The sequence below is a fragment of the Malania oleifera genome, chromosome 9 (assembly GCF_029873635.1).
Source record: "Malania oleifera isolate guangnan ecotype guangnan chromosome 9, ASM2987363v1, whole genome shotgun sequence".
Classification (NCBI taxonomy): domain Eukaryota; kingdom Viridiplantae; phylum Streptophyta; class Magnoliopsida; order Santalales; family Ximeniaceae; genus Malania; species Malania oleifera.
The window spans coordinates 13939062-14079484 of NC_080425.1; the positions used below are offsets into that span (position 1 = coordinate 13939062).

Genomic DNA, 140423 nt, shown 5'->3' on the forward strand with positions numbered 1-140423 from the left:
TTGTGTTTTTAGGGTTTTGGGAGTGTTTATAGAATGAGTTTCCTTGTTGCCTTAGATACTTGGAATATCCCCCACGTTTTTATAACATTTAAATTTGAAAAATTTAAAATCACCGTAGGGTCAATGGACTGAGGTATCAGGTTCAGTCTTCTGATGTTCCTTAAAGCACTGGAAATTATAGTTTGGACAAAGGGTCAGACGACTGAACTGTAGGTTCAGTCTTCTGAAGTCCCAGCTCAGACGACTGAACTGATGGATCAGTCTTATGAGGGTGTTCTGCCTGTTCCGTGTTTCAGCAAATAAATCTTCAATATACTGAACTAATTCTTTGGTCTTCTGAAGAAATACTTCAGATATCTAAAGTAAAACTTTAGTTGTCTGAGCGTGCATCTTCAGACTTCTGAGGGTACACCCCAGTCGTCTGGGCATACCAACTTCAGAAATTTCATTTTAGTTTTCAAAATCAATTTTGCTCTTTTGCTTTGATCTTTTATAAAATATTTTTCGGGATTCAAAATAAAATCTCTAAGTCCATGTTTAACCCTAAGATTTTCATGAAATGCATATGTCTTAAGGTCAGTCTAGGGTATATTTTGAGCTTCTAGCTATATCATATAAAATATGCAAATACAATCAATTCTAAATATCCATTCTCATGACGATCTTGAACTTGATGTTTGCATCTTCATTCTTCTACTCTTTTAGTTCCATGGATTGTGTCAGGTTGTATATGCTTTAATCCTCGTGGCTTCCATGACTTTCTCACCTTTTGTGCATGTTAAATAATGTTCTTGTTAAAAAGCTCAATGCACATATGAGATAATTGTGTTTTGTTATTATCAAAACGAGATCGGACTCAAAAAGTCAACATTAAGCATCTGACTTTGAGCTTTGTGTACTCCAAATACTCTTGTAGCTTCTCGTATGCCTAACTCATTGGTTTTAACCTGTATTTCCTGAAAAGATCAACATACCTTCCATAACTCCAAACAATAATAACAATGGGTAACCCCCAAGGTGTAGTTCAGGTGGTAGTGCGGGCTGCGGGAGTACCTCTCACGAGGTCAGGTATTCAAACCCTCCCGGGTTCGTTTTTGCCCCTGGATTTGTGAAATTTACCTCCCTTTGGAGTTGTGGGGTCGACTTCAAGGGGCTCGGGATTAGTCACGTGGACCGTAAAACGGACACGTGGAAACTCGGTGCATAATCAAAAAAAAAAAAGGATAAATAAGTAATAAAGTAAGGATAAACAAAGGTAGAGGAGGATCTAAAATCATGCATTTCAGGGACTCGTCAACACACACACACACACACACACATACACACACGTAATTATTGTAACCATTCCATGAATAGGTGTTGATAGGGGTACTAGTTGACTAGCCCTAACTGAGCAGGTTAGTTATCACATTTCCTATGCACAAATAAACTTTTGAATCTAATCTTTGATTTCCGTATACTCATGATTTTATTTGTATTCTGTTTCTTTAAAAAAACAAGATGGTGACTATGTGTATTATGTGTTTTGTGTTTGTATATATATTACTATATTTTTTTAGGTTTTCTTATTTAAGCATCACCATGCCAAAATTTCCATCCGTTGACATCTTGGAAAGAATCCAACATTGGCAGAAGCCCAATCAAATTTTGGCTCAAAAACTTTTTTAGTCAAGTATCTTATTGCATTGAATTTAGTTTGAACCTTCTTAAAGAGGAGCCCTCTTAAAGTTGGGTATCTTCGGCTTTCCTTGAACCATGTAAAATTTGATATTCCTTTGATAAAGTCCTAATATAGCTAGGTGTGTTCATATTCATAAAAATAAAAAAAACTTGGATAATTTTTGTTAGATGGGTAACTAAGCTCCATAAAGCACGATAACTTATATTTTTCTCTCTTTTATGTGACCAAGTTTATAAAGTGGACTATGTTAGTTATCAATGCTGAATAATTACAAGTGTATCATAGCTTGTTGGATAGTTTTCAATCACCTAGATGCATGGGAAAATCTTATTGATGGAACTCATATCTTGATCTGCATTTCAATTCTTACTAAGCTTTTTTTAGTCATATCAATGTGTTACTCAACTCGTATTGATGGACTTGATCACCTTGGTGTGCAAGTATGTACCCACTAGTACACCTCCCATCCTAGTGTTGCATTTCTCAGACGTCATTTTGGTCATCCGGAAATTCAATTCAAAACTCCATATCTTTAGACCTAGACACCTTGGTATATAGGTAAGTTTTCGCCTACAAAACCAATCACATTTGGTTCCATCTCTTTTAGTGGTTCTCATTCTTTAATCCTAAGGCAATATGTTTTGTTCCTTCTTGTCACCCCCCTCAATCCCAACATAGTTGTTATTGTCCCTATACATGATCCTACTCAACCTCAGCGTAGTTGGATTTATACCTATGAATGATCCACGCTAACCTTATTATAGTTGGTTTTATTACTATTGATGGTTTTACTTTTTGATCCCAGAGCAATTGATTTTGTCCTCACTAGTGATCACCTCAATTTTTATGTAATCCTTGCCAATGTTTTCTTCTAACCTTGACACAGTTGCTTTTGTCCCTACTAGCGATTGTTTTTTATCTCAGTGTAGCTGGTTTTAACTCTCCTTGCAATCTCCCCCAACCCTAACATAGTTGATTCCTCCCCACCAATGATTTGTGTTCTTTGATATTGGCATAGTTGGTATTGTTCTTATCATCTCCCTCAACCCAAGTGTATTTGGTTTTTGTCTCCACTAGTGATTCTTATTATTTGGATGCAATTAGTTTCACCACAATCTACAATCCCCATAAATTTTGTTGTAGTTAGTTTTGTTACTTTCATCCCTATTGTTGACTGTAGATCTCCTTAAACATTATCTTAGTTAGTTCCATCCTTGTTAGTAGGGTGCTCATGGGTTGATTACTTTGAGTCGAATCGGAGGTTTTGATTCGATGTATTGTGAATCGAAATCAATCTAAACTCATTGACTAGTCAATAGCACAATAACCAACAATTCAATTCGAATGCCCAATCCAAACTAACTTACACATCATAAGTGTTTTTAAAAAAAATATTAGATCCTTTACTTATGTTTTGATTTAGCATGTGTAATCACACTTTATTTATATAAATCAATCACTCAAAAATATTTATGCATACTATTTTATAACTTTAGGATATATTATAATATTGTTATACAATCATATGAAATATATAGTACAAATGAATACATAGATTGTTTTAATTTAGCTAATCATTGGTTCATGAACATTAAAAATTGAAACCAAATTAAAATAAAAATTATAAAAAATTTAATCATAACAGGCACAAACGAATCAATTAACCAATTTTTTGATTCAGTTGGGGTTAGATTTCAGATCGGTTTGATTTTCAGAAGTATTTTTGAAAGACTCTGCTTGTTAATAGTTCTTATTTTTTGATCTAGTGCAATTGGTTCTAATTTCCCTATCCTGACATAACAATTTTATTTTGCAACGTTCCTAAGAAAAAGAATCAAACGAGAGCAAAATTTCATTTTAACATATTAAATTTTTAAAACAATTATTTGAAGTTCAAATCACAAAAATTTTGACATTGAAAATGATTATTTTGAAAGTTTTTTTAAAAAATTAGTGGCATGTTTTTTGAAGGGAAATCGAGCAAAATTATGTAATTGCAATATTGTTTTTTTGCGGATATTTTTAGCACTTTAAAAATATTTCATTAAATGGTTTATAACGGCAAGCAGATTGATTACACCCAGAAAAATGAATTTTAAAAATTCTCGGACTCAAGAGAGTCTTTAAGGGATTTGGTCGGAGCTTAGCTACCTGATTAGAAGATCCGGATAATTCTGCCAGTCCCACTTGGGCCAGACACGTGTTACGATAATTCTCTCCCTCCACACTCCCGGCCCCAAACGCAACATCAGATCGCACGTGCGCCCGCCAAACGCGAGGCCTGGATCGGCTCCACCAGTAACCCCTCTCGTTCTCTCGTCATCCCGAGAACGAGTCCTCCCTCCCTCTCTCTCTCCCTCTCTCTCTTCCCTCCCTTATTTCTCTCTCCTCGCAGACTATGTCGCTGCTCCTCTCCTCTACGCTTCCCGTGACTCGACACATATTCTCCAGAGCTAGGGTTCTCGACCGTCCTTCATCTTCTCCCTCTTCCTCTTCTTCTTCTACTTCTACCACTACTGCTTCATCTTCTTCCTCGTCGCCTATTTCGATTTCGTGTTCTTTTTCTGCTCGATTCAGTCCTAGGAGGTGCTCTTGCGCTCTGTATTATTCTTCCAAGGCGAGAGTGATGGCCGAGAGTGCGGAAGTTGTAAACTCGAGCTCCGGGGAGGAGGTGGAGAAGGACGTCACACATTCCCGCACATTCCTCGATGTTCGCTCCGAAGAAGGTTATCTTTCTCTGCATTTCTGATTCTTTGTTTGGGTGCTGATAAAATGTAGGAATAGAAAAACTAAAGAAAGTACGTCTTATGTTCTGTTTGTTCGGGTAAAAACCGTTGTTCTAGTTTTGTCGAGCGGCCAGAAAGTGAAGTGAAGTGTGAGCTGAGTAGTCGTATTAGGGTAATTTGGATTGGGTGAAGTGTTCTTTCTCCCCACCATATTTCATAACACTGAAAATTAAGAATTAATATTTTGTCTTCTTTTTCGAGACTTCGTCCAAAACAAAGCTGGGCTTTTATAGTTTTGTATTTAAAGTTGCTGCGTGAAATGGAGTTATTTGATGTCAGTTTGGTTTGCAAACAACCCCCCGGGGGCGCAGCCAAGAAATGGAAGGTTTTTTCTTCCACAAACTTTTTATTGCTCCTGATTTAACTGGTTTTTTAATTCCAGTTTTAAATGGTTTCTTACCCAAAATTGTGTTTGTTGATGCTTGAGCTTTGCTGGTTTTTTTTTTTTTTGGGGATGGAAGGGCTGATTTTCTTGGTTGAAAATAGAAACTTCAAGAAAAGAAGAATTTCTAACTCAAGAAGTATTTGTGCCTTTTTCTAATTTTCTTGTGCTTAATAAGTAATTTTAATTCTTCCTTCTCTGAATCTCTCGAGTTATGCGCAATCTGCACGTGTCCACAACAAATGCATTTATTTATTTTGTCCACTTTATTTTTGGGGAGCAGCCTGTGAAGAAAACAACTAGAGAGAAATTCTGAATTCTCATTATCATAATTCATTACATCAGCATATATTTATAGCTGAAAAATAACTACACAAGAAATACAATAACAGAATTACAAACTAAAAATTACAAACTGAAAGACAGTTAAGTAATAACAATATTCTCTAACAATATAACTGGTTTAACACTCCCCCTCAAGATGGATGTGATTGAGTATGAACATCAATTACTCCCATCTTGGAAAGCAATGAAGTAAAAGAAGAATATCCAAGGGGTTTTGTAAAAATGTCTGCCAACTGATTTTGCGAAGTAACTTTCAATATCTTGATAATTCCAGCTTATATCTTCTCTCTAACAATGTGACAATCTATCTCAATATGCTTTGTTCTCTCATGAAATACTGGATTAGCAGCTATATGTAGTGCTGCTTGATTGTCACAAAAAATCAAAACTGGCCTTGTATGCTCAATCTTTAAATCTTTAAGTAGTGAAAGCAGCCAAGTTACTTCACATACAGTAGTTGCCATGGATCTATATTCTGATTCTGCAGATGATCGAGACACTATCTTTTGTTTCTTAGATTTCCATGAGATTAAAGAATTTCCTAGGAAAACACAATAACTTGTGACTAACCTCCTAGTCTCTATGCAACCTGCCCAATCTGAATCACAAAAAGCTTTAAGTGTATGTCTGATGAAGCTGAAAAGAACAATCCTTGACCAGGAGTTGCTTTGATGTATTTTAACACTCGATATGCTGTAGTCAAGTGTGGTGCCCTTGGCTTATCCATGAACTGACTTAAAACCTGGACTGCATAAGATATATCAGGCCTTGTAATAGTTAAATACAACATTCTCCCTATTAACCTTCTATAGGCAGTGGGATCTTCAAGTAAATCTCCTTCTTCTGTAGTTAATTTCATGTTCTGCTCCATAGGATATTTTACTGCCTTAGAGCCTATATAACCTGAGTCTTTGAGAATATCCAATGCATATTTTCGTTGGCATATAGAAATACCTTGTCTAGACCTTGCTACCTCTATTCCCAAAAAATACTTCAGTTCTCCTAGATCTTTAATTTTAAACTTCTCATGTAGAAAATGTGTCAGACTCTTAAATTCCTGGAAACTGTTCCTTGCAAGAATAACATCATCTACATATACTAGAAGAGCTGTATATGATTCACCAGTATCCTTAGTGAAGAGAGAATAATCTGCAAGTGATTGTGTGTAACCAAATTCTGTTAAAGAAGTAGATAATTTTGAGTACTATTGTCATGATGCTTGCTTAAGCCCATAAAGTGACTTGTTGAGTTTGCATACAATGTTCTCCCCCTTGCTAGCAAATCCAGGAGGCACACGCATATAGACTTCCTCATCAAGATCTCCATGAAGGAAGGCATTATTGACATCTAACTGATGAAGGTGCCAACCTTTGATAGCAGCAATGGATAAAAGGCATCTAACACTGACCAGTTTAGCAACAGGGCTGAAAGTTTCTGTATAATCCAAACCTGCTTGTTGTGTAAAACCTTTGGCCAAAAGTCGTGCTTTGGCCCTTTCAACAGTACCATCAGATTTGAACTTAATCTTGTAAACCCATTTATTATCAATGGCAACCTTCCCAGGAGGTAATTCAGTCAAGATCCAGGTTTGATTGTCTTCTAAAACCTTGATTTTAGCAGCCATAGCTTTTCTCCATTCAGGATGTAAAGATGCCTCCTTATAAGATTTTGGTTCAACAAGGTTAGTGACTGAAGACCCAAAAATTTGATGGGCAAGAGAAAGATTAGTAATGGAGGTGTAAGGAGAAATATCATGAGGGCAGCCTGGACCTGCAACAGTGGCAGAACTGGACTGAGTTGTTAAAGAAGGCAGAGAACATTGATAATTCTAGAGGTAAGGAGGAGTACGAATCTGTCTTGAAGTTCTTTGCAAAGGAACAGAAGGAATGGAGGTATTAAAAACATTCGAGGGATCAATAGAAACATTACTCATGTCTGTTGTGATATTTGGACTATGAGAAGGTAATTCAGAAGTGAATGGTTCTAAAGGAATAAAATCAGAAGAATTTTCCCAGTTTGTCAAAATTGGATGAGGAATATCAGAAGAATGATTTTGTGAAAATTTCTAACAAGGAAAAACATGTTCATAGAACACAACATCGCGGGATATGAATATCTTTTGAGTGTGTGGATCATATAATTTGTAGCCTTTTACAGAAAAAGGATATCCTACAAATATGCAAGACTTTGCTCTATGATCAAATTTGGTTCTACCATGTGAAATAGTAGAGGCAAAACAAAGACAACCAAAAACTCTAAGATGAAAATAACTAGGAAGTTTATGAAACAACATTTCAAAAGGAGATTTACCATGGAGAATTGGAGTGGGCAGCCTGTTAATGAGATAAACTGCAGTTAGAACACACTCACCCCAGAAATGAAGAGGTAAGTTGGATTGAAATCGAAGAGATCTAGCCACAGCAAGAATATGTTGATGCTTTCGTTCAACGACACCATTTTGTTGTGGTGTATAAACACATGACTTTTGGTGGATAATGCCTTTGGAAATAAAAAAATCAGGCATGTGAAATTCTGTTCCATTATCAGTACGAATGATTTGTATAGTAATATGAAACTGAGTTTCAACAAAAGAAACAAAAGATTGCACATAATATCTTGCTTGTGCTTTAGATTGCATTAGGTATAGCCAAGTACATCGGGTATAATCATCTACAATGGTCAGAAAATACTTTGCACCATCAATTGATTTAATAGAAAAAGGACCCCAAATATCACAATGTACAAGTTGAAAGGCTTTTGAAGATTTATTATTTCTGTTTGGAAAAGGTAACCTCTGCTGTTTAGCAAGAGGACAGATATTACAATGACTAAAATGAGACTCTTTTATTGCAGGAACAGATTTATGCAACAGATCTAGTCTAGATTTAGAGGGGTGTCCTAATCTATAATGCCAAATATCAAAGTCAGAATTATTGACAGACAATGAAGCAGATACAGGAGTTAGGCCATGCTTATTGGAAATTGTATTAGAGACTGACATAGCTGAATGCTTATTGAGGAGATGATATAAACCTGCCCTCTCTTCACCCAATCCAATCATCCTCCATGTCTGCAGGTCCTGTATAAAGCAAAATTTGCCATGAAAAATAAGGCAACATGAAATTGATTTGAGAAGTTTGCTGGTGGAAATTAAGTTGTAGGCAAAAGAAGGAACAACAAGAACATCAGTGAGCAACAAAGTAGATGTTATACGAATTGTTCCAATGTGTGTGACTGGAACAAGAGTACCGGTAGGTAATTTCACAGATGTATTAATGGAAGTTGTTATGGTAGTGAGAGAGTTGACAGAATTTACCATATGATCAGTGGCCCCAGTGTCAATTATCCAAGTGAGACCTTGAGTACAAACAGCAGATGAGCAGGAAGAAATACCTGTCATTGTGGAGAAAAGATGATCTGCAGAAAAAGGATTTATATTTTGAAGAAAAGGTCCAGTCATTTGAGCAACTGAAGGTTGTGGCTGCATTTCAGGTAAAGGATGCATGATTGCCATGATCTGTTTGAGTTGTTCCTGAGTGAATGGAAGCTGCTGCACTTCACCACATTGCTCAGTATTGGTTACCAAGTTTACCTGATTTGCTAAAGAGCTATTGTGCTTAGATCTTGACTTGTACCTTGGAGGATATCCATGTAGCTTGTAACATTTTTCTGCTGTGTGTCCTAGAAGTCCACAATGAGAACACAAAGGTCTTTCTTTCTTGCCAAAATTCTGTCTGTATCGTTGATTTCCTGTAGCTTTTCCCAGCATAGCTGTTGGTTCAGTAATTATTACTGAACTAATCTCCCTTGGTCTCTCTTCTTGCACAAGTAATGCCAATACTTTGTTTATGGGAGGTAAGGGATTACTAAGAAGAATTTGGCTTTTAATATGACTATATGATTCATTCAAACCCATTAAAAACTTCATGACATAATCTTCATTTTGATAGTCAGCCAAAACCTTCAAAGAAGTAGGGGATGTTTCGGGAATAGGCTTGTAGCTCATCAATTCATCCCATAAGGACTTTAATTGTGTGAAATAATCGACAATATTCATCTGACCTTGTGCCAGATTAGAAAAAGATTGCTGTAATTGAAAAATCCTAGGTCCATTGGTTAACGAGAATCGATCTTCAAGTTCAGTCCATATATCCCTTGCTGATTTGATGAACATCACACTGGAATAAACATCATCAGACAATGAATTGAGGATCCATGACTTCACGGTGTCATTGCCTCGTTTCCAGGTGGTATAATTCGTATCAGTAGATAAAGGAGCTACCAGAGTTCCATCAATGAACCCTAGCTTGTTCTTGGCACTCAGTGCCATCGTAACACACATGCTCCATGTCTGATAGTTGTCTTGAGTAAGAACCTTATTGACAAGATGCAGATTTGGACCATCGCTGCCTTGGAAGTAATAAGGATTTGAGCTCAGATCAACAACAGAATTAACAAGAGAACAAGAAGTGTCAGTGGAGGTTGCAGACGAAGCCATGAGAGAAGAATTTCTTTAATCTTGCTCTTGATTGAAGAAAGTTCTGCGAAGAGAACCACGGAGAGCAGCAGCGGAGAATTGCTCTGATACCATGTGAAGAAAACAACCAGAGAGAAATTCTGAATTCTCATTATCATAATTCATTACATCAGCATATATTTATAGCTGAAAAATAACTACACGAGAAATACAATAACAGAATTACAAACTAAAAATTACAAACTGAAAGACAGTTAAGTAATAACAATATTCTCTAACAATATAACTGGTTTAACACAGCCACATGCTCATACAATGTGCTTGATGATAAATTGCCAATGTAATCTTACCACATCTCAACACTATCTATCTAAATGCCAATACCAATTCAAAAAAATTTCATGGTAGAAGGTTGTTGTGATCAAATACGGTATGTCTGCTAGAGGTTGGTTCTCCAATGATATTAGATGTTCTTTTGCAGTCGGCATTTGGAAAGTTATTATGAAATGGAAAGAAGATTTCTTGAAGGTTATCAGCTTTAGGGTGTGCTTAGTTATGGGGAAGTGGAGAGAAGAGAAGAGAACATAAATAGTCTCTCTACTTCGTGGTAAGTTAGGCATAACTCCTGTAGAAGATAAGATAAGGGTGGGACTTTAGGGTTGGTTTGTTATTGTAGAGAAAAGACGTGGAAGAAAAAAAGGTGGAGAAAAAGGCTCATGTTTTCCCATCTCAAATTGGAGAGATTTGGAGAGAAAAGAAAAGAAACCAACTCATAATTTTGCAAAAAAAGGACAATGATGCCCTTTTAATAAAAAATTTATAAAATCGCAAATCTTATGCATGTTATTTTATTATTTATATGGTTTGATTATTTATAAAACAAAAACTATGGCTAATGAAAATGTTGTGATAATGGAGTTCAATGTGCATGCAGGTTTGTTTTGCATTTAGTGGGGGTCTTGTGCTATTAGATTAATCTAAAAAAATTTGTATGTTTTTTAACTTAAAAAATTTCATACACACTATTATTGTTTTATTATCTGACACATTTCTTACAAGGGTATTATAAAATGACTTAAAAAATTTCATACATACTATCATTGTCTTATTATTGGACACTTTTCTTACAAGGGTATTATAAAATGACTATATACGAATTCATTTTTTCTTTTTTTCCCTCTTTTTTTCTCTCACATTAGTTGAACCTAACAAGAAAAGTATAGATTTCTTAGGGCTGTTTGGTAAAAATTATTTAAATGAAACCACGAACATCAACATGAATTCTTTGTCTCCAATTCACCTAATCAAAAGAATTTTTCTCTATTAGATTAAGGGCTACTAAATCCTTCCTCACTGCCTCATTCAAGCTATTTTAGGCCTACCCTTACCCCTATGTCGAAAAGAATAACTAACTCACTCCTCCTTACAGGTGCTCTACTAGGTCTATATTTTAAATGGTCAAACCATCTAAGTTTCCTCTCCCCTATCTCGTCTTCAACTGGTACTATGCCTAAATTATTGCGTTTATGCTTGTTCCTTAGTTTATCTTTAATGTTATACCACTTATCCACCTTAACATTTGCATTTCAACAACTTTTACTTTTTGTACATGTTGTTTCTTGGTTGCCCAACATTCTACACCATAAAGCATAGCTAGCTTGAAACCATGAACAAAAACTAAAAATCAGAAACAAATACTAAAACCCATAAACTAATAGTAGTTAATAATCCTAAAACTAATGCAAATTAAAAACTTGATTCAGCAAATGCCAATTTTTGTCCTTGAATCAGATAGTAAGTACAAAATATAATTCAAATAATGAAAATACAAATTTAAAAAAATACTATAATAAAAATAGAAATTATTATATTTCAAAAATCACTTTTTAGTGTTTGAAAAGCATTCGTACTGCACATGAAAATTGAGAAATAGTTAAATTATTTTTTAAATAATTTATTAAATTTTATTCAATTTTTTATAAATTTTATGGATGTTTTTATTTTAGTTATATTTTAAATTTACATAATGATCTATTTTTGATTTTAATTAAATTATATATAAAATGAATGATTTAAATACCAAAGTTAATTCTACATATGAAAGTATTTTGGCAATAGGCTACTCAAACAAGCGAAAGCCATAAAATCTGATTTTTAGTTTTTTTTTGAAAACAACCAAAAATCAACAATAGAAATAGAAAACTGGGAACGGAAACAATTGTCATAATCTATTTCATCATTGTACAAAAGCAAAAACGAAAAGTAAAAGCAAAAATGATACCAAACAGGCCCTTAAGTTCTCTCCAACTGAACATACAAGAGGGAAACTAGTTTTTCTCCTCTCCTTTCCTCTCCTCTTCTCTTATCTTCTAGTCTATTAGTTTCTTTTCTCCTCTCCTCCCCAACCTAACGCACTCTTAAAGCTTGGAATGGTAATATGATGGGGTGCTTCCCCAACTCCGCCCCTCCCCTTTTGTGTGACCAGCGAGTAACTCACCCCAGCTTCGAATTGAATGTGGAGGGTCTAATTCCTGCCTACCCCCATTTCTCATCTACTTTGCTATTGGGTCAACTTGGCTAACCCATCGGGTTTGGCATGTTAAGTCAGGTCACACTAAGTTGACTAAGTCAACCTAAATCAATTCAAATCCAGTTTCATCCTGTGTGTGGAATGGCCAAGCTCATCAGGCCTGGTCCATGTTTTAAAACCACGGTTTAAATCTGTCTAAGGTGAGGAAGACTTGGTGACGCATCATTTGGCCTTAATTCTACTGCTTGCCATCTCCAATTTGAAGGAAATGCAATGATCGGTAGCTGCCTAGTGTGGAAAAACTTCTTTGGGTCCTTTATAGTGCAAATCTTGATAATCTTAGGATGGATGTAATCTATTGGAGTCTGGAGAAGTGGAAGGAATGGTATATCACAGTTAATATTTCTACAACCTCATCATCAATAGGTGGAAGTACTTTTACCTTGGAAATCTGATTGGAGACCAAAGGCTCCAATGAAGGTAGCTTGGTTTTTTGGCCATAAGTTGTGTTAGATGCTATTCTTTTTCGGGGATAGTTGTAGAAAAAAGGGGCGATCTTAGTCATCTGGTTTTTTATGTGCAAGGAAGATGGAAATACATCTAATTATCTCTTCTTCTTTATGTAGTTGCTGCGAGTTTCATTTGGCAGTGGTTTTGTGTCCATTGGGGTTTGCTGGCTAGTGTGAAGTCTCATGCAGTGTTGGTTTTTTTTCCTTTTTCTTTTTAGGGGGGGTTGGGAGTAGCCTTAGTAGGAAAAAGAAGCTTCCCCTTGCCTATTTTGGTGCAGTTTGGAGGGGGAGGAGTAGTATGGCTTTCAATGGGAGGAGATGCCAGTTCAAAAGTTGAAGAATTTACTCATTTTAGACATTTTTTGGATGCTAGAATATCTAAGAAAAATCCTTTTGTACAATTGAAAAATGATATAAATGATTTTTTGAATGAATTATATATATATTTCAAATGTTTATAAATTTGAATGGATATTATTATTTTAATTAAAATTTGAAGTCATGGTCATTTTATTTTAATAAAAAATTAATATAGAATGATGGTATAATCCACAGAAGTCAATTCTGGATATTAAAGTACTAGAAAACCATAAAATTCTGTTTTTGTGAAAACTGACATTAGAAACAGAAAGAGCAGCATTTTTTTTTATAATATTGATAGCAAAAGAAGATTCTTATTAAAAGATTAAGAGACATCTTCTTAGCAAAGTCTGGAAAAATCCAGACAAAAACAAAGGAGAAAACGGAAAAGCAAAAACAGTAAATCAAAACTAGCGCACTAACAATCCAAAAAATATCACCAATCACGTTGAATATCTGAAAAGCTCACCCTTTCAAAGTTCCCTTGACCCGCACACCAAAGAGCAGCCAAAAAATGAATCTTCTCCCAAAACAGCAAATACAATTAATTCTTTCCTGAAAAAATACCCGCATTGTGTTTCATCCACAGCCCTCAAAATACTGCTAAAAAAGAACTGTTCCAGAGCACTATTTCCTTTTTCCTGCTGAAACCAACAAAAGAAACTGCCTAAAAATCCTGCAATGTCCCTGGACACACCCAACATTTGCTGAATTAACTCATTTCATACCCTCCAAGCAAAATCACATTGTCTAAAAAGATTCAATGCATTCTGAACAGTTTAAACAAAGTACACAAACATCTGGAGAGCCTTCAAATGTCTCCTAATCTGTAAGAAGTTATTGGTATTGATTCTATCAATTGAACCAACCAGAGAAAAGCCTTGATTTTAGAGGGGACTTTGGCCTTTCAGATGGTTATGTTGAGAGGAAAAGAAGAATTAGAGCTAGTCAAAAATTCACAAATGGATTTGCAAGAATAACCCCCAATAACACCACCCCACCCCCCCGCGTGGCCGCGAAGGATCCAAAGACAAGGACCAACTATCCTTTTCCAATGAAACTTAAACAGTTATTCAACAAAAATAGCATAGAAGATAACTGTACCATCTTCTTGTCATTCAACGACTTTTGAAGATGAAAATCCCAAGAAATGGAACCATCTTGACCTGAGCTCAAGCGAAAGAGGCGTGGAAAAAAGAGGTGGACAAAGTTACATTCCCCAACAAAAGCCAGCACCATAACAATCACATTATCTACTTATTTATTCTCTTCTAACAATATCAGAAAATAGAAAAAAGAAGTGATAACAAACAGCACCTTAATTTTTTTAATGGTTTTTTGAGAAGTTTTTTTTTTAATAAAAAAATTAGAATAGTCTTGCTATTCTGATTACACAGAACACACATGGTGATAAAGTCATATCAGGTCCCTACACCCCCAAACAATCACTGGTATGTAGCTTGTGGAGAATCATGCACCAAACAAACAAGTTAAGTTTAAAAGAAACTTGGCCTTCCAAATGAACTTCTCCAAAGGGAAAGGAATGTTGGTTGGGGTCTAGACTAGACAGAAACAGAAAGGATTGCTGAAAAAATTACCAGAAGTATCATGGCATGGAGCCTATGTCAATGTAAGAGAGAAAAGAATGGAACTCAAAGAACTGAACTGAGCCACCTCCCTATAATTAAGATTCAAAGAATTGAATATTCCAAGAGATAAAAGAGTCATCCTGTATATGTAATTGGTGATAGGAGCATCATGGATGGTAGAAAGACAATATAAGTGTGGAAAGGAAACACAAAAAGGGATGCCCCCAGCCATAAATCCTCCCAGAACCCCTAATCGGCCCAAGTCCAAGAAATCAAAGCAATATAAATCTGAGAGGTAAATTTCTAGGGACAAGCATATCTCCCACCTGACCACAAAAAAGCTTCCCAGCTTTTCCTATGGAGCCTATATTCACTTTTGATGACCACTTCCTACCTGAAGAGATGTTTTTTGACACTAAACTCTCTTTCCCAGCTTTCGCACTTGCTCCCAACAAACTAAATGATTCTTTCTACCATCCCCTAACCCAGACCAAATAAAATATTTCATCAACTTCTCCCATCTCACAGCCACCTGAAGGATTTCTAGAAGTTCAAAGTAGATGTTAAGAAACTCATGACTAGATTGTCAATTGTTGGGGATGTGGCTGATATTCGAATCGGGGGTTGTAGATTGGGCTTATTTGGGGGATTTTCCTCCGGGGGATAACTATAGATGTAGTTTAGGTTTACTAGAACCCTTCTATAAGCATTAGATGGTTATATAAACATCATTATGAAACCTTAGATAAGATTAAGCTTCAAGTAAGCTTCAAAGATTGGAGCTTTGACATTGATCATAGTGAAAACCCAAGTGCTGCTCCCCGTGGACGTAGGCTATTGCCGAACCACATAAATCTTGTGTTTTAGTTGTGTTTTTGATTCTTCTTATCATTGTTTGATTGCTTCTTGAGTATATTTCATCGTCGAGTGCTTGCATTAGGTTGTTGATTGATTTGTGTGTGATTGTGTGCTTCCGCTGCGCGTGTTCAAGTTGAACGAACGTCAACATCAAATAATTATAAAAGTCGATTTGAAGCTGACATTGCTTGTTAATGGGCATGAATGCTAGTTGCTAGATATATATAAACTTATATTCTTGGAAAAATTGTTTAAAATAATATGAAAAATATGGATTTACATCTGGTTTTAGAATTTAGAATTTGAGAACTCAAACAATGTCCAACACACTGACAAGATTCATTACATGGCATTGCTATGGTGTGTTGGCTGCGGGAACTTTGAAGGAGTGAGCTTCTAGGATATTCAATGTGATTAGTGTTATTTGTTGGCTTGATTATGAGCTGGTGTTTCTGCATGTTTCTTTTTCTTTCTTCATCTGTTTTTCGTATTTCCTATCTGGTTTGTCTCAGATTTTTCAAGGAGATGTCTTATTCTCCTTTTTGTATACCCCTACTCTTTTACTGAAACTACTTCTTTTGCCATAAAAAAAATGATGCCCGATGTGTATGGCATTCTTATAAAAAGAAAATGCTAATTTGTTTTACATTCTAGTTGGTTTAACAGTTGGATGTTATTTGTTTTGGAGAGTGGAAATTGGATTCAAGTCAAATCATCATTTTGATGGGAAAGAAATGGAGTCCTTGCCTCAAATGTTTCCAGCCTTCTACATTAGTGCTAAGAAATAACCAACAAGAAAGGATAAAAATGGTTGGGCGCGTTTTGGGGTGGGGGATGGGCCATGTTCCTTGATTGTTGCCATAGTAGTTGGTTTTTATGAATATGTTTCTATAAATATGAGATGGAGATGAGGGGAAAAAGAAAACAAATCCAGGAGTGGTTCCTTTGTTCTTGATAGAGTACAGAGTGAATCTTGATGGTTTTCAAAGGAGTAGGAAATGAAAACCTTAAGGTAATTTGCATCTTTCACTATCTTGTTGGCAGCGGGAAAGCATAGTAGTCAAAGGTGCATCTGAGATGCGATGCACACTTAGGCGTTGAGGCTTGTGCCTCATGGGGGTCAGGGTGAGGCAACCTTCAAGATGTGCACCTCACGCTATGTTTACCTTATAGTTTGTTTTCTCCCTCCTTTTTAAAAATCAGCCATCTGATTTGTGCGTATGATTATAAATTAAGGTGAAAAGCTTAAGTTATATTTTGTTTTATCTTGCATCTAATGTCTTCGGACTCTCAGCAGATCAGCATTCTGCTGCTCTGCTGCTGCATCTAATGTCTTCGGACTCTCAGCAGGTCAGCATTCTGCTGCTCTGCTGCTCTCAGTTAGAGCTGCTGTGACCCTCCTTTTATTTTTACATTATTATTTTTTTTGTTGTTTTATGGAAATTTCTGCTACTTTTTCTTAACATTTCTGCTCTGTTGCTGTTATACTTCTTTCTTCGTTTTTAATCTTATTCTTCTGGTCTGCTCTGCTGCACTTAATCTGAGCTGTAACACCCCCCCAGTTTATTTATTTATTTATTTTGCTGTCTTTTAAAAAAAAAATAAAATATCTGCTCCTTTTTCCTCAAATTTCTGCGCTGTTGCTCTCAGTCCTCTTTTCTTCTTCTGAACTGCTCTGAGCCCCCCTTTTGATGCTCTTTTTTTTCTATTTCTTTTTCATTTTTGCTGTTTTATTTGGAAACTGAGCTTTTTTTTTTTTTTTTTTGGAAACATTTATTTTTCTTGGCATTTCTGCTTTTGTAATCTGGAATTTGAGTTTCTGGCATGAACATGACTGCTGTTTTCTGGAAGTTCTCAGTCAGCTGCTTTTGCTCTTTTTCATTTACTACTACTTATCTCTGCTTCCGTGCTTCTATTTTGTGGAATTTATGGCATGAAAATTTCATATTATTGAAAATTTGTGTTACAGTATTCATTTATGTTTAGTGTTGAATATTTTGATAGTTTAAAATTCAAATATTAGTGCTCATGTTCACAATCAAGAATCCATTATAATAGGGCATTTTACAAATAATTTTAATAATTTTGCACCTCGCCGGCTTGCCTTGCGCCTCATGCCTCATGCCTAGGCTCCAAATATCCTCTGCTTCTCAGTGCACCTTGCGCTTTTGACGACTACAAGTGAAAGAAACAAGAAAATTGTCAGAGATCCACTTATGTGTAACTTTATACTCTAAGATTGAGGTGAGTTTTTTGCGTCACTTTGGGCCTTTTTGTCTTGGTGTGTTCGATGGAAAGCCTTTGAATTGAGGGACTGGGGGACCGTTCCTGATGTTTTCCTTTCCTCTTCCTATTGCACTTCCTCTCTTAATGATGTTTTATTTGGCGTTAGATGGAAAAAGAGTTGATCTTTGTAGAAATAGTGTATTTAAAATTTAACCAGACCAGCTTATAATACCATTAAACTCTGAAACTGGACTAGACAGTCAAAACATGGTTAAATGTATAAAAATCATTTGAATAATTTTTCTAAAAAATAAAATTTACATTAAAAATTATTATGTGCATTCAAAATAAACATAAAAAAAAAAATCTGTATGGATAGTTTGTAGTAAAATAGTATATATTTTATTTACTATTTTCCATGCATATAAAGCATATAATATATGAAATATGAATATGATGTCATGATGACGTCATGGGCTGGAGTAGATGCAATAGACTGGTTGGATGACCTGTAAAACTGTTGACAGACTTGTACACCTACTGGTTAAAAGCAGAGTGTAGAAACATTTCTCTAAACATCTGATGGTGAAAAACAGAAAAAGTGTTGGTTGAAGAAGAAAAAATGGATTTGTTTTTTTTTTTTGATTAGTAGAAAGGTCTGTTGAAGAGTGACATCGTATTAATTCTCAATTTATATTTTAAGATGATTACATCCGACTAGGATACAAAGGGGAAAAGGAGGAGGGGGATGAGAGGATGGGATTTGACTGATAATGGTTGGAGGTTTATAGTGTTTTGAGGCATATTTTGAGCCCTATCCTCGGTGAAGGTTGAGTAGTCTAAATAGTGTCCGCTGATGGAGGAAACTCTCACTTTTTATTTGCATTTGCAGGTGTTGCAAGGCCTCACTGTTCAGTAAGAGCAGGTTATATGAGTGCATGAAGTATTGGCAAGCAGCAACACTTGCATATTTCTAATGTTTCTGTTGGTTTATGCTACCTTTTTAATTGGAATGAGCTTGTTTAGATATAGGTTTTATGATCTTGGGTTGAATTTTGTTGTTTAAGAATTCAGTTCATGAGTTGGATGTGTTTTTATATTTGAATAGTCTGCCACAAAGTTGGACAATAGGGCTGGGAGCTCAGCCTTTCATATGTGTTCAATTTTCTTCATCACAGTTTAGTACTTTTAAATAAAAGATTAGTCATTAAAGTTATCTTTTGGGGAAAAAATCTTGACTCATCCTGCACTCCATTGCTTTTTTTTTTTAATACTTATTTTTATTAGGGCTCTAAATATTTTATTTGAAGCATTTTTACTTTTGAAAATGGACTGCTTTGTATACCATTCTGTGTTGATCCCAAGTGATTCTTTACCATCATTCCAATGCATCCCTCACTTTTATTTTTTTGGATATATAAACAATTATCCAGTGTTTTAAAAGGCGAAGGCGTAATATAAAAATGAGAAAAATGTTAGAATAATGGATAAAAAAAATAAAAACATAACTCTTAAGTATTAAAAATAAGGCATAAGTTTTCAAATAGAAGAGAAAAAGCCAAATTACAAATTTCTATCTGAGAACCTCAGACCCATCGGACAGAGACTTCGAAAGAGAGAGAGCAGAGGCTTTGAGAGAGAGCAGAGGCTTCGAAAGAGAGAGCAGAGGCTTCGAGAGAGAGTAGAGGCTTCGTCGAGCTTCGTGGAGGCTTCGAAAGAAGAGCAGAGGCTTCGAGAGAGAGCAGAGGCTTCGTCGAGGCTTTAAAAGAGAGAGCAGAGGCTTTGAGAGAGAGCAGTGGCTTCGTCGAAGCTTCGAAGAGAGAGCAGAGGCTTCGTCGACAGAGCAGAGAAGAAGAAGTTTCGCGGGAGAGAGAGGGAGGATAGGGTTTCATTGCAATACCGAAAGGAGTACGCCTTGACGTTGAGGCATAAAAAAACAAGGGTTTTTGTTTGATGCGTGCACTTTTATGGAGTTACGCCTTTTCACTTACACCTTGGTGTGTTTTTGGCCTAAAATGGCTCAAAAACACCTTTAAAATCACTGCAATTATCTGAAAGGATACATTGGGGAACTATGGAAATACCTGATACCTAATTTTCAGGGATACCGCTGCAGTAATTCTGATTTTATTATTAGTTGACTACGATAATTTAGGAATAAAGAGATTCTGGAAAATCCTGATATCTTTATAAGTTTGTTTCCTATTTTGCAGTTTCCTATATTTGGCTAGTTTCTTGATTTTGTGGTAATTAGTATCTTGTTACCGAATATAGTGAAAGGAACTTTTCTTCCTTCCATTATATACAGGCTGTACATTTATCATTAAAAAATAAGAGAATTTTTTCTTCTCTAAAATAAACATGGTATCAGAGCCACCTTTGAACCGTAGATAGATGACAAAATACGGGATGACAATGGCTCGGCAAAGTCAATCCTTCTCTGAAGTCACCTCCCATCCTGAAACCTCAGCCACATGCAGCAATGGAGGGTTAGATGGCAATCTTCTGCCCATTACAGGGCGCAAAAATGGATAGATTTATCTTCAGTGGTCAAAATCAGTAATGATGTTCATTTGCAGAAAGGGAAGAAACGACTACCTCATCGGAGTAGCAGCCCCACCAAGCAAAGAAGATCCAAAGTACAGAACATGGAAGTCAGAGAACAACATGGTGATGTTCTGGCTTACAACTCAATGACAAACGAAATAGGAGAAATTTCCTATTGTATGTGACCGCAAAGGACATCTGGGACGCAGCCAAAGAAATGTATTCTAACTTTGATAACTCATTTGAACTGTTCGCTGTTGAAAGTATTCTTCACAATCTACGCCAAGGAGATCTCACGGTCACTCAATACTTCAACACTCTCACACGGAATTGGCAGCAATTGGACATGTTTGACGAATACAATTGGAACTGCCCAGAAGATGGAATCAAATATCGGAAAATCATTGAAAAGAAAAGACTATAAGTTTCTGTTGGGCTTCAAAAAGGACCTTGATGATGTTGAGGAAGAATCTTGGGGTTGAAACCGCTACCTAGTATTCGAGAGGCGTTTTCAGATGTTCACATGGAAGAGAGTCGAAAGAAAGTGATGATGGACCACCAACTACGACTCACAGCCCCGAAGAATCTGCACTCTCGGTTCAAGGGCCTCAACATCAAGCTGGATACAACAGACTCAAAAAAGGATGACCTTGGTGCGATCATTATTGGAAGACTGGTCACACCAAGGAGACATGCTGGAAGATTTTATGAAAAACCCACCGATTGGAAGCCCTCATGTCCATTCAACAACAAAGAAAGCTGTGGACAGCTGGTCTCCTGTGACGAGAACCACACACAGCCCGAACAAAGTCTATTAAGCAAAGAACAAACGGAACTTTTGCAAAAATTGATCAACCAGCACCAATCCTCCAATCCCTCAGTCATTAAAACCAGATCCTTGGCTCACAAAGGTAATTTTTTTAAACGCTCTCAGTGCAACAAGAGAGAAAATCTGCCCGTGGATTGTGGATTCAGGAGTCTCCAGGTCACATGACTGGAGATGCAAGGATTTTTGATACTTATAGTCCATGTCATGAAAATTTTTTTGTCAGAATTGCAGATGGGTCTCTTTCAAGAGTAACAGGAACAGGTTCTGTGGTTATATCAAAGAACCTCATCCTAAACTCCATCCTCCTAGTCCCAAACTTAGATTGCAATTTACTTTCTATTAGCAAACTCACTCAAGAGCTTAACTAAATTCTTCCCTAGCTCGTGTGAATTTTTAGGACTTGAATTCGGGGAAGACAATTGGCAATGGTAAGATGTGCGCAGGGCTCTATATCCTCAAGGTTGGTGATCTTCCGGAACAACAAGCTCACTAGGCAGATTCGGACAAGACGAACAATCTGTCTACAAAAATTTCTTTTTTTGTTTCTCGTTTCAATAATGATAGTGCAGTTATGTTAGGGCACTATAGACTAGGTCATCCAAATTTCGTGTACATTCAAAAACTTGTTCCCTCATTATTCAGCAATAAAAATCCAAAAGATTTTCAGTGTGAAGTTTGTCAATTCACTAAACATGCCCGTAACCCTTACTCAATTCAACAATATAAAAAATCCCATCCATTCTCAATGATCGATAGTGATGTCTAGGACCTTCACGTATCGGGACTCGCTGGTTTATGTTATTTGTAAATGATCACACTAGGATCACTTGGGTGTTTCTCATGAAAGAAAAATAAGAGGTTGGGCAAATCTTCAAAAACTTCAACACTGATTCAAACCCAATTCCATACCAAAATACAAATCTTTAGGATTGATAATGCGAAGGAATACTTCAAACACATTCTCGGAGATTACCTACAAAGTCAAGGCATTATACACCAAAGTTCATGTGTCAATACTCCTCAACAAAACGGAGTAGCGGAAAGGAAAAATGGACGCATTCTAGAGGTTACTAGATCACTTATGTTTTCCACTCATGTCCCAAGACACTTCTGGGGGGAAGCCATACTCGCAACAACTTATCTTATAAACCGAATGCCTTCCCATGTCTTAAACTTCCAAACACCTTGTCAACTCCTTCTTCACTCTTATCCCAACACCCGAATTGTCTCAACAATACCATTCAAAGTATTTGGGTGCTCTGTGTTTGTCCATGTCCACCAACAACACAGAATGAAACTTGATCCCAAAGCACTCAAGTGTATATTCCTCTCCAAACCAAAAAGGGTACAAATGCTATTCCCCAGTTACAAAAAGACTATATGCTTCCATGGATGTTTCTTTCTTTGAACATCAACCTTACTACCCCAAATATGATATTCAGGGGGAGAATCTCATACAGGAATACTAGCTTTGGGATATTGATGCCACAACAACCAACAACCACCCAAGTCCACAAGTCACTATCCCTCCTATCTCAACTACTCCTACTCCTACTCCAAACCATAGTCACCAAACAAAAACAAAATATGAAAATCTTCCACCTCCTTCAACTCCTGTCCAACGTCTAAAGCCTGCAACCAATGGTGAGTTCATTGTATATGCTCGGAAGGAGAAGAATCAAGAAGATTTAGAGCAACAAGCACCTCCCAAGCAAGAACACATGAAACTTCACCAGGTAACACTAGCTCTGAATTCATCACTAATGAGTCTACTGTTAGTGACCTTGATTGTCCCATTGCTTTAAGGAAAGGTAGGAGGTCATGTACCAGTCATCCAATCTACAACTTTGTCTCTTATAAAGGGTTGTCGCCTAGATTCCAAACATTTGTGGAAATATGAACAAAGTGCAAGTTTCTAACTCCATTCAAGAAGCCATTTCAATTTTGGAATGGAAGACTGTAGTTTGGGAAGAAATGCAGGCACTAAAGAAAAGTGGAACTTGGGAGATTTCAAACCTATCGAGTGGGAAACATCTAGTAGGATGTAAATGGATATTCACCGTCAAATACAAGGCTGATGGAAGCGTGGACAAATTTAAAGTGCGACTGGTTGCAAAAGGGTTCACTCAATCCTATGGCATCTACTACCAAGAGACGTTTGCTCCAGTAGCCAAATTAAACACTATTCAGGTACTACTATCATTGGCTGCCAATCTTGACTGGCCTCTTCACCAACTTGATGTTAAGAATGCCTTTCTCAATGGAGACCTTACAGAAGAAGTCTACATGGACATTCCTCTTGGCTTTGAAACATAGGACACTATGAATAAGGTATGTAAGCTCAAGAAATCCCTTTATGGATTGAAGCAATCCCCGAGAGCTTGGTTTGACAGGTTCAACAAAACAGTGAAGAAGTATGGGTATTCCTAGTGTCAAGCATATCACACTTTGTTTATCAAACACTCAACCGAAGGAAAATTGGCGATTCTCATTGTGTATGTAGACAACATCATCTTAATAGGTGATTATGAAGACAAATTAATCAAGCTCAAAACCTTACTTCCCAAAGAATTCGAAACCAAGGATCCTGGGAGCCTAAAATACTTCCTTGGAATGGAAGTAGCCCGGTCAAGAAAGGGAGTTTCAGTGTCACAATGGAGTATGTACTCGATCTTCTTAAAGGGCCAGGAATGCTTGGGTGCAAACTGGCTGAAACACCCATGGGCTCAAGTACTAAGCTTAGAGCTAATAAGGACAATGTTCCAGTTGGACAAAGGCAGATATCAAAGACTTGTTGGGGAGCTAGTTTATCTCTTGCACACCAAACCTGATATTGGGTTCTCGATTAGTGTAGTCAGTCAATTCATGAATGATCCAACTGAAGAACGTATGGTAGCTGTTAACCGGATATTGAGGTACTTTAAATGACACTAGGTAAAGGTTTGTACTTTAGGAAAAACACAAGGAAAGATATTGAAGTGTTCGCTGATGCTGACTGGGCCGGATCAATAACTGACTGAAGGTCAACATCTGGTTATTGTACGTATGTGTGGGGAAACCTTGTAATATGGCGAGGTAAGAAACAACCAGTAGTTTCTCGGAGCAGTGCAGAAGCAGAGTTCAGAGCTATGGCACTCAGAATTTGTGAGGGAATATGGTTGGAAAGACTAATGAGGGAACTAGGAATCATCACATTTGAACCAATGAAGGTATTTTGTGACAATCAGTCAGCTATTAACTTTGTAAAGAATTTGGTGCATCACAACAGGACAAAACATGTGGAGATAGATCGCCACTTCATAAAGGAGAAGATAGAAAATGGGATAGTTAGTCTGCTATACCCGTCGACAAGTTAGAAAATAAAATAAAAATTGCTGCAGCGGTATCCCTGGAAATCAGGGATCGAGTATTTCCACACTCCCCCTCAAGCTAGGCGTAGATGTTAATCAAGCTAAGCTTGGTACTCAAATCTTCAAAATTCTTCCTTGGTAGAGCTTTAGTGAGAATATCTGCTATTGACTATGTTAATTTAGGAATAAAGAGATTCAGGATAATTCCTGATATCTCTATTAGTTTGTTTCCTATTTTGTAGTTTCCTATATTTGGCTAGTTTCCTGATTTTGTGGTAATTAGTATCTTGTTACCGAATATAGTGAAAGGAACTTTTCTTCCTTCCATTATATACAGGCTGTACATTTATCATTAAAAATTGAGAGAATCTTTTCTTCTCTAAAATCAATAGGAACAAGATGTCCTTTGAAGAACAAACAAAGAAAACAATCGTAGAATTACATTAACGCTGCCTTCCAGTCTCTAACTTGATCAGGCAGTGGCACACCCTAAAAAATCCCAAAGGAATGGGCCAAAAAAGAGGTCGAGTACACTGCTCTATCCCACAACAAACAAGGAGTGGTAGTATGATTTTTTAAAAATTCTTACATTCTTCTTAATTCATGATGCCCATAAAATAGAAAAAAACGTGTTGCGATATAGAACTCTTCCTTCCTACCCCTGCTTGAGCCACAATTTCTCACCAACAGGAAATCACCCACTGCCAAAGGAGGCACCCAAGCCTCACCCCAAAAAAAAAGGCACTCTTAAGATGAGATGCCACTTTGCAATGAGGGAAGAGGTGAGCATTCATTTCATTGAATTCGCATCACATCACACACACATCAAGATTGAGGGTCTCAAAGGGCCTTTTAATGTATGACAAAGTTGTGCAAGTTAATGTTGTTTAGAAAGTCCAAAGACTTCGAACCTTGAAATCAACTTCAAAATTCCGAGTGATGCGGCTCTAGGGAAGAAAACATGAGGAAGGAAATTAAGGAGATGAAGGAAGATAGATTTAGTGGAAAAGAGGCCTGATGAATCACCCTATCAAACCTCTCTCATCTCTCCTATTGATCCGAACAAATGGATCCAAAGAGATAAGATGGAAATCTCATCGATCCCATTTTCATTTAGATTCTTGAAAAAATGGAAGTCCCAATAAAGAGAATCCCCCCTTAGAATAAAAAAGTGCTGATAGGTGCATTGTGAAGGGTAAAAAGCCTGAACATATAAGGCACCATCAAGCTCCAAGGAACTCTTACCCACCCAAACATCCTCTCAAAACCAAACCTTGTTGCCATTTCCTAGCTTTGGATTGGGTGAAGGGGAAGAAAAGACGAGCAACTTGGCACAAATACTTCCATGGGCTTGCATGAGAAACAATGCTATGTTCTTTTGAATCCCACCCATTTCGGTGCGTTTCGTACTTACTTTTAATCACCTTGTGCCATAAATAGTTACCCTTTATGGGGAACCTCTACAACCAAGTTGTTATTGGAAACCACATTATTGAGCCCCAACCCTTCCTTGTATTTCAGTCTACGATCCACTTCCCCAAAGTAGCACTACCTGAACGCCTTTGAATCCCTACCATCCATATTAATACCTGCCAATCCACTTGGACAAGTTGGTCTTTCAGCCCTCACATTATTTCCATCATTTACCACTTTGCCTATTTCCAAAGGCAATATGACTTCTTGTTGTGGGTGCTGTTGCTGATGCTCATACCCTAACCCTTAATGTCATAATCTTTTCTCGAAGCTATCATTTCATGGTGGGAAAAGATTCGTGTACCTATTGGTTGACATTTAGGTTTCAATTTTTTGTGATGAATATTAGGGTCTTTTCTTTGAGTTTTGAATGAAAATTACTTGCTAAGCTTGCCATATCCTACTTCAGTTGGATGACATTAAAATCTTCCAATTACTTTGAAATAACATTCATTTCCAATAGCCGAAGAAAGGAGGAACTTTTTGTACCTGCTATTGCAAACTTTAGTCTTTTCCTCTTGATGGTTTCGTTTGCAAGGCTAAGATTCTATTTAAAGTTTAAACTTTCACATGATCAATGATAGTGTTACCAAGAACACGGAACCTTCTTGTTCATGGAACAAGAACGTGATCGTGGTGCGACACATGCTCTAAAATGTGGAAAGTTAGGGGTGGCTTGCATAATACGTTGGTGAAAAATATGTGATGACACTTGTATATTTTTGGGGAGGATGTTGAAGTGTTTCAAAATCTAGAAGAAATTTTCTTTTGTGAAATAGTAAATAAAGACTTGGAATGGTATTATAATGTCATAATTCTCCACTTTAATTGATAGAAAAACATGTTATGTGAAAAATATTGAATTAAAACTTAGAATTGTTATAGGATTGTTAGTTTTAGCATTTTGCAATGAATATGTACTACATTTCGAAATGTTTTTACCAATATGTGATCCGCTACAAAGTTAGTGTTTTCTGGTTAGTGGTAACTATAACAACAACAACAACAACAACAAACAAACAAACAAACAAGCCTTAAGTCCCACTAGGTGGGGTAGGCTTCATGAAAATCCGTTTCTGCCAATTCACCCGGTTGAGAGCATTTTCCTCCTCTAGCTGAAGATCTATTAAATCCTTTGTCGTTACCTCATTCTAGGTTATTTTAGGTCTATTCTTACCTCTTTTAATACCAGAAAGTCAGAACCAATAACTAACCACTCCTCCTCACAGGTATGCTATTAGGCCTACATTTTAAATGCCCAAACCATCTAAGCGACCTTTCCTTATCTTGCTTTCGGCTGTTGCTATGCCTAGTTTATTGTGTATATGTTCATTTCTTAATTCATCTTTTACTTTTTTTGGTAACTATGATAAATTATTTTTAACTTGATTAACACTAATGGTTATTTCTAGGTGAGGAGACCGATTATGGTTATCTCCTTATGTATGTGTTTTATGATGTAAAATGGTGATATAAATAATAATATTTTTTTTCTTTCATTGTTTTGTGACCTACAAGTCCTACTCATTGTTTGATGATGTTTAGCAGTGTTTGGTTTGCCTAGGTGCAGTGGAAGATTTGTTTTGCGACAAGCTTCAGTTTTTTTTTTTTTTAAATAATAATTTTGGAGTGAGAGGACACTGGGAATGGTAGTTTTCTTTTCCAAAGTGCTACTACTGTGATGCTTTTGGGCTTTTGGATGGAAACAAGTGTCCAAATCTCAGGGAATTCACACTTTTTAGGTTATTTTGTGAGCGAGTGTTGTTTTATGCTTCACTTTGGACTTCTGCTTTAGGAACTTCTAAAGGTTTGCCTTTAGTTTCAGGTTATTTTTAAATAATATTTTTGGAGAGAGAGGACACTGGGAATGGTAGTTTTCTTTTCCAAAGTGCTACTACAGTGATGTTTTTGGGCATTTGAATGGAGAAAAAGTCCAAATCTTAGGGAATTCATACTTTTTAGGTTATTGTATGAGAGAATGTTGTTTTATGCTTCGCTTTAGACTTCTTCTTTAGGAACTTCTAAAGGGTTGCCTTTGCCTTTAGCTGACATTCATTATGATTGGAACTTTGGAAGACTTTGATTTGTTAATTTTTTGCTTTTTAGGCTGCACTTTTAGATTTATTTCCTTTGTGGATGAATTCCTTGTCCCTGTTGTGTTTTTCCTTTCTTTCCTCTATAAATTTCTTATGTATAAAAGATTCAACTTCTTTGTTGTTATTTGCTTTGGCCTTTGATATAACATTGTGTATAACCATACTATATTAATTATTAAAAAATATATTTTAGTGAGGATAAACCTTTTTCTAGTTTTCTTCGTGTTCTATCTCTAATACTACTAGCAAGAAACTTATACCTTCACCAATGATGTTCCAGAAATCAAATTTTATCAAATTTTTAGAAATGTTTCTCGAGAAGACTTGAAGGGAGATTGGGGCGCTTTGATTTAGTAAAGTTGTATTGTGGATTATTTTTTCATTTGCTTTCTTTGTCTTGTTGGAGGATACCTTGTTCTCCATGTCATTTTTCCTTTCTTTTTTTGTTGTAATTATTTCTTTTCTCCCTTTAATAAATTTTTTTATTTATCTAAAAAAAATCATCAGGGGAATGTTTTTTGAATTAAGCTTAGTGCTATTTCTACATTTAAACAACTTGCATACATGATCTATTTTTCACTCCTACGAGTCATTGATTTAGCACATCCAGCAGCTTTGTAACACACTGCATTGCCTGCTCTTTGCTTGTATTTGTTTTAGTCTTAGAATGCATGCAATACCCTTTTTCAGCTAATTGCATCAGCATTTAAAGTTATAGCTATAGTTATTATTTTCATTAGAGGGTGTATGGTCTTCTACTCATCTGCATTGTTATTGGTCTTTCACCTGATCACCTTGTATTACTGTTGTTGAAAGTTTAAATTATGTATAATGGTCATTACTTTTTAATTTCTACAATGAAAATGCAATCTGTTAACCATGTTATATGATCGAAGTTGTCAGCTTTGCTTTTATTTCCTTTGCAATTCTGTTTCTCCTATTTGGTTGTATGTTTCATACTTTCATTATTAATTATTTATTGTTTAAACTCAAAACATAATTCTTACTTTGTCGAGTTTGTTCTAGACTTCTAGTTGAAGCCTAAGCCATGCATTTCTGATGCAGCTAAGAATACTTTTAGATGTTTTGACTCTTCTGTTTGCAGCATTTCTTTATTTGGAATCTAATTTGGAGGTATTGTTTTCTTGTCTTGCTGGGTTTCCTGCAGAGCTGCTTTCTGGAATAAAGAAGGAAACAGAAGCTGGCAGATTGCCTTCAAATTTTGCTTCAGTGATGGAGGAATTATATCGAAGTTATCAGGATGCAGTAAATAAATATCCTAAACTCATGCTTTTGTGTACATATAGAAAATAGTATATTGCTGAGATGTTGGATTAGTTTGCTTCATTGCATCGATATTATTAGTTTGCTTTATTGCATCGATATTAGGCCACAATATAACACACCTGGTGCCCAAACTTCCCACGCCATATTGGGGTTTGGTGAGGGCATGATGTATGCAGCCATACCTCTACATTTGTGGAGGCTGTTTCTGTGACTTGACTGGAACCTGTGACCTTCAGTTTTAGGTGTAACATCCTTATCACCAGGTCAAGGCTTGGCCTCATTAGGCCACAACATGCTTCCCTATAAAGTGTTATGGTGCATACTTGTGTTTCATTTTACATCTGAAAAATTTGAAGTTGACATATTCCCATTTTGTATTGGATGCAATCACCCATCTGTATTACTTTATTTAGGGAATTGCAATGCATGCTGCTTCATTGGAATCAGTGAGATAATGTTTGAATTTTTAGAATTGGTGAACAGGTCAATATATTTGACCATTATGCTTTGTTTACTTTTTAATGCCTACTTTAGTGATGAGTCTGATGACTATCCTACATTATTAAACTTTAAACTGAATAAGTGTAGGATCTACCTCCAAAAAATTTAGGAGTTTCTGATTAATTTAAGATTCTGTCAATAGCTCTAATAATGAAACTGTTGACTGAATCTGCACCGTACAAAAAATCTGTTAATTGATAATTTGAAATGCTAATGAAATTCATAGATCTTCAAATTGTATTCTACTCTAAAATTTTTTTCATAAAATTCTAAATTTTGAAAAAAATCAAATTTTGCATTTAATATTTACAGCTAACTGTTGATCTGTATTTGCATCAATGCTTAAATGTTGTGTCTTGGCGCAAATCCACAAAAACAATGAGTTGCAGATGATAATCTGTATCTTCTATAAAATTCTCTAATCTGATTAGGCACCAGACTGCCAATGTTTTTGAACTTAAGACTGGTCAATGAACTGGAATGCTGTCCAGTTTTTGGTTCAGGCTTGTCAAATTGGTTTTGGTCTGTTTAAACTGGTTATGTCAGCAGGATGTTATCATAGTTGTCTTTATATATTTTTAATCTAGGCTTCTAAATATGCACGGTTGAAGGTTTGATTGAGTGGTGATTGGCAATACTTTTAGAAGTAAAGAAAACAGTATTGAGTTTCGGGAACTTTTGTTGAAGAATTTAAGGCTTTGGCCTTTCAGAGTCCCAACAAGTAGCAATCCGGACTTCCAGACAATTATTTGTTATATTTTTGTTTTTAACCGGCAGAATATCTTGTTACTACTTTCCCATTTTGCCAATAACCACCCACCATCCACTCCCATAACCCAGCCCTCTTCCTATTTATGCTTCTTGACTTCTTAAATTAATTTTTCAAGTCTCCAAGGGAATCCCATTCAGAGCAATTAAGGCTCAGGAGATATTCTCTCTTTCCTGTTATCTGTGCATGAGATTCTCTCTCTCTCTCTCTCCAAATTTTTTTCTCATCAAGACTTCAACAATTTGGGGCATTGTTTCTTGTCAAAACAAATGAAAATAAAAAAGACCAAGAACCTGGTTTTGGCCGGCTCATTTGATTTGTCTCATTGATCTAGGGGGTTGTTTGGTACTATTTCTGTATTCTGTTTTCATTGCTGCATATTGAAGAAATGGGTTATGAGAATACATTTGTTTATGTTTCTAGATTTTTTTTTTGTTTGGGGGCTTTGTCAGTTTTCTAGAACTGAAAACCAGATTTTATGGTTTGCAGCTTGGGCAGTACTTTGATATCCACTGCTGGCTTTGTGAATTAGATCATTCATTTTATACAAAATTTTGAAATTAAAATAAAAGTAAAATAGCCATGTGAATTTGAAATATAATTAAAATGACATAAAATTTCAAAAATTTTGAAATAAAAATAAATGTCACGAAAAGGTCTTTATTTTTTTTAAAACCAATTTTCAACTGTCATTTACGGTAGGATTGTTCTTGGATGCCTAAAATGTGAGTTTATAAATATAAAAATTTAATTAGATATTACTGTATAATATTTCTAATAGTATTCTTTTGCATTTTTACTATTTGAATCATATTTGTCAATTGTTGTTTCAAGGAAAAAAATGAACATGATTTCAATTATGTTTTTAATTTAATTTATTTTTGTAAATAATAACCTAAAGTGTTGCTAGTTTTCAATATTTAGTTTTTATTTCTGATTTTCATTTTTCATTTTTGGCTTTCGTTTCCATAATTCTTGATATTGATACTAAATGGCCCCTAGTTTTTCCAAGTTTTTACTAGACTTTGGTTTGATAAAAAACAAGATGGAAGTTGGACCAGACATTGAGCTTGTTCTTTGTCTAATAGTTTTGGCTGGTCATTTTAAAAACACTGTAAATTTGTTTATGAATTTTCTACTTATGAGTTAATTTCTTGCATACTTGTTTCAGTGGGAATGTGGAATGGAAATGCGGTTTGAGGTGGTGAGAACAACATGCTTTCCTATGATATAATAAAGGATATGATCCTAGATTGAGCTATATGACCAGATCAAAAATGTGTAGCTAACCACAAGTTATTGAGATGTGGGAAACTAGACTTCATAATTGGGCTTTGTAGGATATTGGCTTGTGCTCAAGTTGACAGTGAAGCTTGGTGGTATAGCATAGCCCGAGGGGGTTTGGGTAGTGTTCCCCCCCCCCCCCCCCCCCTTTTTTTTTTTGGCCCTTACCACCCATCATAATGTGCCTATTTTCTCTTTCTTGATTCTTGATGGGGATTGTGTTTCTTGATGTCTTCACTTCATAGGAATATCCAAGATAGGGAGGCCAATGAGATTTCTTTGCTTCTTGTTTTGTGCTTCATAGTTTGTTGGATTCTTTTTGGCCTTCTTGAGGAGATGCTAGCGTTTGGAGTCCAAATGTCTCATGTCTTCTTGTGTATTTTTTTTTTTTTTGATAATGGAGGGGTCAACCATAAAACCGGCAACTTTCAGGACATCTAGTGCAGCAACTCCACCTTGGGTGACCATTTAAATATAGGTGTCATCTGATGGGGAAGCGAACTCAGCTCAGGTTGATTCCTCCCCCAAAAGCTTGGCCTTACTTCTGGGCATGCTGAGGTATTGTCTAAGGTTATGGATTTTGTGTAGATGGCCATCCTTAATAAGTTAATAGAGTTTACACCAACAATCTATTGCACATTTGAAGACTTTACAAGGCTTTATTTCTTCACGCATGCGCGATGTGCTATTCTAGTGAAAAGAAAAAAACTCTTGCTATGCAGATTCATGCTCTTTACCCATTAACATTCTTAAACTTTTAGTTGCATGTTTGCTTTGAACTTTGCTAGGTTTTTTAATGTTTTATTTTATAAACTATAAACTTCTTTTATTCTAATATATCTTCTTTTGTTATCATTTTTTTTATAAATTCTTTTAATAATTATTGGTCTATCTACTTCGTGAAGTTATGTGGTGAAATTGGATTGATGCATGGAAATTGGTGTCTGGTGGTTTCCTAGCCTTATGGATGGCCTACGTTTGGCTTCATTGTCTCAACTGGTAGTTGGTGTTATTTGTTTTAAATTAAAAGTAGCAAATTTCAAAATAGGCTTAAATTATTTTTGTATATTTATGGTTAGTTTAGTAAGTTTACAGGTGCAAACACACACTTTCTCTCTCTCTTGCACACACACACTCATGTCCATGTTCTTATTTTTAGATTTTGAGTGACACTGTCTCTGTTAAGGCTTTAATTGCGTTATTAAAGGATGCTAATCTGCTGCAAATTCTCTATTGGATTTTATAGATTTGGTTTAGGATGAAATCAAACAATAATTGTACAGTCAGAAAGACTACTGTACTAAAAATGTCATTTAGTTTGTGATAGAACTATCTCATTACATTTGCTGTTGAACATCCTATTCTACATGTTATGTTATACTTAAGATTGCAGTTCTGGTGAAACTTTTTGGTAGTCTTTTAAAATTATGCCTTTCTTCATTTTGGTATTTCAATAGCTTTCATAATTTTATATTTGGAATGCTTTTTCCATTCAGGTTTTCCAAAGTGGAATTCCAGATGCTGATGAAATTATATTGTCAAACACAACTGCTTTGTTTGATCGTGTTTTACTGGATGCAGAGGTGACATGCAAACAACGTCAAGCTGTTCTACCTTTGGATGTATATTTGTCTTAGCATGCTGATGATAAAAACTGTCTGCTTGTATGCCCATTTTAAACAAAGTGTGATGGTTTTCTTTTGCAGGACTCTTTTGTTTTCCCCCCACATCATAAAGCAATGCGAGAGCCTTTTGATTACTACATGTTTGGTCAAAATTATATCCGTCCTTTGATAGATTTTGGGTGAGTCAATGACTTATAGGTTCTTTCATCTTTATCTGGTTTCGTTGTTGTGGGTTTGGCACTAATTTATTTGCTGTCTGCATCATTGAAATTTATGTGACTGTTTTTTCTGTATATTCAAAATGTCATCCATGGCTTTGTGAATGAAACATGTGCGATAAAATATTGCTTCACCGGCTCCGTTCACTCTCAAACAGGATGTCCTAAAGCACTGGATGTAGATCTATCCAGCCTTAGATTTCTTCTTTATTTTTTTTTAAATAGAATATTTTATTATTCCCTTGGGTAAAACGCTAACTCCTTGTTTGGTCCACGGAACGGAATTGAAGTAAGGAAGGAATCAGTTTAAGAATGGAATCATTGTTGGAATGCGATTATTGCATTTGGTTAATAACATATAAAGGATGTAGGAGTTACAATTTCTATTCCCAACTTCTATGGTGGCTGTAAAGCCTGCAGTGGAACGAAAACAAGTCATTTTTTCAAAAATACCCATGATAGAAAATTATTTTTATTGAAAATATATACATATTTATCATAATTTACATATTTTTTTTATTAATAATAATAATAATAATAATAATAAGAAGAATAATTGTTGTTGTTGTTGTTGTTGTTGAAGTATTGGGTAAATTGGAAGGCCTAATCACAATAATAGGTCCCTCTCTCTCTCTCTCTCTCTCTCTCTCCCTTGCTCTCTCTCTCTCTCTCTTTGCTATTTATAGTATATGTTAGCAATAGTACATGACGATGACCATAATACCTTGCTAACTCATGCTTACTAATATAATCATGGCACATATTGATAATGCTAAATGGCCATAATAACGAGTAGCTCTCTCTCTCAAGTTGGAGCATAGATATCATAGCTTCTATCTTGATAGTTGTTACAAATGAATTTAACCCTAGCACCCCAAGGATTTAGTGAATAAATCAGCTAGTTCAAATTCAAACTGCACATGAGTGGTTGTAATGAGCTTTTGCAAACAATGCGAGAATGAACTTTATGTGTTTTCTCTGCTAATAAAAAACTACATTGGAACTTTGGAGGCCATATGAATAGCAACTCTGTTATCACACATCAATGCTATGGAATGAGAATATGGAAAAACAAGTGCTTTCAATGCATTCTTCAACCAAACAAGTTCACATTTAGGGTGAGCAATGACCCTATACTTTGACTCAAAACTTGACTTGGCAACCACTATTTTCCTTACTCTTCTAGGAAACCTAGTTACCACCAATAGAAATACAATGCCTAGTTGTGGATCTTCTGTCAAAGGGTACCCGGCCAATCTACATCTGTTTACCCATTTATACAAGTTTGACCTAAATATAAGTGTGATCCTGATCATGATATAAGATACCTCTCCATGGTGCACCTTTGAGGTATCTCAAGATGCGAACTATTGAGTGACTTGTTCTTGGAGCATTAAAAAATTGGATCATAATGCTTGTTTTGAAGATATATTCGGTTGAATGTCTGAGATAATTCAACTTTCTGACAATTTTCAGTACTATCAAGGGTTGGGCAGCAAATCACCATATTTGGCACTTACTTACTATTAGGATCCATAGGTGTATCATTTGGATCTCAGTAGCTCAATCTCATCTAAAAGATCAAGAACTCACTTCTTCTGTGGTAAAATGGTTACAATACAAGATTTGGATACTTTTATACCAATGATCCCAAATCTTTGGTCTAAAACTTAGTTTGTGAAAAATGCTTTATGCTCGAGATACTTTGATAATCATTGTTAGATTACCACTTTGCCTAAATGCTTAAGCTAATAGGTTGTGGGCCAGCAATGTATGTCAAGCTTTAACACTCCCTTGTATGTGTGGCTTGATAGCACGTGGAAATATAAACAAGTGATAAATAACGCCCTTTACATGGAATCATAGTAGTTAGAGGCGCAAGGTGAGCCGAGGCACGAAGGGCCTTTGAAGCCAAGGCACGAGGTGCGAGGCGAAGGCGCGCGCCTCACGAAGGTGAGGCACACAATTATTAAAATAGTGTACAATGCTTATTTGGGGTAAATGATATATGAACGTATGAATATCTAGTAATATTAGAATTTAAAATGCCAAACATTCAATACCAAAATTGGAAATTTAATGAAATTGCTAGGACGAAGGCCAAAAGCATTAATAATTCAACGTAGTTCAACATAGAATCCATTTAAAATTTAAGACCTGATATTCTAAATGCAAAAACAATGTATAATATATTTCAGAAAAATGTATAGTTTCATTAGTATGCTGCATTAAATGAAAGATCCTGCATAATTAAAAAAAGTAGCTAAATTCAGAAAAATAATGTTATTTATTAGTTATAAACTTGCATTAAATAAAACTACATAATTAATTACATGTAATATTAGAAGAAGAAGCAGCAGGCAGCAGAAAAGAACTGAAAAATAAGAAGAAGCTGAAGAAAAACTGAAGAAGACGAACTGAAGAAGAAGAAGAAGAGCTGCAGAAGAAGAAGGAGAAGAAGAAGAAGAAGAAGAAGAAGAAGAAGAAGAAGACTTACTGGTTCGAACTTCGAAGCAGATGAACTCACGAAGGCTTGATGGCTCGAAGACGAGCTCGCGAAGAGCTTCTGCTGGTTTGAAATGTCGACAACGAACTCACGAAGCTCCTGACGAACTCGTGAAGGGCTTTTGCTGGTTTGAAGGATCGAAGACGAACTCGCGATTGCTAGTTCGAAGGGGCAAAGACGAACTCACAAAGCTTCTGACGAAATCGCGTAGGGCTCCTGCTGGTTCGAAGTGTGGAAGACGAATTCACAAAGCTCTTGCTGGTTCGAAGGACGAACTCGCGAAGGGTTGGAGGGCTTCGAAGGGTTTCGTGCTGGCTCGAATTGAATAGGGCTAGAGCTGCAAAAAAAGAGGAAGAAGAAGAAGTAGAGCTGCAGAAGAAGAAGAAGACTTACTAGTTCGAACTTCAAAGTAGATGAAGCAGATGAACTCACGAAGGCTCAAAGACAAGCTCACGAAGAGCTCCTACTCGTTCGAAATGTTGGCGACGAACTCACGAAGCTCCTGACGAACTCACAAAGGGTTCTTGCTGGTTCGAAGGATTGAAGACGAACTCGCGATTGCCAGTTCGAAGGGTCAAAGACGAACTCACGAAGCTCCTGACGAAATCGCGAAGGGCTCCTGTTGGTTCAAAGTGTGGAAGACGAACTCACGAAGCTCCTGCTGGTTCGAAGGATTGAAGACGAACTCGCGAAGGGTCGGAGGGCTTCGAAGGGTCGAAGAAGAAGGGTTTCGTGTTGGTTCGAATCGAATATGGCTAGGGCTCGTTTTGCTTTGGCTACTTCTCTATTTAACAGGGTTGAAAAGTTTCAGGCATGACTCACGTCACTTGGCGCACCAGTGAGCCTCACAATGCCTCCCTGCGACTCTTGCAGGTCCTCTCGCCTCGCCTGGGATGAGGCGTTGCACTCCTCGCCTCTCTGCGCCTTGTGCCTTTTAACTACTATGCATGGAATTACGATAGTTTTTTAAACACCACAAAATAAACATGGGCAACAAGACCAAAAGCCATGACCTCCTAGTAACCAGCTTTAATACCATGTTAGAATACCGCTTTACCTAAAAGCTTAAGGCATTAGGTCTTTGGTCAACCATGTATAAAAGCACCCATCCTCCACTATATTTTCCAATGTCAGACAAGCGTACAAGTGGAATTCTCAACAATCTCTCCATCTTATGTGAATTGGATCACTCCTTTAATGGAAGCCATTACTTGTCATATAACCACCTAGGAGCTACAACTCAACCATGGAAAGGACACGAAACCTTGAGAGGCCACTCATCTATGGGATTAGCATGCGTAGGATCCATCACTCCTCTTCTATGGGATCAACATCCACATGAACACTTGTATGAACACTCAAGCCCACCTTGAACCATCAACTCTGATACCATGTTAGATTACCACTTTACCTAAACCCTTAAGCTATTAGGTCGTGGGCAAACAATGTATGTCAAGCTTTCATAATCATCACCAATAATGTCCAACATACACAATAAGTAGAATTCTATAGGATAGAGTATGATGATAAAGAGTGATATACTGGGCACCTTGGAAGCCAAAACTCAATTGCATTGTATTGACCAAATCATGCTCTGGGAGACTACGTTAGACCATATAATGATTTCTTGAGTGCACCCACTAAGCTTGACTACGCCAAGCAACAAGCCCAAGTTATTGCTCCATATGGACCTTCTCGTGAAGGTCACTAGCTCACCGTGTAGGAAGAAATTCCACATCTAATTGATGCAAAGGCTTGTGAAAGATGGTGGTGAAGGAGATGAACAAACATGCAAGTTCTGCTACTAGGGAGAATGCGTTTGAATAATCCACAGTACACTTGAGTACCCCTTACGAATTCCTGAGTATCATTATCATGTAATGCACGCATCTTTTCAACTATTGCACTGCTCCATCTAGAATAAGCTAAAGCTTTAGAAACAAATTTAGGAAGAGCAATAGAATATGGAGTAACAACATAAAAATTAGAGTGACAAGAAATCATGGCAAACGAAGTTAGAGATTCGATGTTGTGTTCTAGTGCATTTACCTTTTTGGATAGCAATGGGAAGATCAAGGAAACGAGATCATAAGGGAACCAAAGGTGTAGTAGTAAAAGCTAGAGGGGTCTCTCTCCCTTGAGCCCCATTCTGTATATGCCTTCAAATTAGGACAATCAATGTGCCGAGAAGGACTCAAACTACATGAAGATGCATGTGGATGACTAGGTAGAGATAATAAGCTAGAATCAAAATGATTAGGTAGATTAAAGGACTTATTGGGGTTAAAAGAACTCAAGGACTCAGAATAGTTTTGTGTAGACTTAAAGAAGGTAACTTTGGTGGAGATAAAAATATGATGTAGAGTAGGGTTATAACAGTACTTTTCCTTTTGAGTACATGAGTTGCCCATAATACATTATATATCATGAGGATCAAACTTATCCTAACATGCACCTATGTATGAGGAGGTAAAGAGAACAAGGAAGCATTTAGATAGAGTACGACATTTTGCTGCTAAGAATAGAGGATGACATTCTATTGATAAGAGAGCAGGTGGTGATTACACCATCATTCCGAAACACTTTAGGAACATGCATATGATAAAGCAAGGTATGAGTGACTTTAGGCTATTTGTATTGTTTCACTTTACAACCCCTTTTTGTTTTGAAGTGTGAGTAGAAGATGATTCATCATCATATTTAAGTACTAATTGGGTATTGGAGTACTCTTTTTCTTTTTTTTTAATAGCAAAAGAAGACGGATTTATTAGAATAAGAAGGATGTATAAGAAGGGGAGCAAGAAATCCTCCTCAACAAAAGAAAGGGAAAAAAAGAATAAAAATAAAGCAAAAATAAAAAATCAGACAACAAAGCCAAACTATCCTATTGGATATTAGAAAACCCTCTCCTTTAAAGCACTCCTGAGTGGGGCAAAATAATGAATCTTCTCCATAAACAAGATAATTTCAACTTATTCTCATAAATATATAAGCATTTCATTTGATCCATAAACCCTACAAAATTGCAAGAAATGCACATTTCCACAAAGCATGTGCATCCTTCCTTCTGCTAGAACTAAGAGAAAAGTGGCTAGCAAATCCTCCACAAATTGCGGAAAAACTCAAATTTCACCGAAAAGACCAAAAGCCTATTCCATATATTCCAAGCAAACAAGTAGTGAGGAAACAAATGAGACGTTGCTTTTAGACTATCAATACACAGAGAACATTATCGGGAGAAAGTGCCCTTTTTAAAGATCTCCTACTTTACAATAGATTGTTAATGTTAATTCTATTAAGAGCAACCAACCAAATAAAAGCCTTGATCTATGAGGGAACTCTTGCCTTCCAAATAATTTTGTAGAGTGAAAATGAAATATTAGCATTAACCAACTAATCATTAGAAGATCTAAAAGAGTAAACCCTTTAGAGGGCGTTTGTTTCGTGGCGTATTTCAAGATCCCAAGAATGTGATGCCTATGGCATCTCATTCCCATGTTTGCTTAAGCATGGGAATTTGATGTGGTTGGCATATTCACAATTCTGGGAATATAAGGATTCTCATGAAACATGGACCTCCTATTCCCATCTCCTTTGTAAAATTTCATAGGCATCTTACTTTTTGGACCAAATAGCTCTCACTATTTTGACTTTTGGACTATAATGATATAATATAATCACGCTCTATTATTAGATTTAAAATAATAAATTACTAATAAACTAACTGCTAAAATTTTAAATTATTATAAGTATTAATTATTTTAATTAAAAAATATATAAAATGCTAATTAAAGATATTAATTATAAAGCTTTAATTAAAACTTAATTAATTATTAATTAGGAAATTAATTAAAAATTTATTTAGAAAATATTGAATTGGAAATTTAAAATATAAAAAAGTATTAATTAACTAAAACCTTAGTAAGTTTTTTACTTAGAAATATTAAAAATGTTAATTACAAATATTAATCATAAAATTTTAGTTAATTTTTTGTTAGAAAATATTTAAAATGTCTAGTATGAGTGTTACTATTAATGTTAATCAACATTTTGATTGGCATTTGTAATTTATTAAATAAAAGCAATGTTATTATTGTTTTGTATAAATTTAATATAATAGTTATTATTTAAATACTACATTGCCCTCAATTATATATTTTGGTTAATCGATTATTAATTGTTAAAGGTATTGAAAATTCTAGGACATAGATTTCATTAAAGACATTCTTATTAGGTTTTTGATGTTGAAAAATTCAATTGTTCTTCATATACACACGTTTCAAGAGTAGTTGTCATCTTCTTAAAATACCTACTAGGATTCCCATGTTGAACCAAATATTGACATGGGAATGTTGTGTACATTTGTAGGAATCTTACAATGTGAACCAAAGAAAAATATTCCCATGAGGTAGGCATGCTATTCCCAGGAATGAGATTCTCAGGAATGCCATTCCATGGGAATATTTTTGATGTCATGAAGCAAATGACCCCTGAAGAATCTACAGACCAAGAACGACTATCTACACCAAAGGAAGGACAAGTCCTCAGTAACATCAACAAGGAAGATAACTCCTGCACCACCCTATCATTAAGAGGTCATGGAAATGGAAGTTCCTGGAAAACGAATGACCTTTCGAAATCAAAAAGAAGGAAATAATCTCATCATGACCCAAGCTCAAATGATAAAGATGAAGAAAAAAATACAAAAAAGCAACAATATCCACCTAGATATTTGTAGAAATGAATACTAGAATACTAAAAACGGACCAATAATAAAGAGGGATACTAGCAAGACAAGCCTGATTAAGAGTGATACGACCCCATAGAGAAAATAAGTGCACCATTACACTCATCCAAATGCTTAGAGACACTCTCCACCACTAGATCTCAAAAAAACCACGAACTTAGGATTATCACTCAATGGGGCATCGAGATAAGCCAAGGGGAAATATGAAAGACCATGACCAGCTGACCAGCTGATGAAGCCAACCCCTTAGGCCTACTAGATGTTAAATTGATGGCTTCTATACCACTCTACCCCAGAATAGTTTAATGCCCATGTACCCTCAAAGATTTGAAGAAGATTCAGAATGTTCAAAAAAGAACCTCTATGATCACAAATGAAAAACATAGTATCATCGGCAAACAGCAAACTGAAGGTGGGAGACCCAAATCCTCTCTCTCCCCACTTCCAGCCCTTTTACTAAATTCTTATCTATCACCCTCTCTACCATTCTATTCAAAACATTAACAGCCGAAACAAACAGAAAAGGAGATATGGGATCTCCTTGTCTAATGCCTCTTGACGCTCTAATTTATGATTTAGGTTCTGCATTTAATTGAGAAGAAAGCATTAGACAAGCAACCACTCATTTAGGTTTCCTTCTCTCCCAAAACCTTTTTCTAGCCAACACTTTATGCAAAAAAAAATCTGACTAACCCTATTATGTGCCTTTTTGAAATCCAATTAGAAAGATTTGCCCTTCTCACTCTTCCTTTGAACCTCCTCCACTACCTCATTAGCAACTAGAACAGCATCCCCAATCTGCCTAACCCTGACAAATGCACTTTGAGCCTGCACTCAACCTCTCAGCTAGTAGTTTAGCCATGATCTTATACACACTAGTCACTAATAGGTCTAAACTCAGCAATCTTAATAGATCTATTACTCTTACGCACCAAAGTGATGAAAGAGGAATTAATGCTTTTTCTAAGGATCCATTATAATGAAATTCATTAAAGACCCTTAAAAATCCACCCTTGTCACATCCCAACAATCTTGAAAAGAAAGACAAATTGAACCCTCCAGACCTAGAGCTTTATCCATCTCCATCCCAAAAACATAGTTGGCTTCACTTCCTCAAAAGGTCTTTCCAACCAACTCACGCGATCCCTGGAAAATGGGATTCCAATCTAAATTCTCAATAACAGGTTTACAAAAATCCTCCTCTGAGTAAAGATTGGAAAAAGAAATCAGAAGTCTCATTTGCAATCAAACGAGGGTCGATATAACCTTGTCTCCTCCCAAGTCCAATTCCCTGATCATGTTTTTTCTCATCTTCCATCAGTCAACCTATGAAAAAATTTTGTATTAGAATCACCTTCTTTTGCCCACTTAAATTTAGCATTTTGCCTCCAACTCCTCAATTCCTTAAAAATCAAATCCTCCAACTCATTCTTCAACAAGACCCATTTGGCCTCTTCACTCTCCAAAAGACTGACACCTTCTTCTTTTCTATCTAAAAATTGCAACTCACCCAAAATGACAGCTTTCTTCTGTGATGAAGGTTGAAATGATTTCTTTGCCTGCTTCATTTTGGTGTGGAGAATGGTGGCAATATTCTTTTCTAGCACGATCCTTAGTTTGGAGATTACCCTTTGAAGCTCCAATACCCAGATGTCTTCTCCTTGGCCTATAGCAAGGATACTTTGGCAAGCTCTTTCTTTGCCCGTTCTACTGGTGAAGTGACTTGAAACATATTTTTTAGGGAAACATTCAAGATTGGGAACCGGAAACTCTATTTTCTTTGAGTTGGTGTATAGAATGGTGGTTGATTTTAAAGGACAAGGCCATCTTGAGATTGAATATCAGTGGCTCCTTTTTGGTCAATTGCTACTACAAAGACCTTTAAAGGGTGGAGCTTGCTGAAGTAAAGGCACTTCTTTTAGAAAGCTATTTGGGCGTTAGATGCCCCATCCAAATTGGCTATTCTCCCCTTCCAAAGGGGCTTTTCTCCTCTGGGAAGTACTATGAGAAGTCTTTTGATGATTAATAACCTTCATAAGAGAGGGGAAATAAGAAAATTATAGCAAGTTCTCTGCCAAAATGCGGCAGAATCAGGGAATCACATTTACTGCCTTGCTCTTGGATTAGAAATTTGTTGGGTTGGTTTTTCTCTCTTGGCATTCCTTGGCCAGCAGTTGTCTCTGTTGGGGGTGATCTATGGTCTTGCAAAGGTATAAATACCTGTACAGATGGGAATTTGCCTTGTCCTCAATTCCTCTCACTGTTTTTTTGGGTTGTGTGGAGGATAGGGAATGGAAGAGTTTTTGACAAATGAGGAAACCCTTGATACTCCAGGACTGGTGGCTTCAAGGCCTTTTATTTGCTTGGTATTATTAGCATAAATGCCTGTACATGCACACATATTTTTTTTCAAAAGTCTTTTGGACTTCATTTCTTTTATACTTGGGCTGGCATCAAGGGGTGCCAGTCATTTGCAATTCCAACTAAAGTGGCAATTATTATATGATATGAGTTCTGTGCCTTTTGAACATAATGAGACATTAAAAGAATTCCTTTTTTATGTCAATGCCTTTTGAACATTATGAGACATTTAAAGAATTCCATTTGTGTCAATCTGTGTGTTTTAACTTATTGTCTCCTTAACTTTGATCATCTTTGTTGCAGGAATTCATATGTTGGCAATATCAACATTTTTCATGAAATGGAAGAGAAGCTGCAGCAGGTCAAGAATCTCAGTATTATTTCTATTTATATTCTCTGAGTTTTATTATATGCTTTAAATATGATGTATTAATTTGTATCAAGGTTAAATAGTTCTCTAAAGTGGAAAGTCCATTTGCTATTTGTCCATTCTCCATTTGCACGTGTTACTAAAATGGTCATTCTTTGTTTATTTTCCACAAGAATTTTACTATCTACTTTTGTGTATTTTTTTTTTGGGGCAAAACAACATATAATTCTGAAGATAGAAATTTGAGCACTGATTTTGATTTGTTTTAACTGACAAAGCAGTTTCTTTGGACAAAGTCAACAGATAAAGATACATTTTTGTTCTGGCTATGGTTTTATTTTCCCTGCTCATGCTTTTTTGCCATGAGTCTGATACTGAAGATTTAAAAAATTTGTGCCCAGATAGAAGAAAATGTTTGTGCTTGTTGTGTCCACTCACATTTTATTCAGACTGCAGTGCATGGCAATTTCACCTGGAATATTTATAGTGGAAGTTGAGTTGGTCAATGAAACTTAGTGGATGTAATAAATGTTTGTGCATGAGGTTTTTACTGTCTTAAAGTCCATCAATTACATGTTTTGGCTTTTGTATCTAATAATATATTAGCCCTAGCAGCTTAACATATGACACCCATAGATAAGTGTAGAGGATCTAAACAGAAAATATTTAATTTTTCCAGATCCATGAAATGAAGACTAATGAATGGATGAAATGCTCACTAGCGGCATTGATTATTGGAAAACATATAATAGGATGAGCTTTTATAAAGAAACTGCACAAGAAAAGATTGCTTCTTTTGTGCTGATATCCATAAAAACTACATATTGAAGTGATTTGGTTGAGGCCTCACAGGCAAAGTAATATAATCTAATTCTTAAATTGTATATAGCTAGAAAATTCTAAAAATGCATTGGCGCTACATAATGAAATTATTTATTCAACCTCGTTTGAGCAATCAGTGCTATGTGCCAATATATTCAATCTAGAATTGTGGTTGGCTGCTTGCGGACTTGGGGACAGTTTGGTGCCAGTGGTGTTTTGATTTTATCAATGGTATGAAGAGATTCAAGATGGTTTTGAGTATGCAATTTTAAGATGCTTCATTAACAGGGTCCTACGCATGGATTAAACTTTTTAGGCTTAGTCCCCCCCACCCCCCCCAATAGCTTTTTAAAAGAAACCTCTAAAAGGAGCCGATGAAAAGGAGTTTTCAAATAACTGCGAAAGTTGTTTGGACCCTATGTGAAAAAGGAGCTATTAAAAAGAAAAAGTTGGTTTTGAGTGATGGGTAAAAAAAGCTATAATCTAACTGAAATAATTGAAATGACTAAAATAGGTATGGCAGCTTATGAGTGTTTTTGTTAAATTATTTATCAAAAACTAAATAAATATTTATAACAGAAATTTTACAAATTAACATATATGAATATATGATTTAAAATAGTTGTTAAATTATTTATACAAAAAAATTAGTTGTATAAAGCAATATCATTACCAATATGGGCCCTAAGTTCTTGATTTGAGTTATATGAAAAAGGAAGTGAAAAAATAAGGCCGGGAGAGGTGAGTGGGTAATTTTGTGATATTAAAAAATTATTAGGGACATCCATGGAATTATCTTCCAATAAAAAAGTCAGCTTTTGCTTTTAAAAGCTTCAAATTCCTAGCTTTTAAAAGCTCCCCAAAAAAAGCTAAAAGCTAGCTTTTAAAAGATGGAAAAGCTATTTGTAAGACATGATAGACCCAACTTTTACTTTTAAAAAGGAGAATGAGGCAACAAATAAAAGGGGGGGGGGGGGGACTCAGCCTTATTGAGATTATTGCTAAGGTTCTTCTGACAGATTTTGTGTGGTTTTGTGTGCTCCTGTTCTTAGTTCTCAATCTCCCTTTGCTGGTGGTTGGGCAGACTTTGGATGCTGATTTTGGCAGAATGAGTTGTTGAGGATGGTAGGAGAAAAATACAAACCCCCTTGTTTTTGAGTCGAATTTTGAGAAAGCATGTGATAGGGTGAATTGGATTTTCTTGGATAGGGTTTTATAGATGGTCTTGGTTCAAGATGGAGGGGTTGGATTAGGGATTGTTTATCTTTCGGATTTTTTTTTTCTGTGATTATTTTTGAAGAACACCATGGTATTGATTGAAAGTGTCAACACTGATATATAGACTCTCTCTATTTCTCTCTCTCTCTCTCTAAGTTAGAGTTTCCAGCAACAGCAGTTCCATATCGCTTGTTTTTTTTTCCCTTACATTTTCTTTTGATTCTTCCTTTTCGTCTAGATGGGATTGAGTGGGGTCAGCCATGGAGGAGTCTCCACTCTCTGCAAATAGAGAGTAAATCCTTAGATCTGCGACTGGAAAAGGTTGGGAAGGGTTTCTTTTTGGCTGGATGCTGTTTTCGGTTGCAAAGGGAAATTGTCAAGTTAAATTCTTGGATTTGGGGTTATACTCATTTGGAAAGGCTTATTCTATTTTTGTTCTATGGGGTTTTGATGGGGAGTGATGGCAACGGTTTGTTGAGATGTTGCAGCCGACGGTAAGTGCTAAAAGTAGGAGCGATTCTAAAGTTAGGGTTGTGATTCAGTGCTCGTACTGCATAGCCCTTCAAAGTTGGAAACATTTACTATTGGGAAGGTTAGGCCCATCAATATTCAAGGGTGGGATGTGGTGTAACAATTATGGTTGTTCTCTGTCATTGTATGGTGGAGTGATGGTGGCTGAGGGTTTGGATGATCTGGGGCTGCTAGGGTTGTGGTAGGGGTGAACTCGGTTCATTTCGCTTTGGTTATGGGGAAAACTGAAAACCAAACTGAAAATAGTGATTTTCATTTTCAGCGAACCGAAACCGAAACTGACACTGAACCGAATTGTCTATTACATGGAGAACCAAATTTTTGGCAGTTCAGTTGTGGATTTTTCGGTTCTTAACCAATTTTTTTTAATATACAATAATTTTTTTTTTGGGGTACAATAGTTGTTAAAAACCTAGTGGACCTTTTGATTTTTCATAATGTTTCATAATTTTAATCGAATTTAACTTACTGGACACTTTAAGAACATACGAATTATGGAAAAATAATTGAGAACATGCTCCCTGCTAGTCCTACAGGAATTTTTAAATAATAATTTATATGAAAATATGAAAATATATATTCTTTTCTTTTGTTCCTAGTTTTTATTAGCTTTTCTGTTGAACCCTTTCTGCAAATCATCATAGTGCAAATTACATATCAAATAACCAAAATGTCTCAATAGCATTTTAATAATTAAGTCTCCTTATTCCTAATTACACAAAACATGCAAGCAAATTCTTGGGAACTTTTGTAGTTAAAATCCTCGTCCCTAATTGCCCAAAATAAACACACATTTGAAATAAACAAGAAAATTTGAAATATCCCAAATTACAAACCAAACAACAAACATTAAAATTGTTCACTAGAAAAGAAAATCAATATTTAGAACTTTGAAAGAATTAAAGTCATCTGCATTCTTCAATATTCAAAATTGCAGCTTCAATTCTCTGATCTCCATGCAAGCATCACCCATTCTTCCTATAAAAAAAACAAATGAAAGTTATAAGAAAACAAAAATTAAATTGATAATCAATGTTCATAAAAGAAATGAATGTATAATCTTACCAACAAATCATCGACGGTGTCAACGCTAGAAGAATTTAGGCCAAATTTATCAAATTTTGAAATGAATTAAAAAGAAAAAAGTTAATAAATTAGAGAAAATAAATACCAAACAACAATTAGAATAAAACAATTAGGAAATGTAAAAAAGATAAATAGTAAGATTATCTTTTACCTTTTTCAATTTTATCAAGTTCCTCAAGGCTTTCTTCCTAGTTAATTGGGAGTGATGACTTTCACAACCAATCTTGATAACATATAAGAGTCTCCACAATCTTGGGAGTCAATGATGCATTGAAAGAATCAAGAACATGACCCCCTCTACTAAATGCAGACTCAGAGGCAATAGTAGATATGGGGACAACCAAAACATCACGTGCTACTTGTAAAAGGATAGGAAATCTCAGATTATTTATCTTTCACCATCCTAAAATATCAAATTCATGACTAGCCTCTTCAAGGTCCTCGGAAAGATACCTATCAAGATCATTCTTGCCTTCCCCACCTTTCTTTTTCTGACCTATGCCTCTTGAATTTATCCACCATAAGCATCCTTATCTTCATTGATGGTTGCTCAACATTCGCCACACCACTAGAAGAACTAGAGCCAATTTCAGAAGTTTTACCACCAAATCCACTACATTGCCTACCCCCATTTTTGTACTCATCAAACATAGCAAAAAATGACATCCTTCACCTTTTTACTCAAAATTAAAGATGTAGGAGGAGAAAACAATTGAGAAAGGCCCCACTCCACATACTCCAACTTATTTTGCGGATCAAGAATGGTGGCAACAAACATCATCATGTTCAATTTTTTTGGACTCCCCCAATAATCATCATATTTATGTTTCATTTTGTATGCCATTTCACTTAATTGGAAATCATCACTATTGCACCAATCTTTCAACAAAGCATTAACCATGCAAATTTCATTGGAAAAAGTATTAGAAGTCACATAATTAGAACCAGAAACACGCAAAGTGAATTCATAGAAATATTTTGGGAATTGCACCATCTTCCTCACATTATCCCAATCATCTTCCATTGACTTTCCTTTTCCACCATCTCTCGAAAGATCAAGTGCAAAATCCCAATATTTTTCATCAAATCTATAAAGAACTTTATGAAAATTTTGAGCAGTGTCCAATGTCATGTATGTGAAATTCCATCTTGTAGGCACATCCAAATACAAAAGCTTTTTACAATTAACCTTGTCCTCATCTGCACACTCTTTAAATTTTGCAGTTCTACATTGTGATTGCCTAGTATAACATTTCACTGCTTGCTTAATTCGAAGTACCGAATCTCCCACAAGTTTCAATCCATCTTGCACAACTAAATTGATGATAAATGTGCAACACTCATGTTTAAGAACTTACCATTGAGCACACTCTCCTTCCAATTGTTAACCCTCCTCTTTAAGTACTAATTAATTGCTGCACAATTAGAGCTGGCATTGTTCACCATAATGGTAAAAAATTTATCTATTCCCCAATCTAACAAAGCTTTCTCAATAGCAAAACCTAACACCCACCCCCCCCCCCCCCCCCGGGGGGGGGGGCGCGGTGATTAGGAACTAGACAAAAACTCAAAACTCTTTTTTGTAACCTCCATTCATTGTCAACAAAATGCATTGTCAAACACATGTAACTAACATTCTATAAAGAAGTCCAAGTGTTTGTTGTGAGGCAAACTCGTTGACAATTCTGTCTCAAAACATTTCTTCATTTTTTTTTCTCTTCCCCCCTATAAAAGAAGACAATCCCTAGCCATTGTCACTTGTGATGGAACCTTAAATCTAGGTTCCATGAGGTTACAAAAATATTTAAAACCTTTCCTCTCCACAAATCTAAAAGGTAGTTCATCCACTATCACCATTTATGCCATGGCCTTTCTAAGAACATCTGCATCATATTTTTGGCATGTTAATTGTTTTTACCCCATTTTTGTTTCTGGTTTGAAGTTAATATGTGATTGATTACAATCACGGGGTCTCCTATAGGGATACTTGGCACATGTATTCAAGTGATTACGCAAAACTCTTGTTCCATTTCTTCTCGAATCAGCACAACAAATGCTTGGGACAATATTTACATTTAGCTTTTACCTTGAGTATCATATACACACAATCTAGTAAAATAGTCCCATACCTCTGATCTTGATTTCAACTTTCTCTTATCATCCAACTCTGTTTCTGAAGTAGCAACATTATCTCTAGATTTTGTATTTGTGCTTGGGTTTGGACTTGGGTTTGGGCTTGAACAAGGAGTTGTATTGACACTTGCATTGTCCCCACTTCCAAACATCTATAAAAATCATATATAATAGCAAATTCATTAGATTTTAACATAAACTAGAATTGAAACATTTCATTAACATTTAATTTATTAAAATAAATGAATAAATAAATTCAAGGCTTACTGAATTTTTAAAAGTAGGGTCGACAAAAAAATTTACATACAACCTTCTGGAAAAAAAAAAACAATAAATCCTATTATTTTTTCTTTTTTTATTTTTATGGTCAATCAAAAGACTACATTAAATTTGATCCGCACGCTGAGAATTAATCCATTTTCTACCATCCATTCTAAAACATCGAACTTGAATCTTTCAATATAAAGTCCCAACTAAGATGTTTCTAGGAGAAATTCCTCCTCCTATCTCTTCAAATTAACACAATAATTAATTAAAAACCTACGTAATTAATCATAATTATACTTGAGCTAAATTACATGACAACTCCTTAAACTTTGATCAAATTGCACATTATTCCTTAAATTTTAATTTGTGACATTCAACTCCCTACTATTTTAAAAAGATTATAGTATTGTCAAGCTCATCTAACAATAGAACGAAATCATTGCCATCAGGTCATGAATTTTTATTGCTGGATTATACTTTTCATTTTATTCAAAGGAATAAAACATAAAACTATATTATGTGTCTATTATTAACAATAAAAGATTTTATTATTAAATCAAAAGTAACTAGAGAACTTTTAGATTGTGGTCGGATGCACAAAGAGAAGTTGGAAAAATAAATTGAAAAAAGAGAAAGGAAAAGAAGTGAGATGTTGGAAAAATGCGTTGAAGCAGTTAGATAATTGTAAGAAACAAGAACCGAGGGCAATTGGATAGCAGTGCAATGATACTCTGTTCCTAGAGCATGAACACAACCCCATATCTTTGGACATGAAACCATCACCATGCTAAGAATGGAAACTAGCATTCATGAACTCTGGTAAAAACCATCTACAATGCAATAAATAATATAAAATCCAAAAATGAATGTTCCATATGCAAAGAAATGGAACTGATTCAAATTCTATGCAGAACACAACTTACTACCATGAAATCTGAAGGCACATTTTCACTGTTAGCTCAATACCTTTCACCTAACAAAGCAGAATTGTAATGGATTTTTAAAAAAACAGCTTTAAAATCTGAGTCCTCAACAACAACTTTCAACTTTCAAGACTATACTTTTAATTTTATTCAAAGGAAAGGGGGAAAGAAAGAGTAAATAGATAGGAAGACATGCTTTCGCAGAGCATGTGTAATGTTTGATGAATATTCTGAATAAGAAAAATTCAAAGCCCAGCCAATGTTCTTAGTTAACTGATCTACTAGAGAACTTTATCAAGTTCTCTTCATTTGTAATGATGAAGCTCCATTTTCCAAAAAAAAAAAAAAAATGCCGGATCAATCCATCAAAGAGCTCAAATCGATCAAACCAAAAACAAAAACAGGAAGATCCAAGCAATGGAATTCCAAAGATGAGTATTGTGCAGCAAAGCTTGAGGTGGCGTGCGACCTTGAGGGCTGACAATGGTGCTGTGGCAGTGCGGTGGGTCTGGACTCAGAGGCAGCGATGAAGGTTTGCGATGGCACGGCGCTGCTATGCTTGCAACTCGCACGGTGCCGGCAGCGGCAGGTCTGGACAGTGGACGCCACTCGCACAATGCGACTTGCACTGTGATTTGAGATTTGAGAAAGTGAGAAACCCTAGGTCCTTCGGCCTTCAGATCTGAGAAATGAGGAATGAGATCTGGAAATTTATATTTGGTTCATGTTCCAGTATTTTAGCCCCTACCAAAGCTAGGACACGGACCAATACTATTCTAACACATGTATATTTAATTAATTAATTTATATCATTTATATTTAATTTGGTTTTTTGATTTTTTGGTTCAGTTATGTCCTGAAACCGGAACCTAAACCAAAAATTTTCAAAATTAAATACCGAAATCGAATACTGAAAAACCGAACCGCTTGTGCTTTCAGTGCGGTTTTGATGCGGTTTTCAGTTTTCGGTAATTTTTGTACACCCCTAGGTTGTGTGATGAATGGAATGGATGCATAGGGGCCAAGAATGGAGTGGGGCTTGGAGTGGGTTGGGCTAGGAGTACTCAATATTACTTTGCATTTGGGCAAATTATTAAACATTACAGGTTTTGATTCAGTTAACTCTGGGTGAGAATTTCATTGAGCCATGGCAGTGTACAGCAGAAGAAATGCCTTGAGGAACTTTCCCCTTCTCATCTCTGCACTCCAGAGCTTCAGCCTATTGTGACAACGACTGCAGGCCATGAAGGAAGAGAACTTTTGATTTGAGACTGGATGGACCGGAATAGGGTGAATATTTATTTATGCTTGAGGGTAACCCAATTCGAAATTGATGGGTGAGATTTTCTTTATTGCTGGTGAAATAGTTTCTGGAGGGGATGTCATCGGTTTTTGGAAAATTGGGAAGGGCTTATCAAAGTATTGGCATTCAAGCAGATATTGGATGGCTATTCCTTCAACAAAGATGGGGGATTTTTTGGAGTTAGGGTTAGGATGGAAAGGTCAATGATTTTCTGTTTTTGCCCAGTGAGGCTAAAGGAGATGGATGGCCAGGGTTTGTGCAGGAATTCTGTGGTGGCTTCAGGATCTTGTGCAACAGCTAGTGATTGAGGAATTCTCCGATCATTTTAGGTGTGATGCTGCTTGCACCAGATCTTGAGTCCTATGCTGTTGATCCTCAGCCTAGTGGTTTTGTGGCTATTGCTAGATAGGCGGATAGAGTTTCTGAGAGTTGCAAGGAGAAGTTGAAGAGGAAGGGGCTGGGGCTTACAAAAAGTGGCCAAGTGGGCCTGCTGAGTTAAATGAAAGTGTCATGGGCTTAGATAGGGTTGGGCTAGGCATTACAAATTTTAATCTGCATTTGGGCTTTATTTTGGGCGATTGGAAAAAAAAAAAAGGGCTGTCTTCAGCTAGCCTAGAACTTAAAAGTCTGAAATATATACAATCTATAATCCCATAGTAATCAGGCCTAATATGAGCAAGGCACTGAATCAAAATTTGCAGACGAGTGGAGAATGCAATCTCTCTAAGAAGGTGGCTCCTCAAGCTTCGCTGGTGAATGGACATGAAGTGGGGCAGCAAAAGAAATATTCCTTTCTGGAATACTGAACATGGGATAAAATTCAAGGTCCAAGGTAGCCAACCTCAAATCCAGGAGATCTGTGCGAAAGAGAGCTTGGGGAATATTGACGGTGTGAGGGGTGACTCTATTAATGATGCGGAGTGGGCTGGTAAGGCTGTGGTTAAAAAGGTATATACTCGTTGAATGGCGGTGTGAGCAGGTATTAAAATAAGAAAACATTTTGAAGGTAAATAGCTCTGGTACAGTGATGTCCAACTGTCCAAGTCTTTGAGATATAATTCTGAGGGGCAATTGTGCATTTTGGAAACTCAGGATACTCAGCAGAATGAATCAGGTGGGAGAGAATGTGAGGGAGGTTGTTCTGAGGGGAAGAAGAAATGGGGTGACGAGTCTGAGAGTGAGTGATGTTGAAAGCGAGTTTGCTTGTGACTCTGGTTTATTATTGGATGAGGTCTGGGAACAACATGAGTATGCTTCAGATTCATCCGATTTAGGCAGTGATATCTCCTATGTGCCACTTAAGCCCCTAGAAGTTATTCCTATTTTTATGGAAAATGTTATTTGTAAACAGAATGGAATGACCAGCAAGATATTGTTCACACTAGGGATGGTATTTTGCTAACACTATTTTCCTGCTTGGACAGATAACTGAAAAGTATATTGAAGCCCAAATGGATCAGATGGGACTGTGGTTGTCTGTTCCTGTAGGGCGAGTTGATTGTTTTGATGAAGGCAAGAGTAAGGTGAATAATGGTCATCAGGAGCTAGCTAATTTGAGGCGCTCGATTAGTTACAACGGAAAATAAAGAGGGGTTTTCTGGTAGGGTTGTAGAGTTAGGTTTTGTTGGTTTTTCTCTTTTCTTGACTCCTAGTTCTTTGACAACTTGTAAATATTCTCCCTCCTCTCTCTCTCTCTCTCTCTCTCTCAAAATATGATTCTCTATCATGATAGGGATGATATTGTCTCACATTTGCAATTCATTTATGGTGCCATTCCCTTCTTGCCTAATGATAGGTCTTCTTTTTCTAAGATTCTTACGTTTTTGCAGATTTGTTAGTGTGTTTTAGGATTATGGACTAATATGGATAAGAGTGGGTTAGAAGCTATTGGTTTGAGTTCAAATGTGATATTTAGTTTCGTTCCCTAGTGGTTGTGGGATTTTGAGGTGGACCATAACTTATTGAGGGTCCTTTTTTTAGGTGGTATTCCTTGGTTGGTTCCATATAGGGATCCAATAGTTGCTAAAGGCATATGAATGTCTTGATAATTGGGTGCTATTTACTCTAATTTAGACTTCTCTTTCCTTCGTTCCTCATTATATTTTTTGTCTTTAAGATTCATGTTAGGTTAGCCGCTAAGTTGGTGAGAGAGGGATCATTTAGTGAGCTTGATGGTTGTTTCTAGGTCTAAGGTAGAAGAGGGGCTGGGTCTTGGTAGTTTGGTGTCTGAGAATGTTGCTTTTGCGAGAAAGTGATAATGACCTTTTCCCTTTGAAACTAATTTTCTTTGGCATAAATTTCCGCAGGGGGGGGGGGGGGAGATAATCAGGGACATCTTGTGCTCAGAGGTAGGGAGTTTTAGGGATCATTGGTTCGTTGGGGAGTGGTGGGTAGGTCTAAAGAGGAGGGTGGTTTGGGCATGGGTAATTTGGTGTCTAAAAACACAGCTCTTTTGGCTAAATGGCTTTGGTGGCTTTCTTCCTTGTGGCATTTAGTTGTTAAAGGTAAGTATGGCTTAAACAAGAATGGGTGGGATTCTAATTTGAGATTTAGATGTTCTTTGGGGAGCCGGGGAAAGCGATCTCTTATATTTATCCTCTCTTCATTCCCCATATTAAAATCCTGGAGGGAAGAGGTAGTAATATCTGTTTTTGGAAAGATCCTTGGTTGGGGAATGCAGTTTTGTCCACCTCTTTTCCACGTCTTTTTCACTTGAGCTTAGAACATGATGATTTCACTTCTTCTTTTGTTGTTGATCCAGGTGGTCCTTTGCCTTCTTGGGATTTCTGCTTTCGCAGATCATTAAACAATAGGGAGATGGTAGAGCTATCCTCTTTGCTAATCTTGTTGAACAACTATTGTTTTTCGTTGGAGGAAGATAGTCAATCTTGGTCTTTGGATCCTTAGGGGGTTTACTTTTGCAAATCTTTTTGTGATTTTCTGAATAGATCTAGTTGACCTTTTCCTCACTATAGACCCATTTAGATGGCCAAAGTCCCCTTTAAGATCAAAGTTTTTATCTGGTTGGTTGCGCTTAATAAGACTAATACCAATAACTTGCTGCAGGTTAGGGCACCTGTGATGTGAAGCCTATATCTCCAAACATTTGCTTTCTTTGTTTTTATTGTTCAGAATCTGCATTGCATTTGTTCATTTGTTGCGATTATGCTTGGATTTGGAATGAGCTGTTTGGTATTTTAGGCGAATGTTGGGTGAGTTCTGGGGTAGTGGAGGACCTTCTGGCTGTTTCTTTTTTTGCTGGTTTTGACAGGAATAAAAGAAAAGGCAGCGTTCTGGAAATGTGCTTTTTTGCAATCTTTTGGGGGCTGTGGATGAATCATAATGTGCATATTTTTCTGGGGAAGAAATTGTCTCATTTGATGGTTTGGGAAATGATACATTATTTGGCTTCTCTTTGGTGTGTGAAGCTGAGGAATTTAAGGGGATGAACTTTTCTGATATTTAGTATGATTGGCGTTGTGTTGGAATGTTAGATTCATGTTTGTTTTTCTCTCTTTTTTTGGTTTTGTTTTTGTTTTTAGGCTGTTTATTTGTGTTTTGTATCTGGATTTTCCAGACCACGTTAGGGAGATGTCTTATTCTCTGGGCTGTATATTCTTTTTTTGTTAATGAAATTCTTCTTGTACTCTTTAGCATAAATTGATCAAAAGCCTCTCTTGCTAGAGAATATGTAGGATGCTAATGTTAGAGCATTTCATGAAAACATGTGAAACTCATCTTGCAAATTCAATCCTTATTCTTTCCTTTTATTACATATAGAGTTGGAGGTGGTTCTCAAGTTTGGTTTTGGAGTATTTATGGTTAATAGAGCATAGGTTTTTTTTATGTGTTTTTATCTAATTTTTGCTTTAGCACTCTTCAAAATGTCTCTATTTCCTCATTTTTTATTCTTGATGGGGATTTTATTTCTTGAGATTTTAATTTTTGCGCAAACTTGAATTATTCTTGATGGGGATTTTATTTCTTGGGATTTTATTAATTGGGGGAAAACTGCTTCACTTGTTTTTACATTATTTGTTCTCTTGGGGTTCTGGAATAATTTGTTTGGGATGTTTGGTGAAAATTGGCTGTTCCTGAGTTTTTTGGGGCATTTTTTGTGTTGCCATGTTTGGGGGTGTTGGTGAGGGGAAAGGGAGGAAAATTTTGTGGCAAAGTACTGTTCTGGCTACTATTTGGTGCAATTGGTTAGAAAGAAATGCTAGAAAATTTAAAGGTGTTTGCCACTTCCAGTAGTATGCTTTGGAGAAGAATGGTCTTCCTTGTTTCCCTTTGGTGCTTGGCAAATGGACTCTTTTGTCATGTTTCCTTGGATGACATGCAGCAGGATTGATAGGCATTGCTATATTAGATTTGTGTTGAATTTACTTTTTGTTTAGCTTCTTTCCTTTTGAGGGTGTCTTGTTTTCCTTGGTTATTTCTGTTTTCTTTTTCTTTGCATACTCCTTTCTTCCTTTATGAAAAAATTCTTTGTTTATGAAAAAATGATTATCCTTTTGAGCATAATTGTTTTTGATATTTTGATTTTAGATATTATCTTTTTTGTCTCTTCTGACTTAGATCTCTCATCCTTTCTGAACATACTTATGGGTAGCAATTCTTTAATCAGTTGTTTTACAAAAAAAATGCAGGGTCACAACATTATTTTGATATCCAACCATCAAACGGAAGCAGACCCTGCTATAATTGCATTATTGCTTGAGAAAACAAATCCTCATATTTCTGAGAACGTGGTGAACTTTAATTTTCCATTCTGAGCTCAATTTAGCAACATTAATATGCACTTTTTTGGAATTGCTTGCTTATAGAACCAAATTCTTTACTGTAGACCTATGTAGCAGGGGATCGGGTTTTAACGGATATTCTTTGCAAGCCCTTCAGCATGGGCAGGTACTTGTGATACTTTTGATATGTTTTATGATGTTCATACAGTGTAGTCTAAAAGAACATATATCATCTTTTTACTGTTGTAGAAATCTTATGTGCGTCTACTCAAAAAAGCACATGCTTGATGATCCTAAGCTTGCTGAGATGAAGAAAAAAGCAAATATACGAAGTTTGAAAGAAATGGCCATGCTTTTGAGGTACCTTTACTAGTTTTTCTCATTCTAGTCTATCATGTTTCAGATACATAGCATCTGTGGATTTAAGAATTGGGCAGTTTTGTGGTGAAGAAAAGGTTGTCCATATTTGAAGCTTGAATTTGGCAATTCATGTATTGTTTACTCATTCACATACAAAATATATAATAGGAGATCCCTCACCCCTTATTTTTTTCTATTTTATTTCTACTACTCAATTATCTGTTTTGTGCAAACCATAGAAACCATATTATTGGATTTTTATATTATGTTAACCAACTTGCTGTCACGGCACTGGACTGTTGCAGAGAGAAGGCTGCAGTTAAGATGTACTGTAGATTTCTGCATATAAACAGATGAAATTTAGATTAAGATGTCAGCTGTTTGATTGCATGTGCTTTTAGTGATGACTCTGTGTGTGTTTGTGTGTGTGTGTGTGTGTGTGTTTGTCTTTTGTCTAGCACATTTCATGCATTTGTTTAAGTTTCTGAGAAACATGGAGTGAGGGGATAAATTGTTTTACAATTGGATGAGAATGGTGTGAGAAAATGTAAAAACATTGATCTCTCCATGCCAAGTTGAGTGGGTGGATGCCTCAAGAATGGAAGCAGAAGATATATCTGATGGAACCAAAGTCCTGTGGATGTCTTGAAAGTTCTTGTAATGTATGTTTGCTTCGGAAGCAGACAGAATTCTTGATGTTGACAATTGTTGTGCCTATGATATTCACTAGACTTTAATTGGCGAGAACCCTGCTTTGGAAGTTCGGGGATTATAAAACACTGAGCCTTTGCATGGCCGAGTCTGGTTGCCTTCCTCATTAATTTTGTTCTTTCTGGATTTTTTGCAGCTCTTACCTTTTGCCCATGGAGCATGTTTACAGAATGATGAAAATTTAGTGAGCAGAGAGAATATATTGGGAAAATAATGCAGATTATGCTCTGCATGTTGTTGGGACAAGATGAGCCTCTTTTGTTTGTGGATAAATGAATGGAAATGTTTGTGGTTTCATTCCAGCAGAAAAATGTTAAGAAATATCATGAGTTAGTTGGTAGGTTAGAAATTGAAAGTTGAAAACCATCTGTTCATATTTTGTGTAATGTGATTCAAGGAGAGGAGCTGATAATATGGCAATAATTTAATTCAGCCATTTTAGAAGAGTATTGACTACTAGTGGAATGAGAGTTTTGCTGCTCATACCAAGAAGAACTGTTAGTTGACCATTTTTAGAAAGGCAGAGTTGCAGAAGTTAACTAACTGTTGTTAATTGTTACTTCCAGTTGGCAACTTGGTATAACGAACAGATAATGGTGAGGCAGCTGAAAAAAATGTTCTAGATTTGGCATTTGGTCGTACCTATAAATTCAACAGTTGATGTGATTGTCGTTCCATGGCTTCTGGTTACAGGTAGTATATGTGCACTTCTTTATTGTGACCAAGAGATGGTGAAGTTGTGTGTGAATGAGAAGAAAAAAAAACAGAGTTGAGTAGTTCTGTAGTAGGTAGGTTAAGGTAGGTTAAATATATAATAAAAAATATAAAAAATGTAGCAGCAAAAAATAAAATTGGTCCAATGCACAAGGCTCTTGCATATAGCTTTATGAAGGTGGATGGTAGGGAGGCAGCCTTACCCCAACTTTTGGAGAGGTTGATTCTCGGATTAAATACATTTTCTCTGATATAACATGTTTTCAGGACTTGAATGCTTGTAATCCATTGGATGAAGCAGAAGGGAAAGGGTGATGCTCAGTGGTTAATTGTCATACTAAATGTGTATGTGCTTTGGAATTTCGGAGCAGTGTGTAGCTTGTAGAAGACTAACTACTGAGGCCTACCACGCTGAATCCAAAATTAGAGAATCAATATATTTGTGGCTATAGGGTTGTGATGATGTCCTTTAATTTTGTGACTGTTGGATTGAATGAGAGATCACACTGAGAAGCATTATTTTTGGAAGTATGAGAGGTACCTTGGACCTTTGAAGAGTTTCTTAATGTTATTCGCTTTATGAATGAAATGCCAAGACAAGGACAAAGAAAATTTCGAAGTGCGAAGTCAAAAGTTCTCATACTTTTTTGGATCCCTTCTGTTGGATATGTGTGTGTGTGTGTGTGTCTGTGTGTTGTCTGGAGAAATTATTCGAATTGTTCTATTTAAGCTTGGATTTAAATATTTCACTTAGTGCAAGGTGGTCAACAATGCTTCATAAAGAATAGTTGCAGGTCCATTGGCCTAGTAGCCAAGTGGCATTTATACTCTTGAGGGAGAGACCAGAAGTTTGAGCACCTTACCATGAAACACGTGCACACACAGGAAATAGACAGCATTAGAAGCCTTAAAATGGGGAGAATAGATTTTTGAGAATCATGTTTCATCTGGGGACACTGTGCTTTTCCTATTTTCCAAATATATGCTTTGAAGGTGTGTGTGTATATACATATTTCCCCAGGGGAGGGGGGTGGGTTTGGGGTTGTGTGTGGGATTTGGCAGATGGAACATGATTTGTGAGTAAATGAATTAGGTTGCGGTGAAGAAGGTAATTACTGTTGCAGAAGACATGGTTAAAATAGACCAAACATTGCACACTGCACAAGGCTTGAGGAGATCAGATGGAGGTGGAAATGAAAAGAACTCTATTGAACAACTGTGACTAGGACTTGATATTAGTGAATGATGAGAGAAAAAAGTGAATTAGATTTCTGTAGTAAAATTGGAAGGGGTTGCCCTAAAGGCAGATAAGAGGATGAGGAATACAGTGGTTGTAGATATTCATGGAAATGTTGAGTGTTGTGGCTAAACTCACAGGAATTTTTGTCGCTGAAACAATCATTCAGCTAGTATTGTAACTATTGCCTATATAATCAGTATAGCCCAATGAAACCAACCATATAGGCAAGTTGAACAACTATGAAGGAAAAGTAAGTCTCAGGGTTTCAGCTGAAGCTACTATTTTTGGGAAGAGTGGGAGACTAAAGAATCAATTTTTTCTACTTATGCCTTGAGGCTTGTGCAAACTGGCTTATCTAATGCATGTGCTATGAAATGAATTCTTGTCAGCTTTCATTATAAAGAAGAATGTTACAGCTCAGCATAATTAGTTCTGTGTTTAGTCTTAAATATATTGGCTTCTGACTAAACTTCTTGAATTCAGAGGAGGGTCACAAATAGTATGGATTGCACCAAGTGGTGGTAGGGACCGTCCAGATCCCCAGACAGGAGAATGGCATCCGGTAAGCTTTTTCTCTCAATTTATTTAAAGAAAAAAGTTATCAACACCCATTTGGTATTGATTTCATTTTGTCATCTAACTCATCTCTTTTAAGTGCTTTGATTACCAAAAGTTGGTGATAACCGTAATTTTTCTATCATTCTTGATCTTGAGTGCTTTTTATGACATCACAATTGCAGTCAGAAATTTGCATGTAGATATCAAGATTTAATTAGATTTCAACTTTAAATGGTAACTAATCTTAGGGGCATAAGAAATGTTGTTTTAATAACTCTTTGAGAAGAGAAAGTTGGAATAATCTGTAATTGCAATCCATAAATAGGACTTGAGAAAGCATACATTAGTTTGGGGGAAAATATTTATTATTTAAGATAGAATCTTACATAACATTAGGAAACTGTCCCTCCCAGGACCCTGGTTGGACCATAACTAGGTAGTGGCTTGTATGATGTCAGTTCAACTAACTCAAGAGTTATACTTCGCATGATTTCGACTGATAAAGGTTGAGCCAATAGGAGCATATGAAATTATTTTTCTTTTGATAAAAAAAGAAGTTCCTTAGATAAAGATAGAATTTACAGACAGGAGAGAGGACATCTCCTTGACAAAGTCTGATAATCCTCAAGAAAACCAAGAAGAAATTGCAAAAAATAAACAATGACAAAAAACTCAGGACGTCCTTAGAAGAGACTTCCAATTGTGCTGAACTTCTGAAACATACATTCCCTTGAAGTTTCAATGGTCCATACACCATAAATAAGCCACAAAAAGAATCTTTTCCCACACCAACCAATATGGTAACTTCTTCCCTGCAAATATACGTGCATTCCATTCCTTCGACAAGCCCCAAAACACTGCAAATACAGCACAATTCCATAATGTTATTCCTTCCTTCTTCCTCCCAAACCCCACAAAAGAAATTGCAAGAATTCCTTCACTGTTCTAGGACAAGCCCAGTTTTTTTCAAAGTAATTGAATAACTTGTTCCAAATCTTCCATGCATAATCGCAGTGCAGGAAAAGGTGTGAAACAGATTCTGAACAATTAAAGCACAGATACAAATATAAGCAAGGAGAGCCTTTAAATGTCTCCTCCTCTGCAATAAGTCATTAGTATTTATCCTATTAAGCACAATCAACCAAAGAAACTCTTTGATTTTAGGGGGAATTTGACCTTCCATATAACCTTGTAAAGAGGAAAAGAGGAATTTGTCCGAACCAAGAGAAAGAAAGATAATTGACTCCCGAAGAATCCAAAAACCAATATTGGCTATCATTTTTGGAGGATACCCTACAATTATTCAACACAATCAATAAAGAAGATAACTCAATAATTTCCCTATCATTCAAGGCGCTCTCCTGAAATTGAAATCTCAAGAGGTTAAAGGATTGTCCGAGTCTACTCTAAACGAAGAAATGGGATCATTTTGCCCTGAGCTCAATTGAAAAAGGCGAGGAAAGGAGGTGGACAAAACAACATTCCCCATCCATGGGTCCTTCCAAAAACAGATATTACAACCCTTATCCAAAAAATATTTTATATATGGAAAAAGAGAGGGTAATACGAAGATATAGGTTTCCACAGGCTTTTCAAAGAGCATCTAAAACCCAAATTAGTATTCCATCCATTCCCATCAACTCCAAATTTACTTTTGATAACTCTATGCCACGATGAAGAAACATCTAGTGGGAACCGCTCGAGTCACTTAGCCAAACCCAAACCACCCTCCCTCTTAGTCCTACAAACCATCTCCCTACTCAACAAATGATCCCTAGAACTCGCTACCCTTGACCAAAGAAAATCTCTCATAATTCTCTTAATCCTACTAGCTACTTCCATTGGAATTTATAAAAATAGAAAGAAAATATAATAGAATACTTGAAAGACAAGCCTGAATTAGAGTAATCCTTCCTCCTAAATAAATAAAAAAAAGGCTCCTTTCCACCCATCTAAACGTTTGGACACTCTCTCCACCACACGATTCCAAAAGCTAAATGATCTAGGATTACCTTTCAAAGGAACCCCTAGATAGGACAATGGTCAACCCAATTCAGTGCACCCAACTTCCATGGCTAAATCTCTAACACGCTCTACAGGCATGTTAATAGCTGCAATACCACTCTTACCCAAGTTAATATTTTAAAGATTTTAAGGAGCCTCAAAATATTAGTGAAAGAAGGCTTATGATCATCCAGAAAAAAGATAGTATCATCTGCAAACTAAAGGTGCGCCACCATAATCTCCTCCCTACCCACTTTAAGACATTTCACTAAGCCTCTATCCACAACCCTTTCTACCATTCTACTCAAAACATCAGCCACTAGCACAAACAAGAGCGAAGAAAGAGGATCTCCTTGTCTAATCCCCCTCATGACCTTGAACCAGGATTTGGGCTCACCCCATTCACTATCATCGCAAAATTCACATTAGACATACAACCTTTCATCCATCTATGCCATCTCTCCCCAAACCCCTTCCACACAAAAATCTTATCCATAAAGTTCCATTTCACTTGATCGTAAGCCCCTTTTCTTCCTCCTCTTATCCTCATTGGTTTCATTCGCAATTAGGATTGCATCCACAATTTGTCTACTCCCCCACAAAATCACTCTGGGCCTTAGAAATAGTCTTATCAAACACCACACTTAGCCTCTTAGCAAGCACTTTGGTGATTATTTTATAAACACTCGAAACTAGACTAATCGGTCTATACTTAGAAACCTTGATAAACCTACTTTTCTTAGGCACCAAGGTTATAAATGTAGAATTAATACTCTTACTTAAAACCCCTTTCCAATAGAATTCATTGAAAACCTTCATCAGGTCATTCTTCACAACCACCCAACAATCTTGATAAAAAAACTAAATTAAAACCGTCTGGCCCAAGAGTCTTATCCCTCTCAATCCCAAAAATAGTAGCCCTAACTTCCTTTTCCTCAAAGCTCGATAGGTTATTTATTTGTATAGTTTCTTTGGTTATTCCCATCTTTAGGATATATTATATTGATTAAAGTATAAATGGAGTAGAATATAAGTTAGAACTATAGAGAAAAACTTTAGGGTCTAGAGGCTTTAGAATAAGTAAGAATAAGACAGTATATATGAAATGTAACTTCAGCCAATTAATAGCACTAGTAGATTTCAATACCTTGGATCGATCATGCAAGCAGAGGGAGAGATCAAAGAGAATGTATTACATAGAGTTAAAGCATGTTGGCTAAAATGGGGGAGTGCTTCAGGTGTGCTGTGTGATCACAAAATACCCTAAAAATTAAAAGGAATGTTTTATAGGATGTCTATAAGACTGGTCATGCTATATGGATTAGAATGTTGGGCAACTAAAAAACAACATATCCAAAATGTAAAAGTTTCTGAAATGTGAATGCTAAGGTGGATGAGTGGTATAACTTTAAAGGATAAAATAAGAAACGAACATATTCACAATATGGTAGACATAAAACCACTAGAAGATAAGATAAGAGAGGGCAACTTAGATGGTTTGGGCATTTGAAGTTGAGGTTAAGTAGTGTTCCAATGACGAGTGAGTTGGTTATTGTCAATGTTAACAGAAGGGGTAGAGGTAGACCTAAAATAACTTGGAATGAGGTAGTGAGGAGGGATGTAATAGCTCTTAAGCTAGCTGAGGAAATTGCCCTTGATCATGTGAATGGCAGAAAAGGATTCATATAGCCGACCCCTCATATAGTGGGACCTGAGGCTTGTTCTTGTTGTTGTATGGGTTTATTTTCTATACTAAAATGTAAAAAGTAAAACAAATTGTGTAGATAGAATGGGAACAGTAAGGGCCTGAGGAAATATGGTGGAACATAGATGGACATAATAGACAATTTGTTTAAAAATTATTTTGATGCAGAACCACAAAAGAAATAATGTAAAATTGTGAAGGGGAGAAAATGGAAATACACAACATTGCATTATGTGATTGAAAGGGAATTAAAAAATTTAGATGCTTAAAGACAGGTAGACTGCATATGCTGGTGGGGAAATCATGTATGAAATATGTAGGGAAAAATCCTTGTTCAAAAAATTTTATGAAGCATATTTGGAAAAAATTGTAAGGCTCTGAGAAAAGTGTTGAAACTAATTAGCCAGGAATATATATGATTTATGTGATGACAAGTAGTTTATTACTAGATATGGTGCAAATTTTCTCAAACGCTACCGTAGGGTGAAGAAAGAATTGAAACATATGCTGGTGGGGAAATCATGTATGAAATAAATAAATGGAGTTGATAGCGAATTCTTGTAAAACATTGGTCAACATTTTTAAATTATGAGCCGAAGGAAAAATGTTGACTTGGGTGGCCTGCAGGCAGCAAAAATTTATCCAACTTAAGGTTAGAGTGCTCAATGTTAAAAGAACTGTGAAAAGAGGGCTGTGGAATGCATGCAGCTACGTCTCTTTGTACGGTACCCAATTACCTATTTAGAGAACAAGTGAGAAACCTAGAGCTCCTTTGATTATTATGGTATGATTTTATGAGATAATTTGTATGATAGAAGTGTATTAAAGACAGTGCAGTTGATACTAGATGGTGATCATGAAATTTGATTTATTTTGATGCGTATTTTTAGGTCATTTTCCAATACTGTTGACAGTTAAGTTTAAAGAGTCTTGAAATTTAGTAATACATCATTAATGGATGAGCCCTTGGAGATTTTAACTAGTTGAATTTGTGTTCAGGATGAAGACCATTTCTTGATTTGTGGGTTTGTGGTAAGGATTTGCGTTTAAGCTCTTCAATGTGTTAACATGGTGAATGCAAACCCTTGATAAAAAAAATTCCAACTTCATATTTTGAGAGCAGTACTTGGCACATGAGGCGGGTGATGATTTGTGTCTTCTTTCTTTTTCCCCTATCTAATTTTACGATGGAATATTGGAACATAATTGTCATATTTTCCATAGTCTTGGCTGTGTTAGATGCTTAGAAATTCTAGAATTTCATTGCAGGCTGTTTCAAGAACGTTTGCCAATCCTCTAGACTATTTATTTGTGAAGTTACACTAGTTAATTTCTTTGTTGAGACCAGAAAGTATATTTTCTAATTATATGGTCTTGGGTTGGTTTTTCATATATTGTGAAGATTTAATACAAGTTGAACGAGGTAAACTTCTTAAGTTTTGGTTATGCTTGAGGTGGCAAGATAGTTTATATGGATGGCTCAAGATGCCCCCAAATGATGATTTATAGTACCTCAGATTATGCTTTAATAAGGAGGGGTAGTTGATGATTAGATGGTACAAAACAGCGAAGTGACGAACTCTGTCTTGTTTGGCAGATTGTTGCAGACATGAGAAAGAGATTTATTGAATAAGCATGTTTGATATAATAATGTAGAGCTGGATGAGTGGAGCGAAAAGTGGGCGAGGGTGGGCTAGGTCATCGCCCCGAAGCGACGCGCTGTGTTAGCGCCCGGGTACGGTGTCAAATATGCGAGGGTTCCTGCATCATTTTGGACGTGGGCAGGTAAAGACGTTAGTTCAGGAAACTAGGATTAGATTAGCAACTTGGAATATAGGGACACTTACGGGTAAAAGCATGGAAATTGTGGATACAATGATTAGAAGAAGAATTAATATAATTTGCCTTCAAGAAAATAAGTGGGTGGGGGAGAAAGCTAGAGAAATCGATAAATCAGGATTTAAACTTTGGTACACTAGAAAAGAAAAACACAAGAATGGAATAGGCATTATTATAGACAAAAACTTAAAAGATAGCGTTGTGGATGTAACTAGAGTAAGGGATAGAATTATTAAAATTAAGATGGTATTAGGACAAAAGATAATAAATATCATTAGTGCTTATGCTCCTCAAGTTGGCTTAGCAGAAAATCTTAAGAAACAATTTTGGGAAGATATGATAGTATTATACAAGGCATACCAGGGGTATAGGAGGAGATCTGAATGGACACGTTGGAAGAGATAATAAAAATTATGAGAGGATACATAGAGGATATGGATATGGAGACAAAAATGAGTCTAAGGAGATGATCTTAGACTTTGCTATGTCATATGATTTTAGTATAATGAATACTTGCTTTAAGAAGAGAGAAGAACACTTAATTACCTTTAAAAGTGGACAAAATAGAAGTCAAATAGATTTTTTTTTTTAACTAGGAGGGTATATCGTTTATCATGCAAGGATTGTAAAGTTATTCCGGGTGAAAGCCTAACCACATAACATAGAGTCTTAGTGTTAGATATATGTATTAAAAAATGGAAGAAAAATGATAAAATAAACCAGTGTAAGAGAACTAGATGGTGGAACCTAAAAGGAGAAAATATAATAAAATTTAAAGATAAAATGATCAAAGATGGGGATTGGACCATAGAGGATGGGGTAGATACAAATACTCTTTGGAATAGATTAGCTAGCTCTATTAAAAAGATAGCAAAAGAGATTTTAGGTGAATCAAGGGGAAGATTCTCGAATAGCAAAGAGACTTGGTGGTGGGATAAAGATGTATAAAAAAATCATAAAGACAAAAAGAATTTGGTATAAAATGTGGCAAAAATGTAGAAACAGAGATAACTTTGAAAAATATAAGGAGACAAGAAAAGATGCAAAAAAGGCCGTTAATGAAGTTAAATATAGATCATTTAATAGTTTGTATGATAGATTTGATTCAAAAGAAGGGGAAAAAGATATATTTAAACTTGCTTAAGCTAGAGAAAGGAAGGAAGAGTAAGGGCTTAGGAAATGTAAAATGTATAAAAAGTGAGGTTGATATTGTCTTGGTTAAGGACGAAGATATTAAAGAAAGATGACGAAATTAGTTGTTAAACGAAAACCAAATAGAAGGCTTAAACTTAGAATTGTTAAATGCGGAAAAGACAAAATATAAGATTTATTCGCAAAATTAGAGTTAACGAGTTTGTACTAAAAAAATGAAAAATGAGAAAGCTATGGGACCTGATAACATCCCAATTGAAGTTTGGAAATGCTTGGGTGATTACAGAATTATATGGTTAACTAATTTATTTAATACAATTGTAAAAACTAAGAAAATGTCAGATGAATGGAGGAAAAACACTTTAATACCTATATACAAAAATAAAGGAGATATTCAAAATTGTAATAGCTATCATGGAATTAAATTTATGAGTCATACGATGAAACTATGGGAAAGGGTAGTTGAACAAAGATTAAAGTTAGAAACGAAGATCTCAGAAAATCAATTTGGTTTTATGCCTAGGAGATCTACCACAGAAGCTATTTATCTTTTAAGAAGATCAATGGAAAAGTTTAGGGAAAAGAAGAGGGGCTTGCATATGATATATATTGACCTTGAGAAAGCATATGATAGGATACCTAGGGAAGTTCTATGGTGGGTTTTAGAAAAAAGGGGTGTATGTTGTAGGTATACCGATGCTATTAAGGATATGTACAATGGAGTAATGACTAGTGTAAGGACTATAGATGGAGAAACTAGAGAATTTCCAATTACCATAGGTGTACATCAAGGATCTTCTTTGAGTCCTTATCTTTTTGCTTTTAGTGATGGACTAATTGACTAAGAGTATTCAAAGGGAGGTTCCATGATGTATGTTGTTTGCAGATGATATTGTATTAATTGACGAAATTAGGGACGGAGTAGAGGTTGAGTTAGAATTATGGAGAGAAACTTTGGAATCTAGAGGCTGGATAAGTAGAAATAAAACAGAATATATGAAATGTAGTTTTAGTAATGATAGGAGGAATATTGGAGACAAAGTTAAACTTGATGATGAAGAAATAAATAGCACTTGTAGATTTCGATACCTTGGATCTATTATGCAAGCTGAAGGAGAAATTGTAGATGATGTAATGCATAGAGTTAAAGCAGGTTGGGTAAAATGGAGAAGTGCTTCAAGTGTGCTGTATGATCGTAGAATACCCTTAAAATTGAAAGGGAAGTTTTATAGGACAGCTATAAGACCAGCTATGCTATATGGATCGGAATGCTGGGCGACGAAGAAACATAATATTCAAAAAGTAAAAGTTGCTGAGATGAGAATGCTTAGATGGATGAGTGGTATAACATTGAAAGATAAATTAAGGAATGAACATATTCGTAGTAAGTTAGGTGTAGCTCCTATAGAAGATAAGATAAGGGAGGGACGACTCAGATAATATGGATACTTGCAACGTAGGTCACATAGTGCACCTGTGAGGAAGAGTGATTTAGTTATTGTGGGGGGCAGTAGAAGGGGTAGGGGTAGACCTAAAATAACTTGGGAGGAGATAGTGAGTAAGGATTCAATATCCTTGAATCTATCAAAAGAAATGATCCATGATCGCATAAATTGGCGGAAAAGGATTCATATAGCCGACCTCACTTAGTGGGACTAAGGCTTGGTTTTTTTGTTGTTGTTGTTGTTGGATTGGTGGAAACTCTAAAACTATAAAACCAGAAAAGAATGCATTGTGAAAATCCAAAAAAGGAAGAAAAAAGCAAAAAAAGAATGAAAAGTGCGTTCTGGGAAGCAGAGTTTCCCTTGCAGGTGTGAAAGAAGGAAAATTTGAGATGATTTAAATGAGGATATTGATGAGAGAGAATTTTTCCAAAAAAGTGAGGAGGCAGATAATATGTGTAGATATGATTTTTCCCCTCGGGGGGTGGGGTGGGGTAAATTTTGTTATCATGCTTTAACTGAGCATATGAAAACTTATTTCTAGTCCAATGCTGCGTTGGTGGAAACCTGTTACCCAGAGTTGCAACTTCAATTTTTCTAGAAATTGTGTTGGTATTTTGTAATGCTTTATATGCATATGTGTATGTGCATTATGTATTTCCATGTTATGCGATAACATGTGCCCAGATGACAACTGTTTTGAGCATTTCCAGCCCAACTTTGAGCTTTCTTGTGATATCCGGCCCTAAAATCATTCTTTTATGCATGTATCTACAGGAAGCTTCTTGTGTTTCCCCTAGATTTTGTCTTAGCCTGTTTTTGGATTATAATAAATTATCTTAACTTTACAAATTTTCAAACTATTTTTAACTGATGGATTTTTCCTAGCACAATGCTTGGATTTGTCATTTTCTGATCACGATAACTTCTTAGTAATGCGTTGCTTCACAACAGTTGCACCTTGAATTGGAATACTGGTGCTGTTTTTATTTCTCGACATTTTCATTTTTTTTATCTGGGATAGGAAACACAGATTCCAAAAAGAAAGGGCTTAAAGCAGGGTGAAGAGGGGGAAAAAGATGAAAATGCAAATGCTATTAGAGGGTAACTTTGTTCCCTGAATACTTTTATTGTTTTAGCTCCTCCTTATAAAACAAGAAATCTCGTTTAGAAATCTCTCTTTAATTTCTCTTCTGCAAGAGCCATCTCTAAGGGCCTTGAGAATTGGGTGCAGTTTATTTACCACAAGATGAATATTCTTTGTTAATAGTGGTTTCTATTGTCCAGTCAAATATGGTTGTGACTTGTGGCACATTCTTTTGCTAAGTTCGTTGCAATGGTTTTTTACTGTTTTTTTTTTTTTTTTGGGTGAGCATGGTGGTTCCTAAATCTTAGTTTATTTGATATCCTTGTATACCGCACTCTTTTAAGTTTGAATTACTTTTTGTAGTTATGAAGCTGCATTGTGACCCTTTACTTTCCACTGGAAACTTGTAGTACTAAAAATAACAGGCCTTCTATCCCATTTTTGCACCTTTTTGTTTTACAAGATGCATTGTTTAATGAGAATGGACTGTAGCCTTTCCCAAATGTGTCAATTGATCTTCAGACTCTAGACATCTTACTTGCTCTTGGCTGTTATTCATTTTGTTTGGTACTGGTATTTATTTTAATGTCATGGGGGTGCTAGTTCCCAGGGATAAAGTTACATGGATGGCTGGGGTGGCTATGTTCCCCTGGCCCCCATGATAATATACAGACATTAAGTTAACTATACTTTAATAATTGACTTGTGTAAAATGTCTACTTGAGCAATATACTTAAAGTTAGAATTGTGAAACGTAATTATTTGAGCAATGATTTATAAAAATACTTGACTTAAAAAATTATAATTACTTGAGCAATGATTTATAAAAATATTTGACTTAATGTATAAACATTTTGCACTAGTGCTTTTTGAACAATTGACTGCATATATTAATCTCTTTTAACTATTTTTGGTCCTTCGACTAGTTCTTTTCTAGTCATAAAAAATATATATATATATTTTTATATTTTCTTTCTTTGTATCAATTTGTGGCCCTTTTTGACATTAAATTATGCAGACTACTCTCATGGTTCTGAACAAAGTAAAAAGACATGATTTATTGTTCTATTTATTAAACATGTAATTCCATTTTATATATTTTATGCTGACATAAAGCTGGTCAGGCACCCTTTGATGCTTCTTCAGTGGACAATATGAGGCGGCTTGCAGAAAATGCTGGTGTTCCTGCACATATTTATCCATTAGCATTAATTTGCTACAACATTATGCCGCCTCCACCCAAGGTATTTTCTTAACCCTGATTTGATATTCTGACATCGCCTTTTTTTGCATTTCTTTTTTCTTTCCCTTTTGTGGGAGGAGGTGCGACTGATTGCAAAAGAAACTGTTCTATAGTCATGTTAATCCTTTCCTGCGACACATCCTTTTCTTCCAGGTTGAGAAAGAGATTGGAGAGAAAAGAGTGGTATCCTTTCATGGGGTTGGACTATCCGTGATACCAGATATAAGCTATGCTGAAATTGCCGCTGCTTGTGAAAACTCTGAAGAGGTTGGTTCCATTATTTTACTGGACCTCATCGTACTAAGTTGCATATAGAGTTTCTGTTAATTTTTCAAACTCCATGCATTTTGTTCGTATAGAGGGGTTTGTTACATAAATTTTTCCTTTAGTCAATAAATAATTGTGTCATGTATTACCTTGTATATTTTGCAGTTCCCATAATCAGAAAAATAAATTGCATTCCATTATTCCTTTGTTAGTTCTGTTGCAGATAATCATCAGTTTTTGCAGTTTACTTGAAGAAACCAGGGGTTAATCTGAAAGAATGATTTGCTTTGAAATCAAGGAGTATAATCAAATGATGGACTCATCCTGTTCAACGGAGACATATTGAAGACATGACTCTGTTGTTGCGATACCCCTATGGTTGGCCCCATCGGTTAATGATCGAAGGGGGAAGAATGGCACATCAGTCCATTCATGCAATGTATAGAGTGGCCTGATTAGTGATGATTATGACTACTAGAGCTGGGAACATTGTAGAATTGGAGTTGGAAGTGAGTTTGTGCTGCTAGGATGCTAAGACTGAATAATGAATTCACATATAGCTTTTAAACACACCCAATGTATAACTTGGTAGAGTAGCATATTAGGTCCATTATATTCCATGACAGTGGGATCTTCTTGTGCTGCCTTTCGTGGCAATATCAAATGCCAAAAATGAGAAATCACCTGAGTTTGTGTAATTTTCATCTCAAAGTTGGTCAGCAGCAGTTGAATATGTTTCAGATATCATTTTCTCCTTCTATTCTTGTAGAGGCACATCCAAAACCCTAAATGTGCTGTAATGTTACTTGTGAGGTCTGCTTCATCTTTCTTATTCACAACTTCAATCGCTACCTGAAATTTAGGTTCCTGAAGACCAAAAGCCCAGTAGTTTGTAACTCCATCCTTGACCATGTTGGTCCTGAACTCCAGGAACCTTGAATAGCTTTTGATTGTTGTTTTTAAGCTGCTTCAAAGGATTCAATATGAGTACGCAGAGTGAGGACCTTACAGACAGACCTAATCATTGCCCCTCTGTATGTTGTTTTATCTCCTCTTCTACCTCTTGCCTTATATTTATTATGATTTTTTTTTGTCAAAAATTGATCTGCATAATTCTGGGGCAAAACACTTTTTTGCTTCACTTTTCAAGAACATCTACTGATCTGCGCAATTTTTGGGGAAATGGCACGTCTCTAGTATTCTCCTCTTCTAACTCTCTTTTTCCTTTCACAAAGTGATGCAATCAGCAGTCTTTATTTTATTTTATGCTTATATCAAGTGTTTCTATTTATGGGTGCTAGGGGTGTTTTTGTAATTTCTGGAGTTTGGAGTTCATTTTGGTCACATTGGATTTAGTTTTTTTTTGGTGTAACATTCAGGGTGTAATTTTGTGATTGTAGTTATTTTTTGGTGGGGCTTTAGAAGATAACTGGTTTTTAGAGGGGCCTATGTGCAAAATAGGAGTTGGCTTCTCTTGGAAGTTTCAGGCCTTGTATAAATAGGAGTCTTCACCCACTTTTCCAGGAGGTTTTTGGCATTTTATCTTTGAGAATATTTTTCTCCAGAGCTCAGCTTCAGACCAGCTAGGGTTGTGAAGATTTGGAGGCTAGGGTTTTGAGGATTCGACCCGCAGTGCCTGCCAAGCCCTCCATTGCAGCTAATGGCGTGAGAAGCTAGAAATTCATAGTAAGCATCTCTTTATTATTTTACAGATTTAGTAGTTGTTTGAATCAAGAAAGGGTGCTAAAAAGACACTATCCTGAAATTTCAGTTTTCTGAAATCTGCTTACATCCCTAATTCCCAACACCTATTTCCATCACAAACATCTACTAATCTACATAATTTTGGGGGTAAACCAGAACATATATTTTGAGAGAAAGAATTATTATGCAAGGATGCTCTACTAATAGAATGTCATGTGGAAAAAAATTTATTTAAAACTTGAGGTTGCTAAATTCAGTGTTTTTGGAATGAAAGTATACCATGTTTTGAAACTTTTGCACCAATTGGCAGTTCTTAAGCGTATTCGTGTTTTCTGGCAACTCTGGTCTAGCACAACAGCACCCAATAAAATTGTAACTAGTTTCAGTTTGGTTCCCCAAAATTGCAACTGAGAATGATCAATTGGGCTGCAAATTTTATTAACCGAAGCAATCCAACCTGTGTTATTATTGCTCGGCAGAATAAGGAACATGGTGTCTCATGTTATAGAAATACCAAAATCTGTACATGCTATGGCTTTTTGGGTAGTCATGATCAAAATTGTGCCAAAGCTAAGAGGGTGGTGAGGCAGTAACAGCTATAAGGGGTACCGCAGGAGGGAAAATAGGGGGAGAAGTAGAAAGTGGAGGAGGGAAGAAAGAAGAAGATACAGGAATAAAAATTGGGGGGGGGGGGGTCACGTTTGACTTCCACTTTCAAATTCGCAAGAAACTACTCCAATTTAAACAAAACCAGCATAATAACTGTTAATTAACTGAACATGTTTATTGACTCTTTTCTTTGAAATTGGTCTCCATTTTGGGTTGAAGTGATCCATCCAATAGCCTGGTCCCCATCCTACATCAATTTCCTCCTTGAAAGAACTTGACTCTGCTGAGTTACAAAAATTACCAAGGAGGCCAAGGAGTCCTTCACCATGAAAAGAATCACTGTGCTGCCTAAGGAACTAGCAGTGCGCTTCAATTTGATCAGTGGAAGAGCTTGAGATGGCATTGCTTATGCTTCTTGTTGATGGCAAAGGTGAAGGAATTTTCATAGCCGTCATGCTTAACCCTCTTATCGTGGATGCCCCAGAAGGATATGACAAATCTTGAGGAAGGATATCACACTGCACTCCAATCTTGAAGGTAAGCAAGGAAAGATCATGGACATTCAAATTGGTATTGTTCACCCAGGCTATTCCGTATGGACCAAGATGTGGTTCAACCTCCAAATTTAGCCTCACAGCTTCAAAAACTACATTTGTGCAATTGCCGGGGTCAACAGCCAAAAGGCAAATGTTCCTGTGATAAATCACCCGAGTGATATTTTTGTATTTGTCTATGATGTTCATTTTTTTCCACCTTTTCGGAAAAGAGGATAAATCGAAGTACTAAACAGTTTTTTCACATTGCCATCATCTTATTTTTTCCACAGTTTCCATGATTTGCTTAGGACATTGCATAGCTCGATGCCCAAAATCCTGACATCTGAATCACTTGATTGCTGGTTGGACCTTAGAAGTTGTTCTGAAATGCTCAAAAGTCTTCCAAGGGATAGTAGTATTAACTCCTTTACCCAACTGCTCATTGACATCTCTTACACAGCTCCACTAGTAGTCTTCTTAAACCGAATGATTGATGTAGCCCTAGGACATGCAGCAAGCTTGGAGGCAATTGATGGCTTCAAACCTTTTTTATACAAATCAATCATCATATCCGCTTTCCACTCTATCTTGGCACAAGAAGCCAAATGATAGAACCTACTAGTGTAATCTGATAGTCTTGTCTTCCTGCTTCAAATCAAAGAGTTGCAATTGACGTGCTGGTTGTAATTGGAAGATACAAATCCCTCCTGCATGGCTCACTTCATCTTAGTCACATACCATGTTCTGATCTCACCATCTCTCCTCTTACCTAAGATCAACTGTTGTTGAATCCATGAAATTCAAGCAGCTTCCTTCAATTTTGATTCAGCAAAGTACAACTTGCAAGCCTCATTCTTGTTTATACCATTGTACTCCAAAGAATGCACTCAATCATTGAATTCATCAGGAAAATCATCACCATTAAAATCTGACACTTAAATTTAATTCCTCCTTTCAGCTGATCATTTTGGTCTTCTCCTCGCAACACAAAAGTGTGGGAGCAATAGCAGCTATACCACTCTTCTATTTGGTAGAAATATCAATGGGCCTCTTACATGAGTGTTGAAATCCCAAGTATCCGTGGGAATATGGTGTAAATTAGGAAAGTGGGTAAATGTTGAAGATTGTATATTATTCTGTAAGGAGATTGTTTCCTTATTTAGAATATATGATTGTATTATATATTGTAAGAATAGGATGTACATAATTCAGATTTCAAGAAATACATAATTTCCATTCTGTTTTCATGGTATCAGAGCTAGGGTTTCTAAACCTTAGTTAGCAATGGTAGATGGCACCATCAACAACATAGCTCTGTCGTCCGATCGATTCCTCGACGTCCGCTCTCTATCCCAACCGAAAATTGCAGTCGATGGCAGTGGTGGCAACGAGCTTGACGTAGACGACATCTTCTAGACTGGCGATGCCGACACAAATCAGTCACACTACCAATGTCATCGCAGGATCCCGCAGGCGGAGAAATTTGGCATCTTGGCCGCATTGCCCGACGATGAGTCAAGGGCGAAGGCCACATCTCCCAGATCTACGCCATCCAAGCGCCTTCGTTACAAGATCGCCGGCTTCTCCGCCCACCTCATGAAGCGAATCCAGAAGGGTCCCTTTCGGGGTATTTCTCTGAAGCTGCAAGAGGAAGAGCACGAGAGGCGCATGGACTTCGTACCCGACATCTCCGCCATCAAGACCGACAAGATTAAAGTCGACAAGGAAACCAGATCTACACCATCCAGGCGCCTTCGCAACAAGATCGCGACTTCTCCACCCACCTCATGAAGCGGATCCAGAAGGATCCCGTCTGGGGTATTTCTCTAAAGCTTCAAGAGGAAGAGCGCGAGAGGCGCATGGACTTCGTACCCGACATCTCCGCCATCAAGACCGACGAGATTAAAATTGACAAGGAAACCACCGACATGCTTACCGCTCGGCATGACGGATCTTTTGAAGTTAGGGAGGACGAGTTGGTGGCTGCGCCAGTGCCGACTTCTCCGTTCGGTTGTTGGGCCGGCGGACCCGGTAGGAGCATCAACCGTCGCACAAATCAAATACCTCTCGAACCTCGCAGAGACATCTCAGTTCATAAACTAATCGAACCGATGTGCTCAAAAAGACTAGGGAGTGATTTCTCCGACCAGTTAGCGTCACCTGTGTGTCTCATTCGTGGTTGCCGGCGACGACGAAGTGCGAGTAGGATGAGAAGGGGAAGAAATGCATTGCGTGGCCGAAAGTGGTAATTTATCCTAATTTACGAAGCTTCTTCTTCAAATGCTTCCCGGGATTTTTTAGCCCAAAGTGGTAATTTTTTGCAAGCTTTGAATATAACCTGTAAATCCAAAACACCTTGGATTATTGATTCTGGTGCTTCTGACCACATGATCGATGCTTATCATCTTTTTTCATCATATTCACCATGTGCTGGAAATTTTAAAGTTAAAATTGCAGATGGGTCACTCTCGTCTGTCGCAGGCAAAGGGAATATCCGACTCTCTGAGTCCATCACACTAGGGTCTGTTCTTCATGTTCCTAATTTATCCTACAACTTACTATCCATTAGACAGTTGACTAAAAACTCCAATTGCTCTGCTAAATTCTTCCCTCTCATTGTGTTTTTTAGGACCTATCATCGGGGAAGACGATTGGCAGTGTTAAGGAGTATGAGGGACTCAACTACTTTGAAGAGGCTAATGTGAGTGAACAATGTAAAATTGTTCTTTGTGATTCTACATATGTTTCTAGTGATAGTGAAATTTTGTTATGGCATTATAGGATGGGTCATCCAAATTTTCAATATCTAAGACGTTTATTTACTTCCATTTTTTCAAATCAAACGTCTTCTGAATTTCAGTGTGAGTTTTGTCAACTTGCAAAACATCAACGTAATTCCTTTCCTAAATCCACACACAAATCATCCAAACCCTTTACTATGATTCACAATGATTTATGGGGGCCCTCATGTTCTCTTAATCGCACTCACACGAGATGGTTTGTTACTTTTATTGATGATCATACTCGTTTTTGTTGGATTTACTTGTTGAAAGATAAAACTGAAGTTTGTTCCATTTTCGCCAGTTTCCACTCCATGATTCAAACACAATTTCAAACTCACATTCAAATTCTACGTAATAATAATGGTACGGAATATTTCAATGATATCTTGAGACATTATCTTCAAGAAAATGGAATTGTTCATCAAAGTTCTTGTATGGATACCCCTCAACAAAATGGGGTTGCTGAATGTAAAAATAGGCATATTCTTGAAGTAACTCGAGCATTGATGTTTACTACAAACATGAAAAAATATTTTTGGGGCGATGCCATTTTAACGGCTACACATCTCATTATTCGAATGCTTAGTCGAGTCCTTTCTTTTGCAACTCCTCTCTAGAAACTCCAAGAATGGTTTCCCAACACTCGGCTCCACTCCAATCTCTCTCTGAAAATCTTTGGATGTACTACATTTGATCATGTTCATGCTCACAATCAGGATAAATTGGAATCTCGTGCCATTAAGTGTGTTTTTATTAGTTACTCTCCTACTCAGAAAGGCTACAAATTTTATGATCCTGTCACAAAAAAATTGTATGTTAGCCTTGATGTCACGTTCTTTGAAACCACTCCTTACTTCCCAAAGCCCTCTCTTCAAGGGGAGAAACGGAGTGAAGATCGGTTCTTTGATTTCTCTATTAATGAATCTGTGACATACACTGAGTCTACCATTGTATCATTTCCTGAGTCTACCATTGCATCATTTCTTGAACTGTCATGCACAAAAGATCACTTAACCTCAGGGGGAGATGCAGAAAAGCAAAGCAACACAGAAATACTTGTTTACTCAAGAAAGACGAACACAAAGAACAAGGAGAATCTCATACCTGAGGCACCAAAAGCGTTGGAACCGGTGATAACTCAAAGCAACCATGAGTCCACACCCAATCCCGATCAGGTAATAAATGGTCATGAGCTCCCTTTTGATAAGTCTGTACCTGATGGCATCAATTTACCCATTGCAGTTAGAAAACAAACTAGGTCATGTACTCAATATCCCTGGTCTAAATACATGTCTTATAAAAGCTTGTTTACAGGATATCGTGCTTTTACCTCTAACCTTGACAGGATGAAAATTCCAAAGAATATTCAGGAAGCCTTAGAAATTCCTGAATGGAGGGAGGTTGTCATGGAGGAAATGTCGGCCCTAGAGAAAAATGGAACTTGGGACGTTATGAATTTTCCGATAGGGAAGAAGCCAGCTGGTTGTAAGTGGGTCTTCACAGTGAAATATAAAGCTAATGGGATAGTTGAACGATATAAAGCTAGACTTGTTGCAATAGGATTTACATAGACTTATGGCATTGACTACACGGAGACATTTGCACTAGTGGCAAACTTCAATACAGTTGGGGTCCTCTTGTCCTTGGCAGCTAACTTAGATTGGTCACTACATCAACTCGACATTAAGAATGCATTTCTAAATGGCAAGTTAGAAGAAAAAGTCTACATGACAATACTACCAGGTTTCAGTAAGAAAGGTGAAGAAAACAGAGTATGTAAACTCAAGAAGTCCTTGTATGGATTCAAGCAATCTCCCAAAGCATGGTTCGACAGACTTGCAAGAGTAATAAAGAACCAAGGATATCGACAAGGACAATCAGATCACACTATCTACATACATAAAATTAAGTTTGGAAACAAGTGTGCAATATACCTGAACCCTAGCTCTTGCAACGACTACACGGGACCCCCAGCCCTCGTGACGGACAGCGACTCAGTGCCATTCGGGGTTTTGCAGAGGAGACTCAGACGGTGGTCTGTGCTGTCTTCCAGGATTTGCAGAGGAGAAGCTCTCACGACGACGGTCTCGAGACGACGGTGAGTTTCGGGAAGTGTGGGAGCCGTTTCAGGGATTTGTAGAGGAGAATCAAACGGCGGTCTGTGGCGTTTTTGGGACTTGCAAAGGAGAGTTTTTCACGACGACGAGTTCTAGAACGCTAGATCTCGCGACAAAGGCGATGGGACCCACAGCCCTCACAACGACGGCTACTAGGTGTTGTTCGAGGTTTTCGCAGAGGAGACTGAGAGGGCGGTCTGTGCCGTTTCCGGCATTTGCAGAGGAGAAGCTCCCGAGACAACGGTGTTGAGACGACAGCGAGTTTGGGAACGTGAGGGAATTCAAAACCAGGGGAAGGTCGACACCCACGGGGACTTCCACATCCCCAACCTCCCACTTCGTCACTTGCCGGGTTTCCAGGACATTGAATTCGGCAAGCCTTTCTTCTACCGATACTTTGAAACATCCTTAATCAGGTATGTCTCTCTTCAATTTTCGTTGAAGTAAGACCCCTACAATCTAGGATTCGATGGCGCCTGCCGGCCCTTTGGGGGATCCTCCAACAGTGGGGTCTCTTTCGAAAGGTGGTTCAGGACCTTTGTCGTATGCCCATATAGTATCACGTTCTCATGCTGTTAAACCATTGTCTTCCTCTTTCAAACTAGCCATGAGATATCCAGTTGATGTTGATGGAGATATTGGTTTTATATTCTCGGAGGCTGAGATGAACAAAGTGGCGGAAGATTTTAGGTTTGCATTGGTTCTAAAATTTTTGCAATCTAGACCATCCATTGATATTATCCGTTTGAATATCATAAAGTCGTGGGGCCTTTTGGAGATCCCTTCTGTTAGTTTATGAATGATTTTCACGTACTGGTTCAGATGAAGAATGAACGAGATTTTCTTCATGGATGGTCTCGTGAAGGAAGAATTTTGGTTGGATTTTCGTTTCGTCTTTTTCGATAGACAAAAGATTTCAATCTAAAACAGAAACCATCCTTGGCCCCTCAATGGTTATTTCTCTCTAGTCTTCTGATGTACATGTACATACCTGATTGCTTACAAATTCTAGCCACGAGGTTTGGTCAATACCTGGGAACTGACAATGCTACGCTTAATCGAACTAGGGCTACGAGTGCGAGAATGTACGTGGAGGTGGATTTATTGGCAAATCAAGTGGATGCTTTCCCGATTGTTATTTCTGCAAATCAGAAAATTTGGCAAGAAGTGAGGTACGAAAAGCAAGGTTTTTATTGTGAGAAATGTCATAGACAAGGGCATTCAAAGGTGGTATGCCGAGGGGGTGAAAGGAAACAGAAAATTGGGGATAGAAGTATGGATACGGAATATGGTAGACAAGTAAATCGACAAGAAGTTTGGCGTGTGAAGAAATTGGATAAAGGGAAGGAAGTTTAGAGAGAATTGATAGATCCATGCATTATCGAAGAACCTGTAGAGGGGGCTCAGGCTCAAGAGGGTGCAACGACATCAAAAATTTTGCCAGTGGTCGAGACAGTTCCGCAACGTGAGATGGAAGAGGGGGAGTTTGTTCCTGAAGATCCGAGGCCTAAAGTGGAGACTTTGCAGTGAAATATAAATCAGTATGAGATTGTGCAGAGGGAGGAGAGTGTTGAACCAGTCTTGGGTGCGCCTGACGCTAATATTCTGATAGTGGAAGATGGCATAGTAGTGCGTGATCAGTTGATGACGTCTAGTAATATGGTTACAGAAATTTTGGAACAAGAGTACCTTCATGGCCAGGTGTGTCCCACATAATTGTGAATCGGATAGGGTGGTGGAGACAAATAATTTAGAGAAACTCCCTTTGGAAAAAGCCTTTTGTTCAGATGATGATTTACATGTTCCGATTGTTAAGTTGAAGGATATTAATGGGCAAACTGAAAAGAAGTCTCAACGGGTTATTACCCGTCCAAAGAAACTTGATTTATGATTAATACAATTCTAGTGTGGAACGTGCGGGGTTTAGGCACGTTGAAAAATCGCTGACATAAGTTAATGAGGAATTTTTTACCTTCTATTTTGGTTATTTCAGAGCCATTTATGATGAAAGTCTGATGTCGCAATGGGCTGACTTTCTAAATTTTCCGAATATTTGTGCGAATGCTTCAGTGGGGGGTAAAATTTGGATATTTTGGGAAGAGGAAGTGCACTTTGAGTTACAACATATGTTTGATTAAGTTATTTCGGGTATTTTTAGTTCTGTGGACTAGATTTTCTTGGCTTCTTTTGTTTATGCTAAATGTCATCAAACAGATCGCCGGGAACTTTGGAATGATTTGGAGTTTGTAAAGAGGGATGATTTTCCTTGGTTAGTGGCGGGAGATTTTAATATTATCCGTTCAGATTCGGAACGTATTGGTGGTCATATGAGGCCGTTATCGGCTATGGAGGAATTTAATAATTGCTTGGATAACTGTGGTCTTTTGGATTTGGTTGGTACTGGCAACAACATGTCTTGGTGTAATGGTCACAATGGTAATTCTCGGAGTTGAGCAAAACTAGATAGGGTGCTCTATAATTCGAATCTTCTCCAAGTTTTGCCAAATATTTATTTTGAGTATGGAAAGAGGAGGACTTCAGATCATAACCCATTGATTATTTGATTTCATAGAAATCTGCATCGGTATGGTCCTTCTCCCTTCAGGTATCAGAATATGTGGAGCACGCACCAGTCTTTTAAGTCTTGCGTGGAGGAAGCCTGGAGGGAGGAGTCTCATGGTTCAGGTTTAGTTGGACTTGCTGGTAAATTGAAACATACGAAAGTTGCAATTCGAAACTGGAACAAACAAGTTTTTGGACATGTACAACAGGGCATTAAAAAATTGGAGGAAAGTATGGAGGCTCTAGAGGCTCAGCTTCAGGAAGGGTATTCGCTAGAAATGGAGGAAGATTTTTTCCTTACTAAACTCGAGCTGGAAGCATGGGAAAAGAGGGAGGAGATTCGTATTTCTAAGCTAGCCGAAAAGAAATGGTTGGAGACGGGGGATAACAATACAAAGTTCTTTCATGCATTTGTGAACCAAAGGAGGAAGAAGACTATGATTCATTCATTGAAACTTCCAAATGGAGAAGTGTTGGATTCTATGGAAGCTGTTCATGAGGGTGTAGTAAGGTATTTTCGAACGTTCTTAACAGGTGTAGGACCCAATTGAACAGCTAACCTTGTTGATATAATATCTCCTATGGTTTCTGAAGAGGAGAATATTGATCTTTGTTGTGAACCGTCTGAGGTGGAGATAAGGGATGCTATTCTTTCTATCCCGAGAAATAGTAGCCTAGGTCCGGATGGTTTTGGCTCGGCTTTTTTCTAGGCTTGCTGGGATATTGTAAAAGAAGATGTGATCGATGCAGCTAGAGATTTTTTTGCTAGGTCCCCTCTTCCTAGATTTTATTCTGCATCTTACATTATTCTAATCCCAAAAGTTCAAAATCCTCAGAGTTTTGACAAGTTTAGGCCTATTAGTCTTTGTAGTGTTATTTACAAAATTTTTTCAAAAATTATTGTTGCAAGGATGACAGGTTTATTGTCTGCTTTGATTTCTCCGGAACAGGGAGCTTTCATTCCTGGTAGAAGTATATTTGAAAATATTTCTGTGGCACAAGAAATGGTTCATTCTCTACATAAGAAGTCTAATGGTGGAAATGTAATAATCAAAGTGGACATGGCTAAGGCAAATGATAGGGTCGATTGGGATTTTTTAAACTTGGTTTTGGAAAGCTTTGGTTTCTCACGAAGATTCTGTGGTTTAGTGGCGGAATGTATTTCCTCTCCTTGGTTCTCCATTATGATGAATGGCACTTATAAAGGGTTCTTTAAACCTTCTCGAGGGCTTCGCCAAGGAGATCCTTTATCTCTTTATCTATTTATTATTTTACAGGAAGTTCTCTCTCGACTTCTAAAGAAAAATTTTATGGAGAATAAGATAGGGGCTTACTATCATCCTTGTGGGGCGCCTTTGGTATCTTACCTTCTTTATGCGGATGACATTCTTATCCGGAGGGGTATGGAGAAGGTAAGGATGATTCAAGAAAGGAAGATCCCCACGACAGTGAAGGAGTTGCATTCCTTTCTTGGCCTTACTAAATGCTGTAGGAAGTTCGTTAAGGGGTATTCGCGGAGAATGACTCCAATGACAGGACTACTGGGAAGGTATTATTGGCCGCACACGCGGAATGATGTGGTTGATTATACCAAAACTTGTCTCACTTGCCAACAAGACAAGGGGGAGCGGAAGAAGTATGGTACTTTCATGGCCGCACCAAAGTACTATTTGGCAGAGGAGACGACACAATTGTTCCTTGTGACTATTGTGAAACGTTGGGGTGTTCCCCAAGTTATTATTTGTGACCAAGATTTAATGTTCACTGACAACTTCTTAACAGAGTTTTTCAGGATATTCAGGTCACACCTTGACATCTCTTCGAGTTATCACCGACAGACAGACGGACAGATGAAGAGATTCAGAGAGCTGCTAGATGAGTACTTGTGCCATTTTGTCAACGACAACCAGAAGAATGGCGTGCAAGTACTTGATGTGGCTCCGTTTTGTGGCAACGCCCAAAGGCGCTCAACAACCAACAAGAGCCCTTTTGAGCTTGTTACAGGCCAGCTGCTGCTGTTACTTTACACAGTGGGCGAGCCATACAGACGAAAGAGTCCCAAGGCGTACATCTTCACCAGTGAAGGGAGACAAAATGCCGAGTTTGCCCAAGCCTATCTGGAGAAAGCTTCTGAGCAGATGAAGAAGTGGGCAGATCATAAGAGAAGACCGCAGTTTCATGTCAACTGCCTCCAGCCATTCAACGCCAACACCATCGACCTGAGCAGAAGTCAGTCAAACAGCGCAGAGTTGAAGACAGTGCAACTTGACAGACATGGAGTTGAAGAGATCCTTGCAGATAGAAAGTTCATATCCTCAAGGAAGAAGCGGCAGAAGTTCCTAGGGAAGTGGAAATGCCTTGATGACAAAGAAATCAGCTGGATTTCTGCGGAAGATATTCAACCGTTTGTGGACAAATTTGAAGTGTACCTACCGCCAAAAGTCTACGAGGACGTCGACCGCATAAGTGGGGGAGAATGTCACGAGCTAAGCTTGTTCAGGGCATTATTATGCTTGCCTGTGACTGCTTATCTCGTGTGCTTGGGATGAGTTTCCATCATGTAAATACTAGTGTAAGTTTATTTTCTGCTAGTAGAGTCTTTGTAAGCCAAATAAGGCAGTATGACTCCTCGGTCACTTTGATGTTTCCTAGTACCAAGATGATAATTACATAAAAACCTCTTTAGGGGAGGGTGAGTGTTCATCAGTCATTGTAAAACTCACTAGCAATTATCTACGTGCTTAGCCTACTTGCCTCCCTCGCTAAGTACAACATGTCAACGGAGGATTTGTTAATGAATTACGTTTGCTTCAATGTTTACTGCTTGGTTGCCACGGCTTTCATGAATTGATTATTATTTCCGCTGCTATCTGATTGAATGTTAATGAAAGCGCTTCGTGGATGAATGTTGGTAAACGATAGGCTGGCTAGTTAAGCAAGAGTGCTTTAGCTAGCGCCGCACGGCCCCTTCACAACGGTGTGAAAATAGTCGGACCGTGACACTAAGGCATATGATAGGGTCGATTGGGATTTTTTAAACTTGGTTTTGGAAAGCTTTGGTTTCTCACGAAGATTCTGTGGTTTAGTGGCAGAATGTGTTTCCTCTCCTTGGTTCTCCATTATGATGAATGACACTTATAAAGGGTTCTTTAAACCTTCTCGAGGGCTTCGCCAAGGAGATCCTTTATCTCCTTATCTATTTATTATTTTACAAGAAGTTCTCTCTCGACTTCTAAAGAAAAATTTTATGGAGAATAAGATAGGGGCTTACTATCATCCTCGTGGGGCGCCTTTGGTATCTCACCTTCTTTATGCGGATGACATTCTTATTTTTTCCAATGGTAAGAGAAGTTCCATTCGAATGCTTATTAAGACTTTGAAGAAGTATGAGGATTAGTCTGGTCAATTGATAAATAAAGAAAAGTCAAGTATTTTTTTGTCAAAGAGAATTGCTTTTGCTCAGAAGAGATCTCCGTTAAGGACGACTGACTTTGCGGAAGGAGGTTTTTCATGCTACATATTTGGGTGTTCCTTTGGTATCAGGTCGGCTTACGGCCCGTATTTTAGAGCCCCTAGTTGATAAATTGAGGAAAAAGATAGCAGGTTGGAAATTTCTGCTTTTATCTCAAGGGGGCCGCTTAATTTTAATTAAGCATGTATTATCATCAATGGCGGTTCATCAATTGGCGGTTTTGGACATTCCTACTACTGTCTTCAAAAGATAAATTCTATGTTATCAAATTTTTTTTGGAGTGGAGTAAATGACAAAAGGAAAAGGAATTGGTGTTCCTGGTCTAATATATGTAAGCCTGTTTATGAGGGTGGTTTGGGTGTTAGGGATTTGGAGGAGGTAAAAAAATCATTGCATATGAAGTTTGTGTGGAAATTGTTAACTATGGATAATCTGTGGACTCAATTCTTTAAAACCAAGTATTTGTATAAGAAACACCACTTCAGAGAAATGAAACTAGAGAAAGGAACCAGATTTTGGAGATCGATTTTTCGTGTGCTTCCTGAAGTTTTAGAGCATGTCCGTGTTCGAATTAAAGAAGGGTCGGCTTCTTTCTGATTTGATCGTTGGTTAGCCTTTGGACCCCTTTGTGCTAAGGTTCAGGAAATCAGTAACCATAAGCTTCAAACTCAAGATTGTTGGGATAGAGATGGGTGGAATGTTGATTTATTAGTGGATTTGTTGGGTGAAGATCAGGTTGAGGAAGTAATGAACTTTGCTATTTCTTGCAAGGAGGGTCCAGATACAGTAATTTGGGAACCTTCAACAGATGGGAAATTCACCACGGCAAGTGCTTGGGAAATTATAAGGGAGCATAAAGAGGAATTCTCAGTTGCAAAATGGATCTGGCATCCTATATTGCCAAAAAGGGTGTCAATTTGTATGTGGAAGTCTTGGTTTGCTTGTCTTCCGGTTGATACTCGTATTAAAGAAGTAGGTGTCCAGATGGCCTCTCGATGTGATTGTTGTTCAAATGCCAATATTAAATCTCTAGACCATGTGTTTTGCACCGGATCTTTTGCTCAGGAGGTATGGAAAAAAGCAGCAGTGGCGTTGGGTGTTAGTTGTATGGCAACGAGTACTTGGAAAGGCGGAGTTAATGTCTTGTTTAGTTGTGCCAGACGGGCCTCACAGTTAGGCATTTTGATAGGTCTTATACCTAGTCTCATCATTTGGAGACTCTGGACTCGTCGATGTAGAGCCAGGATGGAATCAATTCATGATTTGGTGAGAACTGTGGCTTGATATTAAATATTGGTTGATATCTATTTCAGACAAGTTAAATAAATGTGCACCTGCTTCTTGCGCGGATATTGCAATCATTCGTGCTTTGGATATTCAAGTAAAAAATGTTGGGGTTTGTCTTCCTCGTGTAGTCAGATGGTGTAAACCTGGGATAGGTTGGGTTAAGTTGAATGTGGATGGGAGCTGTAGAGGTAACCCAGGGAATTGTGGTGGTGGAGGCGTGATAAGAGATGAAAAAGGTTTATTTAAAGCAGCTTTTTCCTCATTATTGGGTTATGGAACAAATAACATGGCTGAATTGAAGGCGATTATTTTAGGGATTAATCTATGCAAAGATCTCGGATTTGATCAAGTGGAGATTGCATGTGACACTGCTTTGTTGGTTCAGTGGATAAATTCTGGGAAGTGCTCGGTTTGGAGCTTATGGGAATTGTGGGAAGAACTTATGCTTGCATTAAGAGGCATACAGTTCAAAGTGGAACATGTTTACAGGGAGGCGAATAAAAGTGTAGATTTCTTTGCCAAACAGGGTGAATCTGGTATTTCTCGATCATATAGTTGTCAAGATGATCTTCCTCAGCAAGTCAGGGGAATGATTTGATTAGACTTGTTGGGTTTTCCTTCTTTGCGCTCATGATGTTTTGTGTTATTACTCTTTTAGTAGTTTAGTTTCTTAGTTTTTTGGTTGCTGGTGTTTGGTTTTTTGGTTTGGTTTATGTTAGTTAAGTTAGTTTTAGGGTCTTGGAAATTTGCTTTTATTGTCCCAAAGGCTCAAACTTGTAACCACTGTTTTCTCCGCCATAAATGAGGGTTTTTCTAATAAAGTTTAGGAGGTGCCGCCCTCTTTTACCAAAAAAAAAAAGTATGTTGATATAATCCTAATTGGGGATGATACAGTAGAGATGAAAAGATTAAAGAACGTCCTAGCTACTGAGTTTGAAATTAAAGACTTTGGACAAATGCGGTATTTCTTGGGAATGGAAGTTGCTAGATCAAAAAAGGGTATCAGTGTCTCTCAGCAAAAGTATATCAATAATCTCCTAACCGAAAGTTGCATGCTTGGAAGCAAACCTAGTGAAACCCCAATTAAAATAGTAAAGAGGGTCGAAGACTGCGAAATACCAGTTGAAAAGGAGAGGTATCCGAGATTGGTTGGTAAACTAATCTACCTATCACATACCAGACCCAATATTGCATTTGCAGGAAGTGTGGTAAGCCAACACATGCATTCACCAAAAAAGGCTCACTTAGATGCTGTGTACAAGATCCTCAGGTGCCTTAAGGGCTCTCCGGGCAAAGGACTCTTCAAAAAAAGTGAAAGCAAAGAAGTAGAAATTTTTACAGATGCAGATTAGGCAGGATTAGTGGAAGATAGAAGGTCTACCACCGGATGTTGCACCATCGTATGAGGAAATTTGGTAACTTGGATAAGCAAAAAACAAAATGTAGTGGCTCGAAGTAGTGCTGAAGCTAAATTTAGAGCAGTTGCACAAGGAATATGTGAAGGACTGTGGTTACGGAAACTCTTGGAAGAGCTACAAATTCTGGTGAAATTTCCTATCAAACTCTATTGTGACAACAAAGCGGCCATTAGTATCTCTCTCAATCCAGTTTAACATGATAGGACTAAATATGTGGAAGTGGACCCCGACATTTTATCGAAGAGAAGGTTGAAGAAGGAACCATCTGTATGACTTACGTACCTACCAAGGAACAAATTGCAGATATCTTTACTAAAGGGTTAGCATGACAGAACTTTGATGATTTCATTAGGAAGTTGGAGATGATTAATATCTATGATCCAACTTGAGGGGGAGTGTTGAAATCCTGAGTATCCGTGGGAATATGGTGTAAATTAGGAAAGTGGGTAAATGTAGAAGACTGTATATTATTCTGTAGGGAGATTGTTTCCTTGTTTAGAATATTTGATTGTATTATATATTGTAAGATTAGGATGTACATAATTCAGATTTCAAGAAATACAGAAATTCCATTCTGTTTTCAATGAGGCTGCAACTTCAGTTTTTACCCTATTCAAAACATTAGTGATAGTCACCAAAGCAGTCTCCATGTTTTGTGGCTACACAAAAACTCCACATTTGCAGATGTATCGACATTAGTCACCATGTTGCTGGTTATATATATACATATAAGTCACCGTCTTGCTGCTTTTATATATATATACACATGTGTATATATATGTACACTGACTATATATTGCCAAAGACCCTTAAGCCCTTAGCATAATTTGCCAAAAATTCTCAGTCTATTCTTGCAATTTCTCTAATTTGACTCCTAATTTCTCAAGAACTATCTTCAATTGACCCTTAATCTTGAGTATCGTGCAGAAATTAAACAGATCCACATAGAAAACTCATGAAATGCAGTGATGGACTCTGATTCCTTGTGCTGGCAGTGATAATTGACTCTCCAGAATGCTGATGATACAATGGCAGTTGAATTTCAAGCAACCCTGATCAAAATATTGCACATGAATGCAAAATTCAGTGTCTGAAATTCAATTATTGCACTGCTGATCAAGATTTCAGGTGCTGAATTTTAGTCATGTGCACTGCCTACGCATGGAACGTGCCTGCTGCTGGAATTGGTCCTCTGATGATGTGCTTTCAGCTGCTGGCGGATCAAGTCGTGTTGAATCTAATAGTGTTCATGGCGTATTAAGAAAACTCCAGCAATGGTGAGATTTTGAGGGTATGGTGGCCAGGAAAATTTGGCCTGTGCGTAGGAGCTCTCAGACTGTTGGGCAGCAATGGAATTTTGGGGAAGAGCTTTCGTAGGTCTCTGTCTTTAATGGTGCATGGTGGTAGAGGTGCCGCAAAATAGTTCTCTGGGAGGGGTGTTCGAAATTGAAGGTACTGACTGTAATTTTTGGTTATTTTCAAGCGGGGAGCTGGTCTGCAATGAACAGTGCTGCCGATGGGTAGGGTAAATGTATACTCAAGGAAAGCTATTGAGTGAGAAGAGGAAAGAAAGAAGATCGAAGATGGAGAAGAGAGAAGATGGGTCAAGGATTCTGGAGGAATTTTGATTGCTGTAGGGGGACAAAGGGGCTGGAATTTGACAGAAAAGACACGAAGAACAAGAATGGTAAGGGGAAAATGAGGGTTAAAAATGGATGAATGGAGAATGCTGTTGCACTTTTTTCCATATGACATAGTCACAGCAATAAGGGGGACTGTCAGAGGGAATTCAAGTGGGGGGAAAACTCTCATTTAACTTCCACTTTCAAATTCACAGAAACTTCTCTTACATGGCTTTCACACTATTTGTAAGTGTTAGATTACCACATTCCCTAAAAGCTTAAGCTGTTAGCTTTTGGGCTAACAACGTATATCAAGCCTTAACTCTCCCCCTGCATGTGCAGCCCAACAGCGTGAACAAATGACAAATTACACCATTACAGGAAATAAAATAATTTTTAAACACAACATAATAAACGCGGGCAACTAGAACAGAGCCTATGACCTCCCGACTACCGTGGTCTGATACCATGTTAGATTACCACTTTACTAAAAGCTTAAGCTGTTGTATATCAAGCCTTATCAACAAGAAAGCCTAACTACTAGAAAATTACAAATATACCCCTTAATATATAAGAAATTACAAAATAAGTTCTGTTTCTATATCTGTCTTGAAAGAGAGTACAGTGATGAAAGAGAGTACAGTGACCACTCCAAAGACCTTGAGGGTTGCATTGAAATGCTGCACAAGGGAAGATACTGCACCGGAGGCAAAAGAGAATATGAATTATTTCCGTGGTATAGAATGTTGTGAGGTTGTGAAATATCTTACCAGTGGCATGGAGTGTTGTTTGAGGACATCCCCGACGTCAATCATTGGCGCTGAGTGAGTAGATCTGCACATGGCGCATTGGCTACTTGGTGGAATTAGGTGGTAGTCTATGCTCAATTCAGGCCATGTTTATTCCTAGGATATTATGAAGGCTAATGGGTTTTATATTTTGTGGTTTGGACAAGGCAGTGGAGCTTCATGATGTTGGAGAGTAGATGGAGTTTAAGGAGTTGTGATGGCTTCAAGGATGACCAAGACAGGGCAAATTGAAAACATGGTAGAGATTTGTTAGACTTAAGACTTGAATTTGGACAGAAGAGCAGAGTGAAATTGTAGTTCTGGGCAGAAAGTGACAGTCAAATCTACTATTAAGATTGAATGATCAGTCCTTGTTGATAGGTCAACTGATGTGTTGATAAGCGTGATTGTTTTTTTTCTGCTTTGAAAACTCTTGCAGCTAAAATCTCCAGTTTTTGGTAGGATATGTTTCTATGAGAAAAGGATGTTCTTGGTGGGGGGGAGGGGTGGTGGGGTGGTTGGAGAGAGGGCAATAGGGGGCAGTGGGGCACTTGAAGAGTGGGGAACGCCTGAGAACTATTGGGATTTACTCTAAAGGGTATAAAGTTCATTATTCTTGAGGGCTGTTGTCAGACAGCCTACAAGGGGCTTTGGTTCTATCGTTATATTGACCTAAGAGTTGTTTGATGCCGTGTAGAAGGATTGTTTGATTCCCCAAAATAACCTTCTGTTTACATTGGCACCTTTGGTTGAACCATGTTAAATTTGTGTCTTCTTCCCTTCCTATTTAGTATTTACCTGCTTTTCTTTGTGCTTCTTGATTGTGCGGGGTTGATTGTTGATCCTAGAGTTTACCAAATCTGGAACAGATTTGTGGATCTGGATTTGTTTTTATTTCTTGGATACTATTGGTTGATTGAGGAGGACAAAAAGAAAATAGTTGAGGCGAAGGTTTTCAATAGCAACTGCGATGGTTACATCATCATGTAAGGGCATCATGTGACACGGTTTTAGGGCTCAAATGCTGTTAAATATTGGCTCAAATGGCGGGAATAAAATAGCAGTATAATCTGCTACGGCTGGCTACAGTTGCAATATGCTGTTACAGGACCAGTAGCAGCCTCCGCCGGACTATTATGTTGCAAATTTATTTTTTACTTTTTTCTTTTTCTCATTTTCTCTTTGTTTTTCCCCTTTCGTAAATCAATCCTGATTACCCATGTGATGAGGGGAAAAATATTATAAGGAGGTTGCAATGGAAAAAAAAAGGGGGCAGCCTGGTGCACAAAGCTCCCTTGTATGCGGGCTCAGGGGAGGGGCGGACTACAACACCTTTGGTAATATTCAAGAGAGATGCTGTGTTTAACAATTTGACATTAACATTGTTTTTGTCAAACAAATAATCTGGTATTTATTTTTTATATTTTTCAACTTTAACCTTTTTGTTTAGTTTTTGTCTTGTCCAAATTGTTAATTATAAGTTTTATGATTATTAATTTATAATGATGTAGTTTTGTAGCTTAGGTTTTATAATGTAGCTTTTTTAAATTATTAGATTTTTAGAATTTAGGTTATAAAATAACTGAACTTGTTTAATTTACTGTTTGTTTTGTTTGCATCTAATAGATAATTGTGTATATGTTATTACAAGACTAATCCATTTTGTTTCACTAATTTATTTGTTGCATATATGATTAACCAGTGATCTATTTATGTTTATGGTCATAAATTGATAAAAAATAAAAATAAATATTAAGTTTCATGATTATAAATTTATAATAATGTAATTTTATTGCTTAGGTTGTATAATATAGCTCGTTGGTTTAAATTTACTGGATTTTTTTAAAATTATTGTTTGTTTGTGTATCTACAAGCCTAAGCTATTTTGTTTCATTAACTTATTTGTTGCGTATATGATTAACCAATGATCTGTTTATCCGTATGGTCATAAATTGATGAAATGAAAGTGAAGTATAATTTTTGTCATTATAAAACCATGATAACATTTATTACCCTTACTAGACAATGTTAATAAGTTGAAATAAATGGTCCAAAATACATTGAAAATCTTATTAAGAATAAGAAGGGTAGGGTCTTGAAACATAAAAATATACTAAATATAGACATGGTTGTGCATCTTGAAAAAACTTCACAACCTTTACAGCCGCTTTCTGTTATGTGACACTGCTACTCCCACTTTCCTCTACACCTGTTACTATTGCACTATACTACTTGCTACCTCTCTTTAAAACCATGGCTTAAGGACCTTAAATGCTAAGTGGGAGGCTGAGAGCGTCTATTTGAACCTCTTGCATGCTAAGAGAGGAGGAAGGCTGAAGGAAATAACCAATTACTTGTTTAAAAAAAGAACCAAATTTCTGAAATACATAAAATATAATTTTCTTTTTCAACTTTGGAACTGGGAGTGACAGCTAAATTTTGGTTATGAATTACATGTGGCTGTCAAGACTAAAACATGGTAAAAGTGATTTTTAATCATTTCATTATTCATCTGATTGTATAGTATACACATGTTTCTACAATCTTCATACAGCTAACTTGGTTCGTATGTAAGTGTGCAAAATGCTGCAAGGTCAAAATAACCTGATGCAGGAAAGAAAATTGAGAGGATGATATGTATTAGGATTTTTATACATCAATGATGGTTTCAACTCTTCAGCTTCTCATTAGTCTCTGAAAGTCAAAGTAGGTGAACTTATGCACAGAATCTTGTTATGAGCATATGGACACGTCATATTTCTTTCCCTTCTCTTTCTTTTATTTTGTTTTCTTTTTTTCCCCTCAAGATGAGGTAATTATTCCTTTTCAGGTTAAGGAGGCATATTCGAAGGCACTGCATGATTCTGTTACTGAACAATACAATGTGCTCAAATCTGCCATACATGGCAAACAAGGACTGGAGGCATCCATTCCAGATGTCTCATTATCACAACCATGGCAGTAGCTGGCCTTTCATACCTTTTACCTGTTGCCTTGCATTATAGTCAGGTACCTCTCACTTTGGAATTTTAATTTAAATATTATGACAAGGAACTTAATGCTCTTTTTGGTCTTGGAATTGTTATAACAACTCTTGCCTGGCTATACTTTAAATGCCTTTCCCTTCCTAGGATGTTTTTCTCATTAAAATTTGTTAGATATGCTGGTCATAACTAACCTGCAAAACTGAAGGGAGAGCTATTGATTGAATGCACCGAGAAGTTGAAGATTCATGCACAGCCCAAACATCCAATGAAAAGACTTTGATGCTATGAAATTCTCAACCAGCTATGAGTATTTTTATTTAGTTTTTAATTGTTGATGTGTTTTTTGTGGGAAGCATTGGTGACAAACATGTAGTTGACATGATATTCAGTCATTAGCTGGTCAGATGTTAGCTTAAATTTCCAAAATACAGTTTAATTTAATTTGGCACTTGCAAGCTGTGAGTTACACAGATCCTTGTTTTGTTTTCCCTACATTACAGATAGGGCTGCAAACAAGCTGGGCCAAGCAAAGCCGAGCTTCAGCATGCTTGGGCTCAGCTCGATATTAGAAATATTGGCACGGGCTCGAGCTCGAGCTTGGCTCATTTGCAGGCTCGGGTTAGGGCTCGTGCTGAATTCTTATAAATGACCTCATAATAACAGTTTCATTCACCTATTTTGTTTGGGCCTGGATTTATGCCTTTCTCTTTGGGCGATTTAGCCAATATTGGATTCTTGGGATTGAGCCAACTTAACGAGCTCATTACCGAGCTCCTGAATGAGCTCATTTGAGCTAGTTATCGAGTCACTCACAACCCGAAACAAGCCAAGCCTGGCAATGCTCATGCTCGGCTCTTTTACAAACCGAGCCTAAAAATTGGGTTTGTGGCTTGCTCATTTAGATAATAAATGAACCCCAACGAGCCCTTACTGAGCGGAGCTCTCATGAGCGGCTTGGTTCATTTGCAGCCCTAATTGCAGACTGCTTATCTGCATTATTTTGATATTAATTTTATGATCAGATATGTATAAATTTGAATAAAAGGACAGTCCAGTGGATAGAGTTCTTAAGTGTGCAGGGTCCAAGGAAGAGGCAGACCATGATGGTTCTATACTATGCAGCCTTGCCTTGCATTTTTGCAAAAGATTTTTTCCACATCTCGAACCTCACCGGGCAACAACTCTACTATTGCGCCAAGGCTCCCCCTCATATGTTTAAATTTGAACGAAAAGATAAATAAAAAATATATCCGTAGCTTCATATTGATTCTTGGATGAAGCATTTTTATTACTCCTGAACCATAGATTTATAAATTTTTTAAATTGAAAAACTAAACACATTTGCATGAAGAGGCCCCTCCTGAGAAGGCGTAGCAGGAAGAGTAAACTTTAGAACTTGCACAGGAAACCTGTGCATATTATATTCACATTCCATCCTTTTGATGAATTTGTTGTGATTTCCTTTTTCCAGGTGAAGACAATTCTTTTGACATGATTGTTTAGCTTATTCGACTAGATGCCACTTCTGTTCAATAAAAGTAGGCCGTGCAAGAGATTGGCCCTATTTATTCATACCCCTCTGCGATCTTCAGTGGAGTTTTGCATATCCTGATTATTCTTCCTCGCATATTCTTTTGTGGGGATTCATCTGAAAAACAACCTGCCAGTCCAGTTGAATCTCAGGTCTGTGCTGTACATATCTGTTCCTGTGGGACTTCAGCTGGTCATTCATATTAATTCACGTGTATATGCTACTCCACCGGGATGTATGGGTTCTTTAGCTAATTTCTCAGATCTCTCTCTCTTAATTTTTTTTTTGGTTATTTCAATGTTCCAAACTTATCACAGGAATGCCTCAAGTAAAACTTTCTCCAAATTGCAATGCAAAATTCTGGTTCTAATATAGTCTGATGATGGTTTCCTTGTGCTGAGAGTCTGATAGCATTGTATCTTGCTTTTGATCATCCGTCTTTATTACTGAGGATGTTAATCTCCTAGGTTAAAATATTTCATGCACCGACTGAATTAGCTTCAAACTTGCCTTCATGTCTGCAGTCCCATTTATGCATGCATAAATAACAGCACGTAAAGTCCAACTTCGGAGCAGAAAAAAGGGCACGTCGGGTCCAACTAGATATGGTCAGTCTTTTCCTCCAAATAAAAAAAATATTTATGAGCTCATGTTTTTGCTAATTATGAGCAGTTATGAATTAATCATAAAATGACCAATTATGAACTGAGGTACTTCAAAAAAAATAAAAAAGTGAAATAATTAAGAGTAAATAACTATTTCTCTAATTTTTTAATGTTAAATTATATTCCATCTTATTTTAAGAAGAGCTATTTCGTTGAACTAAACAAGCAGTTAGCTCTCGGCATGACTGAGAGTGAATGCTGACCAAGCAACATCTTCGTTAATAACCTCTCTTTGTTTTTGTTAATGAGATGATTAAGGAATATATGAGCCAAAATCCTGCTTGAATTTCAGTAGTTCTCATCCCTAACAACAAAAGAAATTAGGAATGAGAGTAGTGTCCAAGAAAACAAAAAAGTTGAATTTTTTTGCGCTGTGTTCTATCACCTCAAGCCTCTTGTTGACGTATCCTTGTGCACCGTGCTACCAAACACCCCTCCGCTAGTTGAATTATGTTGGGAACTGGTCTACACAACCCTTCTAAAGTCTCGTTAAACATGTTCAATCTCAAAACTAGGACTGATGTGCTCAATATTGGGAGTGTACAAAAATTATTAATAAATTAAAAACTAAGATTAATCATTACTTTGATCACTTGCCAAAAATAAAAGGAAAACAACTTGAAAGACTTGGGGTGTATTCTAGGGGATCACTCCGATGTTTATGTTAAGGAATTTGAAAGAATTGTATGTTTGTAAAAATGAAAGTATGGATGAGAATAAGATAAGATAAGATGTCTTATCTTCCTTAGGGTGTCCTTTTATAAGCATTCGAGATACCTCCTTATTGATTTCCCTACTAATGGATTGCAGAGGTTATATTTTGAATAGGTTACTAGGGAGTTAAGATTGGTGTGCTAACCCCTCTGCTTTAATTAACGGACATTACCTTCTTTCTATTAATCCCTCAATGTTTTCTCAGTTTTTGGTCTTACCTTAGTTAATGCACAGTTTAATATCAGGATCTCTTTTAAGTTATATCAATTGTCCTCCTACTCTCGAATCTTAGAGTTACCTTTTTGACTTGAGAGTACATTGTATTTACTATAAGTTCTTTTATTATCACGAGATTCGAATTAAGTCGTCAAATGGGCATCTTTGTGCCTAATGAGCGATGCTCATTAGATGAACCAATACTCTACTAAACAATGCCCATTTCTTGTTGCTTCATGAGTAATGTTCATCAAATGGGTTTGTACTTTATCAAGCAGTGCTCATCTCTTGTTGCCTCATGAGTGATGCTCATTAAATGAACATTTTTGGATCTCATGAGCGGTGCTCATCAAATGGACCAATTTTTTATCAAGCAATGTATGTCTCTTGTTACCTCAGTGATGTTCATTAAATGGACATTTTTGGACTTCATGAGCGGTACTCATCAAATAAGCTAATTTTTTGTCAAGCAATGCTCGTCTCTCGTCACCTTATAAGTAGTTCTTATCAAATGGATTTTTATTTTATTTTATTTTATTTTTATGTCATGAGTGGTGCTCATCAAATGGACCAATTTTTTATCAAATAGTGTCTGTCGCTTGCGCCTTATGAGCATTGCTCATCAAATGTGCATTTTTTGGACCTCGTGAATGGTGCTCATCAAATAGGTCAATTATTTGTTGAGCACTGTCCGTCTCTTATTGTCTCGTGAGCAATGCTCATCAAGTGAACATTTTTGGCTTTAAGAGGATTGCTCATTCGATGGGCAAATTTTTTGTCGAGCAATGTTGTCTCTTGCCTTATGAGCAATGTTCATCAATTGGCAGACCTTATGAGGAGGATGCTCATCAGATAGGCCAATTTTTTATCGAGTAGTGCTTGTTTTCTTAGTAGATTTTTCTAGCATGATTCGTATCTTACAAAGTCTCTAGGTCCGTGCCACCTTTTTTTATCCTATAAATAGTCCCTTTCCCTTCTATTATATTCAATACTTTGAAGGGAAATCTTCACTAGAGGTATGTTTCCTTACTCTTCCCTCAAAGATTTCACCAGCGTCTCTAGTTTGTTTTCTCTTCAAATTTGATATGCTTCTTTTTGTGCTGATAACTTCCTCCAAGTTGATATATTTCTGAGTCTGCACCATTAGCTCTCTCATATTAGTTGGAGGTTGCCTCCCTATGGAATTTAGGAAGTCACAAGGTTGCAAGGTCATTGTCAAAACAGCTACTATTACTTCATGATCTAGATTTCTAATCTCTAGGGTTGTATTGATAAAATGGCACATGAACTCTTTCAATGTCTTTTTCTTTCCTTGAACTAATATGTTTCACAAACTACTGCTCCATCATAGAGACTTAATCGAGCCGAGCTTCAATGTTCAGTGCCATGCTCTAGTGTTCCCCTTCAAGGTTGTTGCCAATGTTTAGCACATAATTGCTTTAGGTGTACTTTGCTATTGGATCAACATTATGAAGGTGTCAAGGTGGTATAGGGGATCTGACGACCTATCTTCTTCTTCTATGTTGGGCATCTTGAATTCACTAGGCAAAGGGATCCCCATTATTTCCTTGGTAAAGGGTGGATAGGAAGATCTAACTGAGATTTTCCCTATTAAGGTTGGCCGCGAAGTTCCTTTACCAACTTTTCCAGTTGATCAGTTCTTTTGAGTTTTTCTTCAAATTGCTGGAATCGTTCTCATTAATGCACACACTGTTGGCTCCTTCTACTTCTTTGTCGGATCTAAAATTCTCAAGGCTAGTTCATGCGGTACCACTGCCTTACCCTTAGCTATCATTTCTACTTGAGCTGCCCCTAAGCCATGTTCTATAGGAATTTTTTTTTTTTTTTATATTTTTGTAAGATCATGCTAAACATCTCTTCCATCCTCCTTTGGAAGGCTAGAAATTGGCCTAAAGGCATAATTTGCAGCAAATTGCCTAGTGGTGGGGAGTGAATTGACTAGCGTGATTGTTCCCCAAACGGGTTCAGACTCGAAATTGCATGATGTAGCCATAACTAAATTTTAGAAAGAAATCATTCCAACTTTCCTACAGACGGTGTCAACTATTACTGTCGAAATTTGTTAAGGAGAATTTCAATCAATCATGACTTTGATCACCTGCAAATAAAAAGAGAAAAACGACTTGGAGAACCAAAGATATACTCGAAGGAATCACTCTGATGTTTAAGTTAGGGAATGAAAAAATTGTATATTTGCAATAGTAAAAGTATAGATGAGAATAAGATAAGATGAGATGTTATATCTCTCTTAAGGGTCCTTTTATAGGCACTCTAATGATGGCAAGGGTTACATTTAGGATAGGTTATAGGGAGTAAAGATTGGTGTCTTAATGCCCCTGCTTTAATTAATGGGTGTTACCTCCTTTCTATTAATCCCTCAATGCCTTTTCAATTTTTGGTCTTATATTAGTTAATGTCAAGTTTAATGTGAGGATCTCTTTTAGGTTATGTCAAAGTTTAAATATCAGCTTTTAATTTTGGTTGTAGAAATATGCTAGTAAAAAAAAAACAAAAAATGAATATGAGAGGCAGATGGGGAAGTGCTTTTTGGCTTTCCCACTCATAAACACCCACTAGGCCATCTGCAAGCATATTCTTCCATGCCCAGGGGCTTTGGCCAAGCTTAAATTTGCGATTTTGGATCTAGCCTTAATGGGCTTTCTGCCACTTTTCTTTGAACAGCATTGGTTCAAATGAACCAATTGTTTTGAAGACTGTGATTACAAGTTAAAAAATTAGTTAATGGGCTTTCTCCCACTAGTGTTGAAGGAATTAGAGGCTCGAGGATATAGTTTCCATGTTGAATTGCACAATAGCTGAACATTATGGTGAGGCTTATCTACTTAGTTAATTGTTGAGTTTACTAATTTTTCTTCCTCTCTCTTTCTTTTTAGAAGTTGTAGCTCTGCATTCCCCCACGTTTAAACTTGCATATATTCCATATGATTGAACAGCAAAATTGCAAAATAGTATGTCAATTATTATAGTTCTAGCTTCCTAAGAATCTAGGCAAAAAATACTTTTTCTTTTCTCTATAGGTATATACCCACGGGAGGTCCTCATGTGTTCAACATCCCTAGTATGCTTGAGAGCCCCCCTGCATAGGACGGAGCTCTAGGGAATTGGGGAATCCTTGCACTTTAAAACTCTCATAACTGGAGGCTACCCTTTTGTTGAAGAAGGCCCATGTAGGGGTCAACATGCACAATTAGCCAATTGTTGATTTTCTTTTCTGAAAAATATTTTTTCTTTTTCCTTTAAAAACTTTAGAAAAATATTTCATCACTCGCCACCCAAATTAATTATGGGCAAGAGTATACACATGCTTTTCAATGATTTTATTTTTTATGAATTTATTACAAAGATTTATGTGCTTTTCAGCTTTATTTTTTCTTTTTTGAAGTCTATGGTCATGCCCTTTCAACTCATGCTAATCTTATCATTGTTATTTAATAGCTTCTTCGTTCTACATTATTATTTTACAATTACATGAATTCTTAGTTTAACTATTTCAACAATTATCTCATTTTTAAAAAAATTCCTTTCTCATATTTATGAAGACTTATTCTTTGCTAGAATAAATGATTAAACATGTCATACTCATTCGTTTTTAAAGCATTCTTTACTTTTACCGCTATATCGAGTGCACATTCGGCAAAGTATAGACTATTTTTTTTTTCCCCCTAAAAAACTTTAATCGAAGAATATGTATATATTCTTTTGCTCAAACATTAGTTTTTGATTGGTCTAACTTTTCAAAATACACTTAATGAATTTAGTGCGCGCGTAGTTTTCTCTTGGTGTTATTGAGAAGACTATCCATGTGCGCTCCTCCTCGGGAGTGGGGATGGGGAACAACCCCCAACATACCAAAACTAGTTCTGCATCCACATATGGTAGTAAGGGGATGTAAGAGAACATAATTATAATAAACTAACTATTATCTTATGTTAAATTTGTACTTTGAGACAAAATTGATTGTGTGCCCATCGAGATTGGTCATAAAGACATGCAGTGGATTGTCCTTTTAAATTTCAATCCTAAAATGCTTTAGGTTTGGATTAATGTTTCTTAACCTTTCCATAGGCTCCTCGAGCATTTGTCATATATCATTTGCAGCACATATCTTTTTTATTTTTTTTATTCCTCTCGTCTTGATGATCTAATCTATTACCACTTCACTAAATCAATAGTATACTTCTTTCTAGTTAAAACGATCTAACGTGGTATTTAAATAATTGACAAAAGAAATTTTTTTAATCATTTCACCTACCATCTTGTCCATTTGAGCTTCTTAGAAATTGCTCCATTCTCTAAAACACCAAATTTATAATAATAAAACTCTCCTAATCTCCTAAGTTCTATACAAAATCCACTCTGCAGAGGCCTAGTCCAAGACCCTCATGAGATTTTCTTTTTTTAACGAAGAAAAAAAAAATCATTGCAATGCATTAATTAATTTGATTATAAGTGGAAGATAGATTTTGTTGGACCGCCTTTCATCGATACCAGTTAATTACCAACAAATATTAATTAACAATGCCCAGGCCATTTCTCGCCCAAAGAAAAACTAATTGAAGAAAAGAATAATATGTTTTAAATTATATATGTAGGGGGGAGGGGTTGGGTTCTCATGTGCGTGCATGCATGCCTATGGTAGATTCTAGGAAGACAAAACCCTGTGCCTGGGATCGACTCAGCATTGTTCAATTCTTTATCTATAAAAATATATATTCTGCAATTTATATTAACTTTGGCTCTGCATGTCTCTGTCTTTTAGAAGTTTGTTTCTTTATGCCGGTGGAAGATGATGATGATGATGATGATGATGATGCAGAGGACAACTTTCTTCTTTGTTAATATATGGAACCCCGAAGCATGCGTGCATGCATGCATACTGCACTACTTGCAGATCGATATACATGCATACATACATACGTATATATATATATATATATATATATATACTCTTTTCTTGATTTGTTTTTGTGCGGCTTGTCTGTTTCTTTATGGATTACAAGGAAGGAATTGAAAGGACCCCAAAAAAAAATGGCACTCCTCACAATACAAAATTCAAAACATGACCTAAATCTCTGCCCCCCATGAATGAATGCATGCATGCTGGCGACTGGCCTTTTAATTATTAATTAATAATATATATATATGTATATATATATTAATCCTGGTTCCTTTTCATTCACTCCTTTCTCAAGGCTTTGTATTGTTTATATATATACATGGTATTTGATTAATGTCACTTGCACGAGGTAATGGAATCATCTCAGCTTTCTCATCTAATTTGGGCATATATATATATTATACATACTAATAGTATGTTATATACTTATTAATAATAACAAGATTAGTAGGTGGAGTTGGATACGTGTATCGGGTATATCATCACTAAATTCATTTGGGAAATTCTGTCACTAAACTAAAAGTGTATGAGATCTACTAAATGAATGATTGTGAATTGGTCGACATACTGGAGAATTTCTCTAGATATATAAGTAACTATGGCTTAGAGTTGAAACTCATCCTGTTCATATAAAACACACTTAAAGAATAAAATCATAAAACTGAAAAGTTAAAATTGGCAATATTATGCATAAACAATAATGAAATAGCTTTCAACATCAATGATAACCTTCTATACATACATAGGATATTTTCATTAAATCCCAAAAATTCAAAATTATTTCCATTAAGCATGCTTTTAATTACATATTATGGTGTGACACTTAACTTTTAATGTTGTAAACATACTCATCTGACCATTTAATTCGTAACCCAAGATAATGATTATAGGTCAATAAATCTTTATCTAAATTGTTTTGCTCATTAATTATTAGGTATAAACATACTTGTCTAACTATTTAATCCTCAGTCTAAGCTAATAACTGTGGGTATGTCAAATTTTTATTCAAATTATTTCATTCATTAATTGTTTTTATTATTATTATTATTATTATTATTATTATTATTATTATTATTATCAAAGTGTACATTATGAGTACTTTAAAAATATCATCAATACTCTATATTTAATTTTTGGATAGGTTAGGTCTCACTTTCTTTCGTCATTACTTCAACCTCTCGACTTTTGTTTGATAGGTTTAGATTTTTTAATTTTTTGATTTTATTTTATTTTATTATTTTTGTTTTTGATAGGCCCGTTTAGATTTGTTTCTTATTTAGTTTTGTTTGGATTTGTAATCCTGTTTTGGTTTGTTGTTGGTGTTGTTTTTGGGAGGGCTTAATTTCTTTATCTGTAATCCCAATGCTTGTCTTGTAATCACAGTATTCCTCTGCCAAAAATAAGAGCATATCAATAAAGTTTGCATTTTTTTTAAAAAAATAACTATTTAATTTTTTATTTGTTAAATGACTCTTTAATTTTTATATTGCTAGTGAAAAGGTATTTGAAAAAATAGAGGGCTTGAAACAACCAAGTTTACTCTTTTAACCCACCCACTCAACTCTGTCATCCAACAACACTCCCAATATTATATATACACTAATCAACTTCAATTTAAAATCTTAAATTTAAATTTGTGTAATTGAATAAAATATAATACAAAGTTGGATTAAATTTATTTCAAGTGCGCATAAATTCAAACACATGACATGAAACAAGTACAAACATGTTGCCTTAGTTAATTCACCATTACAAGAAGTTTAGAGCATAAAAAATTATTCTCATAAATAATATTTTTGGGAATAGGTGCTCGTTTTATGGAAATATTTTTATTTGGTTAGAGTTATAGGATTTCCAAAAAAGTACGTAGAATCTTGGTAGGTATTTTAAGAAAATGATCGTTATACACCTAACATGCTTGTAAAGAATAAATGAACAATAATTATATTTTTCAATTCAAAAACCTACTAAAAATACATACTTAATTAATTTATATCCTAAAACTTTCAAAAATTATAAATGTAAAACATTAAAAACTTAATAATCAATATCGAAATACAGGGCAATATAATGCCTAAATATTTAACTATTATGTTTTTTTTATAAAATAATAATAATATTACTTTTATTTAACAAGTAACAAATGTCAATTAAACTGTTAATTAACATAACTATTAACACTTTTAATAAAAATTTCAAATCATGTCTAACTAAAAAGATAAAAAAATTTCTAGATAATATTTGTAATTAACATGTTTCACATTTTCTAATAAACAAAGTAACTAATATTTATGTCAATTAATATCTCTAATTTCCACTTTAATATTTTAAAATTAAAATTTTAATTATTTTGTAATTGAAAATTTAATTTAATTTTTTATTAAAACTTTATAAATATTATCTTTAATTAACATTATATATATATATATATACATACATATATATATATATATTAATTAAAATAGTTAATATTTTGCTAGTTTAAAATTTTCTCTTTAGTTTATGAGTAATTTATTATTTTAAACATCATAATAAAGTATTATTATATTATAAGACCATTATTATCTAAAGGCCAAAATAGTAAAAGCAATTCTAAAAAGTAAAATTCCATGAAAATTCCATTCTCGTCAAATTTATCTTTCATCATTCTCATGAATGTGAACATGTGATAGCAGCAAATGTGAAAATGCATCTTCACATTTCCATCCAAAGATATTGTGAATCAAAGAGTCCTAAAGAAGTGTGAGTTGAATTCTTGTTTCACCGAGTATATTGAAATATAGCACCATGTGGTTTCATCATGCCTCCTAAGAAATATAATCTTTCCAACTCATGAACCCCAAGGCTCATTTCCCATATTAATTAATTAATTAATTAATAAGTTTCCCAACGAAAAATTTAGATTCCCTTTTAATATTGATATTTAAATTTGAAATCATTTTATTGGAGTAATACGATATGATGCATAATCTTTTTCACAATTTTTTAATTTCGTTAGTAATAGTGTGGCTCTCGTTAGGTTTTTCTCGTATCTTTTATTATTATTATTATTTTTATATCTAAGAATATAATTGATATTTTTAGTTTTCTTTCATTTTTTGGAGCAGTTAAACTAAACACCCAAAGTCTCTATTATTTTTATTTTTTAAAAAAGAAATTCCATTTATTCCCTCATGTCTGAGGCTACTAAATATTATTTCAAATGCATTTTAAAAGGTACAAAATAGTTGACAAAAAAAAATGACGAGAACCTCGCCTGGAAATTAGACAGTTTTTAAATATGATTGAAATAACAACAACAACAAAATCAAGCCTTAAGTACAACTAAGCGGGGTCGGGCATATGAATCCTTTTCCACCAATTTATGTGATCATGTATCATTTCTTTTAACAAATTTAAGACTATTAAATCCTAACTTACTATCTCATATCAAGTTATTTTAGGTCTACCCCTACCCTTTTTACTATCTCCCACAATAATTGACTCGCTACTCCTCACTAGCGTACTTTATGGTCTATGTTGCAAGTGTCCAAATCATCTGGGTCGTCTCTCCCTTATTTTATCTTTTATAGGAGGTACACTTAACTTAGTGCAAATATGTTCACTCCTTAATTTATCTTTCAGTATTATACTACTCATCTATCTAAGCTTTCTCATTTTGACAAATTTCGCTTTTTGGATATTTTGTTTCTTCGTCGCCCAACATTCTAATTCATATAGCATAGTTGGTCTTACAGTTGTCCTATAAAATTTATTTGTTGATTTTAAAGGTATTCTACGCTCACAAAGCACACTTGAAGCATTTCTCCATTTTACCCAACTTTATTTAACCGATCTATACATTACATCATCTTCAATTTCTTATTCAGCTTACATATATAATAGATCCAAGGTATCTAAATCTACAAGTGTTATTTATTTCTTCATCATCAAGTTTAAATTTGTCTCCAATATTCCTCCTATCATTACAGAAATTACATTTTATATATTTTGTCTTATTTTTATTCATTCTAAAGCCTCTAGATTCCAAAGCTCATCTCCATAATTCTAACTTATTATTATCATCTATTCCGCCCCTAGTTTCATCAATCAATACAATATCATTTGCAGATAACATATACCATGGGACCTCATTTTGAATGCTTTTAGTCAATTGGTCCATCACTAAAACAAAAAGATAAGGGTTCAAAGCACGTCCTTGATGTACACCTATGGTCATTGGAAACTCTCTAGTTTCTCCATCTATACTCCTCACACTAGTCACTATTCCATCCATCGTAGATATCCTTAATGACATCATTATACCTACTACATACACTTTTTTTTTTTTTTTTCTAAAACCCACCATAGAACTTCCCTAGGTACCCTATCATACGTTTTCGTAAAGTTAATAAATATCATATGCAAGTTCCTCTTTCTTTTCCTAAACTTTTTCATTAATTTTCTTAAAAGATATATATATATATAGCTTCTGTGGTAGATCTCCCAGTCATAAAGCCAAATTGATTTTATGAGACCTTTGTTTCTAATTAACCTTAATCTTTGTTCAACTACTCTTTCCCATAATTTTATCATATGACTTGTAAGTTTAATTCCATGATAATTATTACAATTTTAAATATCTCATGTATTTTTGTATATAGGTATTAAAATGTTTTTCCTCCATTCATCTGGAATTTCCTTAGTTCTTATAATTATGTTAAATAAATTAGTTGACCATATAATTTCGTTATCAGCTAAGCATTTCCAAACTTCAATTGGATGTTATCCGGTCTTATAGCTATTCAATTTTTCATCTTTTTAAGTGCAAACTTAACTTCGTTAACTCTATTTTTGTTAATAAATCTCATATTTTTAGTCTTTTCCTCATTTGTCGATTCTAATTTTAAGCCTTCCATTTGGTTTTCATTAAAAAACTTACTAAAGTAACTTCGTCATTTATCTTTTATGTCTTCGCCCTTAACCAAGACAATATCATCCTCACTTTTTATATATTATACATTTCTTAAGTCTTTACTCTTCCTTTCTCTAGCTTTTACAAGTTTAAATATATCTTCCCCCTTTTTTGTATATAATCTATCATATAAGCTATTAAATGATATGTGTTTAATTTCACTAATGCCTTTTTTTTTCGCATATTTTCTTGCCTTTTTATACTTTTCTAAGTTATCCATGTTTCTACATGTTTGTCACGTTTTATACCAAATTTTTTTTTTACAACTTTTTGGACATTTTATCCCACCATCAAGCTATTCGAGAATCTTTTCCTTGATTCACCTAAAATCTCTCTTGCTATCTATTTAATAGAGTTAGCTAATCTTGTCCCAAGAGTATTTGTATCTATCCCATCCTATATAGTCCAATCCCTATCTTTGTTATGTTATTTGAATGCTTTTGAATTTGTAACTACCATACATTGTACAATTCCTATATTTAGGACATTTTCATATTAGTGAAAGTATTCTGTAAATTCTTTACAGTTTCAAAGCTTATTTCTCTAACGAGTTTTTTTTTTTCCCTCATGGTCATTTCCCCTAAGTCTATGATTGTCAACAATTTCGAGCTTTTTGGCAGTGGAAACACTCATCTTGTTGCCATCAATGCTGACTCCCAACTTCCTCTAAAGCTAACCCCTTCCCACTTTCCTTCATGGCTCGCCCAACTGATGTCCTTGCTCATTGGCTATGATCTCCAAGGCTATCTTGATGGTACCAATGTATGTCTGTCACTGACACTTTCCACCAACACCTCTTCTGTCGAATCATCTTTTGCAGATGTCTCCAATCCGGCCTTCTGGCGTTGGCTCGGGCAAGATAAGCTGATCCTTCACACCATCCTGGAATTTGTCTTTGAACCAGTGATGCCACTCATTGTTGCTTCAACCACTGCTCGTGATGCATGGTCCAAGTTGGAACAATTGTATGACAATCGTTCACGTACTTGTGTTATGCAGATTAAAGAGGAGTTGACTCTCACTCAATGAGAGTCCCACTCGGTCTTAAAGTATCTCCATTCCATAAAGGCTCTAGTTAATGAACTTGTAGTGACTGACTCTCCCGTCTCAGTGGATGACATTACTCTTTATGTCCTCAACGGCCTCGGTCCTAAATTTTGTAATATTGTAGCACCCATTTGGGCACGTGAGACTTCTCTTACGTTTGAAGAGCTTCATGACATGCTAGTTGGCCACGAAAGCTACTTGAAACATGTTAAAGCTTCCAACTCTACCCTGGTTGCCACTGTAAACACCACTAAGCGTCGTACTATCGCTTCCAAATTCAAACGCAACCAACTTTCCAGCACCGGTTCCTCTGGTCAGAATCGCACCAACTCCGGTCGCTATAATCACAAAGAGTAGTCTGGTAAGCCCCAGATTATTTGCCAACTATGTGGTAAAGTGGGACACTAGGCCAAGACTTGTCACTCGATTTCTGGAGTGAAGTCTATGAATTGTGCCACTACCATTGTGTCCAACGAAAAAAAGTGGCTTGTGGATTTCGCTGCTTCTCACGATATCACCTCTAATCTTGCCAATTTATCTGTTCACTTAGAGTATAATGGCATGAATGAGGTCATCATTGGTGATGGCTCAGGTTTGCGTATCACACATATTGGCTCTATAACCCTTCCCTCTTCCTCGAAGCCCTTTACATTAACTAATACTCTTTGTGTTCCTAATATTCACAAGAGCTTGATCTCTATTTATAATTTCACTCATTTCAATAATGTCTATCTTAAGTTTCACCCATTTTATTTTATTTTTTGTTAAGGATCGGAGCACGGGGGCGACTCTTCTTTGCAGCAAATGTCAGGATAGTGTCTATCTAATGCCAATGGTTTCTCTCGCTACCAAGTCTTCTATTTTAGCACTTCTTGGTGAACAAACAACATATGCAACTGCATCCATCGAACAAAATTGTTGATTTTTTTATTCGTAGTTTCTCTCTTCCAGTTGTAGTGTCTTGTACCTCTTCCCCATCTCTTTGTACTGCTTGTCAATGCAATAAAAGTCATAAATTTCTTTTTTCTTCCACTTCTCTTGTTAGCACTCATCATCTTGAATATATCTATACAAATCTTTGGGGGCCTACATGTAATGACCGGATAATTTTTTTTTTTTTTAATAAATACTATGAAATTCCACCACTCCGACACCATCTACTATAAATAACCATCAACTTATGCAGCGAGAAGCTTACTTTATATAACCATAATCATAAATATACAATACCAGAGTGCTAAAATGCTCCCAAAATATACATATACTACTGTTCCCAAAATACCCTCAACAGAACTAGGTTATACAGAGATAACCTCCCAAAAATACTCACTCCACTGACAGGGCAACGCTGTAGCCCCACTACCTGCGAGCCTGATCTGCTCGTCTAATTGGATCACCTGAAAAATGTCAATTTAATGGGATGAGACGACGCTTAATAAGACAAAATATGTTATTGCTAGTGTGTGGCAAGTGAATTACATTTCTATAAAAATCTGATTCTATAAAATAATGAATAACTAAATCTGGGAATACAGGTACAAATAATATATAATACCACCTTGTTCACGTTACTTAACATAACTGTCTTTATAAGTTTTCTATTCATAATACTTTTAATATACATAAGTACATCCTCTGTTTTTGTAAACTGTATATACATATAAATACTAAAAAACTTCCCTGTGGATAATTATATGTCATGATTTAACCCCTCATGACAGGGTTGTGCGGCCCATAGGCGGGATCTATCACTGGCTGGCCTACCAGGATAAATCACTATACTCCGTCAGTCAGATCGGCCCCCTCAACCCATATCTAATGGGGAGCCTGTCCACGACATAGGCACGATCGACTCTGTATACCACATATTATCTGAATATGTGGGTGCACTCTACCGTGCTCTGTAAAATGTATCTATAATGGTCTATTAGGGTCTGATACTATATATTACGTTTCTACATACAATTATTTGTTTCACCATGATTCTGTAATAACTGTATTAACCATGACGTTGTAATAAACTGTATCTATATTAACTGTGTTTCTGAAATTAATTGTAAATTTATATGTCATGGTACTGTAAAACTAAATAATCATGGTATTCTGATAAAATACTATAAAACATGTTTCCTGTCTGTATATTCAGTAAAACATAATCCTGAAAATACTGTAAAACATATCTCTATACTGTATCCATATTCTCATGCCACATAGTAATTAAAACATCTTAAACACAATTGATAACTTTATAAAATTCCTGCTGTGAATAATAATCTGGTAAAAATATATTTTATATTGAAAATCATACTAGAACTGCCTAGCATAGCATATTTCCCTTACCTGATTCCTGCTAAAATCTCATACTGTGATGAGTCCTACACCCACAGGGTTTCCCACTCAACACCTTGAAAGCAACATTTTCCAGAACAAAATATCATTATTTCTACGTCTACTACATTTCCTACAACTGCTGTGAAACCAAATATTGGATAAAAGACCTTACCCTAAATCTGGGATGAAATTCAACTCAGTCCCACCAACGATCCACTCTAGTAGACTTGGAGAGAACTTCCCAAGAGCGTCGTGGTGGCCTCAAATCGTCGATCTGACGACTAACGGAGCCAGAATCGAAGAGAGAAGTGGGAGGAACCGTAGAGGGGAGAGAGAGGGTTTTTCTGCTGAAAATTTCTACGTAAAATCCGAGTTTAACACTATTTATACATGGCTTTCATTGACGAGCCATGTCACCTCGTCGACAAGCTCAAGAAGGCAACTCGTCGACGAACTTCCCCCCTCTCATCGACGAAATTCAGAATCACCTAGGTATCCTCTCGGTATCTACTCGTCGACGAAGCACATGTTCGTCGACGAAGTCTGCTACCGCTGTCTTTTATTATTTCTATTTTCCTCTCTCTTTATTATTTAAATACTATTATTCTTCAGGTCATTATACTACGTCTTCCACTTCAATTGATGGGTTTCATTTTTATGCCTTATTTGTTGATAATTTTAATAAGTATTATTGGTTGTTTCCCATCCGTTGAAAAAGTGATGTTCGCTCCATTTTCTTTCAGTTAAAAAGGCCACTTGAAAAATAATTTGGTTTTCAAATCAAGCATTTATACTCTGATAATTAGGGGGAGGGGAATATCATGCTCATTGCCAATTTCTTTCTTCTAATTCCATTAGTTGGCTAACCACCGCTCCTTATAGACCTCAACAAAATAGTACAAATGAACGTCGACATCGTCATGTTGTCAAAACAGACCTAACTCTATTGAGTTAGGTGAGTCTTCCTCCATTTTATTAGTTCTATGTGTTTCAGGCAACGGTTTATTTAATAAATCATATGCCCACTCCAATTTTGAAAAATAAAAGTTCATTCAAATGTTTATTTGGTCCTACCCAATAACAAGAAGTTGCAAATTTTTGGTTGTCAGTGTTACCCATGGCTAAAACCTTATACCACAAGTAAACTACAACCAAAATCAACGCCTTCTCTCTTTTTCAGTTACTCGAGCTCACAAAGTGCCTATAAGTGTATGGACCTAGTTACATCTCGCATCTACTTATCAATGCGTGTGGTATTTAATGAGTGTATTTTTCCCTTTTCTTCCTCTGCCCATGTCACTGTGCCTTCTCTGTCAGTTTCAGGTGCTAACACATAAGATCTTACCATACCGACGGTGCCTTCCATTGGACGGATCCCCTCCTATCCTTCCACCGCGACGGACAGCGCTCCTACAGCTTTGGGTCCATTTTCCTCGCCATCTTCTTCCCCTGCACAATCTCGACCAGCGACAATAACTTCACCCACCACACCTACAACTCCGAACCAGTACACCTGTACTCATGCTATGACCCGGTCTATGAATAATATTCATAAATCCAAACATCTTTACCTTGCCACCAAACATCCTCTTCCTCAACCTGTAGAGCCCACATATGTGTCTCGGGCCTTGAAGGATCCCAAGTGGCAGCATGCTATATCAGAGGAGTTCACTACTTTGGTTAAACATAGCATATAGGAGCTTGTTCCACTACGCTCCACCATCAAACCCGTTGGTTGTAAATTGCTTTTCTGAATCAAACAAAATCCTAATGGTAGTATTTCTCGCTATAAAGCAAGGCTAGTGGCCAAAGGTTTTCATCAACAGCATGGTTTTCATTAAAATGAGACATTCAATGCTATTGTGAAGCCGATGACTATTTGAGTTGTCCTCTCCATTGTTGTTTTAAAAAATTGGTCACTTCGATTGCTAGATGTTAATAATGCATTTCTGCATGACCGACTTAAGGAGGATGTCTTTATGGTTCAGCCTCCGAGTTTTGTTGATTCTAATCTACCTTCTCACATTTGTAGGTTAAAAAAGTCTTTGTATGGCTTGAAACAAGCACCTTGTGCTTGGTATCAAGAACTGAGCACTTGTCTTCTTCAATTAGGATTTCAGCAGTCCAAATCAGACTCCTCTTTATTTATCTATAATTGTGATGGAGTTACACTCTATTTTCTCGTATATATGGATGATCTCTTACTCTGGATGTAATTCTACTGCTATCCCTAAAATTGTTCAACAACTTGGTCATCGGTTTTCTCTGAAGGACTTTGGCCCCTTAAATTATTTTCTTGGTGCCGAGGTGATTTTGACTTGGGTTGTTCCTATCCCAACAAAAATATATTCGGGATCATCTTTCTCACACCAATATGGATGGTGCCAATGCAATGATGACTCCATTTGCCATAAAGGATCTTCTTCAGATTCATGATGGATCTTCTCCTGTTGATCCGACTGAGTACCACCAAGTTATAGGATCTCTCTAATATCTCTCTCTTACTCGACCCGACATTGCCTTCCCGGTTAATAAGTTGGCCCAATTCATGCATAAACCGTCTCAACTTCATTGGACTGCTGTCAAATGCATTCTGCGTTACTTGAAGGGCACTCTAAACCATGTCATCCTCCTCAAGCGCATTGGGAATCTCACTCTTCAAGGGTTCTCTAATGCAGATTGGGCAGGTGATAAAGATACCAGATTCTCCACCTCTACCTATTTTATTTTTCTAGGTAATTGTCCTATTTCTTAGAGCACGCAAAAAGTAGTGTGTTGTGATTCGTTCCTCCACCAAGGTGGAGTATTGTGCTCTTGCTTCAACCACCTTTAAGCTTGTTTGGATTCACTCATTGTTTTACAAACTCAGTATTCCGATACCTAAGCCTCCACATTTGTTTTGTGATAATATTGATGCTCCTCAGTTAAGTCTTAATCCTGTAATGCATTCGAGGATGAAACATATTGCTATAGATCTTCATTTTGTTCGTGATATGGTCACCAAAGGATTGCTGCAAGTGTCTCATATCAGCTTACACGACCAGCTTGCAGACATTCTGATTAAAGCTCTATCTCGTCATAAATTTCAAACTTTGTGCACCAAGATCATCTTATCTGATGGCACACCTATCTTGAGGGGGTGTATAAAGGAAGTCATGTAGTTGTACCAGATTTCTTGATATTAATGAAAGTATTTTGCAAATTCTGTATAGGTTACGTCACCTTGTTCTCTTACGTTGGTTTATTTTATCCTTTTTCTTCCATATTTTAATACATGTATTTAACATTAGGACTCTATGTTAGTTAGGCTTTCACCTAGAATAACTATAAAAACCCAGAAAATAATAGTAATTAAATAAAGAGGGAAAGGAAAATTTAAAGGAGATAAAGCAGGGTTTGTCGACGAATGCCCCGACTTCATCGACGAACTCCCTTATACAGTTCGTGGATGAAGTTCAGTGTTTTGTCGACGAAAAGATACCGAGAGGGGGTGTTTTGGACCCAATGGTTCGTCAACGAGATCCCTACCTTCATCAACGAACTACCTTCTTCGTCTCGTCGATGAGTACACGTGGCTCATCGACGAAGCCACGTGTCAAGTCACCTATATATATATATATGCGAAAACCAAGTTTCAGTAAGGAAATCAAATCCTTTTTCCTTTCTCTCTAGAAAAACGTATGTTCTGACTTCTCTCTACAAATCTGACCTCATTTCTCCTCGGTTCAACGATCAAAAGTTATCACGACGATCCTGGGGAGATTCTCTACAACTTAACCAAAGTAGAATTTCAATTTGAGAAGTTTAGGAACCATTCTAAAATCAAGGTAAGTGGGTTATTTAAGAGTTATTTGGCTTGTAGGTTTTTTTGAACCCAGATTTGGTTGTAGATGTTATTATACTAGTGTTTGGGATGATTAAATTTGGGTGTTGTGAATTCAGGATTTTTGCGCTTATACTGCAGGTAGGTTAGAGAACCTAGTGGGTGTTATCAGGAACTCAAGTAAATGATAAATAGTTTATAAATTCAGGAAATGTGAGTATGGAAATTATTATGAAAATTTAATTGATTAACAGGGAAATATGTATGTGTATAATTTCAGGATTGTGAAATTATGAACGTCGTGGGCGTAAGTTAGAAATCAGTAAATCAGCCTAGTTTGTCAAGTAAGGGAAATATGTTATGCTGGGAATTTTAAAAATTTTATCAGTAATATATATGTGTGTTTTAGGTTAAATTTTACAAAATATAAATTATCTTCTTTATTAGAAAATACAGATTTCAGTATAAGGATTTTTATTTATTTAGTTGTGTGGCATGAGTTAATATCAGAAAAATTCAGGATTTATACAGTTTTTTAGAATATCATGATTTACAATATTTTGCACAAAAATATGTTTTACCAGATTTTACAAAATTATGAATTACAATGTATATACAAACAGAGATTTTACAGTATTTACAGAATATCATGATTTCTAGAATTTCAAAACCATAACATTTAGATATTACAGTTTATTCAGTTAAGATATTATAGATAAGATATTTTAGTTTATTCAGTTCAGATATTACAGATAAGATACTACAGTATTTTTATATCAGTTTTACAGTGTTATGGTTATTTTGGAATCATAATGAAATAGTAAGATAATTATATATATTTGTATTATATAATATCAGACCTTGATGAATTATTTCAATCAGATTCAGTCAGTAGAGCACGGTACCGTTGCTATTTTAAATCAAAGTGCAACCACATATCTCAGATAGTGTGTGAATTTTTCGTCAATCGTGCCTTGGAGGGATTACATGCTCCCAAGAATTATGGGTTGAGGTGGCTAGTTTGACGAGGGAGAGGTCAGTTACCGAGCCTTTGGAGGGATTGTAGTATGATCGATCTAATGATTGATAGAGTTTCAATTGACTTATCCTGGTGGGCCAACTAGAGTTAAGTCCCACCTACGGGCTGCACATCCCTGTCATGAGGGGTTAAATCATGACATACAGTTTTTCAGAGTAGTTTTCACATATACATATATATACAGATTTATAAGATAACAGCAGATATATTATAATACTAGAAGTATGATTAAATAGAAAGCTCAGATATTACAGGTGTATTTTAAGTCACATAGGTGTGAGTTATACAGTATCATATTTTACATGATATCTCAGTTTCAGTTATTTATCAGTAAATTATTTGTGTAAACTCAGTTGTTACACACTCTGGTAATAGTATATTTCTTCTTACTGAGAGTTGTCTCATCCCAGTAAATTAACATTTTTCAGGTGATCCAACTAGATGAGCAGATCGGGCTCGAAGATAGGGAGGTCGATTGCGCTGCCCTGTTTGAAGGGTAAGTGTTTTCAAGGAGAAGTATTTTGGGTAGACTCCAGGAGTTTTAATATATGAAACTGGAAAGATATGTATTTATGTACGTATATTTTGGAAAAATACTGAATTTTGGTATTACGTATATGGTTGTACAGTATTATGTTTTCCGCTGCATAGGTTTTCCCAATAGTCATTACAGGGGTATCAGAGTAAATGAATATCAGTCTATATATATTTTATTTGAAAAAAAAAATGGTATGAATTTTGGGTCGTTTAGATTTTCTCAGTCCCTAGTTCGCCTTATATAATACTATCCATATATTCCCAAAAATGTATCTTAAGAGTTTTTACTAAGCTTACTTGAGGAGCATAAGCCGTTAGTTGAGGTGTAATCCTAAGAGGGGGGGTGAATTAGATATGTAAAAATTTATTCTAGTACTTAAACAATTTTAACCATAATCTAATCAAATGATCTAAATATGCAAATGCTATCAATATTCACAATAAGTATGTATGAATGTAAATGTGCTTAAATTAAAACTTAAGGGAAAAGAGAATAAAATCATGTTTTTACAAGGTTTTTCTATCCTTACCTCAAGTAACCCACTTGAGAATTCCACTAAACACTCATTTAGTAGGTGAAGAAACCTCTTTCCTTCAGTAATTGAAGATGCCTTTAACAATTCCTCCTTCACTAGGCGGAGATGCCTCTCTCCTTTACTTAGGTGGAGCTACCTCTCTCCTTCACTAGGCGTAAATTCCTCTCTCCTTCAATAGGCAGAGATGCCTTTACAAAGTGGAATCAATAGAAGTTATAGTACAATGAATGCTCCAAACTTGAGCGGATAAGTACAATGAAAATATCAAACTAATACACTCTCAAATGATTATGAATGAAGCTTAATGAGTAACTAGAATGTGAGCACTTAAAAGATGAACAAAGAATTTGAAAAGTGCTTGAAGAGGTTTTTCAACAAAGATCAAAAGCTTGGATTCATGTATAAGTGATACCAATAGTAATACAAATCTCCAATCCTTTCCCATATTTTAGAACAAGTTTAGAAACTTGTATTTATAGGCAAGATAATGAACTAACCAGTTTATGACTGTTACGCTTTTAAAATAATTTATTCTTTTCAAAACTAACTGTTTTCTAGCCATTGTGGTTTGAATCCCGCTGAGTCGGTCGCCCAAATTCCCTAGAGATGAAAATCACGAAAGTCAATAGCCATCTTCGGTAGACTGACTTCTTGATTCGGTCGCCTGAACTCTGTGTTCGGTTGCCCGAGTTCCTCGAGCTAGAAGTTTGCAAGTCGGTAACCAACTCAGTTGCCTGAGCTCTGAGGTTTAGTCGCCTGAACTACGACCTAGAATTCATACTATGCACTTCTAGTGGCAATTCGGTCGACTTAATGCTCTGCTTCAGTCGCCTAAACTTCCTAAAGCCTCAAGACCCTTAGTTTTTCATTCCAAAAATGATTTAAACACTTTCAAATAATTTTTACACATTTATAAAATGATTTTTAATGAAATATAGAGTGCCTATGGTCCAATTAAGGTCACCTATGAGTTTCTTCATATAATCAAAAGTAGTGTACTCACATAGGTCCTATTAGCAATATACATAAGAAAAAATATTTTTATTTTTCAAGCTTGGACTTCATGAGCTCCATGATCATAGTCAATCTTCAAGCTTGATCCCTATAAGCTCCATGTTCATAGCCAAATACCATCATCTCGTGTGCTTCATGACTTCCATTTAGCATCTGTTATTGTGCTTAATATCTTGATGCATGTTTAAACACTTAATATAACAATTAGATGTCGTGGTTTGGCATTATCAAAATGATATGAAACCTAGATAGGCCAACATATGCACTAATGATATTTATTGTCTCTTGGCCTAATACCATCTTTATTTTTATAATTCTATCTCCTACTCTGTTTACATTAACTATGCTATCTTTTAAGTTTTTGTCTACAATAATTCCAATTTCATTCTTATGTTTTTCTTTTCTACTATACCAAAGTTTAAATGTTTTTCAAGTCAAAGAGTTTTGGTTTTTCAAGAAGCATGACAACTTGCAAGTCAAAGAGTCTTGGTTTTTCAAGAAACATTTATTTCATTTTAAGTTTCTAGACTCCACTATCATAATTATTCTAGTTCCTAGGCCCCTATTTCCTATGACAAACTATTTCGTAGGAATCTCATTACCTATGTTTTAAATGTTTTATTTTACTTTTGTATTTTCTTTAATCTCTTAAGAAGTCATGTGCAAGTCATGTGCATGCTCATGTAACGATATAAATATGTCATCACTTGTATTGTAAAAGAGATCTTTGCATAATCAGTTGAAAATGAAGTCTTTGCTTAAACTTGTGAATATTGTTCCTCCCCTTGTGAATGAGTAGTGTAAGGCTACATTCCGTCTCCCTAAAAATTAGGTGGTGAGAGACCACGACAACATCAACATCATTATCAACACTACACGCCCACTCCTTTTTCACAACTCACAGCCACAACCTTCCTCTAGCTTCATTCTTGACTCAAGATTCCTAAGGATCGACAAGCTTGTTCGTGGTACGATCGAGTACTAGTGCATCTTAGTGTTCGTCATTCCGAACCCTTTGGTAAACTCGTTTCAATTCTTTATTTGTGATTGTCTAAAACAGCCCCTAAAAGTGTCTTATAAGTCTTGAAACTCTACTCGAATCCTTGATTGAAAACCTTGTTCATTCTCTTTGAATCTCCCTAGATTTTCAACATGAACATGCTTGTTAGTATTGTGCTTAAGGATATTTGATTTGTATGCTAGGACTTGTGATCTAAGACTTTTAATATAACATCTTTTAAAGTAAACTTGATTACTTGAATGAAATGATCAACTAAGGTCTTTTAAACCAAATCATATACGTTTTCAAAATCTCAATAACTTGTGATCATTAGAATATGTTTGTGATCTTCATGCTTGGTTAATTCAATTTTTCTTGTAAATTGTAATATTGTGTGTGCCCTACAAAAAGGGTCAACAGCAGGACTAAGGCTACTTAGAACCGTCCTACATCACCCACTTAGTTTCTTGAAGGCAAATTATATTAATTTTTCTTTTAATCATTATGTCCACAATTTGCATGCTTTTACTCGTAAGTATTCCTATATTCCAAATTGTTAATCTAATCCTAATTTCTTAAACTAGCTTTTTTACATGCATGCTCACGTCTCAGAAACTCTCGCATATTTGAAACCATACCCGGGCATCGACACGGCGTGTCGCTTTGAGGTGACGACCTAACCTAGTGTCACGAGCTAAGCTTGTTCAGGGCATTATGCTTGCCTGTGACCACTTATCTCGTGTGCTTAAGATGGGTTTCCATCATGTAAATACTAGTGTAGGGTTATTTTCTGCTAGTAGAATCTTTGTAAGCCAAATAAGGCAGTATGACTCTTCGATCACTTTGATGTTTCCTAATGCCAGAATGATAATTACATAAAAACCTCTTTAGGGGAGGATGAGTGTTCATCAATTATTGTAAAACTCACTAGCAATTGTCAACGTACTTAGCCTACTTGCCTCTCTCGTTAAGTACAACATGTCAACAGAAGATTTGTTAATGAATTACGTTTGCTTCAATGTTTACTGCTTGCATGTCACGGCTTTCATGAATTGATTATTGTTTCCGCTGCTATCTGAATGAATGTTAATGAAAGTGCTTCGTGGATGAATGTTGGTAAACGATAAGTTGGCTAGTTAAGTAAGAGTGTTTTAGCTAACGCCGCACAGCCCTTCACAACGGTGTGAAAATAGTCGGACCGTGACACCTAGTCTCGCCTACTTTTCATTACACCAAGGTGGCACAAGTGCAAGCATCACTCGTAGAAATGTCTTTAATTTAAATTTAAATTTATATAAGATGTAATATAATTATATTAAATTCATTTTAAATCTATTCAAATTTAAATTTAATATTTGAAGATTTCTCCAAAACGGAACGTATTGCGAAAAGAAGAAAGTTCCAGACTTGAATATTCATGACGTAAGGGGCAAATCAGTAATTGTGATTGTAGGGTACCTAGCCCTGGCACTTGGGGACGCCGTCCCAAAACCAGAGAGCCAGTTGGCCCAATCGTTTTCGTAGGCAGAAGAGGGGCAGGGCCAACGCGCAAGCAGCAACCCCATTGCTACACGTGGCAGCCCCATTATAAATTCTTTTTTTTTTTTTTTAAAGACATAAAAAACCAATTAGAAGGGAATTAGGGAAGGTTGGTGAGACATCACTCTCAATCCATCATTAATAAATTATAAAAGAATAAAAATAAAAATGGGCTCCACCCCGACGCGCACATATCCTCTCTTCTGCTTGGAGAGTCAAAAGAAAATCAAAGGCCCATTATTCGTTTTATTATTATTATTATTATTATTATTAAGGCCATGACTGAGACTGATAATTAAATAAATAATTAAACCCATTATTTAATTATATATAAATAATGGTGGGAAATTGGGAATGCGTGACCCCCCACCGCCCTGGGATGCGCGTGGCCCCTACTTTTAATGAATCCACGAGGGATCCATCTCAGCATTTGATGGGTCGGGTCGGGTGGGCCTTTCTTTTTTTTTTTTGTTTTTTGGGTACGAAATTTTGTCTTATTCCTTTTCTCTTAATGTGTTTCAATCTTTAATCATATGTATATTAAAAGCATATGCGTTTGTGGGCCCATGCCTCAACTCATTCAATCAAGTTGGGCAACCTAGTGTAACAAAAAACAAATAAAAGGGACAGCTGGGTCCGCGCGTATGGAAAGTTCGGAAAAGAGGAATCACGACGAATTTATAGTATATAGTTTTATTTTATATTTTTGTAAAAAAATATTTCTAAGTCCTAAACTCAAGATCTCCACGTCATGTAACGATAATTTTATTGTTGCCATTAAACTTCTTTTGTTAAAGCCTAGTATGATAAAAGAAATTTTTTTTCAGGATCATTTTAATATTTTTTTTTCTATTTTTAATACAATACAATTAAACAATATGTGGCCATGCATTTAAATTTATGTCTTTACTTTTGAGTTTTTATTATTGATTTTTAGGTCTTATACTGAAAATTAAAAAAAATACTTATTATTTTTTATTTGGGTAGGCGTGTGTAGAATCTGGATTAAATCAAAGAAATCAATCGAACAAAACTAATTTGGTTCATATGATTTGGTTTGATTTAGTTTAGTTGTAATTTTGGGAAGCAAAAAAAAATATTGACTCGGTTTTTTATTTTGAAAATTAAATTTCAATTTAAATCGGAACACACTTAAATTACTCATTCCTTCTCAAATAACCCAAGCCCGAAATAGTAAAATCTACAACAAGAGTATAAGTGAATCAAATCTACTTGTGAGTTACTTTGACAATTTGACTCTGCTAATCCCCTAATTCGACTTGACTCTATTCTACTTAATTTTGAATTGAGTTTGAGGTACTTGAGTATTTAATGTGTAAAGTTCAAACTTTATAATACTATTCAAGTCGAGTTCAAGCCTAATCGAACTTTGTAACTTTATTTTTTTAGTAGTTATATAAGTCATATAATATATATTTTATACTTATATTTAATTATATACATTATATATATATATATATATATATTTGTACATGTATTTAATGTTGACGTGAGTTGTGAATTAAGAAACAAATAAGAGATATTATAGGAATAGTTACAACTGCAAAATCTCTTCCATCGGATTAACCATAATTATGATTTTTAAAATTTGTATCCTAATTTTAGCATGATTATAGTCATAAAATCTGTATAGTCAATGATGGAGTTGTTAATTTCTATATATATATATATATATATATATATATATATATATATATATATATATATTTGTACAATGCCTCTGCAAATAGATGAAATATAAAAGATAAAGAATTTGACATTTAATATTAATTTATAATCGAGTTAAGTTCAAGTTTAATAATTTCGAGATTGATAGATTTCAAGTTGAGTTTCAAGTTTAATATTTTCGTCTCGACTTGAGTTGAATACACCCCCGATCATAGTTAATCCACTCCAACCCTCCTCCTTTGGGTCTACCTCTTACCTAACAAACTTTGGTCTACTTAGTTCTCAAAATTGACAATTAGGTCAGTTTTGTTTTTTCTGTAAACTAATAAATTAAATATTTCAATTCAAACCCAGTTTTTATCTTGAGAAATCGAAATAAAATCGATCAATTTGATTTGATTCCAAATAAAAGATTAGTCCGAGTCAATTTTTTTCCATGTAAAACCAAAGTAGTTCGATTTTTCAATTTTCCTACTCAAATCGGCAAACTTATATCATGATACAAAATTTGAAATTAATTATAGCGTCAGTACACATAAAACTACAAAAATAATCTGAAATAATTACTATTTCAAATGATGTATTTTACTAACCCCTATCGCATTAAGTTTGATTGATGTGGCTTAATAAAAAAATAAGGCACAAAAAATTAATGAAGGTCTTAATTAATTATAACTTTAGAAGAAAGGCTGTGAGCCTACATGATCTCATTATTAAACTGTTAATAATGGAGTGTACAATTTAGTCGCTTTTGACCGGCACTTAGTGTATGGTCTGTGTGGGTCCATTGTTCATTGAATGTCATTCCCTCATAATACACTTCCATTTCTCCCTATCAAACCTCGCTAGCAATTTCTACTTTTCAGTTTATAAAATTTTATTTGTCACAAGAAAATATAGGACAAGAATTGAAGTGATATGATGTGTCATCACTTGATAATTATGGGGAATAATATTATAAAAATATAAAATAAAATAAAAAAATTTAACGTGATTTGATAATATGCCTACATGCACTAAAGTGAGCAGCGGCTATTTTTATTATTGTTTAAAATAGGGTTATATCATATGTATTTATACTAACCCTAATTGTATAAAGATAGTCGAAAAATTTCTCAAATAACCTTGCGTTTATACCAATTGTTTAACCTCAATTCAAGCCAATTTACTAGTTTTTCCTTGTTTTATTTGGATTATTATACTATTAAATATAGTATTCAACCCAATTCGAATATTTTTTATCTGTTAAACATAATGTTCTAATCACCAATGCTAGGGTGTTAAACTTAGTGAAAGGCAAGTTAGCGATCCAAGAACAGAGCATGAGTTATGAAGATTTGTTGTCTGTGATATAATTATTTTGTAATCATTGATAGTTTTAGTAAAATGTCTATAACAATTTATCCTTCAATATAAAATTATTTTATTTTTAGTTTTCTATTAGCCAGCTCTTGCATATAAATTGGTTGGGCATATGTAATATTATTATTCATTTGTAACTTTGCTAATTCTTTAACTTCATTGACAATCTCAAAGGGTATGCAGTTTTCTTTACATCATTTAGAATTTGCATTTTAAACCTAAAAAGATTAACATTCAATTCTATGATTTCAGTTTATGAAATATAAGCTTTGAAATTTTAAATTATATTCTCTTTTTAACACTATGTTTTATAGGTCATTAGTATAATTTAAAATTATTTCATTATTATATATTTTAAGATTTGTTTGGCCATTTAATTTGCACAAAAAATATATTTTACAAACATGTTGTAGTATCTATGTATTTTTCTATTTTATTGGTATTTTTAATTTAATTTTTATTATGTTTTTTAATTTTTGAAACACAAATAAAATTATTTTGTCATGTTGGTATCAAGTGGTTAGACAAATTAGTTGGACTAGTTAATATGGGAATTAATTGGATGTCCAAATTGCTAACCAAATTTCCTAACTAAATTTGTTAAATCGATATCATTTACCTAATTAAACATATCTCAATTGAATGAAAAGGAGTATAAATGTCATTTTATTAAGGTTAAAATTTATTTTTCACGTGCATTTAACATTTGACTCATGTAAGGTTCTTTTTGTCGATAAAATTCAATCCGAAGGGGTCTTTTTACAGTTTTCAAAAGTACAGGGGGTGTATTGTCATATTTGGAAAACTCCGCAAGTATTATTGAATTTTATACTAACTTTAATGTTTTGTGAACGCCGCTTTTGTTAAGTACATGTTTTATTTAGATTTGAATATCAAATATAATAAGTAGTTTAGTTGTTGAGTACTCTAACAACCTTTGGACTTATTAGAAAACATTAAGTAAAGAAAATGAAAATATAAAAGAATTCACTTCTATCAAGGAAAATGAATAAAAGAAAACACATAGATAACAAATTAATGAACAAAATTATAATTTTGCACATCATTAATATTTTACTTTTCTTAATTTTTAATCATACAAAACAAAATTTTAGTTTTTAAAATCGTATTTTAGATAGAGAGAAAATATAATAAAAATAAATTTCTTTATTATTATTATTATTATTATTTTTTACTTTCCTGAGACAAATTATTAATCCAAACAAAGCCTAAAGAATTTATCTTGGCTCTAAACTAAAATATGGCAAATTAAAACAACCAAAACTAACATCAAAGAAATAAAGTAAAACAAGTAGCTATTTTACATTTTAGAATTAATCCAAAATTGAAATTTATTTAGCCTAAACTTTCATCCTTTCATGCAATTTTTATATGCATTCAATAATTTCTCTTGATTATTTTCTCATCCATCTTGAGGCAAGGAGGAGGAAAATGGTAAAAAATAAAGGAATCTAAATTAAGAAGAGTTATTCTATTGTTAATTAATCACCTAGTATTTGAAGACAATGGTTTCCTATTTTCCAAACTAGACTTTGGAAGCCTCTAAGTCTTCAATAGTGATTTGGACTTGTTGAAAAGATTCCTTGGACTTGTGGTTAATCTAAACAAATTAGTACAACAATTTAGTTCCAACACCCCCAATGACCCTTAGGAGACTTTTATGAAGAATGATTAGAATTTATGAAGTTTGTGATTGAATATTTGGGTGTATCTCCTTCTTGATTTGGTGTCACTTGAGGAATTCGAAAAATTCGTTTAGGTTGAAATTTTAAATGGTAAATATGTAGTGATCCTAAAAAAAATAAATAATAATAATTAAGATTAATTAATTATTATTAAAATAATTAATAAAAAATTAATTGGAATAAAGATATATATATATATATATATATATATAAGATTAATATAATATAAGTTATATATATATATATATATTTAAACAATATAAATTTTTTTAAAAAAAAGACGAAATCCTTCATGAAGTTTCTTTCCTACAGAGAAGTCGTAGCCCCCTCCCTCAGACGTTTCTTTCTCACTCTCCGTCTCTCTCTACATTCTCTCTCCCACTCTCTTCAATTTCTTGACAGATATTCAGCTGATCGGGAAACGAAAGGTGTCGTTGGATTCCTAACTCCGCCATCGACATTTCTACTGTAGCAGATTTATTGTGGGAGTGGCGTAGACACCATTCCTGGGATAAGGTAACTTTTCCCTATTTTCTCAATCTCCTTAAATCTGCGGCTAAATCGACAATCGGGCACCACCACGGGGTCCTAGTCGCGATCGTCGTCATTTTGGTCGGAGTAAATTTCTAATTTGGGTTTCCTAGGCCCCACTCCAAAGCGAGAGTGAGATTTGGGGAATTAGGTAAATTAGTTATATTTTAGGGTATAATTATTTATTTAGAATTTTTGAGCTTAGAAAATATTAAAATAGTATTTTATTTAGAATTGATTTAATGAAATTAGGATTTTTGATTCAGGGTCCGGGTGAGCGCTATCATGCCCCAAACCCGGAAATGGGACCCGGGGGTGAGAAAGTAACATAACCTGTCCCTGTATTTGATAAAACATCCAAAGATACAATACAATGGATGAGGGTCCAACCCCGTGGGGTTCCCAGACACCCTAAACACATCCAATCACAATCATATACGCAGCGAAAAAAGGTCATTCTATATTAACATATACCGTACCATACCAGAGTCTATACAAGAGCAGAACATGGCTCTATAAAAAAGGTACAAATTGGGTGCCCAACACATCCCAAAATGGCAACCTATCATAATATAGTCCTAGCACTTACCCAAACGCTAAACATAGTACACCGGCCACTATGCTCCGTACACCAGGACGCTAGTTCCAGTTACTCAAAAGACCTGTAAAAATGTACATACAGCAGGGATGAGACACCTCTCAGTAAGGAAGAACACGGGTTATATCGATGTGTGACATTTGAGTGTTACCATGATACATCATACACGCAGTTAAATGCATTCCAGTACTAATTTTCACAGTGCATACACGCACCCATACACATACACATGATCAGTAATCTCGGTGTCGTCACACCTTTCGGCCCGAAGCCAGTCCACGACAATCCAGCATTGGCCCGTAGCCAACCCGCAAAGCACTGCGCCACTGGCACATAGCTAGTCCCCGACTCCCATGGCATCGTACCGGCGCTAAATTGGTGGATCCACACCCTTCGGCCTGATCTGCTGGTATAGGCTCACGCCCTCAGATATAGAGTTAGACACTCTTGCCTACGTGGCAGGCGATAAACACACGCCCTCGAATATAGAGCCAGACACTCTCAGTACCTAGACAATTCGGAACCCCGTTCCTACTAGCCATTTAACATATTACACACACATGCATGCTCATATAACCAAACAAACCACACCCATTTGGTAATCTAAATCATGGTTTTCCAAACAAATACAGTTTAAACAAGTCAAGGCATGGCCATCCCAATATCACAGTATAAATCAACATATACCCACGGTTTTTAACAAAACCAGGGATGCAGCCCGTCGCTCCCTTTTCCCAAAACTGTAACAATGAAAACCCATAGTTTTCCCCATTAGATCCCCCCAAATGAGTAGCCAAAACACACACAGGATCGTGGACCACAATTCCACTGAGTCCCATTTGAAAAATAACCAATATAAACATAGTTCCCCTTACCTTTTCCCCGAATAACAAATCTCGAACTCCAAGGCCCCTAAACAGCGAACCGAGTTCCAAAACCTACAAATTACAATACAAACATACTCACAAAACTGTTAACTACAAAACTACCGGATCAGAATTGAAAACCGAGTCTTACCTGATTTTATGCCGAAACCAGAAAATCTCCAAAATGAGATTCCGATCCATAGAAGTTGTAGAGAATCCTTCCACGATCCTCATAGTAACTTCAGACTTTTGATTCCATCAACAATCAGTGAAGAAATCTATAGAGAGAGAGAGTATGGAGAGGTTCAGATAGAGAGAGAGAGAGAGAGAGAGAAAGAGAAATTTGAAGTTTCTTAATGAAGAAGTAATGAAATTTCCAATTTATAGCCCTTTGACCCGGCCCAATTCGTCGACGAAATGGTGCCTTCGTCGATGAATCTTTCACTGACTTCGTCGACGAATCGGTGGCCTCGTCGACGAATCTGATATCTCCTATTTTTCCGAGACTCCTTGGCTTCTCCTTGTCAACGAGTCTCTAAATTTCATCGATGAGAAGAACAAAGGCTTCGTCGACGAAATCTGCCAAATTCCCAATTTTGCCCCTCTCTTATTTATTTAACCCATTTATCACGGTTCGGGTTCTTACAAGCGCCGCATACATTAGTTTGAGAATCATGTTGGCGTAGTTCAAGAAACCAAGTAAGGGAATAAATTAAGTCAGAATTTTCATGAAAATACTTATTATTTTGCAGCATTTTATTTCAGAAATTATGTATGCTATAAAATTATGTTGGAAAAATTACTGTTATTTATAAGGAATGTTTATATATATATTATCAAGGAAAATGGTTTAATTTGTGTGGCATGGGTATAAAATCTTATGATTTATGTGATGACAAAATGTTATGTTTTCATAACCTTCATACTATTATTGTTTTCAAAAAATGGTTAAAACAATATAAGAATTATATTTTTCATAATATATGTGAAATGGCACAAGGGCCGTAATTTATAAAATGGCACAAGAGTGGTAATTTATGAAATAGCGCAAGGGCCGTAATTTATGTAAAATGGCACAAGAGTCATAGTTTATATAAAATGGCGTGAGGGCCATTAATTTATATGATCTGATATGAAATGTCGGCGCAAGGGCCGTAATGAAAGATATGTTATTTTTATGAAAATATTATTATGTTAGATATTATGGTGAAACGGTTATATTCAGTATATGAAATACAGTATATGATATCAGTACTCGGATGACTTAGTTTAGTTCAGTTTAGTAGTACGGTACTGTAACTATATATGTATTCAGATTATGTTAGTGCTACCACAAGCCTCAAGGGGCTGTGGGAGATTGGCAATCGATGTGGCTTCAGTGTAGAGTTGTAGACGTCCCCCTGGCAGTCCAGACCAGGCTGGGACGGGCCCATTATACTTACAGACTTATATTGATCTAGCATGGTCGGCCAGCCAGTGCTAGGCCCCGCCTTCGAGCCGCACAACCTAGTCATGTGGGGGTAATACATGACATCAACTAGCTATTTATCATGAAATTATTTCACGTATTATACAATGATATAAGATGTTTTACATGTACAGATATATAGCATGACATGTATGCTACTTTCAAATATGTTTATTCAGTATATATCAGACAGATTTCTCATATATGATTTATGTACAGTATATGCTTATGACACGTGAAATACCCATATTGTCACACACAGATATTAGTTTATTTCCCTTACTGCGAGGTGTCTCACCCTAGTTTTAAAATATTTCAGGGAATCCAGGTAGGGGAGCGAATAGAGCTCTGCAGCGATAGTGGTCGCTTGGTGTACCCTGCCAGAATGGTAAGTCGTTCCACTAGGGTCAGATGGATTTTGGGGTAGTGATCCTAGGGAACTTTATGTTCATGTTGGGATGTGTGTATTTGAATATGATAGATTTTTGTATAACTCTGGTATTGTGTTTTTTGGACTATTTGATATGTATATGTTGTAGTCTTCCACTGCTAGGGTGTCAGGTTCATATGACAGGTTTATTTCCCAGCACCCACGGGTCTGGGTGGATTTTGTATGTGGTAGTTATGATTATTGGTAGGCTAATATATGGAATATATATATATATATATATATATATATATGAGGAAATTAGACAGGTCATTACAGTTTGGTATCAGAGCCTAGGTTGCTAGAATCTGTAAACTTTAGAGTGCAGTGGAAACAATACCAGAGTATAGGAATGAATTTTGATGAGAGTAGGAGATGGGTAGATTGAAATATAAGTAAGTTATTTTTTTAGAGGATGAGATTGGGAATTTAGGGTTCTATCTTGTGGCCTGGAGTTCCATAGTTGTTTCTGTATTTTTCCTGGGGTGACGATTTCAGGAAAACCATGAATACTACACCGGTTCTTTTTTTCTGAGTGGTAGGATTGAATCCTAAATTGGGATTGAGGATGAAAAAATGAATGGTTATAGAAGATTATTTTTGGGTCCTAGTGTGTTAAGTGTACTAGTGGTATTACGTAGCGTCACCCAACAGGTGATAGCAGAAATGACTAAGAGTTTAGGGGAATAGAGCTGCATGATTGAGCAGTTCATGCGTATGAACCTCCGTCATTTTTTGGAGGGTTGACCCATTAGTGTTTGAGAATTAGGTTCATGATATTGAGGACATGTTGGCGGTGCTGCAGTGTACTGAGGAGCAGCGGGTTCTATTCTCTACTTATAAATTGACAGGAGAGGTAGAGCGCTGGTGGACTGGTGTGAAGCTCCTGGAACAACAGAGGACGACGCCGATAGCTATTACTTGGGACCGATTCAGAGAATTTTTTTTTGATAGATATTTTCTAGCTATTGTTAGAGAAGCTAAGGTGGAAGAGTTCCTAAATCTGAAGCAGGGACAACTGTTAGTCCAGTAATATGCGGCAAGGTTTATAGAATTGTCTCATTTCGCCCCATTTTTTATACTTGATGAGGCAAGGAAGGCGAGACGGTTTGAAAGAGGTCTGAGGTGTGAAATCTACAGACAGGTTATGGTGTTGAAAATTCAGGATTTTGCTGAACTACTAGATAGAGCCGTTTTGGCTAAGGCCGGTGAGCGGTTGGGTGCTGAGGAGTAGGGAAAGAAGAAGAGACCTACGCCTTCAGGTTTCTAGTAGAGGTCTGGGTAGGGTCAGTGGAGAAGAGGAAACTATGGCAGAAGATAGAGACAGGAGGCTGGGGGTTGTGGGGTTCAAGCAGTGCAGTCTTACCCCATTTGTCAGACTTGTGGGAAGAGACACTTAGGAGAGTGTCGAGCAGAGGGTGTTGTCTGTTATTGTTGTGGTAATTTAGGGCACATGGCACAGGATTGTTCTACACCACCCGGTACTACTCCTGTTCCCAGGCAGTTCAGGGGAGGTGATGAGAATCAATAAGCACCATGGAAGGACCCATTACATGTTTTAGTTGGGCCTATCGTTAGAGCGAGATCCCAGAACATCAAAGAAATACTTCACGGGCTGATTCAAGATATTTGGGCTTATTCAAAAATGGGGCACTCCAAGCATGGCCCAAAGAAAGATGAAGACTTACTAAACTGAATTCAAGTTTGTGATGGAGCTAATCTTGCTTAATGGCTCTAATCTCCTTATTAATAATTGTGTGCTAATTCTAATATGGGATTTGACTTAATGGTGTATGGCAAGGCAACTTAGCTTGCATGGGTTTTTAGTAAGTTGTGAGAGTCATTAATGTGTCTAGTAAGTTGGTATATTTAATGTCCTTGTCTCCCATGTTTGTATGGGAATTGCTAAGTATTTAATGTTCTTGTCTCCCATGTTTGTGTGGGAATTGTTAAGTGTTTAATGTCCTTGTCTCCCATATTAGCTATATATATCTCACCATTGTAAGAAGGAAAAGAATGGAATAAAAAATGTGAGGCATTGAGGCTTTGTTTCTTCTTGGTTCTTTTGAAGAACTTTTCAAACTTATCGGGATTTCCCGTGGCGTTCACCAACGACTTATCAAACGGCTTTCCACCACCGTTTGTGGCGTCTTCCTTATACCAAGGTTCGTGTTTTGCACTAAACAACGGGTTGAGGTCGTATATACCAAAATTCTTGTTTGTCGTAAACAATGGGTTGAGGTCTACCATTCATATCTATCCAAAAATCTGAATTTTAGCTTTCTTGGTCAAGCATTCCAATATTGGTTGTTGGGTCTCAACGCGTGTCGTTTGAGGTTCGCATCAGGAGGTTTTCGGGCGCCTCGTGAAGGCCAGCAAAACAATGTGGCTCCAGCGAGGGTGTATGCATTGATGCCTGGTGATGCCGAGACCGTAGATGACGTCGTGACAGGTACCTTTACTATTTTACCATATCAAGTTATTATTTTATTTGATTTAGGTGCCACACACTTTTTTATGACTGCGGCCTATATTAAATTGTCTGGAAATGAGACCCAGTTGTTAGGGGTAGAGTTGGCAGTAGCTACACCTGTAGTGACCTGAAGAATAATAGTATTTTAATAATAAAGAGAGAGGAAAATGGAAACAAGAACCGAAAGAGGCAGTAGACGCGTTCGTCGACGACATTGCACTTTGGAGGTAATAACAATTTCAAGAAATTTCCAGGCTTCGTCGACGAGGTTCTGTCTCGTCGACGAGAAAATACTGAGAGAAGAATTTGGGCTATTCTAAATTTTGTCGACGAAGGGCAAGGTTCGTCGACGAAATTACTTAAGGACTCGTTGACGAGATGACATGGCTCGTCGACGAAGCCCAAAGTATAAATAGCCCCAAACTCATCATCATAGAAAATTAGCGCCGCTCTCTTCTCTCTCTCTTTCTCTCTCCTACGATCTCTCCCTCTTCGCTCTTCGATTCTGGCCCCATCAGTCGCCAGATCGACGATTTGAGGCCACCACAACGTTCCTGGCGGAGTTCTCTTCAAATCTATCAGAGCGGATCGTCGGTGGGACGAAGTTGGAATTCATCCCAAATCCAGGGTAAGGTCTTTTATTCAATTTTTGGCCTCCTGGAAGCTGTAGGAAATGATGTAGGCCAAGAAATATTGATATTATGTTTTGAAAAATATGATTTTCAAGGTGTTGAGTGGAGAACCCTGGGGGTGTAGGACCCGTTACAGTAAGGAGATTTTAGCAAGAGTCAGGTAAGGGAAATATGCTATGCTACGCAATTTTACTATGTTTCAGTATGAACTATACGTTTTTATCAGATGATTATTCACGATAGAAATTTATACAGTTTATCATTTATGTATAATATGTTTAAAATTTTTAGGTGGCTTGAGGATATGGGTATCGTAAAGAAACATGTTTTACAGTATTTTCAGGATATGATTTATAGAATATACAGCCAGTGGGTATGTTTTATAGTAATTACAGAATACCATGATTATACAGTTTATAGTACCATGATTATACAGTTTACAGTACCATGATTATACAGTATTCAGTACCATGATTATACAGTTTTCAGTACCATGACTTACAGATTACAATTCAGTTCAGAAATACAGATGATACAATTACAGTTTATTTCAGTGTCATGGTTAATACTGTTATTACAGAATCATGGTAAAATAGATAGTTGTATATAGAGATGTATTATATAGTATCAGACCCTGTTAGACCATACAGTTTACAGAGCACGGTACCGTAGCTACATACAGTTTACAGCGTGCAACCACCTATTCAGATAATACGTGGTAGTAGGTCGATCGTATAGTGCCCTAACGTGGACAGGCTCCCCATCAGATATGGGTTGAGGAGGGCAGATCAGACCGAGGGAGTATAGTGGTTTACCTTGGTCGGCCAGCCAAGGTAGATCCCACCTACGGGCCGCACAACCCTGTCATGAGGGGTTAAATCATGACACATAGTCATCCACAGGGAAGTTTTTAGTTATTATTATGTATATACAGATTTACAGAGATAGAGAATATACTTATGTACATTAGAAGTATTTTAAATAGTAACCTAAAATACTGATACATTAAGCAACATGGAAATGGTGGTGGTTTCTATTACTTGTACTGTATTTATAAATTCAGTTATACATGATTTTATAAAAACAGATTTTCATATTATTGTAACTCATCTGCCGCACACTAGCAATAGCATATTTCGTCTTACTGAGCGTTGGCTCATCCCAATTAATTTAACATTTTTCAGGTGACCTAAGTAGGCGAGCAGGCCAGGCTCGCAGATAGAGGGGCTGCAGTACTGCCTTGATAGTAGTGTGAGTATTTTTGGGAGTATTTTTGTATAGCTCTAGCCAGTTGATGGTATTCTAGAAAGAAGACATATATGTATATTTTGGGAAACACTTTAGCACTCTGGTATCATATATAACTATGTATGGTTATGTTTATTTGATTTCTGCTTTTCGTTGCTTAGGTTGATGATTGGGTTCAATCCAGTGTGGTATCAGAGCATTTTAAATGTTATAGTATATAAAAAAAAACCCAGTTAAATAGCAGGTCGTTACAACACCATCTAGATTAGTGATGAAATGTCAAAGGGTGCTTAAGGGTTATCCGATAGAAATCCAAGGTAGAGTGTTATCAACTGATCTAGTTGTGCTTGATATGCATGACTTTGATATAATACTGGGTATGGACTGGCTAGCGACGAACTATGCTAACATTGATTGTTATCAGAAGAAGGTGATTTTTAGACCACCCGACAAGCTAGAATTCAGTTTTGTGGGGTCGCAGGTGAGTTCCCCGCCCCAGTTAGTGTCATCCATGCAGGCAAGAAGACTACTCCTGGATGGGTGTCAGGGGTTTATGGCTTTCGTGAAAGAGGTGTCAGAGAATGAGTTGAAGCTTAGCGGCACACCAGTGGTTAAAGAATTCTTAGATGTTTTTCCAGAAGAATTTTCAAGGTTGCCTCTCGACCATGAGGTAGATTTCCCTATTGATCTACTTTTGAGGATGACACCAATCTCTAAAGCTCCGTACCGAATGACTCCAATAGAATTGAGAGAGTTGAAGAATCAGTTGCGAGACTTGCTGGATCAGGGATTCGTTCGACCCAGTGTATCGTCGTGGGGAGCTCTAGTGTTGTTTGTAAAGAAGAAAAACGAGTCTATGAGGATGTGTATAGATTACAGAGAAATAAATAAGGTGATGATCAAGAACATATATCCTCTACCCCGTATAGATGATTTATTTGATTAGTTCCAGAGTACACGAGTTTATTCTAAAATTGACCTTAGATCAGGTTATCATTAGGTGAAGGTAAAAGCAGAAGACGTCTCGAAGATAACTTTTAAGACCAGGTATGGGCATTATGAATTTCTCGTCATGCCTTTTGGTCTGACGAATGCTCCTGCAGTATTCATGGATTTGATGAACGAATCTTTCATCAGTATTTAGACCAGTTTGTCGTGGTTTTCATTAATAATATATTGATATACTCGAGGAGTTTTGAGGAGCATAAGCCACACTTACGACTAGTACTCTAGACGCTTAGGGAAAAGAGTTTGTATGCTAAGTTCAGTAAATGCAAATTTTGGTTAAATAAGGTGGCATTTCTGGGACACGTTATCTTAAGTGATGGAATTTCAGTGGATCCCAGCAAGATTGATGCAGTTGTGAAGTGGGTCAGGCCAATAAATGTTCAGGAAATCAGGATTTTCTTCGGGCTAGCAGGTTATTACCATTGATTTGTTGAGGGGTTCTCGGCATTATCAGGGCCTCTAACGCGACTGACAAAAAAAAATGTCAAGTTTGAATAGGATGATAGCTGTGAATAGAGTTTCCAAGAACTGAAGTAGAGGCTCATCACTACACTAGTGTTGATCATCCGATCAAGGGGTAATGGTTATGTTATCTACAGTGATGCGCCCTTGAAAGGACTTGGTTGTGTATTGATGCAACGAGATAGGGTAGTAGCGTATGCTTCTAGGTAGTTGAAAGAGTCTGAAAAGAACTACCCTATCCACGATCTTGAATTGGCTGTAATGGTACACACGCTAAAGATTTGAAGGCATTACTTGTACGGTGAAAGATGCGGGATATTCTCTTACCACAAAAGTCTAAAGTACTTCTTTACGCAGAAGGAATTGAATATGAAGCAAAGAAGATGGTTGGAACTTAACAAGGACTATTATTGCACCATCAGCTACCATCTAGATAAAGCAAATATGGTAGCTAATGCACTGAGCCATAAATTAGGGGGTGCAGCACAGTTAGCAACAGTAATTCAACATCCGATCTTGATGGATCTGGAGAGATTTGACATGGAGTTGGTTGAGTGCGATCATCAGGCTTTTGTTGCCAACCTAGTGGTGCAGCCTACGTTGTATAAAAAGATTAATGCAGCCCAGAAGAATGACACAGAGTTAGTGGAATTAATCGAGAAAATGCAGGATAGACAAGGGGAGGAATTCAATATTTTAGATGACGGAGCTTTGCGGTTCCATTCTAGATTGTGCGTGCATGCAGATGCCGATATCAGAAGGACGATCCTTGAGGAGGCTTATAGGTCCCTATATACAGTTCATCCCGATAGCACTAAAATGTATCAGGATCTACGAGAGTCCTTTTGGTGGAGCGGCGTGGAGAGAGAAATTTCCAAAATTGTGCAGCAGTGCCTGACATGTTAGCAAATTAAGGCTGGGCACCAGAGGCTCGCTGGCCAGTTGCAGCCACTTTTCATCTCAAAGTGGAAGTGGTGCCATGTTTCTATGGACATGGTGACTGGTTTACCACCGGCGCGATAGGGGCAGAATGCTATTTGGGTGGTCGTTGATAGATTGACAAAGATTGCTCATTTCATTCCCATTAAAGTCAACTACTCCATGGACAGACTGACAGAGATATATATTCAGGAGATCGTGCAATCACATGGAGTGCCAGTGTTTATTGTATCAGACCGAGACCCACATTTCACGTCACGTTTTTGGAGGAGCTTACAGGAGGCTCTAGGGTCTCAATTATCTTTCAACATGGTGTTTCATCCTCAGACGGATGGCCAGACTGAGAGGGTGATTCAGATCTTATAAGATATGATGTAGGCATGCGTGCTTTGGGGTAGTTGGACCCAGTATATGCCACTGGTAGAGCTTGCATACAATAAAAACTATAAAGCCAACATTGGCCTATATATGCGGGCATTGTCTAGTGGAGCACAACAATCACGAGCTATGTAGTTAGGTTTGCCATAGTTGTAGCACACAGTACTCCCACCCCGACATTCTCCCCAATGCCTCCAATTACATCTAGCACAAAGTGTAACGCTCTGGACCCGCCACGTGGGCCCGGAGTGTTAAGAGACCAACATGCGTCTCTGATACCATTCACGCAGTGGAAATATTTTAATTAACCTCAAACATAATATACCAAAGTTCTATAATTACATAAGCATACCATAAAATTAATATTACAATACCTGTATGAAATATATATTAAACATAGAACTAAAATACATATCCGATCTGATATCCACTCACAAAACTACTCCGCACAGGAGCTATCTAAGCTCGATCACCTAGATAACCTGAAAAGATTAAATCATCGACGGAGTGAGATACCTCTTAGTAAGGAAGAAATAATTTACAATAGTATGTGGCTAAAGTATTTAATATATAATTAAAATAACCATACAAACACATTCATACTCCAATAGTAGCCGAAATAACACACTCATAATCACACCATGGTCAATATCTCTGTCACCCAATCACATGCCCACATATCTGATTATTTTAACTAATAATTCCCAAGAATAGGGAAGTCTACCCGCCCATACAAGTAGATTCCCTCTACTCTAGCGCTAACACCAGGGCACTCACCTTTCTCAGTAAGCTCTCAAGTTATGTATCCAAGTAAAGTCTCCGAGAATAGGAAAGGTCACCGGCCCATACAAGTGGTTTCCCTCTACTCTGGTATCCACAAACAATTACCAGAGTACTCGCCTTCCTCAGCAAGCCCTCAGGTGGAGTAATCTACTTTACCCTAAATACTTAATTAAAGTTACTCACAAGCATTTCCATTTATTTCACAGAGTTCCACATAATCGTGCATACCACAATCAATCCACACAGTCTTCAATCATACCCACAAAGAGTCTATATCCACACAAAATGTAATCGTCCACATAGGACTATCAATCACACAGCATACATGTCCACACAATATTGGTCCACATAGGACTAATCAATCACACAGTATACATGTCCACAAAGGGCTGGTCCACACAGGACTAATCAATCACACAACATACATGTCCACACAGGATTGGTCCATACAGGACTAATCAATCCACACAGGTTACAAAACAAACACCCTGTGCATGGTAAATAGGTAAACAACCTCCTCATACCACAACCAATGTTTACCTTCTAATATAAATGCCCATATAACGACCTCCTCATACGACTGCCAACGTTATATGACGGATATACCAGGTACGTTATAACGACCTCCTCATACCACTGCCAACACTATATCGCAATTTACATGAACCACAACATAAATCAACAGCAAACCAATCATTCAACACATTCACAGCTCTACCACAATATACACAACATCAGTATCCACAATCAACTAGTATATTCAACCAACCAGAAATCACAGCCAACAATATTCACAATCACCACAAATTATCACTCCACAGTACTCGCAACCATTTAATTTTCAAAGCTATTTTCAGGCCACAAAATTTTTCCCATTATATTTTATATTTAAAAACAGTATTTTCAATATCAGCATGGTTCAGAAAATTATACCTGAATATGTAGAAATTATACCCAAAATTATTTAGTTTAAAATTAATAAAAATATTGTTATAAAGTATTTCCCCTTACCTGCTCCTCGGGAATTCCTGCTCAAAATTCGAACAAAACGAGACCCTGTATTCCAAAAATCTCAACTTTCTCAAATCTTAGAAAAATACTCATTTAATACTTCTTAGGCTCCAAATACCTCAAAATAATAATAAAACATTAAATTATCTCACTTATCTTGGTTTTGGGATGTTTCCCAAACTTCTCAAATCAAAAATCTGCTCCGCCTATATTGTGAAGAATCTTCCTAGGAGTCTCGTGGTAGCTTTTGATTGTCAAACCGAGCTAAATCCGACCCGAAATCAAAGATAGAAAGAAAAGGAGCAGTAGGTAGAGAGAGAAATAGAAGAAAAATAAAATTCCTCCACTAAAATCTAATTTTTGCCTATTTATAAGCAACTTGCCACGTGACCTCATCGACGATACATTTGGACTTGTTGACAAGCCCAAGAACACCACTTGTAGATGAGACTGGGAGCTCGTCAATGAGATTCGGAATGTGAGAACCTCTCTCGGTATGACAACGCTTAGAAGATTGCTCGTCGATGAGAAAATTCCAGCTCATCGACGAGCGCCACTGAAGAAAAATAAAAATCCTCCACTGAAATCTAATTTTTTCCTATTTATAAGCAACTTGTCACATTGCCTCATCGACGATACATTTGGACTTGTCAACGAGCCCAAGAACACCACTCGTAGATGAGACCGGGAGCTCGTCAATGAGATTCATAATGTGAGAACCTCTCTCAGTATGACAAGGCTCAGAAGATTGCTCGTTGATGAGAAAATTCCAGCTCGTCGACGAGCACCTGCTTATTACCCTTTAAAAATTCCTTTTCCATTTTCTTCTATTTCTCCTTTTTCCTTTTATCATCTTCCTTATTATTTTAAATAGTTAAAATTTTTTAGGTCGTTACACAAAGGGGGCGGGATGAATTCTCTCAGTAATCCTGATCAACTTTATCCGACCTCTGACCCCCAGTGTAGAGACCCAAACCCGAAATGAGATGGGTTCTTCGACGAAGGAGTCATGTTCGTCGATAAAGTCCTTCAGAGCCTCATCAACAGAATTCAGAGCCTCGTTGACAAGCAAATACCGAGCGAGTTAGAGAAATATTCGAAACTTGGGTTCGACGACGAAGGAATGGCTTCATCGACAAGCTGTGTGGCAGATTCGTCGACAAAGACGCCTCCTCGTCGACGAGTTGGACTTGGTCAAAGGCCCTATAAATATCCATTTTGGTTGCTTAGGAGCTAAGTTTCTTCCCAAAAGCTCTCTCTCTCTCTCTCTCTCTCTCTAACCTGCAGTTTTCCCTCTCTCTCAAAGATTCTTCGTCGTTCGTCATCCGTTTCTAAAAACGGAGGGTACTGCATGGATCAAAAGAGGAAACTCTACAATTCTAGCGGATCGGAATGTCGTTTCATAGATTTTTGGGTTTTCCCAAAAATCGAGGTAAGGATCTGATTTCAATTTTGATTGGATATTTGGATAGTAGTCAAAATTATAGTAGGGTTATGTTTTGTGGTTTTAGGTTTCCAAGATCCCGGGTTGTCAGTTTGGATCAGTTTTGTACGTAGTTTTGTTTCAAGTTTAAGGTAAGGGGAATTTGATTACAACAACATTTTTGGAAAACTAACGGCTAAAAAGCTAGTTTATACTTATATGTATGATTTAACTGCTTATTTTCTAAATTCTACCAAGTAGAAAAGTCGGTTTTACGATTTTACGATTTTTGGTAAAAACGAGAATTTTGGCGTATGGTCTCCAAACTTTACAAAAATCACTTATTTGCATTTAAACTATAGTAAGAGATGCTTAAATCCTTTACTTTTCCATTTAAATGAAGTTTACTAAACCTTTTATCATTTATAGGATTTTTGGATTAAACTCGTGTGATATATGTTGAAATGGAAATGTATGAATTTTCTATACTATGTGTATGAGAGATATAGGGACTGAAGTTCCAAATTTGTTATACTGAAAATGTGGAAAATAGAGGTAGGTTATACACCGAGCTGTATCAGTGAAACAAAAACGGGTAAACCGAGTGGATAGGCACGGGTTTGAACCCGATGTGATTATTTGAATTTGTGAAAATACTGGAATTGCACATGTTACTATATTTTGCTATAAATTGTATATATGATAAATGGAACCACAACTTACTGCCAGAGGAGTTGAAAGATACTCCAGTAAAAGGGGTTGAAAGATACTCCAATGTGAGAAGTTGAAAAAACTTCATTAATGGAGTTGAAAGATACTCCCAATGGCAGGGAATTCCTTAGCTGGAAGGGTACAGTGCAACCACACATGTAAATCAATGTGGGTACATAGATAGTCGGCTAGCAGGAGTAATGAAACCACTGGTGAAATAATAAATCAAATGGGAGCAGTCGAACTATATATTAGATACTTGACAAATGCCTGCACGAACAGGGCATTGTTGGAGATATCAATGCACAACCCGTGCCACGGGGTAAATAGGAAAAACATGTTATGACAAGCTGGTCGTTGTTCTAATATTCATATGCATGATTTAAATACTAGAATGTGCAAATAAATCTTATATATTGCAGTATTGTAAAGAAATGTTTTACGTATATATATATATGGGTTTTATTCAAATATGCACATGTGGTCACACACTGTTGTAACACTTTCTCCCTTACTGAGAGGTGTCTTACCCCATTATACAAACTTTGTTTTTAGGTCCATCAGGACATCGGTCCTAATTGCTTAAGGGACTTAAAGAATTATTTTTGGTTGTAGCATACGTAAGTAGTTTATGTGTATATTGAACTTAGTAGGAATGTCTCTTTTGGGGTTGTATTAGTGTTCTAAGTCTATATAAATGTATTTGTGGATACAACAGTAAACTTTGGTATATGTCTATTTGACATCCCGATGAATGTTTATGCTTTTTCACAACATTTACATTCCTGTTATGTATATGTTACACCCATATGTCCCTGTTTAGGGCGGGTTGTCTATGTATCTTGAACAGGTATATGTATTTTCTATAAGTGAGTGACACCTAGGTCCGTATTAAGGGTTGGGTTGTTACAGTTGGTATCAGAGCCATAGCCAGTCGGAAGTATGATTTGATTCATGCTGCCTAGTTCAGGATATGTGCAAAACCTAGGAGTTGCTAGTTGTGATAGTTTAGAATATACTAGAGTATAGGACATGGATAAGACCTTGAGTTTTGCTTTGTATACCTGGAGACGTGAATCCATTGATAGACTTCTATGTTTATTTGGATCAATCAAAAGGTTCAAGAAAATCACGGCAATACATTGACGGTTTTGTTTCCAAGTGGAAGGGTGGAACTTGAATTAGAATGAGAATGTCAAATTAATGGAGTATGTCAATATTGGGGATATGAATTTAAGGGATTGAGCCTATAGCATGATAGTACTAGTTGATTCTTAGGCTATTACCTTTCTTATGGATTCTCATAATTGTTTTTCAGGATGGAATTTAGGGATATTACTGCCGACGTGGGAGGCAATAGTAGTGGGGGTTCCGGACCTGAGGCTGGTGGTGACCCCACTAGTGTATTGTGTGATTTCGTATAGTAGGTCATGGCTGAGGTAGTGCGAACGAATAGAAGTCAGGACCGTTCTACAACTGAGATGGGTTGCTCCATTGATCAATTCACCAAACTGAAGCCTTCGGTGAAGTGAAGAAGGCCTGAAAGTTTCAGAGGGGTCCGAGGAAGGACATTCATAGGAAGACGTCAATTCTGGAGTTACAAGACTTTGCTATGTTGGTTGACAAAGCCATCGTGGTAGAGGAGTGTTTGCTTAAGGATGTAAAGGCCCATGTTCCGAAGAAGAGGCCAGTGCCTCCTAGTTCTTCATGTGGGGCAAAGCAAGGTAATTGGAAAAAGAATAGTGGTGGTATGTCTCAGAACACTACACATTTTCAACGTTGCCCTTTATGTGGTAGGAGAGACCTTGGGCAATGTTGGTTGTCTACGAGGGCTTGTATGCGGTGTGGTAGGTAAGGGCACCAGATGAGAGACTGTTCGATGCAG

The 140423-nt window shown here is 36.4% G+C and overlaps 2 protein-coding genes across 7 annotated transcripts; both read left to right on the forward strand.

Moving 5' to 3' along the window:
* The first annotated feature begins 3879 nt into the window (after window positions 1-3879).
* Window positions 3880-101175, forward strand: LOC131164190 (glycerol-3-phosphate acyltransferase, chloroplastic). Of its 6 annotated transcripts, none has more exons than XM_058121194.1 (13): window positions 3880-4407; window positions 29207-29304; window positions 33376-33462; window positions 33586-33683; window positions 43640-43697; window positions 56639-56740; window positions 56836-56897; window positions 56981-57091; window positions 60240-60318; window positions 70668-70787; window positions 70940-71053; window positions 92782-92960; window positions 94410-94841. In XM_058121194.1, the coding sequence occupies exons 1-12, from the start codon at window positions 4080-4082 to the stop codon at window positions 92914-92916; spliced, it is 1392 nt and encodes a 463-aa protein (XP_057977177.1). In that variant the 5' UTR covers window positions 3880-4079; the 3' UTR covers window positions 92917-92960; window positions 94410-94841. The 6 variants fall into 6 exon arrangements, with proteins under 6 accessions (XP_057977177.1, XP_057977181.1, XP_057977180.1 ...); XM_058121198.1 differs by lacking the exon at window positions 94410-94841 and adding an exon at window positions 100866-101175 and having other exon boundaries at window positions 3912-4407; XM_058121197.1 differs by lacking the exon at window positions 94410-94841 and adding an exon at window positions 93083-93408 and having other exon boundaries at window positions 3912-4407.
* A 31027-nt stretch (window positions 101176-132202) lies between these two features.
* On the forward strand, window positions 132203-133257 carry LOC131163369 (uncharacterized). The gene is made up of 2 exons (XM_058119964.1): window positions 132203-132493; window positions 133117-133257. Exons 1-2 carry the CDS (start codon window positions 132203-132205, stop codon window positions 133255-133257), a joined length of 432 nt encoding a protein of 143 aa, XP_057975947.1.
* Window positions 133258-140423: the final 7166 nt, after the last annotated feature.

Bases quoted from the DNA above. Each gene is read 5' to 3' on its own strand.
- LOC131164190 (XM_058121194.1), top strand. From the start codon at position 4,080: ATGTCGCTGCTCCTCTCCTCTACGCTTCCCGTGACTCGACACATATTC. The intron at 60,319-70,667 runs GTAAGCTTTTTC...AAAGCTGGTCAG, and splicing joins AGACAGGAGAATGGCATCCG to GCACCCTTTGATGCTTCTTC. The intron at 70,788-70,939 runs GTATTTTCTTAA...CTTTTCTTCCAG, and splicing joins TTATGCCGCCTCCACCCAAG to GTTGAGAAAGAGATTGGAGA.
- LOC131163369 (XM_058119964.1), top strand. From the start codon at position 132,203: ATGGACTGGCTAGCGACGAACTATGCTAACATTGATTGTTATCAGAAG. The intron at 132,494-133,116 runs GTAGATTTCCCT...TGGTTAAATAAG, and splicing joins GGTTGCCTCTCGACCATGAG to GTGGCATTTCTGGGACACGT.